Raw genomic sequence first — 144,179 nt, forward strand, 5'->3', positions numbered from 1 at the left:
GGACACTTGGGTCACCTACCAATCAGCTGATTCCTGCAGCCACAATGGGGTCAAAGTAAGAGAATGTGCCATTGACTATCTAGGGGTCAAGTTGAGTTCTTGCAGTCCTTGGCATAAGAATTATTCAAGAGAATGGGTTCTGAATGAGAGACTGCGCCATTGTCTATCTAGTGGTCAAATTGAGTTCCTGCAGTTTTTGGCATGGGAATTAATCAAGAGAATGGATTCTAAATGAGAGAATGTGCCATTGTCTATCTAGTGGTCAAGTTGTGTTACTGCAGCTCAGTTCCCATTCACTTGAATGGGAGCGGAGCTGTAATTACCCGGCCCGACCACTAGACAGAGAATTTGTACAGTTGTTTTTATGGTTCCATTCTCTGAACTGATTTCAGCATCAGGGATCAGCTGATAAGTGGGGATTCCAAGTGTCAAATCCCTACTGATCTGAATCAGGTGGCCTATTGTAGGGATAGATTATAAATATTAAGAACCCCTGTTAAACTGCTTGGTTCAAGTGCAATATTTATAACTAGACTCCTATATTTCCTGTGTGAGCCATCAGTTTATCTGGTGTATTTCTTATTTCAGGGCCATTTTTTTTCCTCCCATAATCTCTATTGTACATTGGAGCCTTAAAGGGGTCTATCAGGAGAACATTATAGAATATCCCCCATACATTCCGGTCCTGAAGTTATCTAGGTCCCCATTGCACTGTATTTCCTGGTTTATCATGAGGTGGTTGGTGATACTCATTAGCCAATCACTGGCTGGGGCAGATTGCTGAACTGTGATTGGCTAAGCAAGTATCTCAGTGCATTTCCTGTATGTAAGGAGATACCAGGAAGTGGAGTTCTGCAAGAATCAAACTAGACTGGAGCAGTTGGGGATCGGAGAGAGGTGATCAATTTTTCGTTTAAGGGGGAACCCCCTTAAGAATCTTCATATTAGCTGTATTAGTCGGGGGGGGGGGGGTCTTGACCCAAGGGTTAGACTTACCGAATGGCCCATTCCTACTTTGCTATGTGTTACCTTTCTCCTTCATAGCCTACACAAATCTTTGGTTAACTCTTTAGCGGTTACATTATACCCTCATTACTTCTCCCATAAAAAACTCAAGTATCTATTTACTGCAAAAACAACAACTCAGAATGTTGAATATTTATAAGGATATCAGGCGGCTGCCGCTACCTTGTCTGCAGAAGATTTATGAGGAGCCTGTGGAGGGGAGCAGAGCCAGTCCTCCGGCTACAGGAGAGGGAGTCCAATACTACAGTAGACTGACTATAGGAGAGGACAGCCAATACATTTATAGGCTGACTTGTAATATCGGATATTGATATCATAAGAGTATTTATAGAAATAAGAATACTGAACATAGGACATAGGACACCAGGTTACTCATGTGTTTTCTATGCTTTTATGTAAGCCTACAGTGATTGACTACAGCATGTGGCTAAAGTTGACCATACACATTAGATTAAAGATGACCTTTCATCAACTCAACTTCAATAGGTGCCAGATAGTGGATTCCGGTGACATTAGAATTTTTCTTACTCAGTAGTGGATTGTAATATGGATGGGTTGGCCACCCAAACCCGCTTGATGGTAGAGATAATAAAGAGAGGGACCTTCAGCCTTCAAATCCTCATACTTCTCTTTTGGCTCTCAACACACATGTATACAAGAGCCCTGACAGGACCTTTGAAGCTCCTCAAACTGCAGAACTGAGAGACAACAGAAGGGACACCTGTCCTTTGTCAGGTTGGTCAATTCTGATATTGTACACTGGAAGTAAATGTCAAACCAAATTGCTAGAACCACAATTCTCATGGCTGTCTTCATCTGCCAGTTCTCTTCTCACTAGACCCCACCGTAGTTAAGGTCAGTATGTTTGGATCTCTACTGTCAGATGAACAAACACATCTCCAGCTCAGAACACACAGTGGATGCTGAAATTAAGCTAATTAGGCTATAAACTCACATAGGCGGTCCTATATAGGTGGTCCTCTGCTAGTGCAGATATCATGGCTGTGGCCATCTGAAAATAGAGGTCCGAAAATATTGACTCCAAAATAGTAGAGCTAGAGAGAAAATTCCATCTGGACCAGGCTCAATGGATCAATCCATAATTTTGTAAAGATTGACTGTATTTACCAAATGGAACTATTAGTTGAGTTTATCTGCCAAATAAAATGACCAAAGCTGAAAAACTAGGAAAATCCCTTCACTACCTTAGTGAAGTCTTGGGTCACACTAATACATAGTGCAGCTCCACTCGCTATATCTCTGTGCACTGCAACAGCTTGGATAAATCCATCGCTGCACAGTTTACCTGCCATTGTCTTTATCCCTGACACACTCCTTTTCCTGCACCCATCCTAATATGACAAGTAATGGTGTAACATCTGTGTCACTATAATGGATTGATTAACTCTGGTGAACCATTGACTCTGGTTCATCGATTGTTAACCTGCTGTTATCGACAAGCTCTGCCTCTACTCACATTATTCCCCTGCTCCTCTGTTTTTTGCGGATCTTAGATTCCGACCCAATCACTGTTTACGTCTAGGGCTCTGATATCGAATCTTTTGACATCTTTTAAAGTTGTTTTCTACAGAGGTATCTCGGGAAGATTCAGGCTTTTAGTGTTGTTCTGATCTCAGTCTCCTGGTATTCTAACTTCTGACTTGTGATTTGACTATTCTCTGCTCTTGTGATTTTGTACTGTGTTTGTCCTCTTGATTCCGATCTGACTCTGCTGACTCCTCTTCTTTGTTTGTATTGTCTTGTCCTGTCTTGTATTTTGCACTTTGGTGCAGGGAGGATACATCTCCTAGTTGTCCCTTACTGCTAGGGTTTGCGAGGCAATAAGGAGGACAGTTGGGAAGTGGGTTTAGTGTTAGGGCTCACTTTCTATATCTATTCTTCTAGTCTGTCCCCTGAGCATGCACTAGAAATGACCTCAAGAGTGACCAACCTCAGTCACTGATTGGCTGAGAGGTCATTTGCAGCCACTTCTTGTCATGCTGAATCGTCCGCATGGAAGTGGAGCTCAGTAAATACCCAGAACAGCGTCAGCAAAAGAATGATTGAGGTGAGTATTAGCTATTTAGACTGTTTTAACTATTTGTATCCCTAACTATTTAAATCACTAGAAAATCCCTTTAAGTTCCTCCTTTCCCCAGATTTATTATACTGTTTATAGTATTGTCTCCATCTAATCAGCCATGCAAGGTTTACACAGTAGTAAGTAACCTGCGGATAATGAAATGTCACTTTCCTTTAGTGTATCTTTTGATTATGGGGATTTTACATCTTTTCCATGATTCATTTTCTTCTCCCTGTGACTTATTTTATAGTTTTATTTTTACTTATTAAAATCCTCGTAACCTTGTATTCCAATTTCCAAGGTAGAATCATTATTTATTGATGGCGTCTCGGCGTGGGAGAGAGCGGTTACTATAAACATAATATAACCTGACATGGAAATTAGAAGCAAACAGGAATTCAACACTTTTTCTCCTCTATCGAGAATTTGTTGATTTGTGAATCGGGTCGTTCGGGGAAGGGGGGGGTGGCGGTGCCCATTCTGATTAGATTGAAGACTTGCGAAACCTTTTATTTATGGAAATGCATTCTCATTTGTTTGCATATAGATTAATAACTCACGATTTCCATCGCCTTCCAGTGGCTTACTTGACTGATGTAGTCTGCCAGACCTCTGCTATATTATTTCACTGATGTTTTCAGTTGTTATTGGACTTTTTCACTTGGTTATAGTCCTACCATGTTTATTTGGAACATTGAATTTATTGCCAGGTACAATGTCGGTTTTGGGTTGCTAGATCATACTTAAGTATGATTCTCCACCATCTAGATTGCTTTGTGTAGTGTTGGTCTTCTGGGGCCCATTATTGAATTAAACCTGGGCCCAAGAACCTTGGAGCTTTTCTGCTCCTGTCGGGCCTTGAGCTGCTGAAAGTTTTGTGGGTGTTTCTGTGTTCGGTACACGAACAGGGTTGTAAAATTCAGGTTTGGCTGAAATTATCCGAACTGGAATTTTTGCATGTCTGCTCATCACTAGTCCTTACCTAATATGATAATACTCTATATAAAGTTTCAATGGGTTGCTTGTGTGGGTTGATATGGGTTGCTTGTTTTGGGTGATATTGAGGGAGCATTTATAGAGCTGGATTTATTAGGGCTTGTATGCATGAAATCTAGTGTAAAAGTACTGAAACGCACAGCTAGGAATTGCACCTTTTTCTCCCCTTAAGCCAATGCCACATCAAGTAGGTTTGGAGGGGCATGAATGGGCACTGTCGGTGGTGGAGTGTGTACCTGTCCTGCTCCTGTGCACACGCTGAAGCCTTTGTCCATTCAGGAGCAATTCCACGCAGACAGGATCTGGCGTGGAACTGCTTCTTCGAAGCCGCGCTGCCGACGCCAGATTCCTTCTGTTGACTCCAACCGGTGCCTTGGGCAGGGAGAACTTCATATGCTGGTGCATAGCGAATTATAATTCTCCCCAATGGTATCATAGTAGACAAGGTTGAATAAAGACGAAGGGCCATAATAATAATAATAATAAAAATAAAAATCTTTATTTATATAGCCCATCAAATTCCACAGCACTTTACAAATCAAGTCCAATCTATAAATCCTATGTTGTTGATCCAGAGAAAGGCACAAAACCCCAAAAGACAGATGCCAATTGGGCTACAGTATGGGACAGAACAACCTTTGTGACCCCTAATATGGTTGTCAGAATAATTCCCTGGATATTATTATTATTATTATTATTATTATTATTATTATTATTATTATTATTATTATAATATTTGTCCCCATTTTGTTATAACAAACAGCTCTAGAGATACAAACAAATGATAAAATACAGAAATACAAATTACAGCACAAACAAACCAAATACTTAAAAACTGCTAGAAAATACAGATATATGCAATGGACCCATATTCTCAGAAAAAAACAATTTTCTATTTCTTCGAATTAACCTTAGCAATTGCCGCTGGTATGATTGTACCTTTCCATATTGTAATTTATTTGTATAACCCTATTACTAAAACTACTCAAATGCTTCAATAAAATGCTTAAAAACAGAATCAGAGTTATATTCAATTTTGGTAAAATGCGATATAACCCTTCTGTTAACCACAGTATCCCAAAAATCCAGACTCCTGACCGATGACTAAACTTGCCCTCTCATCTAGTTTCAATTCTTTGGAAGCCATAATACACATTCCCAACTTTGCTACCGCAATTAAAAGGGCAATCTCAACCCCCAATGCTAAAAATTAGGTAATAATCTCCTCTAAATGTTAAAAGGAGTGCAGAAAAAATATATATAGTGTGTATATATATATATTTATAATGTATAGTCGGTCATATCCTTTCTTAATTTGCTAACATGATGGTGCCAGGTATCTATACCCGGTTACTTCTTCCACATCTATTCCATCAATGGCTACCACTCTTACGTGACCTGTGGAAGTCAATTACAAGTTCTTTAGCTTATGTAACGTTTAATTTTAAAGGAAACCTGTCAGCTATTTCAGACATCACTACCTTTTGGAGCAACTCACAAGGACTCCTTCCCAGCCTTCTTCTTATTGATCCATACATTAATCGTTGCAAAATCACCTTTTCTTTAGAAAACAAATAAGATTTTGCACTCATAGTGAGGATGTTGAGCCAACTGAGACTTCCCTGTTACCTTTCCCAGCTCCTTTCCCCGGCTTATTTCTCAGTGCAAAGAAAAGCATTGCAGTTGTAGTTATTTTGCTGCTGCCTTTGAGAGAAACAGATAAGGCAGCAGCTATACCACATACCTGACCACCTTTTCACTCTTTCCCTGAACAGTTGTAGTTATTTTGCTGCTGCCTGTGAGAGACACAGATAAGGCAGTAGCTCTACCAAGTAGCTGATCACCCTTCCCCCATTTACACTACTATAACCCTTCCACTGCACAGTTGTAGTTATTTTGCTGCTGCCTGTGAGAGACAAAGATAAGGCAGCAGCTCTACCAAGTAGCTGATCACCCTTCCCCCATTTACACTACTATAACCCTTCCACTGCACAGTTGTAGTTATTTTGCTGCTGCCTATGAGAGACACAGATAAGGCAGCAGCTATACCACATACCTGACCACCTTTTCGCTCTTTCCCTGAACAGTTGTAGTTATTTTGCTGCTGCCTGTGAGAGACACAGATAAGGCAGTAGTAGCTCTACCAAGTAGCTGATCACCCTTCCCCCATTTACACTACTATAACCCTTCCACTGCACAGTTGTAGTTATTTTGCTGCTGCCTGTGAGAGACAAAGATAAGGCAGCAGCTCTACCAAGTAGCTGATCACCCTTCCCCCATTTACACTACTATAACCCTTCCACTGCACAGTTGTAGTTATTTTGCTGCTGCCTATGAGAGACACAGATAAGGCAGCAGCTATACCACATACCTGACCACCTTTTCGCTCTTTCCCTGAACAGTTGTAGTTATTTTGCTGCTGCCTGTGAGAGACACAGATAAGGCAGTAGTAGCTCTACCAAGTAGCTGATCACCCTTCCCCCATTTACACTACTATAACCCTTCCACTGCACAGTTGTAGTTATTTTGCTGCTGCCTGTGAGAGACAAAGATAAGGCAGCAGCTCTACCAAGTAGCTGATCACCCTTCCCCCATTTACACTACTATAACCCTTCCACTGCACAGTTGTAGTTATTTTGCTGCTGCCTATGAGAGACACAGATAAGGCAGCAGCTATACCACATACCTGACCACCTTTTCGCTCTTTCCCTGAACAGTTGTAGTTATTTTGCTGCTGCCTGTGAGAGACACAGATAAGGCAGTAGTAGCTCTACCAAGTAGCTGATCACCCTTCCCCCATTTACACTACTATAACCCTTCCACTGCACAGTTGTAGTTATTTTGCTGCTGCCTGTGAGAGACAAAGATAAGGCAGCAGCTATACCACATACCTGACCACCTTTTCGCTCTTTCCCTGAACAGTTGTAGTTATTTTGCTGCTGCCTGTGAGAGACACAGATAAGGCAGCAGCTCTACCAAGTAGCTGATCACCCTTCCCCCATTTACACTACTATAACCCTTCCACTGCACAGTTGTAGTTATTTTGCTGCTGCCTGTGAGAGACACAGATAAGGCAGCAGCTATACCAATTACCTGACCATGACTCCCATTTACACTACTATCTCCCTTCCACTGTACAGTTGTACTTATTTTGCTGCTGCCTGTGAGAGACACAGATAAGGCAGCAGCTGTACCAAGTACCTGACCACCCTTCCCCCGTTTACACTACTATTTCCTTTCCCCTGTACAGAGGCTGCTTCCTGTAATTTTCCCTCAGCACACAGTTGCACTGGCCCATAGCCTCACTGCCGGCAGCTTAATATCTGCTCAGCTTCTTACAGCTCTTCGAGAAATAAGATGACAAAGTTGAGGGGAGAGTCAGCCAGTGATCTTCTGTTCCTCTCAGCACAATGGAGCTGATCATAATATGGGCTGCCAATCAAGGACTAGTAGGTGTGGCTACTAAGGAGACTTATGAATGAGTTGGACTCAGCTTCAGGGAAGACGCTGATCAGACTCGCCTTAGGCAAAACGCTTACAACTTTAGGAATTTACATTCTTGGAGAATGGAAAATGTAGGAATAGGGTGATTGTTTTTCTAATGGCAGTTTACGACAATATATGTAGTTTTTGGGAAGTAAATATGACTGACAGGTTCCCTTTAACCTATTTCCACACACCATTCTGCATATTCCGATACAATTCCTTGATATTCAGAGTCATCATTATTCTGAATGCAATCGACAACAACAATCAATGTCACATTCCAGGAATCTAGTTCTTATGATATGTCATATTTTTGCTTTCAAGAAAGTCATCCCGATCCATCCAAAACTTCTACAAAGTATCAACCATCCTGATCGAGTACCATAGTGTCATTGCTCTTACGGCGAGGAATCCTGTTTACCATCATGGTGAAACCAGAGAAAATGCCCCATTAGTTGAAGAACTAGATGTAAAAATGTTGGTTGTACTCAAGATCTGGTGCCTTAAGGGCAGGGGCGTAACTTGAGGGGGTGCAGAGGTTGTGGTCGCAACCGAGCCCAAGAGGTTTAGGGGGCCCTTATGGTTTTACTTTCACTATTACTATACACCATATATTATAGTTGGGGGCCTGGCAAACACTTTGCATTGGGCCCCATCAGCTTCTAGTTAAGGAGATGGAAATAAAATTTACAAAAGAATCAGACTTTACTTTTATCTTTAGGTGATATTTATCTCACCACCAAGTGATTTTCCATTACATTGGAGTTGGGAGAACATCCATAGACCAACTTGCTTTCTTGTAGGCAAATCCCTCTTAAAGGTGAATGCGGTCTGGATGGCGGATACATTACAGATGGTGGTGTCTTCTTTCCACTCAAACTGTAGAGTATCCTAGAAGATCGGTGGATCTACCATCAATCTACTACTTATGATGTATGTTAATGGGAGACATGAACGGACCCATTGAAGTTTGGTTTCGTTGAGTTCGGCAAAAGCTTGAACAAAAGTTCAATTCAGATACCAGAACATGGACGCGAACATCCACCAGTAACACCTACAGTTAGTTCTGGCATTGATCACGGGTGTTAACCTTTGAAATACCACCAGTATGTACATTTTCCCCAGGATCACTACTCCCTGATGACCTCACAGGGAGTGACAATCCTCTTGGTGTTAAAGGGGTAAGGCCGATGGTCGTTGGCAGCTCTGATTGCAGTTGTTACTGGAGGGGGTGAGCCCAAACGTAAACTTCTGGCTGACGTCTGTTTCGGATCAACTTGACCTTAGTCAGTAGTAGCATAAGAGCCGAGAAAAAGCCCACTATTATGTATCAGAACCTTGGGGCCACCAGAACTTCTTCTGGTATTCTGCTGGGACAGTCCAGCCTTGACGACCAATGCATTTTACAAGAAATTTTAAAGAGTTAAAGCAACCAATAAGACAATAGCATCTCAGGAGTGAAATATTTTCCCTCTATTTTTAGATAACTGGAACAAAACTGTATTTTTGGAGAAAACACAAGGATTGGGTAAATTTCCTGACTCGTCACCTTAGGCTTGGACCGCATTAGTGTTATTTATATACAGCACCCAGAACTGCTGAAGTTTGCATTTTGTTAGCCTGTAGTGCAGCAAATAGATATATATTTTTTTTCTTTTCTAAATTCACAAACTTTGTACAAAACAGCTCAGGGGAATGGTACAAGGTGTCAAAAATCCTCAACATTAATTAATAATTTATGTTTCTCCCATGAGCAGAGAAAGTTCATCATTAAATTAGTTTTTTTTTACCTGATCCTTATGTATGGAGAGGCTACAAATCATAGCACCATATAAGAAATTAGATCATTAAATAGGTATTCTGCTTTAGACAAGCCCCACTCATTAGAACGGGCCCTTAAGGGGATTGTCCAGGATTCATACACACCATGGAGAGATGGCGCTATTTCTAGATGAAAACATTAATGACAACCCCTTTTCATAATAAGGTAGTGGTAATGTACCATCTGCGGAGAAACTACACTTTAAGGGTTTCATTTTCCAACTTCTCCTCCACAGGAGAAATGAAGAATTACACCATGCCCATTCACATTAATGTGTTGTCTGAAAAGGTCCAGGAAGAGGTAGGTTTGATGATGACACCATAATGAGTCAGTGGTGGATGAAGATGGGCCCTGGACGGTATGAGAAATGTGGGTCTAATTGTTTTGGTTTCACATTTACTTCCTACATACAGCACCAGAACCAAACTATTTGGGAAATAAAGCTGGTTCCCTTCTGTTGGCTTTTAGTTCTGCAGTTTGAGAACCTTTGGAGGACTTTCAAAGATCCTGGAAGAGCCAGCACACATGTATGAGGATTTCATGGCTGGAGCAATAGAAAACTTGGTAGGTGGTTTAATGGGCAATGAACCCCCTAGAGGCCTGAGAGGTAAAATGGTCAGGCATAGCTTGTGATGTCATAGTAGGAGGTAGGGTTATCAGGGCATAGCTTGTGATGTCATAGTAGGAGGTAGGGTTATCAGGGCATAGCTTGTGATGTCATAGTAGGAGGTAGGGTTATCAGGGTATAGCTTGTGATGTCATAGTAGGAGGTAGGGTTATCAGGGCATAGCTTGTGATGTCATAGTAGGAGGTAGGGTTATCAGGGCATAGCTTGTGATGTCATAGTAGAAGGTAGGGTTATCAGGGCATAGCTTGTGATGTCATAGTAGGAGGTAGGGTTATCAGGGTATAGCTTGTGATGTCATAGTAGAAGGTAGGGTTATCAGGGCATAGCTTGTGATGTCATAGTAGGAGGTTGAGTTATCAGGGCATAGCTTGTGATGTCATAGTAGGAGGTAGGGTTATCAGCGCATAGCTTGTGATGTCATAGTAGGAGGTAGGGTTATCAGCGCATAGCTTGTGATGTCATAGTAGGAGGTAGGGTTATCAGCGCATAGCTTGTAATGTCATAGTAGGAGGTTGAGTTATCAGGGCATAAGCGTGTGATGTCATAGTAAGAGGTGGGGCTATAAGGGCATAGCTTGTGATGTCATACTAAGAGGTATGGTTATCAGGCAATAGTTTATGATTCCATGGTAAGAGGTTGGGCTTTTAGGCCATTGCTTGTGTTGTCATAATAAGAGGTAGGTTTATCAGGCCATAGCTTGTGATGTCATAGTGGGAGGTGGGGTTTTCTGAGGAAGGATATTGATGTCACTATGTTTCGGTTGGCTTATCTATGGCAGTGATTTTCAACCTGTGTGCCGTGGAACACTAGTGTGCTGCGACACATGGTCGGGTGTGCCGCTGGGAAATTTCCCCAAACTATGGTGCCCCCTGTGTTTTGTTTCCCGGCAAAGCGCAGCGATGCCCAGTCACGGCTTCTTACAATGTAGGAGACGTGTACAATAACACATGTGCAAGCTTTGAACCTCGTGCGACAAAATGACGTCACCGAGGCCGGTGCTTCATCCTGAGAGCGGAGAGACTCTTGCTTTTGCCCACCGCCAAGGTAATGCCCACCAATAATGCTGACTATATTAGCTTTTGCCTGAGTATATGAACTGTTGGCAAAATACTATGAGCTGGTACTTTTAGTACTCCAGCAGTATACTGCATATAACAATGAGAAATACTATAGTCATGAGGCTGGAGTACTACAAGTACCAGCTCATATGCTGAGTATATGAGCTGGCACTTGTACTCTGCCCTCATGACTATAGTACTTCTCATTGTGCCCCTTTATATTGCAGTATATGAGCCACATAATAATCAGCACCATATACTAAAACCAGGGAGAAACTGAGAACTGTTGAGGAAGAGCTTTGTGTGTGTCTTTCCACCATTCCTGCCAGGATATCCCTTTTGTGTTTATCGAAACAGGCCCAGGTTTCACACTGAGTAAAATAAATTTACAATCTATGTTATTAACTATATGTATAATATGACTGTTTTAGTGTCATTTTGTGCTATTTTGGTTGGTGGTGTGCCCCAGGATTTTCTAAGTATAAAAAGTGTGCCGCGGCTCAAAAAGGGTTGAAAATCACTGATCTATGGGGTATAAGTGATGTCACAATTAGGGGTGGATTCCCCTTAACTAAGTTAGTGATGTAATTGTAAGGGAAAGGATTTATCTCCGAAGAACTTGTGTGGCGTAGTCAGAAATATGTTACCATGGGGATGGCTAGTGTTAGTCATGGTGATATGGGGTCATATAATGTAGAATATCTATTTTACTTGAATCCATGGCATAATATATGTCTCATAAATGATGTCACAGTAAAGGGTAAAGTCAAGTTAATGATTTCATAATAAGGGAAATACTTATTTTGGCAAATGTAAGTACCGTATATACTCGAGTATAAGCCGACCTGAGTATAAGCCGAGGCCACTAATTTTACCACAAAATACTGGGAAAATCTATTGACTCGAGTATAAGCCGAGGGTGGGAAATGCATTGGTCACAGCCTCCCCAGTATATAGCCAGCCAGGCTCTGCCCCAATGTATATAGCCAGCCAGCCCCTGCCCCAGTGTATATAGCCTGCCAGACCCTGCCCCAGTGTATATAGCCTGCCAGCCCCTGCCCCAGTGTATATAGCCTGCCAGACCCTGCCCCAGTGTATATAGCCTGCCAGACCCTGCCCCAGTGTATATAGCCTGCCAGACCCTGCCCCAGTGTATATAGCCTGCCAGACCCTGCCCCATTGTATATAGCCTGCCGCCGCTGCCGGACAGATCACACAGAAGATATACAGGGGTCACCGGAAAGGTGAGTTTAGATATATTTATTTTTTTGACTCGAGTATAAGCCGAGTTTGGGTTTTTCAGCACATTTTTTGTGCTGAAAAACTAGGCTTATACTCGAGTATATAAGGTATGTCACTATACAGGGTTAGGGTTATACCAGGACGACTAGTGATGTCAGAAGGGGTGGGGTTATTTCTGGGACCTAAGTGATGTCATAGAAAGGGATGGGGGTTTGTAAGGTCAAAGTAAGGCAAATAGCTAGGCACATCACAATGAGAAAGTAGAGTTATCTAAGGATGATCGATATCATAGTAAAGGTGTGAAAGCTATAGATGAACAAATTATTCAAAATTCAATTTGCTGAAAATTCAACACATTTTTCATAAGATTCGGTCCGGGTCCATATTGAATTGGTCCAAACCGATGTTGCTTTAACATTCCGGAAATTAATATTTAACCCTGTATATTTCTCTTAGACACTTATTTTGTTATAAAAAGTTCCTATAGCGTTCATTTAATACCAACTTTATTCGTAAGGTTTGGGTTAGGGTTAACCTTAATGCTAAGTGTAACCTAACTCTAACCCTATCGTTAACTGTATCCTAACAATAACCCTTATGTTAACTTAATTCTAACCCTAACACTAATTGTAACCTAATTCTATCCCTAATGCTAAGTGTAACCTAACTCTATCCCTATCGCTAACTGTAACCTAACTCAATTCAATTCAAAGAAGCTTTATTGGGAGGATGAAATACAAGTTAGCATTGCCAAAGCATTTACAGAATATGGGATTTTGGTGGACAGGGAAGGGTGTAGAGTGATGCGGCACAGGATAAAGGGGGACATTGGGTGCGGGGATTATAGTAGTCCATGATATCATAAATGTCTCAATCCATGGTATATCACAAGTCTATCTTTAACACTAACTGTAACCTATTTCTAACCTTAACTTTAACCCCAACGCTAACGATAACCTAACTCTATCTCTAACGCTAACTGTAATGTAACGCTACCCCTAATGCTAACACCCTTTAAAGGGGTATTCCCAAAAAGACAAGATTCTTAAATGTATTTAGGGTAACAATATAACACATTCTCTAATTCATTGTTATTAACAAAAATACAGCATTTGACAGATATAATTCCAACCTGTCTGTATTAGTCCTGGGGTTTACAATTATTGTTGTCCCTGGATCGGACCCTGTAGTTTATATTGCATTGCAGGAGAAGGGGGAGAGGAACGAGGCAACACACTACAGACAAAGGCACTTCCTGGTGCGGCCTAGAGAGGACACAGGAGCAGCTGCTTTACAAACAAGATAAGCTCTAGATCCCAGGGGAGGGGTGACATAGCAGTGCTTAATGTGTTCTATTGGTTAGGTGAGGTAGCAGAGTGTGTTTTGTGTCTTATATCCATATCATGACTCTGATCTGTCTCATTTCTCTTTTTCTATGTGTCAGATACTAGTGGACTGCTCAGTAGCTAAATAAAAGTGTAACTAAACCCTGTACCCTGATAATCTAAGCACATTGTCAGCACACAGCATCTCATGGCACAGGGGAATCATGAAGTGTCTGCTCACTGAGTGATAAGAGCTAAAACAACAATAAAACTGAGCAAAAAAGTAAGGGGAATTAAAATTATCTTTATTGTGTAAACATCACTACGAGATTCAAATTTGAGAACTTTCTTCCATGGACAAACCCCTTTAAGAGCAAATTTAAAATTCAACACCAAGCTATAAATCAGAGGAATCCTTCATTAGTGCGGAACAGAAAGACTCCTCATCAAAGGCAGGAAAAAACCTACACATAAATATAGCCAAAAGAAGGAAAAGTCATTCCTCTGAGTTTCAGAGGATAAGCAGTGGCCGGCTGGAGTCATTATAGTTTATCACTGGCCGCGGTGGAGGCAGAGGTGTAATTGGACAGGTAAATGATCAGTGAATTGCGGAAGAGTCTATTGTTCTTTGCTAGATAGATGTAGATTGGATACACGCCGCTCAACATGCTTAGGATTCAGATCCTAGTTTCGGGTTTATGAGACTTATACATCCTAATCACTTTGGTCCAGGGGGAGAATTTGAATATGAGATATTATGTGGGAATGTATTTCCCATATGGTAGTTGTCTGAAACAAGTTTTGAACCACATTATATTACAGATATTACAGTTCTCAATGCAGCAATCAATTTCTGAGAAAATTCTGGTCTTATTTGATACGTTACATGACCACCTTCCCTTGGTTTAATACGGCGGCTTTCAAGATGGCGGCCATGTTCCGGATATAGCCTAAAAGATATCCCCATTACTTTATGGGGTTTCAGATATGTCATTTACCTTTTTGTTTCTGAAATAAAAGGCTTTCCTAAGACTTTTGATTCACCCTGTACATAAAGGTTGTGTATATCTTGAAGGAGGTTTGTTGTAGCAATACCAGTAACAACCTTTGGTCAAGAGTGGTGCTATTTTCGAAAGATAATTTTTGACATCTAAGTCAACCCAAACAGATAGGACATTTATGTATTACATTTTATTTATTTCTCTATTTTTTTGTCCAGAAGAGCGCCACCCTTGCCTATAGGTTGGTTTTGGTATTGCAGCTCAGCCCCATCTTTTTGGGGCTCATTTACTAAGGGTCCGCGGACCGCATTTGTGTCGGGTTTCCCGATGATTTCCGTGTTGCGCCGCATTTAACAGCGGTTTTGGCGCACGCAATCGGATTTTGGCGTACTTGCGCCGACTTTCATGCAACACAAATTGGGGACGTGGCCGTCGGACAACCCAACGGATTTGGACTATGCACGGGATTTAATATTCAAATTGTCTCGCAAAACATGCACTTACATGCACCTAGAAGAAGAAGGTGAACTCCGGCAGACCTGAGCAGGGAAGCGACACATGCAGGAAATTGGGCGCACGCGGTACGTGAATCGCGGCAGATCCGAATCCTCGTTGGACAACGCACCTCGGGGATCGCGACGGGACAGATAAGTAAATGTGCCACTTTGTGTCCAGAAACATCACCCGTATTGACCATGGAAGCTTAGACATTTGAGTGAGATTGACGGCAGTACCAGGTGCAACCTGTGGTCAAGAATGGCGCTGTTTCTTGGAAGAAAAAAATCGGAAGGGAGGTGGAAGCAAACTCCAGTGCCAAATATTGTGCAAACACATCAATACGCCTAATGAGGCACAAAAAACACAACCAAAAAAAAACGGCGACCAACAAAAATAAATATCTCTTAGTGTTTCCTATTATTATAATTCAGTCTGTCGGAATCTTCCGCCTTTCTATGAGATGTATCTCTCAGGCTTCTCTCTACACAAGAAATCGCTGGAAACTCTTTCATGTTCTTACAGATTTCTCTCTCCGCTAACTAGCGATAAGCTGTTTGTGCATCAATTTACTAAAAATAAAGTAACATTTTTTTGACCTAATCTCTTAGGAATACATGATGAAGTCAAAGCCAGAGATTCAAATCATCTCTGCTGCAAACCTGCAAATTAATATTCATTAATAAATCAATGTGAGGCGCTGTCAGATCAAAGGCTGCAATCCCTTTAAGGGGGCGACGTGGAGCGACAAGCGGAGAGGAGGATGACATGGATGGAAAGAGGGGGGAAAGATCAAACATGGCGTTCAGGTATGTCAGTATACCACTAGGAGATGTAGCAGAGCTGAGGATGTCTCATGATTTCCATGGTGTGAACTCATAAAAAAAACATGTCCTCACTCCTGACCTCTACTTATAGCCCCCATTAGACAACACTTCTGCAGCAGCTTTTATTAACACCCCTCTGTTATTCCTCCAGGAAAACTATAAGCTAAATTGACATATGGGTGTTACCTGTTGGGGGTGTGTCTTTATTGTGTCTTTAACTGTCAATCAGTGTTAACACTGCCCTTTATTGAGTTGTCAAATTATTGATACATTTCCAGGAGGAACAACAGAGGAACAACACAATACAGAGATGTAATATATATATATATATATATATATATATATATATATATATATATATATGTACATATTGTCACCTTTACTGATGTGTGTGTTTTAATAATTAATTTTCTAGAATCTTTTTGCACTATTATTATTACTAATAGAATATTATGAATACTTTGGCAACTGGGAGTTACCATTCGGGGGTGTGTTCCTGCTTCAAGGGAACCTATCACCACCTTTTTTTCACAAATTCAGCTAGTGACAGTTAGTTTACTATGAGAACTGTCAATCAGTGGAATAGCCTGTCTCAGGCGCTGGTCACAGCAGGGACAGCAGAGAGCTTCGAGAAGATGCTTTTTTACACCTAAATAACATTGATGGTTATGTTATATAGAATTGTTTCCCCTAAATCCCTTCCTCATCCAATCCCTTCCCTTCCTTGGTTGAACTTGATGGACAAGTGTCTTTTTTCAACCATACAAACTAGAATACTATGACAAGTTCCACTGTCACCCTTCTTGTAGCTAAAAAATGTTTCCCTTACATCCCCATAAAATCAACTTTGTTATCTTACCTGGCATCAGAGGGGGCCTTCTCGGCTATTTCAAAATGAAAGAAAAGAAATAAATAAAATATTTTTTTTAAAATTAAACAAATCCAGGAAACCCCTGTAAGGATTTTTCTTTTAAATAAAATACAAATACAATACAATACAATATTTTGTACAAAAAGTACATTAATTTATTACAAATGGTTAGGAATTATAATTCCCTAGAAAATAATTCTATATTAAATATATAATTCTATAATCTGTTACTTGCTAAAATAAACCTAGTCTGTATGAACTCATCATATGCATGATCCCTTTAATTAAAGCTCTATAAGGGGGGTTTTATTAGCAGTGTTGGAGCGCAAAACTATTCTAGTGAATCAGAGCAATCAGAGCTCAGCTTTCATGTGCTGAACCATTAAGTACAAAAGAAATCTTTAAAGTGATTGATTGCTATGGAAAATGAGGCCTAGTTTCATAACTGAAGCCTAAGTAGCAGTAGTGTTATGGGCACCGAAGCGTTTCAGGAAGAATGGAGTAAATTCATCATGTGCCTGTGAGAAAAAAACATTATTGTTGCTTATAGCAACCAATCAAAGCTCAGCTTTCAATTTTCCACAGCAGTTTATCAAATAAAAGCTGAGTTGTGATTGGTTGCCAAGAGCAACTAGAAGTGTTTTGCTCTCAGACCCTTCTGATAAATCTCGCCCTATATTTCTATATTGTTTTGCCACCAACAGCACCACACGTTTCATAGTGGCTGTGCCTAGTATTGCAGATCAGTCCTATTTACTTGACAATGAGCCGCTTTGACCTGCAAAACCAGACACAGCCACTAGCAGAAATGTGGCACTCTATCTGTAAACACTGCAGGCTGTACCTTTCCTTTAAGACAGTATCCTCATAGTAGGGATCATCTACATGTTACAGTAGACGCAGAACAGACAGTAACATGAAATAATTTACAATCACGGATAATTGTGAGGCTTGTAGATGAAAGAGCGGGAGAGGAGCGTGCGGGGAGCTGCGCCTCATCCGACACCTCAGGAGATTTACATCGCCCTCTCATCCGCGCTGATTCAGCAGGAATCTGCCAGGCAGTGGGGATTATTTTTGCCAACTTCAACAGATGCCAACCGCTGAGACGCAGTCAGGTCTTAAGACGTAATGCTAATTATTCTCTTTTAAGCGCGCAGGACCCCAGCGCCCCGCCGCGCGTTTCATGATACAATCACCATTGCTGATATAGAAAGTCCTGGCAGAGAAATAATTCCAGGGAAAATTAATAAATCACTGATTTCCAGCCACACACAAGACAAAGACTGTCGCTGCCCGGCTACCGGCGTCTGAAGATGGCTATTATATCCTCAGAATCCATTGCTGTATGATTGTATTATCTATCAATAACAAGCAGATGTAGTAGTGCTGAGTTCTTCATCGGCACACCCCTGTACCCTGTATAGCAGAGGCCTAACTGGGAGAAGCAGGGGTCCCTACCAGACTGAATGGTAGTCCCACTTAAAAAATATACTTATTTCAATATTCCCTCTTGCGACTTACAAACACACATTTACAGTATACACTCATGCGCACACATACAGTGCCATATACAAAACATACAACATATATACACACATTCAGTATACGTATATACACATCATACAGCGTATGCACATGACAGATACAACACACATATATACATATATATATATATATATATATATATATATATATATACATATATATATATATATATATATATATACACATATACAGTATACATCACATATATGTTATATACATATTATGCTGTACAATGTGCAGGATAATATGTATATAATGGTGCACATGCTCCACTTTTTAGTGTGTCAGGTCGGATGCCAGGGCCCCTTGACACTGTGGGCCCCAAAGCAGCTGCTGTGGCTGCTACCAGAAATAATTCATCTCTGCTACATCTATAATGATATTTATACTGCAGATTTGATTGCAGATCTTCAGATGTTTCTATATATTAAAAAATATTTTTTAATGCAATCTACATTCAGTTATTTCTTCTGGAAGCTTCCAGAATGATTCGACAGCTGGGAGGAAATTATCACAGTCATAGTTTATACGTTTGAAAAAAGACACATGTCAATCAAGTGCAACCAAGGAAGGCATTGATTAAGGAAGGGATTTAGGGGAAACAATTCCATAAAACATAATTGTAAATGTTCATTAGGTGTAAAAAGGCATCTAGACACTTCTTGAAGCTCTCTGCTGTCCCTGCTGTGACCAGCGGCTGAGCTCAGCTATTCCACAGATAGTTCTTATAGTAAAGAACCCTGTTGCCTCTGGTGATTAAACCTTGTTTTCTCCAGACGGAGACAGTGCCCCCTCATCTTTTGATTTGATTTAATCTGAAACAACTTACCACCATATTTTTTGTATGGACAATTCATATATTTATATAAATTAATCATGTCCCCTCGTAGTCGTCTCTTTTCCAGACTAAATAAATCTAGTTGTTTTAATCTATCCTCATTACTGAGACCCTCCATACCCTTTATTATTTTTGTGGCTCTTCGTTGTCCCCTCTCCAGCTCCAGGGCATCCCTTTAATGGACCTGTGCCCAGAACTAGACGGCATATTCCAGGTGAGGCCGAACCAATGCCTTGTATAGTGAAATGCTTTTTCTAGAGATCCCTGTTTTATGTGAAATCAGTTCACCTAAAAATCCCCCTTAACCCCTTAATGACCGGGCCCTTTTTTTGCATTTCCATTTTTCACTCCCCACCTTCAAAAATCTATAACTTTTTTTTTATTTTTCCATATACAGTTTGACGGCTTGTTTTCTGCGTAACAAATTGCACTTTATAGTGATGGTATTTATTATTCCATGTTGTGTTCTGTGAAGCGGGAAAAAAAATCCAAATGCAGTGAAATTGCTGAAAAAACGCATTTGCACTGTTTTCTTGTGGGCTTGGATTTTACAACATTCAATGACCTGTCTACTTTATTCTTTGGGTCGGTACTATTTTCATACACTTACAAAAATTAAAAACTCCTGCACAAAAACTTTTCATACTTTGGTGTACAGAGCTGTGGGTGGTGTCATTTTTGCAACTTTAGATGACGTTTTCAATGCTTCTATTTTTAGGACTGTACGGCATTTTGATCATTTTTTATTGAATTTTTATATTTTTCAAAATGCCAAAAAAGGGTCATTTACAACTTAAGGCAAATTTTTTGGTTTTTTTAATATATATTATTTAAACTTTTCTTAATTTTTATTTTTACTATTTTTCATACCCTCTTGGGCAGGGGTCAGGAACCTTTTTGGCTGAGAGAGCCATGAACGCCACATATTTTAAAATGTTATTCCGCAAGAGCCGTACAATATGCACATGACCCCCAGTAGATAGGTAGTCGCGGGGTCCCTTGCGATCTACGTCTCCGTGGTGGCGCCCCTTTCCGAGCTCTCCACGTTACTGCTCCCTGCTGTCCAGTGCGCCGCTGATTGGCGCTACCCACTTCCCGGGTTCCTATAGAGACCGGTGGCTCCCAGCATTCCCCGCGGGATATTAGTGCTTCATGCCTATGAGGAAGCTTTGCACAGTGTTTCCTTCCCAAGTGTTGACCTCCCGTTGTGGGCCCGGACCTGTTCCTGATTATGCTCCTTCGATGCCAGCCCTGACCTCTTGTTCCATCCCCATCCTCGCATCATTGCCGCCTGCCTTGACAGTCTACCTGTTCCTGACCACAAGACTGCCTAGTGATCATGTACCTTGACCTTGGCTGCCACTGTGGACAAGTCGCGCCTGTGGAACGACCTGGTGGTACCACGCTACAGCAAGAGTATCCTGCTTTGTGGCGGGCTCTGGTAAAGACCGGGTGCCACTTAGATTGTGGTCCCAGGTGTCTGCTTATATCATTGTCCGCGGTGGTCCAGGGGGTTCACTACTCCAAATCCTGACACCAACCACATGCCTCCCAGTAGATAGCTAGCCCCAGCACATACCCCCAGTAGATAGGTAGCTACAGAACATACTCCCAGTAAATTGGTAGCCACAGCACATGCCCCAAGTAAATAAGTAGCCACAGCATATGCCCCCCAAGTAAATAGGTAGCCACAGCACATGCCCCCCAGTAAATAGGTAATCACAGCACATGCCCCCCAGTATATAGGTAGCCCAAGCACATACCCCCAGTAGAAAGCTAGCCACAGCACATAATCCCAGTGGATAGGTAGCCACAGCACATGCTCCCCAGTAGATAGGTAGCCACGGCACATGCTCCCTAGTAGATAGGTTGCCACAGCACATGCTCCTCAGTAGATATGTAGCCACAGCACATGCTCCCTAGTAGATATGTAGCCACGGCACATGCTCCCTAGTAGATAGGTAGTCACAGCAAAAAAGAATATTCACTTGCCAGCGCTCCCTTCAGCCAGCTTCTCATCGCTCCCACACTCTTCTCTTTGAGGCTTAGATGATGGCGCTGATGGCGCCTGAGTCATACAAAGGACATAGGCAGCGGCAACATCGCTGCCTGTGTCCAGTGATCAGTCTAACAGACACACAGCAGCCATTACTATTTATTAAAGATCCGTCTGAACAGTTTTCTGATGGAAAACTTCATGGTGCAGGAAGGGTTATAGGAGCTACTACTATAGCACGTCACGGGCCGGCCGCGGGTGCATGGAGAGGGCTCACGCGCTGAGCCCTCTCCATAGCCGGTAAGTCTTTGCTGCATATTGCAGCAAAGGCTTACCGGTAACACCCGCGATCGGTGCCAGCACCGATCGCGAGTGTTTTCCCGCTGATCGCCGCCGGCAAAGCTGCCGGCGGCTTCAAAAAGATTGCGGCGCATGGGCGTCACCATCATTTCGAGGATCGCCGCTCCCCGTGACGTCATCGGGGATCGGCGATCCGTCGCCATGGTAAAAAGTTTAAAAAAAAATTTTTTTATAAAAAACCCTAAAAAATCAAATCACCCCCCTTTCCCTAGAACTGATATAAATATAAATAAACAGTAAAAATCATAAACACATTAGGTATCGCCGCGTCCGAAAATGCCCGATCTATCAAAATATGATAACGTTTTTTCACTGCATTTAATCCCGTAACGGAAAATCGCTCCCCAAAGTCAAAAATGGCACTTTTTTTGTCATTTAAAAAAATAAAAAAATTCTATAAAAAGTGATCAGAAGGTCGAACAGTCCTAAAATTGATAACATTGTAAACATCATCAAAATCCGCAAAAAACGACACCACCCACAGCTCTGTAAACCAAAGTATAAAAAAGTTATTAGCGCCAGAAGATGGCAAAATCCCCCCAAAAACTTTTGTACAGGAGGTTTTCATTTTTTTAAATGTATGAAAACATTATAAAACCTATATAAATTTGATATCTCCGTAATCGCACAGACCCAAAGAATAAAGTAGACATGTCATTTGCGGCGCACAGTGAAATCCGTAAGATCCAAGCCCACAAGAAGACGGCACAAATGCGTTTTTTTACCAATTTCACTGCATTTGGAATTTTTTTACCGCTTCCTAGTACACAGCATGGAATATTGAATACCATCACTATGAAGTGCAATTTGTTACGCAGAAAATAAGCCGTCACACAGCTCTGTACATGGAAAAATAAAAAAGTTATGGATTTTTGATCATGGGGAGTAAAAAATGAAAATGAAAAAACAAAAAAGGGCCAGGTCCTGAAAGGGTTAAGCTGTGGATAGGGGATAACAAGATGATTGGTGAGGTCTCCAAAGATCACAAGAACAGGACCCTTCAGAAAGCATGAGAACAGTAGTGAATGCAGCAGCACCATTGAATAGTATGATGGGGTAGGAAATTGATGAGCATAGCGCTTGGGTATCTCTGGCACTGTCAACTTCCAACACACTCTTAACAGATGCGTGTCCTGCCACTTCACAAATTACTGAGAACAGGACCCCCATTCTCGTGGGGGTCCCAGCTGTTGGCCCCTTACTGATGTGCGTTTTCTGCCCTCAATAGAGGATAACTTGGTAAGACCCCTTTAATTCCATATCTCTACAATACGAAACAACTAATTGGATTCTACTGTCCCCAGTTCTGCCGATCATTAAGGGGTCCCTGCAGTTGGACTCCTAGTAATCAGACATTGATCACCTTTACTGTGGATGAGGGCTTAATATAGTGGGGCTCATTTACTTACCCGTCCACGGGTTCACTGAAAGTACATTGTTTGACAATAATGCACTGTGCCGCGATTCACTAAGATCATGCGCCCGATATCCTGCATGTGTTGCTTCCCTGCTCAGGTCCGCCGGAGTTCACCATCTTTTTTGTGGAAATTTGTGAAAATTAAATCCCGCGCTCAGTCCAAATCAGTCGGATCGTCTGACGGCACACCCACCAATTTGCGTCGCATAGAAGCTGCGCAGCTGCACCAAAAAACGATCGCGTGCAACACAATCCCAGCGCAGACACCTGTGAAATACCTGTCCAATCCGTGCAATCCCCGACAACAGCGCACAGTCCGACTAAAGTGCAGCGTGTCTCTTAGTAAATGAGCCCCAGTGTGTCAATTTGGATGCCCCAATCTTCAGTTCTATGGCAGCTAGAAACATGTTTCTGATGTCATATTAAAGATAAGACTCTCATCTTTCTGATACCATCAGGATCAACCAGACCGGAGATACAAGCAGCTAAATACATAGTTGAAAATGTAAGCAGCTGCAGATACAATATCCAATTCCAACCATTTTTTGTAACTGTCTGTTTCTCTGGTTCCGTAGATCAGAGAACCACAATCCTGATTTGATCTAAAAGACAAGATTCTTTCATATAATCTGAGCATGTTTCCAGGTCCTATACAACTGAGGATAGGGACGTTGTAAGTGACTTCCCAGCCGCAGCCTCTTAACTTGACTCATTTCAGGTAAAATATGACTCTTCTCTGCTTATTGACAAACAACTTTGGAGGAGATTTTTTTTTTATAGGTAAACTGGTGAGATTTAAAAAAAAAGAGGAATTTCTAAAAAGACAAGTACGCAACCTGAGGTGGCGGCTGTTTTAATAGGGTAAAATCTGGTGATAGGTTCCCTTTAAAAGTGTTAGACTTGTACTGACCCTATTTGTGACTTCCCCTTTAAGGCATCTGTAATGAAGGTGCCACTAGGCAGACCATAGGGATTTACTCCCAGCTCCGCTGACTGATCATAATCTAAAAATATGCAGTGGAATATCTGAAAGGGATGTAAAATTGAATTTTTTTCCCCTAATAATATAATCAATATAAATCTCCTATAACGGTTCTGCGCGTCTGCGACAAATGAATATATGACATGCCCCCGCCACGGCCGCCACCGCCACTGCGCCTGGTACTGATGGCGTATTGTAAGACCGAACAAAGTGGTCCCTGTTGAGTTATAAAATGAAATCCTCAAAAAGGTAATTGAAGCGCAACCCTCATGTTTTTCTCATCAGGTCGGACGACTTCTCGCCTAAATGAAGAAAAATCCCCCAAGCCGCACATTTTATTGTTACTTGATGAGAATTAAACCAGGAGAACAGTCTGAATTCACTTCGAGGAATTGTAAGGAGATAAGACTAACACCTGCAATGTGTACGCTGCGTATATCATCCTAAAGTGGGACCTCCGGCTACTCATTTTTGGGAAGGGGCCAGCAGTATGAAGGATACTGGGAGTTATCTTATAAGCTCGCTACTGGAACAAATCTTCTGCAGAATACAGCAAATGAAGGTTTCAGTCATATACATATAAATAAGGACAGCGCCCCCTAGTGGCAACAACAGGAAGGCAAGATTTTAAAGGGAACCTGTCAGCAGCCAGCAATCGGAGGGTCCTCACACTGCTGGGCACTGTACTTTCTGCAGACAGTGTTATGTATTGTCCCCAGAGAACTGTGTAATCATACCTTTGTTTATGTTGTTAGTAGCAGCAGGACTGTTAACCCCTTAAGGACGCAGCCATTTTACAGCTTAGGGCTCAGTCCCATTTTTTGGATTCTGACCTGCGTCTCTTTATATGGTTATAACTTTTGAACACTTTTACTTATCAAAGCGATTCTGAGATTGTTTTTTCCCCACATGTTGTACTTCATTTTAGTGGTAAATTTTGGCTGATAAGTTTTGCGTTTATTTACAAAAAAAAAAGAAAAAAATTATGAATTTTTAGAAAAATTTGCCATTTTCGAAATTCAAAATCACCGCGTTTTCAGGCAGATAGATGTACCACCTAAATAACTTGCAGAATAACATTTCCCATTTGTCTACTTTACATTTTCATAATTTTTGAAATGTTTGGATAATTTATTTTGACGTCACGCGGCCTACAAATCGAATAGCGATTTTCCGTATTTTCAGAATTGACTATTTTGGGGATAAATACTGTTTGAAATTAAATTTTACATATTTAGCATCAAAAACCCCCTATATAACCAACCCATTTTCAAATCTGCACCCCTCAAGCTATCAGAAACAGCATTTACAAAGATTGTTAACCCCTTGAGATCTTCATAGTAATTGAATCAAAATGGCGGTGAAATTTAGAATGGTCAAATTTTGTCGGTTATACGTTCATTTAGCCCTAAAATTTACACATTTCCAAAAGATAAAAAGAGAAAACCCACCATAAAATTTGTTCTACAATTTCTACTGAGTGCAGCGACCCCCCACACGTGGCCGTTACTTGTGTTATGGGGGCACAGCGAGGCGCAGAAGGGAAGGAGCACCCTGCAGCTGCCAGGATTTTAGTTTTCTCGTTGCCCCCTTTTGAAGGCTATAAAATTTTCGCTTTTCCGTTATTGGGGCCATGTGATGGCATTTTTTTTGCGGGATGAGATGCTTTTTCCAGTGTTACCATTTTGGGGTTGGTATCACCTATTGTTGAAAATTTAGGAACTTTTTTTGAGGTCATGTGTAGAAAAGCATCAATTCTGTACTGGATTTTTTACTTTTTTTTTTTTTCGTGTTCACCGTATATCCTAATAATCATGTTATCTTTATTCTACGGGTTGATACAATTACGGGGATACCAGACATGAATATTTTTTCTTATGTTTTACTAAATTTGCCAAATAAAACCCGAATGTGGGGAAAAATCTATCATTTTTGCATCGCCGTCTTCCAAGTGGCATAACATTGTTACGTTTTTGGCTACAGAGCTGGTTGATAGCTTGTTTTTTACGGGACATGTTGTTCTTTGCCACAGTATCATTCTGGAGTACATATGTTTTGTTGATCACTTTTTATTGCATTTTTAGTGGGATATAATAGGTAAAAATCATAATTTTTGGCGGGTTTTTAACTTTTTTTTTTACGGCGTTTATTATATGGGTTCAATAGTTATTTAGTTTTATTCTATGGATTGTTACGGACGCGGTGATACTATATATGTGGGGTTTGTGTTATGATTTAGACTTTTTTGAGCGTTATATTTCTCTTTATATGTTTTGGGGCTTATGGGCATTTTTAGTGATTTATAAAGTTATTTTTTATTGAAAAACATTTTTTTTTACATTTTTTACTTGATCCACCATGGGATATGAACAAACAATCATCTGATTGCTTGTTCATGATAATACTCTGCAATACTGATGTATTGCAGGGTATTAGCAGTGCCAGCCTATGCAGATGCATAGGCTGACACTTTGCCTTTAAGATGACGTCACAGATGCCATCTTAAAGGCACTGCCTTCAGGCTTCTCTGGGGTCCCGATCGGACCCCAGAGGTGCCATAGCCGATCGTAGGGTAAAGACCCCCGGAAGGCATGTTAAATGCCGCGGTCGCGTTGACCGCGGCATTTAACGGGTTAAACGCCCGCGATCGGAGCCCACTCCGACCGTGGGTGTTAGCCGGGGATGTCAGTGGTAGATTACCGTTAAAATCCCGCGGCTAACGATGCCGGTTCGGCTGGTATGCAGCGCTGAACCGGCATCGTCTCTGCGCAGTAGCTGTACTGCGCTGAGTGGGAAGCTGCGCAGTACAGCTACGGCGCGGAGCGCTAAGGGGTTAAATATGGATTTATATTACAGGATTGTAGCTTCTCCAAGCGTACAGAGGGTGTGTCCGCACACTGCTGTGTTGTTAGGTGTTGTCCCTGGAGACCTGAGTAATTACATCTTTTTGTTTGTTGTTAGTAGCAGCAGTAATGTGAAATATTGTACCTTCTCTAAGTGTACTAAGGGCACGTCCTCACACTGTTGTGCTCTGTGCTCTTTGAAAAAAGCGTTACTATTGCCCCTGGAGAGCTGCGTGCATTTATGTTAGTAGCAGCAGGACTGTGAAACATGGATTTATATTGCAGGATTGTAGTTTCCTAGGAGTGTGTCCTGACACTTTTGTGCTTTTTACCTCTCTGTATTGAGCTGCTCTAAATCCACTCTTCTCCTTTAGTAAAATTCTGTTCAAATAATGCAAAATTTACTCAGCAGACTGGAGGAGCTGCAGAGCACTTTAGCCCAAAGACCTTCAAAAGCTACAATTTTGGAATATATATCTATATTTGGCAGCCATGCTGCTACTCACAATATACACAACGTTATGATTACACAGCTCTCCAGGGACGATAGTTATCAGTGTCTATAGTTTTGTAATTCCTAAACTTATGACAGAATCTGTTCCTGCCTCTGGAAGCCCCGTAGTTTAAAGCCAACCTGTCACCAGGAAAGTCACCAGGAAAGTTTATCTGGTGACCAGTTCCAATAGCTTATGCTACGCTGAATCTAAAAATTCCTTTGTCAACATTCTGAATCATTTCCGTACTGTATAAAACTTTATTTCACATTACCTCGCTCCCTCCCAGTAGCTTGTAGTGAATCCTGGAGGGAGCACAGTCTGTGTCTCAGTCTCCTGATAGATTATTCGTCTACTCCACACCATTTCTCTCCCTTCTCCCTGCCTGCTCAATGCCCATGACAATAAGTGGGGTAGGGAGCTGGTCGAGTGTGGATAAGATTGAAATACAGGCACACAGGTTTCTGCAGCTGCAATGTAATGTGAAATAAGGTTTTATAAAGTACTGAAATGATCCAGAATGCTGATATATATGCTTTTCTAAAATCAGCATAGCATTGGTTATTGGAACCTGTCACCAGCTAAAATGACAGGTTTGTGTTTGTGAGGTTGTAGGAAAAGTCAATCACAGAAGGAATATGTAGGCAATATCATGATCATCAAGAAATGTAGTTAAGATCATATAAAATAATATAGATAAGATTATCAAGAAAGCTTGTAATCAGATAGAGGAGACCAGCAGACCAGGCCAAAGCTCCAGGAGATATCAAGTCAGACTGATACCTCCTTAAAGGAAACCTACCAGTTCAAATGGTAGGTGTAAGCTGTAAATACCGAGCACCAGCTCAGGGTGAGCCGGTGCCGGTGCTTACTTTCGTTAGTGTTATAAACCGCTGCATCCCGGTTTAAACACTTTTTACTGTGTATAGCTGTAGCTGCTTCGGCGCTTGGTGCGCACAACCGTGCGCGCGCCTACATAGGAAGTTCCGGAGAAGTCACGCGCGGGCAGCACCGAAGCAGCTACAGCTATACACATTAAAAAGTGTTTAAACTGGGATGCAACGGTTTATTACACTAACGAAAGTAAGCACCGGCACCGGCTCACCCTGAGCTGGTGCTCGCTATTTACAGCTTACACCGACCATTTGAACTGGTAGGTTTCCTTTAACATCAGGAGTAACAACAAGAACCTTGTGTGTCAGTCTTCTAAACCACAAGACATCAGATGTTCTCCAGATGGACTCTCAGTAGATGCTTGGCAATGTTGATTTTTTTGGTTTTCAAGGGTATAAAAACTTTGATTTTAATTTTTCTTAAATAGTCATTTTATTACGGTTCCGTGGTCCCTTGTTTCTATTTCTGATGGTCACATGTTTGTAGTCTATTGACTTTAATGGGCCAACCATGAGTCCTCCAACTGAAGACAGCAAGACCAGATAAGAGGAGGACAACGGTTTCCTATCAGAATTGCAGCTTAGTGGGCAAAAGCTCTTTTAAAAACTGCTGTGCAGCATAAAACTTCAGTTCCAGTCGTATTTCTAGGGGTCTGCACCTGGTCTGCAACCAAGGGGTAATATCATAGTCCTTAATATCATTGTCCTGGGAAACCCGTTGAGTTTTATTTATCCTTTTACATCCGTAAAGGAGTTGTCCAGAATCTAATTTCTTTTTACTATTGGGCCCAGATGGAGAAGAAATAATAAAGAACTTATACTTAAGAAGGGTCTAGCGTGGCATCTGCCATCACCACAGTTTTTTGCTGGTCTAGAACGGTCTGGTTGCCTGTTCAAAGTATGGATTTTCTATAGATACTGCATCTCCACAAAAGTTTTGAGAATGACATAAATATTATATTGTCACATGATCTGTTGCCCTCTGGTTTGTCAGATGTTTTTATCACATACAGAAATACAAGTGCAATCATATTATGTGTAACAAAAGCTTTTATTGACAGTTAGATTGAGTTACTGCAGCAAGTCAGTATTTGCAGTGTTGCCCCTTCTTCTTCAGGACTTTGGCAATCCTCCCTGGCAGCTCTCAATCACCTTCTGGACCAAATCCTTTGCTTTATGGCAAGGTGCTCCATAATGCTGGAAATAGCATTGTTGGTCACCAAACTGCTCTTGGACGGTTGGGTGAAGTTGCTCTTGGAGGACATTCTGGTTCCATTCTTTATTCATGGATGTGTTTTTAGGCAAGACTGTGAGAGAGCCGATTCCCTTGGCTGAGAAGCCGCCCCACACATGAATGGTTGCAGGATGCTGTACAGGTGGCATGAGACAAGACTGGTGGTATCGCTCACCTTGTCTTCTCCAAACAAGCTGTTTTCCAGATGTTCCAAACAATTGGAAAGGAGATTCATCAGAGAAAATGACTTTACCCCAGTCCTCAGCAGTCCACTCCCTGTACCTCCTGCAGAATATCAGTCTGTCCCTGATGTTTTATCTGGAGAGAAGTGGCTTCTTTCTGCCCTCCTTGACACCAGGCCTTGCTCCAAGAGTCTCCGCAGTCTCACAGTGCATGCAGATGCCTCACACCTGCCTGCTGCCATTCCTTAGCATCTCTGCACTGCTGGTAGCCCCATCCCCAAGCTGAAACACTTTTAAGAGACGGTCCTGGCGCTTGCTGGTCCTTCTTGGGCACCCTGGAGCCTTTTTGGCAACAATGGAACCTCTCTGCTTGGATTCCTTGATGATGCGATAGATTGGTGACTGAGGTGCAATCTTTTTAGCTGTGATACTCTTCCCTGTTAGGCCAGTTTTGTGCAGTGCAATGATGACTGCACGTGTTTCTTTAGAGATAACCATGGTTAACAGAAGAGAAACAATGCCAAGCACCAGCCTCCTTTTAAAGTGTCCAGTGGTGTGATTCTTACTTAATCCTGACTGGATCCTGGATTCTTACTTAATCCTGGATTGATGTCCAGTCCTGTCCTCATCAACACCCACACCTGTGTTAATGGAGCAATCACTGCAGGCCTGCAATGGAGTTGAAATGTGTTTTGGGGAAAAAGTTCATTTTCTAGGCAAATATTGACTTTGCAATTAATTGCTGTTAAGCTGATCACTCTTTATAACATTCTGGAGTATATGCAAATTGCCATTATAAAACCTGATGCAGTATACTTTGTAAAAAATAACATTTGTATCATTCTCAAAAATTTGGCCATGACTGTAGATTTACTACACTCTTTAGATTAGTTTTAATGTATATTTTTAAGGAAACAATTAGGGAACCTCTTCTACAAAGTTCTCGGTAAGCAGTCAAGATGTAGGAGTCCTCCAGGAGAAGCGTATTCCTAAGCCAGGCCATTCTTCACAGCCCGTTCATGGGGATCAAATGGCAATTAGAATGGAAGCTTAGATTCTGCGTTGCGTTCATACCGCTACATTGAGTCATGATTTCTTGTCAGCTCCAGAAAAATGAGTCTCTCAGGGTGAGCACTAATACAAGGCTCGTTCCCACCGGACAGAAAAACGCATAATGATCTTATGAAAATGTGCCACAGCTTTTACGGCACGTAGGGCAGGAAAAATGGATCCGGAAGCACAGTGGCTGCAGGCTTAAATTGCTGGCCGGCCGATGAATTCAGAAACCTCCACTATGGAGACATTGTACACAGGATGGGAAAGGATTGCGAGTTCCCAAGGACGGCCTCATTATCTGAAGCAAGTCTGACAGGATGCGGGGATTACTATGTAACACTGGATCCAAAGCTATAGTATAGGTTAACCTCTTTGTTGTCTGAGTTGCTTCTCCTCATGGGCCACTTTTTGAAGTTGTATGAGGACCTTAGACTTTAAAGGCCTAAAGCAATTACTAAAATGTGACTTTTTCTCATGTCTAATTTTCAAGGGAAGGTATCAAGTTTAACTTTTATCCATTCGAAGAAGATAAATGTATGATTGCTGGGGTACAACTGTTGCACCTCCCTACTATTTGCGGAACAGAGGAACTAGAGTGCCCCCAGTGATGCTAGAGTGCACCCCATAGCTACTAGAGTCCCCCCCCATACATGGTAGAGTGCGCCCATAGCTGCCAGAGTGCCCCCATAGCTGTCAGAGTGCCCCATAGTAACTAGTGTCCCCATAAAAGACAGACTGCCACCATAGCAGCCAGAGTGCCCCCTAGAACACAGTGCCCCCTATAGCTACCAGAGTGTCTCCATAATAGCTAGAGTGTCCTATGGTAGCCAGAGTGGCCCCCTTAAAAGCCAGAGTGCCCCCTTAGGAGCCAGAGAGCCCCCATAGCAGCCAGAGTGCCCCCCATAGTTGCCAGAGTGCCCCCTTAGTAGCCAAAGTGTCCCTATAGAAGCCACAGTGCCCCCCTAATAGCCATAGTACTCCCCATAGTACCCAGAGTGACCCCTATATAAGCCAGAGTGCCCACATAGTAGCCAGTAAATTTAGGGAGCAGGAAAGGTAAGTATGTGAGTACCCTGCCCCTATGCTGGTCTCCATATTAGCATGAAGAAACAGATGGATGATCTAGCAATTGTGGAATAAAAAAATTGTCCGTTATATCATATGATTAAAATGGAGATTATGGGGCAGATTTACTTACCCAGTCCATTCGCAAACCAGCGGCGCGTTCTCTGCGGAGGATTCGGGTTCTGCCGGGATTCACTAAGGTAGTTCCTCCGACGTCCACCAGGTGTTGACTGAAGTTCACTGTCCTATGCTGGGTGCAGGTAAGCGCGTGTCAAGCGACACATTTTTTAAACAAATGCGGCTGTTTTTCCGAATCCGTCGGGTTTGCATACGGCCACACCCCCGATTTCCGTCGCGTGCATGCCGGCGCCGATGCGCCACAATCCGATCATGTGCACCAAAATCCCACGGCAATTCAGGGAAAATCAGAAATTTTCGGATAACCCGTCGGAAAAAACGCGATTCGGGCCCTTAGTAAATGACTCCCAAAGGATACAAGCTTGTACTATTACGGTGTGGTTGGACCAGGGGTAAGGGGAGGATTCAGGGGTTCAAGGTGGCCGTTTGCTGCATATTATAGCAAACACAGCACAGTATTGCAGTATATAGCGAAAGCGTTCAGACCCTCCAGGGTTCAAATACCCTAGGGAAGCTAAAGAGCTGTAAAAATAAAAAAATAATTAAAAAATAATAATAAAGAAAAAATAAAATACTAAAAACTAAAAGTTCAAATCACCCCCTTCCCCTAGAACTGATAATAAATAAAGAAACCCATAAACATTTTCGGTATCTCTACGTCCCAAAAGTCTCGATCTTTTAAAATACCAAACTGATTATCCCCATGTAATGGAAAATAGCACCCAATGAATTGACACCATATGGCCAAGCGCATCAATTTACGACCGGTTTGTGCGGCCAATACCCAAACCCGAACATTGGGGGTCATTTACTAAGGGCCCGAATCGCGTTTTGCCGACGGGTTATCCGAAAATTTTCGATTTGCGCTGATTTTCTCTGAATTGCCCCGGGATTTTGGCGCACGCAATCGGATTGTGGCGCATCGGCGCCGGTATGCACGCAACAGAAATGGGGGGGGCGTGGCCGTACAAATACCCAACGGACACGCGCTTACCTGCACTCACGATAGGACGGTGAACTCCAGTGCACGCCGATGGACGTAGGAGGAACTACCTTAGTGAATCCCGGCCAGACCCGAATCCTCCGCGCCTCAGAATCGCGAATGGACCGGGTTAAGTAAATCTGCCCCATTGGGTTTGCTCATCTCTAGTCACTACCTCTTCAAGTGGTCTAGTATGGGTGTTAGCTGGATCGGGGCTAGCACAAAGAACCAAAGAACAAGCAAAAGAGTCCAACTGGTGGACTGGTGGAGAACATAAAGAGAAAGTAAACATGCCCTATGCTAGGGTCAATACTGGAGAAGGATGAGTGAAATGAATAAGTAAGAAGAAGAATTTCTTGAATGACCAAAATGAAAAGCGTGGCCAGCCAAAAGCTTGGTGACCAGGAGGCCAAGGTAAGAGACACTATAAGAGGGCAGTGCCAAGTCAGCTGCCATTTTGTAACAAAATGTGATGTCAATGGCCCTATATTTGGTCTCTGGGTTAGCTTTTTGGTTCCCTCAGGCTCCAAGACCCAATTCATAAGAATTCTGAGAAGAAAAGGTATAACTACCATATACATTTTCCAAGATCTTGGACACTTGACTTCTGGAAGTACACCACTTAAAAACCATAGTGTAATAAACCACCATGGAATCTAGATAGAAAATATTTCCAATGGGACCAACTTCAGGACCACAGCAGACGTTGTAAGTCAAGTTTACCTTCTATCATGTTTTTTTGATGTGAGGAACTAAAGCTGAGATTGTAACCTGCCATGGATCAAGAAACCATATCCAATTCTTCATGTGTGGGACCCAGCACTATGGGAGTGACTGATCCCACCATTAGTGGTTTCGAAGGTCCTCCAGATTGCGTAATATGTAGAAGACCGTGGTCATCATGATCTAATTCAACCACCAAATTTAATCCATGACCCCTTCTACATTTCTGAGGCTAAGACTCTGTTGTAAACGAATAGGATCTTTTTGGAAGACTCCTCCACCGAAATGAAAAACATATGCTAGTCACAACCACAAAAGTGTGGATACTGTATATAGAGACATGACAACCTGAACTTCAATCTGAACTCTCACTGCATCATGTTTATGGTTTGACCTTTATGATGACCTTCACATTGCCTTTCATTTACTGATTGAGTTTTTGTCTTATTTTATTTCTCTGTCCTTCAGTTGAATTTTTCTAGGAAAATATGCAAATATGTTTCCAGGATGAAATAAGCAAAATCGAGCCTCTTTTAGCTACTTTGTAAGGCAGTCCCCTTAACATCAAGCATGACTTTCAGGATGCCTAATGACATGATGCAGGATTAAAACCAAATCTAAATATCTATTCCAGATAGATGAGAGGCTTTTGACTAGTGTCGGTAAATAAGAGTTCTACTTATGGAGACTTTGCCAATTAAGGCTGCCGCGTAGGCGTGCGGAGTCTTACAGCCTGTGGAGACTTGTGGCATGTGGAGACTTGAATTTTTTTTTAAGAAATCTTCTCATCACGATGGGAAACCTCAACCTAGCAAAGAGTCTTACAATGTAAAAACTGAATTGTGAAATGTAGTCATGTATCGAGGATGTGATATCACATTGCTTCGAAGGTGGAACATCTTTAAAATGTTGCATCTGATCAGGCATGACATCATTTTGGGTTTATAAGTAGAGATAGGTGGACCTGATGGCCAGGCCGCCCAGTGGCATAACTAAAAGCTGATGGGCCCCAGTGCAGTGCCAGGCCCCCCGAATATAATGTATGGTTTATAGTAATAGTCTTCTAGTATGGGAAAGTGACACCATAAAGGCCCCCTAAACCTCTTGGGCCCGGGTGCGACCGCAACCTCTGCACCCCCTCAAGTTACGCCCCTGAGGCCACATAACCTAGACATATTGCTGGATGAAACCCAACCATTGGGTCTTCTCATTTCCATTTCTAAGGGGAAAAAACATATTGGGGCTCATTTACTAAGGGTCCGCGAACCGCACAAACGTCGGATATTCCAATGATTTGTACCGCATTTTAAAGGGTATTGTGGTGCCAGCTTTCATGTAACACAAATCGGGGAGCGGGCAGTGGGAAAATCCGACAGATTCAGACAAACCTTCGGGATTTAACTTAAAAATTGTGTTGCAAGCCAAGCACTTACATGCACCAGGAGGAAGATGGTGAACTCCGGCGGACCAGATCGGGGAAGCGACACATTCAGCAAGTCAGGTGCACACTGTAAGTGAATCACAGCACAGTGCATTCTCGTCGGACGGTGCACTTTCGGGATCTCCTCCGGACCGGGTAAGTAAATGTGCCCCATTAAGTCCCTCTTTTCAAAAATATTTGCAGTTGAAAGTTCCCTAAACACATTTCCTTGATGCGATCTTGATCTACTGGCCCCCGTATACATAAAAGTTTGATAATGTTTCCAGGACAAGCTCAACATCTGATGTTTACATGTGCCTCCTAGTTTCTCACTCACGTAGAGGTTTGGCACAGCAATAGGTGTTTTCTCTAAGGTTCACAAAAAGTCCATCAAAACCTGTTTGTAGTAGTCACATAATGATCACATTGCATAGGACATCATATATTGAATCTATATAAACGTAAGAATGAAGCCAAATCTACTACTTATCCGAATATACAGAAGACATTTGTACTATTTTTGGGTTAAGTGAAAGCCCATAGGATGATAGAAGTATAAAAACAGAAGGCAGAAGCCTAGATAAGAGTGTTCTGTAGGAGCCAAGAATAATGAGCGGCTCCTCGGTGGTGGCTATCGGTGTTCTGCTGTCCATCACTGGGTTATGTTTTGCGGATAGTATATCCATATGGGAGTCAGGAGGAGATTATTTTATTTTGATTGGATCATAAAGCAGAAAACCAGGAATCATGAAATTATTCACTTATTACCTCAAAGAACAGATGTTTCTGAAGAGAATAGCGAGGCTCTACGACAGATATACAGTGGACTTTATAGAGAGTTGCTACAATATATGGGTAGGGGATGTTCAGGACTGGCTCCAGGTTTAATTTGACCCTTGGGCGACAGAGCCTTAGTGGACCCCTTTTCAGCGAACTCACATACCACCACTAGGTGCATTGATAAAACAGTATTGATGTAGACAGTAATCCCCTCTCACAGGTGCAGACTAGCAAATTTGGTGCCCTCCCACAACAATCTAATATATTTAAATGTCTTAAAGCTTCATGCATAAAAAAGTAGAGTCAACAAAAGTCACAGTGACCCATGGTAGCCAATAGTCACAGTCCCCCCCTCAATAACCAATAGTCACAGTACCCCCACAGCAGCAACTAGTCACCTGGCCCCCAGTAGCTAAGTTACAGTGCCCCCAGAACAGCATAGTCCCAGTCCCCAAAGTTGCCAATGGTAACAGTGCCCCCCATAGTCTATAGCAACAGGTCCCCAGTTTCAATTAGTGTCCCCATAGTCATTAGTCACTGAGACCCCTAGTCTCCAACAGTAACATGGCCCCATAACCTATAGTAAAAGTACCTTCCCATAGTTAACCTCCTCCAGTGCTGGTGTCCTCTATACAGCGAGGAGACACAGGATCCATCTCACAGGGAGCAGGATTCTGCTATCCCCGATACCTGGACTGCAGTGCAGATGCAGGTCCAAACTTTGTACATTTGATCATTTGTACCAGTGTCTTAAAGCAACACTTGATCAGGGGGCAGAATTTTTTTCCAGTGCATGTGTGGGCCCCATAGTACCTTTGGGTCTTACCTGGGTATGTCAGGCGCTGGCGCTGGCCCTGATGAAGTGTGTGGTTTTACACTGGACCAAGTATGTCTGTTGAAGGTGAATGCTGAATGCAAGATAGGCCATGGAAAACCCCCTGGGAGCAGAACTGAAAAAAAGAAAGTTGGGCTCTTGGTTCCAGCATCCTGTTGGCCTCTGTTTCTTTGGCACTGCCCACTGGGCCATCTAAAGCCACCGATCAGCTAAAGACTGAACACTTCTAACCCAGTCAGCAATATCAAGAACCCGAGTCTGCCTCTGGAACCAGGGTTAGTACAATTCTTTTTTGTTGTTTACAAATATATATTCCTGGAAACACCCTTTAAGCAAGACACATCACTTAACAAGGTCTATACATTCTAATTAAGTTAATAGGGTCCTAATGCAAAATCTGTGCCAGATACCCTAAGTATAAGGTATTATTTATGGTACTAGTCAACTCCTAAGGGTAAGAGACATCTCATGGGCCCCCTAAGGGTCATGGGGTGAAGGTTAGTAAAGACAGAAGTACTTTATTATAATAAACAATATTGAGGTGAGGTGAGCCTTTTGCCTCAGGCAGCACCACCGGCAGCAAAATTGCGAGCAGCATTCGAGAAAATTGGGCTAAAAAGATTTAAGTAGTCATTTTAGATTATTAACAACCTAAAGTTTTAAGGGTAGTCATCCTCTTTAAGAATCCATCAGCCATCAACCACAGCCTAGAATGTTATATGAGATCACTAGCATTTGAATCCCCAGAAGAGAAACACCAGCTCTCCATATATCTCCAATAAATGTATGTTCTAATACAAGTCAAAGGGAGAAGAAAACAATTACGTGAAAAATGGGAGAAATAAATTACGGAAAAGTACAAGGAATGCAATAAAATCTTCCACATAGACATTGCACTAAATCAGACAGGACGCGCTATAAAAATATGATGTGACCAGCAAAATTATAGAAAAATACCTGCATTAAAGGCATATCCTAGAGCCGAATGTCATAAATATTGGCGTGTGGTCAGATTATAGTCATGTAGTACAATTGATCTGAAGTGTGTGCAGTGTCTTAAGTGTGACTTACGTTTAAGGGACTTAAGTTTGAGGGGCTTTAGCAGGTAACTGCTGTGTTTTGTGTTACTTTGACTGTAAATTCTTCTTTCTGTGCATAATTCTATTGTAATCCCCATTAGAACAATGGACTCCATAAGTGGCATTGCTACACGGTGTACATCCTGTGCCATGTATGCTTTCCTTGAACAGCCGTTCGAGGGGGAATACTGCTGTGTGGGGTGTGTGAAAATTGCTCACCTGGAAGCCCAGATTCTGGATCTAAATGAGCAAGTTTCAAGGCTGCGGGCAATTGATAATATGGAACGAAGTTTGCTGCTCCTGGAGCACAAACTCTCTGGGGAAGATGGTTGTGGGGAGGGAAGTATGGAGGTGCAGAGTGAAGGGGCAGCTAGTTGGGTAACATGTAGAAGGCGGGGTAGAGGGAAGAGTTGTAGAGAGTCTAGTCCTGATCTGGTGCACCCCAATAAGTTTGCCAGGCTGGCGGATGAGGGGGATATCAGCTCTGGGGTAGCAATGCTGCAGAAAGATGTGGCCACTAGCAACCAGGGGAATGTGTGCTCCAGTAAGAAGGGTAATGGGAGCAGAGGCAAGGTCAGACAGGTGCTGGTAGTGGGAGATTCGATTATTAGGGGAACACACAGGGCAATCTGTCACAAAGACCGTGCATACCGAACAGTGTGTTGTTTGCCGGGTGCTCGGGTTCGGCATGTTGCGGATCGGGTTGATGGATTACTGGGAGGGGCTGGTGAGGAACCAGCGGTCATGGTCCACATTGGCACTAATGACAAAGTAACAGGTAGGTGGAAGGTCCTTAAAAATGATTTCAGAGATTTAGGCCATAAGCTCAGGGCAAGGACCTCAAAGGTAATTTTCTCCGAGATACTGCCTGTACCACGTGCCACACCAGAAAGGCAGCGGGAGATCAAGGAGGTAAATAAGTGGCTCAAAAGTTGGTGTAGGAAGGAGGGGTTTGGGTTCATGGAGAACTGGGCTGACTTTTCTGTGGGCTACAGGCTCTACAGTAGGGATGGGCTGCACCTCAATGGGGAGGGGGCTGCTGTTTTAGGGGAAAAAATGGCTAGAAGGTTGGAGGAGTGTTTAAACTAGAGACCTGGGGGGAGGGCAACTACACTTGTTCAGGGCAAATAGACGGTGTACATAGAGAGCTGGGAAGAGCCATAGTCCATGGGGGAGGAAGGGGGGCTGGAATGAGATTGGGGAATAAGGACAAAAGGAATACGGACAGGGAAAACCATATAAAGTGTATGTACACAAATGCCAGAAGCCTCACAAACAAAATGGAGGAACTGGAACTCTTGATGTTGGAGCGGAAATATGATATAGTGGGTATCAGCGAGACATGGCTGGACAGTAGCTATGACTGGGCTGTTACTATAGATGGTTATAGTCTTTTTAGAAAGGATCGTATAAATAAAAAAGGGGGAGGGGTTTGTTTATATGTGAATTCTTGCCTCAAGCCCGTCCTGCGAGATGACATCAGTAACGCAAATGTGGAGTCCCTATGGGTGGAGATAAGAGGAGGGAAAAAGAATAATAAAATATTACTAGGGGTTTGTTATAAGGCTCCAAATATAATGGAGGCAGCAGAGGAAATGCTGATAAGTGAAATGGATGCGGCTTCAAAGCATGGTGAAGTACTTATCATGGGGGACTTCAATTACCCAGATATTGACTGGGGGGCAGAAACCTGCAGGTCCTTCAAAGGTAGCAGGTTCTTGTCAACAACAAAAGACAATTACCTGTCGCAACTAGTCCTGGAGCCAACAAGAGGGGGGGCACTGCTGGACCTTATCCTTACCAACAGACCTGATAGGGTATCAAAACTACAGGTTGGGGGGAACCTGGGGAATAGTGATCATAATATCATTGATTTTGTATTACGCTTTACTAAGCACGTTAGTGAAGGGGCAACCAACACTCTAAACTTCAGGAGGGCAAATTTTCATCAACTAAGGGAAGACCTTAAAGGCATAGACTGGGATAATGCTCTCAAAGACAAAAGCCCCCCCCCAAAAATGGGACTTTTTCTCATATATTCTGAAAAAGTCCTGTGAGAAACACATACCTTATGGGAAAAAGCATAAAAGGAACAAGAAAAAGCCTATGTGGCTAACTAGTCTTGTAAGGAAAGCAATAAGCGAGAAAGATAAAGCGTTTAAGGTGCTAAAACGTGAAGGTAGCGATGAGGCATTACAGGATTATAGAGAGAAAAATAAATCCTGTAAAAAGCAGATAAAGGCCGCAAAAATAGAGACTGAGAGAAATATTGCCAGGGAGAGCAAAAATAATCCCAAATTATTTTTCAAGTATATAAATGATAAGAAACTAAAAACAGAGAGTGTGGGTCCCCTTAGAAATAACATGGGGGTCATGGTGGAAGGAGATGAGGAAAGGGCCAATCTACTGAATGTCGCCTTCTCAACTGTTTTTACCCAGGAAAATCCCCTGGTGGAAGACACAATGAGGAATAATGTAAATTCTTTTTATAATGTCAACAGTTTAACCCAGGAAGAGGTACGGCGCCGCCTCGCATCCACTAAGATAGATAAATCACCTGGGCCAGATGGCATACACCCCCGGGTTCTGCATGAATTATGTACGGTGATAGACAGACCGTTATTTTTAATATTTGAAGATTCACTGAGGACTGGTTATGTTCCACAGGAATGGCGCATAGCAAATGTGGTACCAATATACAAAAAAGGATCAAATAGCGATCCTGGAAACTACAGACCCGTAAGTCTAACTGCTGTGGTGGGGAAAATATTTGAGGGGTTTATTAGAGATGCTATCCTGGAGTATCTCACTGTGCACAACCTTATAACCCAGCGTCAGCATGGGTTTATGAGAGATCGGTCCTGTCAGACTAATCTGATTGGTTTCTACGAGGAGGTAAGTTCAAGACTGGATCTGGGGGACGCTGTGGATGTTGTATATCTGGACTTTTCAAAGGCATTTGACACCGTGCCACATAAAAGGTTGGTATATAAAATGAGACTGCTGGGAGTAGGAGAAAATCTGTGTATCTGGGTAAGTAATTGGCTTAGTGATAGAAAACAGAGGGTGGTCATTAATGGCACATTCTCAGATTGGGTTGATGTTACCAGTGGAGTGCCACAGGGGTCAGTATTGGGGCCACTTCTTTTTAATATTTTTATTAATGACCTTGTAGTGGGTTTACACAGTCAAGTTTCAATATTTGCAGATGATACTAAGCTGTGTAAAGTAATAAATACTGAGGTCGATAGTTTAGCATTACAGAGGGATTTGTGGAAGCTTGAGGGATGGGCAGAGAAATGGTTGATGAGGTTTAATGTAGATAAATGTAAAGTTATGCACTTGGGCCATGGAAACAAAAAGTATAATTATGTTCTAAACGGTCAATTACTTAGTAAAACTGAAGCTGAAAAGGACTTGGGCGTATTGGTGGATGGTAAACTTAATTTTAGTGACCAGAGCCAGGCGGCTGCTGCTAAAGCAAATAAAATAATGGGATGTATCAAGAGAGGAATAGATTCTCATGATAAAGACATAGTTCTGCCCTTATACAAATCCCTGGTCAGACCACACATGGAATATTGTGTACAGTTTTGGGCACCAGTATATAAAAAGGATATAGTAGAGCTGGAACGGGTGCAGAGGAGAGCAACCAGGATTATTAGGGGAATGGGGGGACTAGAATACAATGACAGATTACAAAATTTGGGATTATTCAGTTTAGAAAAAAGACGACTGAGGGGAGACCTCATTACAATGTACAAATACCTGAACGGACAGTACAAGGATCTCTCCAAAGATCTTTTTATACCTCGGCCTGTGACCAGGACAAGGGGGCATCCTCTGCGCCTAGAGGAGAGGCGATTCTACCATCACCATAGACAAAGGTTCTTTACTGTAAGAGCAGTGAGACTATGGAACTCTCTGCCGCAGGAGGTTGTTATGGCGGACTCTATGTACATGTTCAAGAGAGGCCTGGATGACTTTCTGGAGAGAAAAAATATCACAGGTTATGTGGATAAAACATTTATTTAATTCTTGAAGGTTGGACTTGATGGACTTGCATCTCCTTCCAGCCTTATATACTATGATACTATGATACTATGAATTATAACTAATGGGCAACTGAATATTTATAAGCCACGGGAGGGGGAGAAGCTGAGAAACAGCATGCTGAGCTATAACCGAGGCAAATTTTTTGGTATTATAGAATTTTTGGTGCAGAGGTAGAGAACAGACCCTCAAAGGATGCCCCTGTGTAATGATTGAGGACCCCTAGTCATCATGTTAGAGCCTAGGAGCATGGATACTTTTTGACTGTACTTCTTGGCTATATATCTCCAGATATACGTGTTGTGAAACAAGAAGCTTTTTAAGAATACACGATTTCGCAACAGTGCCACAAAGTGATGACCTCATGTGTGTTCAAAGGTGGCCGCCCGGTGGCTGTTATGTGTACTGTGTCCTTAGAAGGGATTGGCTAAAATGTTGAGAAATGGTTGAGATCAGGGGCGTCACTAGGCCAAAAGATCCTGGGCTCGTGCCCTGGATCTTTTGGCCAGAGCCCCAGATTTCCCCAGGTCAGCAGGACATCTGCCCCGTTGCCCGGGCATCCTCCCCTCTCTCATCACGATCCGTGTCCTCAGGACACAGATCGTGATGAGAACGTGTGCAGTCACTGCTTTCGCCAGTAGGAGCTGCAGCCTCCGGGAGAATAATGCTCCTGGAGGCTGAAGGACCTGTGATGATGTCATTGTCACATGACCTGGCGGGGAAAGCTGTGCACAGAGCACATTACTGTGGGCACATTATTGTGGGCTGTGTGGGGAACATTACTATTGGGGCTATGTAGGGCACATAGCCCTAGGGGGTAAGGCTATATTCACACGAACGTATGGGGGACGTATATACGGCCGATATACGTCCCCCATACACTTCTATGGGTGCACGGCACCCTACGGGAGCGGTACGGTGCCTTACCTAAAAAGGTGGTTTATGAAAATCCAAACATTCCTGCTCTGGCTGTGGTCCAACTGAGGGGGGACTTAAAATATCAAATTTTAATATGAAAAAAATGTTATGTTTGAACTTAAGTATCATTGAAACCATGGACTCAATCCAGGGAAATCATACCAAAAGTAGATTATCAATTCAAATACCTCTCAAAGTCAGGACAACCCATTTAAAGTTATAAGTCATTGAAAACCATGTAATTCAGAGATTAACCCCCAAATTCATGAGAACCAAGGACCTAAGCCATACTAACTATGGAGAGATGCAAGAACCCATTAGGGACCAAGTCAATGCAAACATGCCATGAGGGGTTATATCATCTAAGAGATGAATCAAGACCCTTGGATTAGAAAGCACCTCAGAAAAAAGATCTAACATAATTGAAACCACACACTAAGACAGTGATGGCGAACCTATGGCACGGGTGCCAGAGGTGGCACTCGGAGCCCTCTTTGTAGGCACCCAGGCCATCACCCAACACAGAGTTCACGATTCAGCACTCAAGACCTCGTCCTGCAGTCACAGACTGGCCAGGATGTGCCACGTTCAGCGTTATTTTAAAGTGACTTAAAGTGCAGGAGTAGCCAACTTGGTGGGAAACTACAATAATAATCCGAATTTCTCCTTCTTTCTGCTGGTTTCCACAGGACGGCAATACGTTTGAAACCTGTGAAACTGTGGCACTTTGTGAAAAATATGTGGCTTTTGGTTGTAGTTTCGCCACTCGGTCCCTAAAAGGTTTGCCATCACTGCCCTAAGACATTACATATTCTGAGAACTCAAATGTGAAAAACCATGAACTAAGCCTCAACAACTATTGTTAACAATCAGAAACAATGCAATAAATGATTGGAATTGTGAGACAAGTTATTGGGAGCCAAAAGAGAAGACCATAAAGCACAGAAATCATGGATTGAGTCCTCAAGTAACTGGGGACCTGGAATAAAGATCTCAGACTATTGAAACTTTGGATTACTGAGAACCTGGAGCAAAGGTTGAAAAAACAATGAAACCATGAACTAAGACCTCAAGCATTGGGAACCAGGAACAATGTAAGATATTATTGGAAGACACGGCTTGATCGTTTAATGAGCCACAAAACAAGTCCCTAAAACACAGAAATCATTGACTGAGGTCAAGTCACAGCAAAGCAGAAACCAAAATCCAACAACAATGGAGCTTGGACTTCATCTTCAAACTTTCTAGGAACCACATGGCAGGTGCAGAGTCCCTGAAACCATAGACTCAGACCTTAAATAATTGGGAATCAAGAAATGATTGGAAACCAGACTATAAATTACATGACTGAAGTAGTCATTGATTGAAAGCTATGAATCAAGACCCTAAATTAACAGGATCGTGGACTTGGGCATCAAGTCACTAGGAATCTGGAATCAAGATCTCGAACTACTGAAACTGTAGTTTTCTGAGAACCTAGAACAGTGATGGCTAACCTATGGCACTGGTGCCAGAGGTGGCACTCAGAGCCCTTTCTGTGGGCACTCAGGCCATCACCAGTGATGACTCCAGGTATCTTCCTACAGTCCCAGACAGCCCAGGACTTGCTGTGCACATTGGTATTTTAAAGTGACAGTCCTACCTGGGACTATTTTATGCCTTATTGGTGCCTCAGGTGCTGGTATCAATGAAAGCTGTGACAGAGAAGGGAGTATAAATCACAAATTACATTTCTGTGTTGGCACTTTGCGATAAATAAGGGGGTCTTTGTTGTAGTTTGGGCACTCGGCCTCTAAAAGGTTCACCATCACTGACCTAGAGCAAAGTTTCAAAAATCAATTAAACCATAAACTAAGATCTCAAGCATTGGGAACCAGGAACAATGCAAGAAATCATTGGACGACATGGCTTCACCTGTAAAATGATTGGAAACCACAAAAAAGTCCCTAAAGCACAGAAACCATTGGCTGAGGTCAAAGCCTTGAAGTCACTGGGAACCTTGAATCAAGATCTCAGATCATTAAAATGATGAACTGAGACGTGACTTTTTCAAGGAACCAGGATAAAAGCCTATGGGGGTCATTTACTAAGGGCCCGAATTGCGTTTTTAAGGCGTGTTACCCGAATTTTTCCGTTTTGCAACGATTTTCCCTGAATTTGGCACACGTGATCGGATTGTGGCGCATCGGCGCCGGCATGCATGCGACCGAAATCGGGGGGCGTGGCCGAACGTAAACCCGACGGATTCCGAGAAACCACCGCATTTAAAAAAAAAAAAAGTGTTGCTGGACACGCGCTTACTTGCACCCGGCCCGGCTTGGTGTACTTCAGTGCATTCCGATGAACTTCAGTGCAGCAGCGACACCTGGTAGACGTCGGAGGAACTGCCTTAGTGAATCGCCGGAAGACCCGAATCCTCCGCAGAGATCGCGCCACTGGATCGCGAATTGACCGGGTAAGTAAATCTGCCCCTATATCTTGGAATCCAGAAGACTAAGACCTCAAATAATTGAGAAGTAGGTCCAATGCAAGAAATAATCATAAACTAGGTCTTTTGGTACTTGGTTTCCAGTCACTTACAGTCTCTGGGAACCAGGGACTAAGATCCTGCAAAATTAAGTTATTACCTTTTTTAGGAACCAAGACCAAGAAGCTTCAATCTTTGGAAGGCATTACCTGAGCTACTTGAAGCATTTAAATTTACGATTGAAGATGTTCTTAAAGCTTTGTCTTAAGGGTCTAGTTCTTAAGGTGCCAACATTACAACGTAATTATTCTTCATATAGAACAAGAATAATGGGGGTCATTCACTAAGGACCCGATTCGCGTTTTCCTGACGTGTTACCTGAATATTTCCGATTTGCGCCGATTTTCCCTGTATTGCCCCGGGATTTTGGCGCACGCAATCGGATTGTGGCGCATCGGCGCTGGCATGCAGACGACTGAAATCAGGGGCATGGCCGAACGAAAACCCGTCGGATTCGGAAAAACCGCCGCATTTAAAAAAAAAAAAAGTGTTGCGGAGCTTGCACTTACCTTCACTAGGAATAGGCCGGTGAACTTGAGTGCATTCCGATGCTCTTCAGCACAGCAGCGCCACCTGGTGGACGTCGGAGGAACTACCTTAGTGAATCCCAGCCGGACCCGAATCCACCGCAGAGAACGCGCCGCTGGATCGCGAATGGACCGGGTAAGTAAATCTGCCCCGATGTGTGTTGGAGGAATAATCATCAACTTCAAAACGTCAACTAGCCGCAGAGATCTAACAGAACATTAGATTTGTTATCTAGTCTGGCCTGGAATAACCCGTATGATAATATTTTGAATAATAAAGTTCATTTTTTGCCCCCCCTCCCCTCTCCTCTTTCCGATTCTCCCTCGGGAGTTTTTGGTAATTATACTTTTTGGTGCTAATACATCATATAACTTTCTGGAGGTAATTTTCTGTTTTGGAGATGATTGTCTCTTAATCAGCGGTGGGTCTGAAGGTCAATCAATGGCCGGCAGTATTACTGTAGGATACAATTACTATGCCGTCTCTTTTGTTAGCAGAATTTCTAATGACTTGATAATATGTTTTATTCTTCATGTACAGACCTGGGAATGAGAGCAGGTTTTGTCTCGGTCTCACTAGATATGAAGAGGTGACAATGCTAAGTGGATGTAAATTAGGGAAGTCATATCTATTTGTACTAACGGATGTCATTTTTTACATCCATATTTTTTAACTCACCTTAAAGGGATAGTCTCATCTCTGCAAATGATGGCCTCCCATTACATGTCACGGCATGGGATCAACTTCCAATTTTGGGAGAGTGAAGTTTCTAAGTGCATAATATCCACAGGGACCAAACACATGGGGGCAGATTTACTTACCCGGTCCGTTCGCGATCCAGCGGCGCGTTCTCTGCGTTGGATTCGGGTCCGGCCGGGATTTATAAAGGTAGTTCCTCCACCGTCCACCAGGTGGCGCTCCTGTGCTGAAAAGCATTTGAACGCGCTGGAGTTCACCTGCTCGGGCTGAGTGAAGGTAAGTGCAAGCTCTGCGACATATTATTTTTTTTAAATGGGGCGGTGTTTCCGAATCCGTCGGGTTATCGTTCGGCCAAGCCCCCCCCGATTTCTGTCGCATGCACGCCGGGACCGATGCGCCAAAATCCGATCGCGTGCGCCAAAATCCCGGGGCAACTCAGGGGAAATCGGCGCAAATCGGAAATATTCGGGTAACCCGTCGGGTCAACTGTCTGATATCACATGACAGGGAATATAACGAGCCGTGCACCTGTGTGACATCACATGACCAGGGATATAACGAAACGTACATCTGTGTTACATCACACGACAGGGTCAAAATTATCTCTACTGGAAATAAACAATGAAGTTTCCTTTGGAATGACAGCAAGTAGAGAAAATCATTGAGAATTGATGTAGAAAGTATATTGTAAATATTGTTAAATATTTGTATGTGTTCTGTGGTAAGTGGAGTTAGGGAGTCAGAATTTTAAAATCTTTTTAGGAATTTTAGATATTTTAGTCCCCTTTGGGCTGTGATTGATCAAACAATATACCACAATATTTTTGTCTTGTAATATACAGGTGGTCCCCTACTTAAGAACACCCAACTTACAGAGGACCCCTAGTTACAGACGGACCCCTCTGCCCACTGTGACCTCTGGTGAAGGTCTCTGGATGTTACTATAGTCCCAGGCTGCAATGATCAGATGTAAGGTGTCTGTAATGAAGCTTTATTGATAATTAAAGATGAGCGAGTATACTCGTCCGAGCTTGATGCTCGTTCGAGTATTAAGGTACTCGAAACGGCTCGTTGCTCGGACGAGTATTTCCCCTGCTCGAGATCGAGCATTTAATTAAAAAAACACAGTGAAGAACAATGAAGAATAGAATAAAAACAGTGAACACAGTGAACACAGGATCATTTAAGTGAAAAACACAGTGAAAAACACAGTGAAGAATAGATTACAGATGGTCGGCACATCTGCTTACTTGTCGGAAGATACGCGCGGAACGGTGCGAACAAAATACTATGTGAAGAACAATATATATGTGTGAAGAACACATTGCAGAACACGGTGAGCAGGACAGAGACAACGAGGAGCAGCACAGAGACACCGGGGAGCAGCACAGAGACACCGGGGAGCAGCACGGAGACATGGGGCAGCGGCAGCACGAAGACATGGGGCAGCGGCAGCACGAAGACATGGGGCAGCGCAGCACGGAGACATCAGGCAGCGGCACGGAGCGGCACGGAGACATCGGGGCACGGAGACATCGGGGCACGGAGACAGCGGGGCACGGAGACATCGGGGCACAGAGACAGCGGGGCACGGAGACAGCTGGGCACGGAGACAGCTGGGCACGGAGACATCGGGGCACGGAGAGAGCGGGGCACGGAGACAGCTGGGCACGGAGACAGCTGGGCACGGAGACATCGGGGCACGGAGAGAGCGGGGCACGGAGACAGCGGGGCACGGAGACAGCGGGGCACGGAGACATCGGGGCACGGAGACATCGGGGCACGGAGACAGCGGGGCACGGAGACAGCTGGGCACGGAGACATCGGGGCACGGAGAGAGCGGGGCACGGAGACAGCGGGGCACGGAGACAGCGGGGCACGGAGACAGCGGGGCACGGAGACAGCGGGGCACGGAGACATCGGGGCACGGAGACATCGGGGCACGGAGACAGCGGGGCACGGAGACAGCTGGGCACGGAGACAGCGGGGCACGGAGACAGCGGGGCACGGAGACAGCGGGGCACGGAGACAGCGGGGCACGGAGACAGCGGGGCACGGAGACAGCTGGGCACGGAGACAGCGGGGCACGGAGACAGCTGGGCACGGAGACAGCGGGGCACGGAGACAGCGGGGCACGGAGACAGCGGGGCACGGAGACAGCGGGGCACGGAGACAGCGTATCTCCCGACAAGTAAGCAGGTGTGCCGAACATCTGCAATCTATTCTTCACTGTGTTTTTCACTTAAATGATCCTATTCTTCACTGTTCTTCACATCTGATAACTTGTCGGGAGATAATATACGCGCGGAACAGTGAAGAATAGATTGCAGATGTTTGCATACATCTGCTAACTTATCAGAAGACATTCTTTTTCAATTAATTAACACATTTTATTCCCGAACCATGGTCCCTTTGAAAAATGCTCGAGTCTCCCATTGACTTCAATGGGGCTCGTTATTCGAGACGAGCACTCGAGCATCTGGAAAAGTTCGTCTCGAATAACGAGCACTCGAGCATTTTAGTGCTCACTCATCTCTATTGATAATCCTTGGTCCCATTACAGCAAAAAATATTGAAAATGTTTTGTTTGGATCTACAATGATAAAATATACGGTTTTGACTTACATACAAATTCAACTTAAGAACGAACCTACACAACCTATCTTGTATGTAACCCGGGGACTGCCTGTTTCCTTATTACATTCCTGACTCACTCGCGACTGCCACTGGCAACTAGGCGCCAAACGTCAAATATGGTAGCACCCATGTGTCCTATTAGGTGCCCTTGTTTCATTTGTCTGCAACAGGCTAGAAGAGGGGATCAATTCAAGGGCCAATTATATCTTTTGGTATGGGGGGGGGACCAGAGGCAGATTAAGACTGCCGTGGGCACTGCGCTGTATGGATATTATAGGTCCTACAAGTCTGGAACTCACACCCAGTTTGTAGGATGTGTCCTATGCCAACTTTTAAACTGTGGTTTAAGGACCTTTCGGGGACATTTAAAGGTCCTCAAATGGCTCTTGCGTACATGTGTATTGAGAGCAGGAACACATGTAAAAGGATTTCATGGGTGAAGGCCCTTCTCAGTATAAAATTGATGGGTGACTATGGGGCCCTCTAAAAAGGTTTGGGCCCTGTGCTACCACCCAAAGTGCCTACATTATAATCCACTACACTGTTGTATAGTACAGTGAAGCTCGGCCATGTATGCAGAGGGCTCAGCTTGTAAATCTGGACTATACACCATGTTACGTGTCAATAACTGATTCGGGATCAAAGTGTCTAACGAGGTTTTGCTAATCATTCTATATAAAATCTCCATAAATAGTCATATACAAGACTAGTAAATCCCCCTCACACCCCTCCTCCTCCTCCTCATCACACTCCTTGCATACTAAGCCCTTGATTTGTGAATTCCTCTGGAGTATTTCACCGTTTATAACACAGCGGGTCTCCTCCGGTTGGCAGGTTAGTTAAAGTGATTTTGGAGTTGTCACACAGCAGGGAAAGTTCACGGCTTCATATAAATACAAGACCGGAAAGTCACGTTACGCGGTCTACAAGGAAAACTTCAAGAGGTGTTTGATATGTATCTCTCCGAATTGCAAAGGTGCAAAAGAAGAAAGAAGAGAAAGAAATGTAGAAGACTGGGAATAAGCAACTGAAGGAGAAGTCATAAAGGAGTTTGTACTTCTTAAAGGGGTCTACCAGCTCCCAAACCGACCCACAAGTGAAAGTAGACTTGAGAAGGGCGTCTTATAAGATCTTATAAGATTTCCAGAGTTACCTTTCCAGTTTCCTTGTGATCTGTAATTTTTGAGAAAAATACATTTACATCTTTATGACAATAAGGATCATAGTGCACTGGAGGCGGAGTCAGGTCTATTTGTGCACCTGATTTCTGCACCCTATTTCTAGTGAAGGAGTTGATAATTTTGTATAGGCTGGGTGCTATATTGTGATGGGAGGCATAGAAAGAAGAAAACATGAAAAACAACGTACAAACCTTCTACTATACAACAACACTTCTTAAAGGGGTTGTTCTATAAACAGCAACTATCACTGAGTGTGTGACTACACCCAAAGCAGCCATAGCAGCCGCTACAGGGCCTGCATTGTCAGGCCACCCAACCTAACAAACAAAGGGATAGTAGGTATAGCAGCGGAATGTGAAGTGAGTGGTTTGGGGTGGAGGGGGGGGGCGTGCAAATATAAAGGGACCAAACTCAACAGTGCCAATGTCAAGTCCTAGCCAATCAGTGTTAGGTGAAGGCTTGACAGCTGAAACGTGCGTCGGGGTCAGCGTGGAGTTCAGCTGCACTATGGGTGAGGACAATTTGACTCTTTTAACCTTATAAGAATCCCTCTTTTTATGTGCACTTGCATTGTTTTCTTGAGATATGTCTGATGGGGATTAGTTTCCACAATAGGTACTCGTTGTCCATCTCCCAGGTGTGCTTACACAATATCCCTATGTTGTTCTTACTGCCACTGTGCTAAATATTACACACAATGTTAACCCACGCTGTCTAGTGTCGGGGTATATCTCCCCTGGGCACAGGTTTCTATTTTCTTGTATGTATTTGTTGTCATGGTTTTAAAACTGTTTTGTTTACAATAAAACTATCTATATTTGATTATACTCCCTTTTGTGGAACTCTTTTTTGGTTTAAATAGTATTCACAAGTTCCACTGGTACTACTAATATCAAATTGTGTATATTGCTAGCAAAAATTCTTTTTTTGGCTTGGTTTTACTTCATCACAGATCAAGTGAGATCTGATCTGTGAGAAGATGAGGGAGGACTCTCGGGGAAGCAGTGGTGAGTGGGACTGGCATGGCGAATGGGACTAGTAGTCACTACTACTGTGACTGTGCCAGTCACAGGGGGAGGGGGGGGGGACATGTCTGCAGGGGGACGGGGGGCAGTGTGGCCACTGGAGGGCGGCCCACGAAGGGGCCCACTAAGGCTCTGCCACCCAGGGGCCCACTAAAACCTGGAGCCGGCCCTGGTCAGAATTTTTGGTTGCTGGTAGGGGATCAAATACTTATGTCACGCAATAAAATGCTAATTAATTATTTAAAAATCATATGATTTTTTTTTTTTTAGATTCAGCCTCTCAAAGCTGCAGTCTACCTCTAATAAAAATTACAGACCTCTCCATTTTTTTTTGTGGGGAAACTTGCAAAATCGGCCTGGGATCAAATCCTTATTTCCCCTGCTGTATGTGGGCTCCTCTTCCAAGGACTCTATAGTAGTGATATGGTTTGTCTCAAACCCCAAATAATCGAAAATTTGGGCAAATGATGTTTTGCTTTTCATATCCACCAGATCCCAGTGATGTATTCAGTAATTCTCTTTGATATTTAGTCTTATTTAGTTCTAAATTGAGTCAAGATTAGCAATGGTCTCATTGATTTGGTTGCCGTCCATAGTGCATGAGATGAGTGGCTGGAGAGTCGTGCGCCCACATCCTCCATATCCTCCATGGATCTCATTATCCAAATTGTTGAGCATGCCGCGCTGACGTAAGACTTCTCATCCAGGGAAGACGGCCCCAATTACAGGAATTAGGCCTAATTTTTACATCAGGTATTCTGATCTACGGGCTTACATCCCGCACATGTGTTTTTGTAATTCTGAGTTGAAAAGGACCATTTTTGGATTTTTGTTTGATCTTTAATGTTTTCCTGGAGGAAGTCATTATTTCCAATGTAAGATCTTTTTTTTTATTATGATGATAAGGTCCGGGACCACGCAAAAATGATGGCATAAAAATATTTTTCTAAATTTATCACTAAATAGAAGCGATTCAGCAAAGAGAAGGGACAATGAAGAACATCTAGAACATCTCTGACCAATGTGACATCACTGTGTATATTATCCCTGTACTGTGACATCACTGTGTGTATAGTATCCCTGTACTGTGACATCACTGTGTGTATTATCCCTGTACTGTGACATCACTGTGTATATTATCCCTGTACTGTGACATCACTGTGTGTATAGTATCCCTGTACTGTGACATCACTGTGTGTATTATCCCTGTACTGTGACATCTCTGTGTGTATTATCCCTGTACTGTGACATCACTGTGTGTATTATCCCTGTGCTGTGACATCACTGTGTGTATTATCCCTGTACTGTGACATCACTGTGTGTATTATCCCTGTACTGTGACATCACTGTGTGTATTACCCCTGTACTGTGGCATCACTGTGTGTATTATCCCTGTACTGTGACATCACTGTGTGTATTATCTCTGTACTGTGACATCACTGTGTGCATTATCCCTGTACTGTGACATCACTGTGTGTATTATCCCTGTACTGTGACATCACTGTGTGTATTATCCCTGTACTGTGACATCACTGTGTGTATTATCCCTGTACTGTGACATCACTGTGTGTATTATCCCTGTACTGTGACATCACTGTGTGTATTATCTCTGTACTGTGACATCACTGTGTGTATTATCCCTGTGCTGTGACATCACTGTGTGTATTATCCCTGTACTGTGACATCACTGTGTGTATTATCCCTGTACTGTGACACCACTGTGTGTATTATCTCTGTACTGTGACATCACTGTGTGTATATTATCCCTGTACTGTGACATCACTGTGTGTATTATCCCTGTACTGTGACATCACTGTGTGTATTATCCCTGTACTGTGACATCAATGTGTGTATATTATCCCTGTACTGTGACATCACTGTGTGTATTATCCCTGTACTGTGACATCACTGTGTGTATTATCCCTGTACTGTGACACCACTGTGTGTATTATCTTTGTACTGTGACATCACTGTGTGTATATTATCCCTGTACTGTGACATCACTGTGTGTATTATCCCTGTACTGTGACATCACTGTGTGTATTATCCCTGTACTGTGACACCACTGTGTGTATTATCTCTGTACTGTGACATCACTGTGTGTATTATCCCTGTACTGTGACATCACTGTGTGTATTATCCCTGTACTGTGACACCACTGTGTGTATTATCTCTGTACTGTGACATCACTGTGTGTATATTATCCCTGTACTGTGACATCACTGTGTGTATTATCCCTGTACTGTGACATGACTGTGTGTATATTATCCCTGTACTGTGACATGACTGTGTGTATTATCCTTGTACTGTGACATCACTGTGTGTATTATCCCTGTACTGTGACATCACTGTGTGTATTATCCCTGTACTGTGACATCACTGTGTGTGTATTATCCCTGTACTGTGACATCACCATGTGTATTATCCCTGTACTGTGACATCACTGTATGTATTATCCCTGTACTGTGACATCACTGTGTGTATTATCTCTGTACTATGACATCACTGTGTGTATATTATCCCTGTACTGTGACATCACCGTGTGTATTATCCCTGTACTGTGACATCACTGTATGTATTATCCCTGTACTGTGACATCACTGTGTGTATTATCCCTGTACTGTGACATCACTGTGTGTATATTATCCCTGTACTGTGACATCACCGTGTGTATTATCCCTGTACTGTGACATCACTGTATGTATTATCCCTGTACTGTGACATCACTGTGTGTATTATCCCTGTACTGTGACATCACTGTGTGTATATTATCCCTGTACTGTGACATCACTGTGTGTATTATCCCTGTACTGTGACATCACTGTGTTACGCCTGTAGTACTGTGACATCACTGTGTGAATTATCCCTGTACTGTGACATCACTGTGTGTATTATCCCTGTACTGTGACATCACTGTGTGTATTATCCCTGAACTGTGACATCACTGTGTGAATTATCCCAGTACTGTGACATCACTGTGTGTATTATCCCTGTACTGTGACATCACTGTGTGTATTATCCCTGTACTGTGACATCACTGTGTGTATTATCTCTGTACTGTGACATCACTGTGTATATTATCACTGTACTGTGACATCACTGTGTGTATTATCCCTGTACTATGACATCTCTGTATGTATTATCCCTGTACTGTGACATCACTGTGTGTATTATCTCTGTACTATGACATCACTGTGTGTATTATCCCTGTACTGTGACATCACTGTGTGTATATTATCCCTGTACTGTGACATCACTGTGTGTATTATCCCTGTACTGTGACATCACTGTGTGTATTATCCCTGTGCTGTGACATCACTGTGTGTATTATCCCTGTGCTGTGACATCACTGTGTTACGCCTGTAGTACTGTGACATCACTGTGTGAATTATCCCTGTACTGTGACATCACTGTGTGTATTATCCCTGTACTGTGACATCACTGTGTGTATTATCCCTGTACTGTGACATCACTGTGTGTATTATCCCTGTGCTGTGACATCACTGTGTGTATTATCCCTGTACTGTGACATCACTGTGTTACGCCTGTAGTACTGTGACATCACTGTGTGAATTATCCCTGTACTGTGACATCACTGTGTGTATTATCCCTGTACTGTGACATCACTGTGTGTATTATCTCTGTACTGTGACATCACTGTGTATATTATCCCTGTACTGTGACATCACTGTGTGTATTATCCCTGTACTGTGACATCACTGTGTGTATTATAACTGTACTGTGACATCACTGTGTGTATTTTCCCTGTACTGTGACATCACTGTGTGTATTATCCCTGTACTGTGACATCACTGTGTGTATTATCCCTGTACTGTGATATCACTCTGTGTATTAACCCTGTACTGTGACATCACTGTGTGTATTATCCCTGTACTGTGACATCACTGTGTATATTATCCCTGTACTGTGACATCAGTGTGTGTATTATCTCTGTACTGTGACATCACTGTGTGTATTATCCCTGTACTGTGACATCACTGTGTGTATTATCCCTGTACTGTGACATCACTGTGTGTATTATCCTGTACTGTGACATCACTGTGTGTATTATCCCTGTACTGTGACATCACTGTGTGTATTATCCCTGTACTGTGACATCACTGTGTGTATTATCCCTGTACTGTGACATCACTGTGTGTATTATCCCTGTACTGTGACATCACTCTGTGTATTAACCCTGTACTATGACATCACTGTGTGTATTATCCCTGTACTGTGACATCACTGTGTGTATTATCCCTGTACTGTGACATCACTGTGTGTATTATCTCTGTACTGTGACATCACTGTGTGTGTTATCCCTGTACTGTGACATCACTGTGTATATTATCCCTGTACTGTGACATCACTGTGTATATTATCCCTGTACTGTAACATCACTGTGTATTATCCCTGTACTGTGACATCACTGTGTATATTATCCTGTACTGTGACATCACTGTGTGTATTGTCCCTGTGCTGCGATATCACTGCGTTACTTTTACATTACAATAAAGGCTTTATCTCTAGTTAGGACACAGATGTACATTTTTTTTGCAATCCTCAATATAGTCCAAACTGGGCAGCAAATTTAATAAATGACACTTTATTATAGAATTTTCTACTAATTAACAGTATTTTATGTTCTTCCCATTGAAATGTCCTTTTATTTTAATGCAGATTTCTGACATTTTGTTATATACTGAGGATGAAAATTGACTTTCCATTTTCCATCTTTTTAATTTTTTTTTTTTTGTAACATTTCTACAGCACTTAAGTTAATGACATTTCGGGTGAATGTTCCGCGGTCGGATCGATACTGCATCGTTTTGGAACTGTATGTGCTAAATTTCTGTCATTTAAGCTTAAATATGTGTCACAGGTAAACAAATTCGGAGGATTTTCTGAAAACGGCGCTTAGAAGTAAACGACCTTTAGAATGATAAAATTAAACCATTAATCTCATCTTCGGAAATCTGCTATGGTGTGAAGCGATCAGCAAATTTAGAAAGATAGATCGGCATCACGTGGCCCCATATTCCCACAGTAATCCAATGCATATGGGTAATTTGAAGATCTGCTGGAATATTAATCAATATTGGGGGTGTGGCTTTATATTCTACTATTTTGTAACAATTATCCCTTTAAACGAGTGAAAATTCTGAGTTCTGTACATAGACTTTACCACCACCACCACCACCAAAAATGGCAGCAAAAATAAAGAAGTTACAATCCTGAAATCAATATGTATTTTTTCACAGTCCTGCTGCTACTAACAAGACACACACACACAAATGTATGTTTATACAGATCTACAGGGACAAACTAAAACAGTTTGCATAGAGCACAGAGCACAGCATTATGAGAATAATGATGCACTTGGAGAAGGTGCAATCCTGGATAATAAATACATATTTAACAGTCCTGCTGCTACCAACAATATACACAAGTGTATATTTACACATGTTTCCATGGACGATATCTAACACTAGTTGCAGAAAGCACAGAGCACAGCAATGAGAGGCCACATCTCCAGTGGACTTGGAGAAGCTACAATCCTCTTATATAAATCCATATTTCATAGTCCAGACACCCCTGGAGACATAGGCAAAGGGGGACATGACTTTGGCATGGGGGGACCTAGAACGCTGGAAGTTTTTATGTAGTTGTATTCATTTAATATAGGTGGGTTCTGCTTTGAGAGGGCAGAGTGTAGGGTAGGGTGGTACTATGAGAGGGCATAGTGTAGGGCAGGGTGGCACTGTGAGAGGGCATAGTATGTAGTGTATAGGGTGGTACTATGAGAGGGTGGGACCCAGCAGTAGATATCACTTCCTGTCCTGGGTCTCTCTTCCTCTTTCTCTCACCAGAAGACCATGGAGAAACATGTCCCTCCCACCCGCCCTGTACCATTACTACTCTACAACTGTTTACCTACATTATGTATAATTAAGAAAACTTTATTGTACATTATTTGCTGGATCCTGACATTGTGTATTTTGTACCATGTAATATTGCTTTGTACTACATAATGATGAGATAAAGTTGGTTTTATCCTTCTAAGCCCAGAGGAAGGGCGATCCTTCAGCCATGGGTTCCCTAGAGGTTTCCTCTCCTGAGCGCTGTGTGATGACTCTTTGTGAGTCGGAGGTTAGCCAGATTTTATGGTTGCCTGGACATTAATTCATAATGTATATGTGCATGGCTGTGATTTATAAAAAAAAAAAAAAAAAAAAAGAAACATACGAATAGAAACGTATATTTGATAAATAAATAATATGGGAGTCAATTTTAAGTAATAAAGAACGGCAGGTCTTTCTATCTGTCACAGCTTTGGAGTTGGCGGTGGAGGAGTTGGGTGGAAGTTGCAGGTGGACTTAATTTTAACTCATAGAGGATGTTAAACCTCATGGTGGTGAACAGGCTGAGCTTTGGAAGTGGCCAGCCTGAAGGATGTCTTAATGGTAATGTCATCCAGGGGCGGGCACGGTGGTGAAGCACAGGAGTGAGGATCTTCACAAGGGTCATTGGTGCCCATAAAGTGGACTGGCTCTGCTAGAATGGCAAGCCAGAGCGTGCCGCCCCTTTATTGCTGCCTGGACGGTGGGCTGTACGTCAGGCAGCTGGGGATCTCACAGTATAGGTGAATCCCATTCCTAGCAATTCACCCAACTCCTCCTTTAACTGTTTTAGTCTTGTGATTTAAATAAAGCTGTGGCGTATTTGATACCATACAATGAAGTGTTTTGTGTTTATTTATACCGGACACAGTATTTCCTTTTGAGCTGTTATGACGAGGTGAGGGTCCATCCTATATCCAAAAGTCATGTTGCTACTAACAATACACACAGAGGTAAGGGTACACATCTTTCCAGGGAAAATACTGCAGAGAACACATCTCCAGTGGACTTGGGTCAGTGATATCTACCTAGAGATCATTGAACAGGGAGGGGGATAAGCTGTGACATCATCTATTGTCAGTAGTGATGTAATAATGGGTCAGTGTTGTCTATATAGAGGTCATTGTACAGGGAGGGGGGATAAGCTGTGACATCATCTATTGTCAGTAGTGATGTAATGATGGGTCAGTGTTATCTATATAGAGATCATTGTACAGGGAGGGGGAGGAGATAAGCTGTGACATCATCTATTGTCAGTAGTGATGTAATGATGGGTCAGTGTTATCTATATAGAGGACATTGTACAGGGAGGAGGAGGAGATAAGCTGTGACATCATCTATTGTCATTAGTGATGTAATGATGGGTCAGTGTTATCTATACAGAGGTCATTGTACAGGGAGGGAAGGATATAAGCTGTGACATCATATATTGTCAGTAGTGATGTAATGATGGGTCAGTGTTATGTATATAGAGGTCATTGTACAGGGAGGGGGAGGGGATAAGCTGTGACATCATCTATTGTCAGTAGTGATGTAATGATGGGTCAGTGTTATGTATATAGAGGTCATTGAACAGGGAGGAGGAGGAGATAAGCTGTGACATCATCTATTGTCAGTAGTGATGTAATGATGGGTCAGTGTTATCTATATAGAGGTCATTGTACAGGAAGGGGGGGATAAGCTGTGACATCATCTATTGTCAGTAGTGATGTAATGATGGGTCAGTGTTATCTATATAGAGGTCATTGTACAGGGAGGAGGAGGAGATAAGCTATGATATCATCTATTGTCAGTAGTGATGTAATAATGGGTCAGTGTTATCTATATAGAGGTCATTGTACAGGGAGGAGGAGATAAACTATGACATCATCTATTGTCAGTAGTGATGTAATGATGGGTCAGTGTTATCTATATAGAGGACATTGTACAGCGAGGGGGAGGAGATAAGCTGTGACATCATCTATTGTCAGTAGTGATGCAATTATGGGTCAGTGTTATCTATATAGAGGACATTGTACAAGGAGGGGGAGGAGATAAGCTGTGACATCATCTATTGTCAGTAGTGATGTAATGATGGATCAGTGTTATCTATATAGAGGTCATTGTACAGGGAGGGGGAGGAGATAAGCTGTGACATCTATTGTCAGTAGTGATGTAATGATGGGTCAGTGTTATCTATATAGAGGTCATTGTACAGGGAGGGGGAGGAGATAAGATGTGACATCTATTGTCAGTAGTGATGTAATGATGGGTCAGCATTATCTATATAGAGGTCATTGTACAGGGAGGGGGAGGAGATAAGCTGTGACATCATATATTGGCAGTAGTGATGTAATGATGGGTCAGTGTTATCTAAATAGAGGTCATTGTACAGGGAGGGGGAGGAATTAAGCTGTGACATCATCTATTGTCAGTAGTGATGTAATGGTGGGTCAGTGTTATCTATATGCAACATCCCCCACCGGGGCCTAGCCTTTTCTTGGGGCCTGGAGACAGCTGGGACCCGGAATACCAGACGGCGGTAGCGGCCTAGGCACGCTAGTGTCAAGGTGCTTGGTATGGGGACCGGAGGGCTGTCCTACAGCCTGGCAGGTCTCCAGCAGGGTGGTATTGGCAAGAAATGATGTGGGAGAGGCTGCTAGAGTAGCCTGGAGTATAAGTCCCCGTGTAGTAGATAGGGTGCCCGTGATGGTGACAGCCGTAGAAGCAGGGACCAGACGGAGGCAGACGTTGAACAAAAGTAACTTACAGTTCTTTATTGGAACCGACAGGAAGAGTAGATAACGTGCCTTGACAAATAGTAGAATGCTGGAGATGCAGTTGGAGGGAGCCACAGGATGTAGATCACCAGCCTGGATGCAATGGCAGGCTGGTAGATAGCTGTGTCCTAGTAGGATGCTTCAGCTTGTCCTGGGTTGCTTCAGATATCACCTTTAAAGGTAGGATGATACACCTTTACTCTCACTGACTAACTCCTCAGAGCGGTGTTTTGGGACCTCTGGAGATGAAGACCCACCTCAGGTGCTGTTGCAGATAATGGACATCAGGTGTGTCTGGCCTTGGCCCCTGAACCCTTTGAGGCCAATGTACCCACACCAGCAGTAGGGGTGACCCATGTGATGAATTCTCTCCCCTAGAGGTCCTAGCTGGTGAGGTCGAGGGCCACGAGGAGGTGGCCGACATGCCGGACCTTGACATTTCCTGTGAAAATTTTAGGGCTGCACAGCTACAGGACCCTACCTTATTTAAAGCACGGGAGAATGTTAAGGTGATAAATGGGGTACTCCAAATACCAGGGGCTGACAAAATTTACCCCCGAATGGTGATTATTGGGGAACTGTTGTACAGGGTTGACCAGGTACGGGGTGAGGAGGTTGAGCAACTTGTAGTACCCCAATCTCACCGTAGGCTGGTGCTAGATTTGGCACATAAACATGTGCTGGGAGGGCACTTAGGTGCTGAGAAGACCCGAGAGAGGATCCTACAGAGATTTTTCTGGCCCGGGGTGTGGGAGGAGGTAAACCGGTATTGTAGCTCCTGCCCTGAGTGCCAACTTACTGCCCCAGTGTCCCACTTCAGGAGTCCTCTGGTCCCGTTACCAATCATAGAGGTGCCGTTTGAACGGATTGCAATGGATTTGGTTGGCCCCATAGTCAAGTCCACAAGGGGCACCAGTACATCCTGGTTATCCTGGACTACGCTACGCGATATCCAGAGGCAATCCCGTTAAGGAACACCTCCTCCAAAAACATTGCTAGGGAGCTGTTCCAGGTATTCTCCCGCACAGGCCTTCCCAAGGAAATCTTGACTGACCAGGGAACCCCATTCATGTCTAGAGTAATGAAGGAGATGTGTAAATTGCTCCAGGTTAAACAGCTCCGCACCTCTGTATATCATCCTCAGACAGATGGCCTGGTCGAGAGGTTTAACAAGACCTTGAAGGGGATGCTAAAGAGGGTGGTCAGCAAAGATGGGAAGGACTGGGATTGTTTGTTACCTTATCTGATGTTTGCCATACGTGAAGTCCCCCAGTCCTCCATGGGTTTCTCACCCTTTGAGCTGTTATATGGCCGTTCCCCACGTGGGCTTTTGGATGTAGCTAAGGAGACCTGGGAACAGGAGAGGACCCCCCACCGTAGTGTGATTGAACACGTCTCCCTTATGCAGGACCGCATAGCGGCGGTAATGCCCCTTGTAAAGGAGCACATGACAAGGGCACAAGAGGCCCAGTCTAGGGTCTACAATAGATCAGCCAGACTCAGGACCTTTAACCCAGGCGACAGAGTGCTAGTTCTGGTGCCCACCGTTGAGAGTAAGTTCTTGGCAAAATGGCAAGGTCCATATGAGGTCATGGAGAAAGTGGGGAAGGTAACCTACAAGGTATCTCAGCCGGGGAGGAGGAAACCCGAACAGATATACCACGTGAACCTCCTAAAGCCATGGAGAGTCCCTGATGGCCGTGGGAGTAGATAAAGCGCCTGTCCCCAAGAAGGTGACACCGGAGGTAGGTGTACCCGATGCCAAGGTGCCTGAAGTACGGATCTCGGAGTCCCTCTCCAGGGCCCAGATTCAGGAAGCGAAGGAGTTTGTGCTCCGAAACATTGATGTGTTCTCTAAGTTACCGGGACGTACTTCAGTCATCAAGCATGACATCATAACCGAACTCCACATCCGGGTACACCAAAAACCCTACCGGGTCCCTGAAGCGCGCCGGAAAGCCATATCCGAAGAAGTCAGGCAGATGTTAGACCTGGGGGTTATCGAGGAGTCTAAAAGTGACTGGTCGAGTCCTATTGTGTTGATTCCCAAACCCGATGGTTCCCTACGGTTCTGTAATGACTTTAGAAAGTTGAACGAGGTATCCAAATTTGATTCTTACCCTATGCCCAGAGTTGACGAGTTGATAGAACGACTTGGACAGGCTAGGTTATTCTCCACCCTTGACCTGACGAAAGGGTATTGGCAGGTACCCCTTACTGACAGGGCTAAAGAGAAGACAGCTTTTGTTACTCCTGATGGGCTATTTCAGTATGTGGTACTCCCCTTTGGGCTACATGGGGCTCCCGCCACATTCCAGAGATTAATGGATCTCCTACTAAAACCTCACCGGAGATATGCCTCGGCCTACCTGGATGACATCATAGTCTATAGTAATGATTGGGAGAGTCATCTAGCCAAGGTACAAGCAGTAGTAGAGGGCAGCAGGGTTGACAGTGAACCCCCAAAAATGTGCACTTGGTCTGGAAGAGGCCAGTTACCTGGGGTACCGTATTGGGCGAGGTGTCATCAAACCCCAAGTAAATAAAGTGGAGGCGATACAGCAGTGGGCACGACCTATGGGCAAGAAGCAAGTGAGGGTTTTTCTTAGGCATAGTGGGCTATTATCGCCGATTTATTCCCGATTTTGCGACAATAGCGGCACCCCTGACTGACCTGACCAAGGGTATCAGGTCGGTAATGGTAAAGTGGAGTGAAGAGGCTGAGGGGGCTTTTCAGCGACTTAAGACGGTTTTGTGTGAGGGACCGGTACTGATCACCCCTAACTTCACCAAGACCTTTATTGTGCAGACTGATGCTTCTGACGTGGGCTTAGGGGCTGTCCTGTCCCAAGTAGTGGAGGGTGAGGAACATCCCGTGACATTCCTGAGCCGCAAGCTCACACCTCCTGAAAAGAACTATAGCATAGTTGAGAGGGAGTGCTTGGCCATTAAATGGGCTCTGGAATCCCTGAGATATTATTTGATAGGGCGACAGTTTACACTAGTGACCGATCACTCTCCCCTCACCTGGATGAGTCAGGCCAAAGAGAGGAACGCCAGGGTCACAAGGTGGTTGCTAATGTTGCAGAATTTCAAGTTCACGGTAGAACATCGAGCAGGAAAGCTGCATGGGAATCGTACCCACTGTCTGATGGCCAAAAGTGTTCGCCCCCACAGGGTCAAACAGAGGGGGAGGGTATGTGAGACACTGAAGGGGTTAACTGTGGATAGGCGGTATGTTTCCCCTAGGTTTTCCTATTATGCAAGGCCTTAGTGCTGAGGGTGTGTTGTCCAGCACCTTGGACACAGGTGGTGGGAGCAGCCTAATCAGTCTGCATAAAGTGGCTGAGCAGAGCTGAGAGTGTGGTCTCTCTGACAGGAGGCTGGAGAGCACGCAGCCTTGACCTCTGTGCCTGGAGCAGCAAAGTATTTTGTTAGTGGTGAGTCAGAGTACCATTGTATAGTTAGCACCCTGACGGGTAGGTTATTATTTTGTTTTGTTGCCTGAATGTGAAGGCTCTTTTATTTTTGCTGCAATAAACGCAGGCTAGACCTGTTTTGGACTGTACCTTGGTGTCCCTGTCTTGAACTGCATCACAGCACCCCGCTACCACGGTCTCTACTGGGCCAAATCCTCCACACTATATAGAGGTCATTGTACAGGGAGGAGGAAGAGATAAGCTGTGACATCATCTATTGTCAGTAGTGATGTAATGATGGGTCAGTGTTATCTATATAGAGGTCATTGTACAGGGAGGAGGAGGAGATAAGCTATGATATCATCTATTGTCAGTAGTGATGTAATGATGGGTAAGTGTTATCTATATAGAGGTCATTGTACTGGGAGGGGGAGGTGATAAGGTGTGACATCATCTATTGTCAGTAGTGATGTAATGATGGGTCAGTGTTATCTATATAGAGGACATTGTACAGGGAGGGGCAGGAGATAAGCTGTGACATCATCTATTGTCAGTAGTGATGTAATGATGGGTCAGTGTTATCTATATAGAGGTCATTGTACACGGAGGAGGAGGAGATAAGCTGTGACATCATCTATTGTCAGTAGTGATGTAATGATGGGTCAGTGTTATCTATATAGAGGTCATGGTACAGGGAGGGGAAGGAGATAAGCTGTGACATCATCTATTGTCAGTAGTCATGTAATGATGGGTCAGTGTTATCTATATAGAGGTCATTGTAAAGGGAGGAGGTGGGGATCAGCTGTGACACCATCTATTGTCAGTAGTGATGTAATGATGGGTCAGTGTTATCTATATAGAGGTCATTGTACAGGGAGGAGTAGATAAGCTGTGACATCATCTATTGTCAGTAGTGATGTAATGATGGGCAGTGTTATCTATATAGAGGTCATTGTACAGGGAGGGGGAGGAGATAAGCTGTGCCATCATCTATTGTCAGTAGTGATGTAATGATGGGTCAGTGTTATCTATATAGTGGTAATTGTACAGGGAGGGGGAGGAGATAAGCTGTGACATCATCTATTGTCAGTAGTGATGTAATGATGGGTCAGTGTTATCTATATAGAGGTCATTGTACAGGGAGGAGTAGATAATCTGTGACATCATCTATTGTCAGTAGTGATGTAATGATGGGTAGTGTTATCTATATAGAGGTCATTGTACAGGGAGGGGAGGAGATAAGCTGTGACATCATCTATTGTCAGTAGTGATGTAATGAGGGGTCAGTGTTATCTATATAGAGGTCATTGTACAGGGAGGAGGAGGAGATAAACTGTGACATCATCTATTGTCAGTAGTGATGTAATGATGGGTCAGTGTTATCTATATAGAGGTCATTGTACAGGGAGGGGGAGGAGATAAGCTGTGACATCATCTATTGTCAGTAGTGATGAAATGATGGGTCCGTGTTATCTATATAGAGGTCATTGTACAGGGAGGGGGAGGAGATAAGCTGTGACATCATCTATTGTCAGTAGTGATGTAATGATGGGTCAGTGTTATCTATATAGAGGTCATTGTACAGGTAGGGGGAAGAGATAAGCTGTGACATCATCTATTGTCAGTAGTGATGTAATGATGGGTCAGTGTTATCTATATAGAGGTCATTGTACAGGGAGGGGGAGGAGATAACCTGGGACATCATCTATTGTCAGTAGTGATGTAATGATGGGTCAGTGTTATCTATATAGAGGTCATTGTACAGGTAGGGGGAAGAGATAAGCTGTGACATCATCTATTGTCAGTAGTGATGTAATGATGGGTCAGTGTTATCTATATAGAGGTCATTATACAGGGAGGAGGAGGAGATAAGCTGTGACATCATCTATTGTCAGTAGTGATGTAATGAGGGGGTCAGTGTTATCTATATAGAGGTCATTGTACAGGGAGGGGGAGGAGATGAACTGTGACATCATCTATTGTCAGTAGTGATGTAATGATGGGTCAGTGTTATCTATATAGAGGTCATTGTACAGGGAGGAGGAGATAAGCTGTGACATCATCTATTGTCAGTAGTGATGTAATGATGGGTCAGTGTTATCTATATAGAGGTCATTATACAGGGAGGAGGAGGAAATAAGCTGTGACATCATCTATTGTCAGTAGTGATGTAATGATGGGTCAGTGTGATCTATATAGAGGACATTGTACAGGGAGGGGGAGGAGATAAGCTGTGACATCATCTATTGTCAGTAGTGATGTAATGAGGGGTCAGTGTTATCTATATAGAGGTCATTGTACAGGGAGGAGGAGGAGATAAACTGTGACATCATCTGTTGTCAGTAGTGATGTAATGATGGGTCAGTGTTATCTATATAGAGGTCATTGTACAGGGAGGGGGAGGAGATAAGCTGTGACATCATTTATTGTCAGTAGTGATGTAATGATGGGTCAGTGTTATCTATATAGAGGTCATTGTACAGGGAGGAGGAGGAGATAAACTGTGACATCATCTGTTGTCAGTAGTGATGTAATGATGGGTCAGTGTTATCTATATAGAGGTCATTGTACAGGGAGGCGGAGGAGATAAGCTGTGACATCATCTATTGTCAGTAGTGATGAAATGATGGGTCCGTGTTATCTATATTGAGGTCATTGTAGAGGGAGGGGGAGGAGATAAGCTGTGACATCATCTATTGTCAGTAGTGATGTAATGATGGGTCAGTGTTATCTATATAGAGGTCATTGTACAGGGAGGAGGAGGAGATAAACTGTGACATCATCTGTTGTCAGTAGTGATGTAATGATGGGTCAGTGTTATCTATATAGAGGTCATTGTACAGGGAGGGGGAGGAGATAAGCTGTGACATCATCTATTGTCAGTAGTGATGAAATGATGGGTCCGTGTTATCTATATAGAGGTCATTGTACAGGGAGGAGGAGGAGATAAGCTGTGACATCATCTATTTTCAGTAGTGATGTAATGATGGGTCCGTGTTATCTATATTGAGGTCATTGTAGAGGGAAGGGAGGAGATAAGCTGTGACATCATCTATTGTCAGTAGTGATGAAATGATGGGTCCGTCTTACATTGAAGGGAATAGGAGCCGCTACTGAAACCATGTCCCCCCACCTCATCCCCGAAAAATTAACTGTGTCCATCTCCATTCCCACCATTTATATTACCAATCAATTATTGAAGATATATCATCAATGTTAACTGCATTACAAACCATTTACTGTATTTGTTATCTTTATTTATTATCATAGCAATATTCTGATTATAAAACAATCAGTACATTACAAAAACAAAATGTAATAAATTTATAATAAAAATTATACCTCTAACGTAAGTAATAAAAAAAGATGAACCATTTTCAAAGCTTCTCCAGAAAATATACAAAAATCCATAGAATTGTAGAACTAGAACAAAGCCCCATCAGTTCATTATATTATCATTTTTTTTTCTTCACAAGGAAGCAAACAACTCTACAACTTTACAGTAGAAAATCTGGTCACAGCTTGGAGTCTGCACAGCAATGAAAGTGCTTTTGAATTTCAAGGAAATCCTTCCTGGCACAACGTGCAAAGTCGTAATGTGCAAAAACTGTGCCGACAAACGACTGTAATAAAATATCTTTGTGTTCCGTCATGTTTTACCACGGTGTCGGTGATAGCAATGAATGAACATAAGGACGACATTTGTTTTTACGTTGGAGACGAGATTCTTTAACCCGAACAAACTGGAACTGAACAGAACATGTTGGTGTCTTACTCAAATCTTTTGGCTGGGTAAAACCTGGCAGCGCCGCAGGATAACGGATCTCTGCCAACATTTATTTAACGATAACATCTTCTAAGAAAACATAGTATCAGAAGCTTTCTCAGCAAATACTCGTGTCGAAAATGTCTTGCCAAAAAAATCTAAAAGTTATTTCTTTTATTAATTTCACTTTTTAAAACTTTAAAGAGAACCCGTCACCGGCGATTCCACCTCCTCCACAAATCACACACACTGGGGCACATTTACTAAGGGTCCAAACGCTGCACTTTCGTCAGGTTTCCCAAATATTTCTCTTTTGCCCTGAATTGCCCTGTGTTTTTGGCGCACGCGATCGGATTGTGTCGCATCGGCGCCGACTTTCATGCAACAGAAATTGGGACGCGTGGCCACAGGACAACCCGATGGATTCTGACAAGCCGCGGAATTTAAAAAAGGAAATGTGTCGCAAGATCAAGCACTTACATGCACCGGGAAGAAGGAGGTGAACTCTGGCGGATCTTGGCGCAGAAGCGACACATGCAGGAACTTGGATGCACGATATAAGTGAATCGTGTCGGGCCCGAATCCTCGTTGGACAATGCACAGCGGAATCGCGATTGGACCGGGTAAGTATATCCATGGATTAGAGCCATTAATCTTCTAAAAAAATGACTTTTATTGATGACCTCTGTTCCAGTCAAGAAGGTGGGGAGCTGCAGCATAAGTCAAGCTACCCCACCCTCCTCGCTGACGCTGACACTGCTAATGGCTGAAGAGAATTCCAGTGGGAGGAGTGAGGAGCAAGGCTGATTTATCTTCTCACAGCCAGTGTTATTCTCACCTCCTCCGCATTGTCTCTCTTACTCTTTTAGAGTTCCAGCAAGGCATTGTGCAGCATGTCCTACCTATGATAGCATCTTCTGGGAAGGTAAAAGGAACTATATATGTATGTACAGGCGGTCCCCTACTTAAGAACACCTGACTTACAGACGACCCCTAGTTACCAACGGACCTCTGGATATTGGTAATTTATTGTACTTTAGTCCTAGGCTACAATGATCAGCTGTAACAGGTATCACAGGCGTCTACAATGAGGCTTTATTGTTAATCCTGGTCCTTATGACAATCCAACATTTTTAAAATCCAATTGTCACAGAGACCAAAAAATTTTTGACTGGGGTTACAATAATAAAGTATACATTTCCAACTTACATACAAACTCAACTTAAGAACAAACCTGTAGGTGAATATTAGCAGATGCTCCCTAATTACTAGTTCCATACCGGCAGCATGGTGGTAGCAGTGAGAACTGTCAGTCAGGGCAGCACAGTAAATAATGAATACAGCACAGTACTATTACTCTTATCCTGTATATATGAGTACAGGACATTACAGGCAGTCCCTGGGTTACGTACAAGATAGGGTCCATCGGTTTATTCTTACAGGGAACCAACCACCACGATTCAACCTATAAAGGTAGAAGGGGTGGTAGGTGGATGAATGTGACGTGAGGATAGCCCTTTTTTGGGCTAATCCTCACGTCCTGGCTATCTTTAATAAAACTTTAATCCGCCGATATGTAAAATTTTTTAAGTGGCTACTGGGGCGTGGAGTAGCCGGACATGAGGCTACACGTCGTGGCTACTCCACGCCTCAGTAGCCTCTTTTCTCCTCCTACCATTGCATCTTCGGCGCGCAGCTCCGTCTTTAACTAAGGGTCAGGTGTCCTTAAGTAGGGGACCTGTAAGTAGGGGACCTGTACTACTACTCCTATTCTGCATTTACGTGCACTGCATAATACTGCTACTTCTATAATTAAGCACAATATTAATACTCTAATCCTGTATATATGGGCACTTGAATACACATGAATAAAATACTCTAATGTTATCACAATTCTACGGATTACAGAGAAGTAAATGATGTTCTATGAGCCGCCGTTTGCCAATTTACGCCTCATAATGCTAAATGCTCAGTGAAGCCGAAACTCCACAATCACTTTCACAAACAAACGGTCATTCAGATCTGACAACTTTGATAAATCCTCCTGCCGCAGAGCCGAGAGGAGAACGTGAAGGGTACGGGTGCTGGAAGACACTGCGGAAATTCTGGTGATTCATAGGATGGTCAAAAGGGGATTTTTCTATTTCTGCAATCCAGCTGTTGTGTGTGTTCTGAGCTGTTAGCGGATCTGCCAGAGATGCATCAGAACCAACATCAACAGATGTTTACCAACAGAGAGGATGATAAAAGAGAGAAAGCAAGCGAGGAAACAAATGAATCTACAAAGGAAACGACCAGACAACATCTGGGAGCTGATAATGTTGTCATTAGTTAGATTTTATCTGAGATACTAGAATTCCAGGGGAGGAAACTTCTGATGGGACTTTAGACACCAAAGAAATATAGATGGATGGATAGTCAGACAAATAGATGTTAGGAAGATGGATAGATATTACATGGATAGATGATAGATATCAGATAGATCAACTAGAAAACAAACTTATAATTAGCAGCATGGAGCGCGGAGACAAGATGCACTCTGGGCTGGGTGCCCTTGCCACCTCCCTCTCCCATGCTGGGGTGGTCTTGGATCTAGCCAGGCCTTACTGCTGTAGTCTCTTTAGCTCTTACCAGTGCCATACCTTGTTTAGTGGTTGTGCTTATATACTTTCACATGGCTTCACCATGATGCGGCCACTCAGTGATTCAGCATGACAGGTCATGTCAATTTTTTTTCTCGCTCGTGTCTCCAATTGAAATCTATGATAGGGAAATTTTAGGTCACTAAATCGCCGACATGTTCTTTGTATCCCAAATAATCTTACCCTTCAACTGTGTGTCTGCGTCTGCAAAGTTTATGCTTTCCTGATACTTTTCCAAACTTCAGGGCACAATCGGAACACCAAAAACGAGTCCATGGAGACCTATCAGACTATGGCTTTTTGTAACGACAAAGAGAACATGGATATGTCTATTTGGGACACTTATCCACTAGTCCTCTAGGAGTGTCCCCATAGTAGTCATATGTTCCCATACTGGAAGCCACTCTCAGGTAGGATTTCAAATGTCCTCTCTAGAATTGCCATTTTGATGTGAAATCTTGGCTGCATACCTATAATAAAATCTCCTCCAAAATCATTTGAAAACAAGCAGAGATGAGTCAGGCTCAGAGGCTGGCAGTGGAAGGGGGCATGACTTTAGATGCCTATATCTTGGGCTCCACAGCAGCTAGAACCAGAGGTCCAGCTATCATATTAAAGAAGAAAAATGTCTATTTCAAACCACATCTGGTGTGCACTTCTATGAGTTACACAACCAGAGATATAGGCAGGTAAATTTATAACTAGGAGGGCAAGCTGGAGGTACCCAATTTTACCACAAAAAAACAAGGAAAACTAGTGAACTTGAGTATAAGCCTAGGGTGGAAAATGCAGTAACTACTCTTTAATGAAATATCCAGCAGTAGAGCCCCCCTTAATAATGAAATATCCAGCAACAGAATTCCCTTAAATGTCCAGCAGCAGAGCCCCCCTTAGCCTCCAGCAGCAGAGCCCCACTGATCAGTGGCAAAGTCCCATTTAGCGTCTAGCAGCAAAGCCCCCCTGATCAGTAGCAGAGCCCCCCTTAAAAAAAATGTGGTACTTACCTCCAGTGGCCTCTTCTCCTTGCTAATCGTCTTCTTACGGCAGCGCCGTCTGCCCAGCATTGCGGGCAGAGACACGTCTATGTTCTCTGACTGCACACACTTTATGATGTAATCAGACGCAGACAAATTTCCGTCGGGTTTTCTGACTTTTCAGGGATTGCGCCACCGGGACAGGGATTTAAAAGGGCATTGTGTCGCACGCGATCAGATTTCGGCGCCGGCTTCCGTGAGACACAAATCAGTGGGCGGGCCGTCGGGCGATCCGACTGATTCGGACAAACCGTGGGATTTAACTTTAAATTTGTGTTGCGAGATCGAGGTAGAAGAAGGTTAATCCTGGCGGATCTGATCGGGGAAGCGACACACGCAGGAAATCGGGCGCACGATCTACGTGAATCGCGGCAGAGTTCATTTTCGTCGGACACTCTGGATCGGGGAACGCGCAGGACCAGGTAAGTAAATGTGCCCCAATGCGTCATAGTGTGTGTGCGGACAGAGAGCAGGGAGTGTGCGGAGATACAGGGAAAAGATGAGCCGTTCGGAAAAGAGGATATCGGGAGTGAGCATTGGAGGGTAAGTGTATTATATACTGTATATAGTATAAACCACCTTGGGTTTTTTCAGCACATTTCTTCTAAAATACTCAGCTTATACTCGAGTATATATGGTAAATGTTCCCAAATATTCTTTGACTTTCCCAAGGTAAAAATTCTACATCATTTTATGTAATTTTATTTTTTTTGGGGGGAAGATTTTGTCCGTTTTGTTAGTAATCCTCGGTACATAGCATATCTGATCCATAAACTTAATTTAACTTTGAAAAGTCACACATGATTTCCCATCCATTTTGCTTGTCTGACAGCAGAATTGCTAAGGAGAACACTTTGCATGATAACAACATAACAGAGAGCGTCTGGACTACTGATAGGGAGGACTCAATGTTACATCCAATAACAAGCTGCAACTTGCAGATCTTAGGTTCAAGTATGTGCCATGGGTAGTGTTGAGCGGGCTCGAATCACAAAGTTCGGGTTCGTACCAAACGTTTAAGGTTTGGGTCCCCCAGACTCGACCTTGAACTTCATTGGAAGTTTGGCTCAATCTCACTCGGCATTATCTCTATAAACGTTGCTGGGAAATAGAGCTCGAGCATGCAGGCACTAACACGCTGGTGGTGCAATTTTGGGGATGATTATCGTTACCTGATATCATGATTGGAAGCGACGACCCTCCACACAAGCATACCGCAGTGCCACTGTCCATTGATTAACATTCCATGAGGCCCCATGTGAAAACCTTAACTTGGAGGCCTCATAAAACTTTTTTCATCCCACTAGTGCTTCCCACTAAATCCTATGAATAATAGGCAGCTTAGATACAGCAACTCAGCTCTATGTAAGGTGGATGCATATATAATGGGAGCTTAGATACAGCAGCTTAGCTCTATGTATTGTAGACATCTCTATAATATTGAATACATTTATTCCATTCCAGTTATATCCAATGGCTTCTTCTTTGAATGTGGTGAGAATAGAGTCCAAGGAGAATATTGCAACCCTTGCAGCTGCATATTTCTCTATAGCCGCATTTAATTGTCTTTATTCTGACCTGGTGCTACTTCTGACACTAAAAGATTAATGACCTACTAAGACGTGGGAGGACGCATCTGGCAGCTTGGGTCGGGCTGAAGGATTTATGATGTCAGATTGTTATACAGGCACTTGTTGACCTCCCTGTCTTCTGAGCCAGGTTGTAACTGTGACCACTGCAGCCTTTATAGATATTCCCCTGTTTTAAAGTATACCTTACACTTTTTGTGTTCCTTATGCAAACTATAATCTCAATTTTCCAGAAGCTCTTCTCTCTGCACTGCTGCCCACATTGAACTGCTGTTATTTGCCGCTCACCCCTGTGATACTTTCTTTGGGGTATCTATTCTTGGTCACCTAGTGGTTGTATTGTAACTTGCACCTTATGGAGGAGCAACTAGACATGGCTGAAATTGCCCAGCATGTCCACTTGGTTAATTGCAGCAATCCTTAGTTGTTGGGGGCATAAAGTTGCCTGATTGACTGCTCTACAGCCCATCGAGCAACATATCCGGATTAGGGTACATTCACATGAATGTAATGGGGACCGATATGACGTCTATGCACCCGGTCACTGTATGATGAGCACACGGCGTCTCAACGCACAGTGACGGTGCACGGAAAAAAAATTAAACATGCCCTATATTTCTCTGTGCTATGGCGCCAGCTGCTCGCTTCTCTATGGAGAGGGGAGAAGTGAGGGCTCATCCCTCCTCCTCTCCAGTGCGCGGCTGTATGTTTGCCAGCATCATACATCATGTGAATGTACCATTAGACAAAGCTGGCAATTGGAGGACACCGAACCAAAAGTTTGGGTCCGCTCATCACTACTCACAAGTATTACAGACATTTTGTAGAGTAATTACAGGCAGTCCCCGGGTTACATACAAGATGGGTTCTGTAGGTTTGTTCTTAAGTTGAGTTTGTATGTAAGTCGGAGCCGTATACTTTATTATTGTAACCCCAGTCAAAAAATTTTTGGGTCATTGTGAAAATTGGATTTTAAAAATGTTGGATTGTCATAAGAACCAGGATTAACAATGAATCTTAATTACAGGCACCTGTGATAACTGGTATAGATGATTATTGTAGCCTAGGACTAAAGTACAGTAAATTACCAAAATCCAGAGGTCCGTTTGTAACTAGGGGTTGTATGTAAGTCGGGTGTTCTTAAATAAGGGACCGCCTGTAAAAGTCTACCCAGACATTTTTTTCCCCCAATCTATCCATCTCAAATTATTTTTATCCAAAGGAAGTAATTGATGCACTGGTGCACCCGTTTTACTTTTTTTTCTATGTTACCCAAAACTACACAATGATTGAAACCTAGCAAATGTGAACTAGATGCCTGCACACTGAGGTGGTGCATGGGAACTGAAGTGGTGCATGGGAACTAAAGTGGTGCGTGCGCGTTACACCTACGAAGCCGGCCGGTATCAACCGGGAACACACAGGGCTGGAACTGTGCATGCATAAGGGTCTGCATAGTGGAGCTCCCCCGCCTCCTTGACTTAATCTAAGAAAGAGAAAACATTATTAAAAGTGATATTTGGAGGAATGCAGGAACAATTAGTAGCTAAAAACTGTGATTGGAATCATTTATAGTAGAGAACAAGCTGAGAGGATTTCTTTAGGAAGCACAAGAAGAAATCGATACGGCACTGGGTGATTCACTTTCTTCTTAAAATTTTTTAAAGTTGTTTTCAAATGATTCAGCAGTCCTGCTACTTACTTTAGTGCTGTGTGCAGACTCTTTGTGGATCTTTGTTTGTATGTGTGAGCTCTGCTGAATAAGAGGAGCTGCAGCAGGAGAGATATGACTCATACTGGTCCCCCTCTTTCCCCTGTGTATGTCAGTGAGACGGACTGTGAGAGGAAGAGGCACAGTGGTTAACGCCATTAGGACAGACTAGAGGAGTGAAAAACAGGAGTGAGAAAAGTTTAGTACCTATGCAGAGGGCAGCATGGTGAGAACAGGAAAAGGCTGAAGCTCTCAATGGAGGCAAAGACACAGGTCCATGTAGATACAGGGACATATTAAAAAGTGGCCAACCCCTTTAAGTCTGAGAAGGAATCTAAAGTGTTGTACACAATGCTGATTTTACTTGTGTTTAGGAGCTTGTACAATCCCTTTAAGGACATTTTATGCCTGAGACTAGTTTTTTTTTCAGACTTTATCAGAACTGTCAAGTTGTTGGACACTTTGCAAGACTTGGAGAACTGTAAATATCAGCAATTATCGTACACTACATAAACAGGCCTGAAGTGACAAGTCACGTTGTGGAGCTTTTTTCCTATACTGTAGTAATTTTCTTCCATGTCACAACACATCAAAGTAGTTTTTTTTAAAAACTATTTTAACGCTAACTAATTAATCATTGAAATGAGGATGGAAGACAAGTCGGAAATTAGGAGCATGTGCTGGAAAATTGACTGTGATTAGTGTAATTATCATTTTACATTAAGACACTAAAATGCAGCATTGTGTATGGGACGTGCAGGAGGCCTTGGTGTCCACCTCAATATCCAAATCTGGCGGAAGGTCGCTGATCGAACCGGACATTTCTCAGCTTTAGGAGATTTATTTTGTATTCCTTCATAATTTAATCTACAAACCTCATTATCTAATATGCATATTCACAAAATCAGAAGATGATGTCCTATAGTATTGCTTCGTGTTTAATTCAGTCAGTAACACTAAGGCTACATTCACACGACCGTATGGAGGGCGTTTATAGGACCGCAAGCTTGCGGTTGTATATACCTCCCCTATAGGCCGGCTATGGGCGCACTGAATTTTAACTTATACCTTATACATACAGGGGCACATTTACTTACCCATCCCGTTGCGATCCCTGATAGCCAATCACTGACAGCTGCTGATGTACGCTCCTCCTCCTGCTTTCAGGAGGGTGAAGAACATTACATATTGTGGGTCCCAGCCCTCCATTGTAAGGGTATGTTAAAATCCTTCTATGTCCTTACAATTGGGGGCTACATAGTAATGTGAACATAGCCGAACACTGGCTGCAGTAGTACGTAACCAATTCACTACCTGCACCCTCTGTAACCTGGTGGGTGACACTTTCCCACCCGTCACTTTGCCCTCGAGGTGTCAGTCAGTCCAGATTATATCAGTCCCATCCATTTACACAATTACATCCAAACTCCACAGCCCGATGTGATAAAATCCGCAGAAAAAATCCAGTCGTATCTGCCGGAGTCTCGCTAACGCAACTTTCACTTTTCTGCTTTAGCATAATGATTGCTAACGAGTACATATTTCAGCCTAATGATCCTGCAGCAGAATATCAAGTACCCTGCCAAATACTTCACTCATTCCGCCTGAATGCTATACATTTACATTAAGACAAAGTGGGGAGACTGCCAAGGGCTTTACGACTCGGCACGCGTGTACCGCCATGTAACAAAGGGAGTCCACGCCGCTTACCATAATGACACACAGCGCACCTAATATACTGCCTACACGGATGTCACATTCCGGGAATTGTAGGGTGATATGTCAATCCATCCCAACACTTTCACTATTCCTACGTAAGGGTCTGAAAACGTTTTATAGGGAGCAAAGATTTTCTAATTGTTTTCAAATATCCAAATTTTAACTTATACCTTATACATACAGGGGCACATTTACTTACCTGTCCCGTAGCGATCCCCGAGGTGCGTTGTCCGAAGAGGATTCGGAGCTGCCGCGATTCACTAAGATCGTGCGTCCAGTTTCCTGCATGTGTGGCTTCCCCACTCAGGGAAGCCACACATGCAGGAAATTGGACGCACGATCTCCTTCTTCTTTCCGGTGCATGTAAGTGCTTGGCTTGCGACACAATTTCAATGTTAAATCCCATACTTAGTCCGAATCAGTCGATTGCGCCAAAATCCGATTGCATGCGCCAAATGCGGTTAAATGCGCTGCAACATGGAAAAAGTCGGGAAACTTGACGCAAATGCTGTCCACGGACCCTTATTAAATGTGCCCCACAGTGTGCATGACAATGACACCACCACAATAGGAGCCTAATAGGAATCTCTTATCTCCTCTGAAGGGCGTTATTTTCTACTATTTTTGTGAGGCCTCTCTCACACTTGCGTCTTTCACAAGCGAGTTCTGCGCATGCTTTTTTACCGTTCCGAACTCGCGTTTCACTCTGTCCCATTGTTTTCAATGGGCTTTTTCTTTATTTATCACAAAAAGGCATTACAATTTATAAAATAGACATAAAGAGGCACATTTTCGAAAGGTCCGTCGGACCCATTTCTGTCAGGTTTTCCAAATTTTTCCAATTTGCCCTGGGACGCCCCCGGGCTTTTGTCGCACGCAATCGGATTGTGGTGCATCGGCGCCGGCTTTCATGTGACACAAATCGTGGGGCGTTGCCGTCGGACGACCCGACTGATTTGGACAAACGGCGGAATTTAACTTTCAAAATTGTGTCGCAAGATCAGCACTCACATGCACCAGGAAGAAGAAGGTGAACTCCGGCGGACCTCAGCGGGGAAGCGACACATGCTTACACAATCTTAGTGATTCGCGGCAGCTCCGAATCCTCGTCGGACATTCCAGATTGGTGCCGTCTACGGGTCGGGTAAGACAGAAATCAACCAAAACCTGAAAAATATCAATATCATAACCCCCCTCACCCATCCTGCCGAACCAACTGCGCAGCTGAAGACAAAAAAATCGAAAAAAGAAAAAAAAATAGCTTGTTCTTATTTGCATTTTCACGTTTTACTACTTTTCTCACAATAAAATCCAACATGGGGAAAAATCTATTGTTTTTGTATCACCGTCTTCCAAGTGGCATAACACTTTTATTTCTTTGTCTATGGAGCTGGTTGATGGCTTGTTTTTTTGCGGGACACATAGTACTTTGCACCAGTATCATTCTGGAGTACATATGTTTTTTGATCACTTCTTATTGCATTTTTTGAGGGATGAAATAGGTAAAAATCATAATTTTTTGTGGGTTTTTAACGGTTTTTGAATTTGACCTTTTTCACATTATATGTCATTTTATTTGTTAATGGGGATTTGGGGCATTTTTATTAATTTATTTTTTATTGGACAACATTTTTTAAAACCAAGGACTCTTACTCATAGATCCAGGCACCGTGACTGTGGTAACCTAACTTCTAAAAATTACCCTGAAAGGCAATTGGGGCGGTTCCCAGAGCCCCTTCATGCTGCAGATTCACAGGCTGTTACACTGTGCAGGGGCGCGTCTCCATCAAACTGTGTGCTGAAACTTCCGGTGCTGCAGTGAGATTTCATAGGGCAGTGGGAGGGGGGGTGGCCTCCTTCCTTCTAAAAATAAACTTTTATAATTATGCTAATGAGCCAGAAGAGCTCCGGTGGGCATTACCAAACCACCTCCATGCTGTTGCTTCACAAGCTGTTATACTGTGCAGGAGCACTTCTCTCTGCCACTGTGTAAGATTACATCAGGCAGTTGGAGACTGAGGGATAGACACTGTAACAGCCTTTGAAGTTAGTTATAGAGGGTCTCTGGCCATGGCTAACAAATATAAAAGATTAGCACAGTCAAGGTACCTGGATCTATTAGTCCGTGTCCGTGATTTATAATGGTGGATTTTGACGGTAGTTTTTTAGATCCTTAAAGGGATAATATTTAGATCCTTAAAGGGATATACTAAGCTAGGGTATAAACCATGGATTGATCGATGGTGAAGTTTTGACATTTGTATATGAAGAGAACATTTCATGTATAATTATAGAACATTTTTATGGCTTTTATGCTTTTGAACAGTTGATGTCATACTAAAGACATAAACTTATACTAAAAGAACTTCCAAAAACACAATGGTTTCTGTAATAGGCGGCTTAGATTACTCTGAGCTAAAAACCCAAATCCTATAATAAGAATTTCATGGGAAAGGGAACTTTTTGGAAGGCGACCTCCTGGTGACCGGCACAGCGCTGGTGGTTTCATGTGATATATACACTCGCTGCATCGGGTCTGGGAAATTTTATGTTGAAACAGTTATTAAAGGATAAATATATGTCGGCTTATGGCACAGATCTTATGTTACATATAATATTTTAGGGCAGTCAAGCGTGACTCCATTATGTGGTAACCATGAGGAGGCAAGAAGTGGCTACAATGAAGAACGCTAAACTAAAGTATAGGGAAAAGCCTGTAATCAAATATTAATCTACTTTATGTCAAGACATCATTTATCCTGCAGAGAGGAACAATATTGAAGGAATTCTACAGCAGAATTCACATTACAGATATAGCCATAGGGACTACAGAAGGGAACCTGTCACCAGGTTTTACCCCACTAAAATTCCAGTCTTCTCAGGTAGGGTATGAAATATCCTTTCTAAAATTCCCTCTTTACCTATACATTTTTTTCCCCCCAAATATGACTCATTTCATCCCACTTTCACGTGAGATGAGTCAAGTTTAGTGGTTGCAGTGATGTGAGATTTTATAAATAAAAGAGGTCATTCTAGCAATGATACTTCATATGACACCCAAGGGGAGTAGTAGTTTAGTGGGGTGAAATCTGGTGACAGGTTCTGCCCATGAAAGAAAGTTCTCAAATAAAAATCCCCTAGTGTCAATTTAACCACCTTACTTTACAATTTTACTCAGTTTTATTGCTGTTTTAGCTCCTATCACTCAGTGATGGTAAGTGTAAGATTCCAGAATGTGGGCGGGGACTCTCTAAGCAGGCACTTCATGATTCCTCTGTGCTATGAGATGCTGTGTGCTGATGATGTGCTTAGATTATCAGGGTACAGGGTTTATCTACACTTTTATTTTGCTTCTGAACAATGCACTAGTGTCTAACACATAGAAAAAAAGAGATGAGACAGATGAGAGATGATGAGATCTATGAGATGGATATAACACACAATGACACAATGACACACACAATTGGTTTTGCTCAAAAAACAATTATAAAATTCAGGACCTTGGGAAAGCTGGGTTACATGCTGGGTCTCATTCATAAACACATTACACACAGAGCTTCCAGAACTATCAATACAGGACTAATCAACCTGAGCTGGATGACTTATACACAGCAGCTCAGGGAAGGTATAGCGATTGATTACTTCTGCCTGTCAGGGACAACACAGTGATTACATCATTCTCTGCAGCAATGCATAATTAGGGTAAGAGCAGAAGAGCCAGAACAGTCTCAAGAGTGACAGAGCCTTTATAATTGTTTTCTCACCAAAACCACTCAGCTCAGGGATTAAACAAGATATGTTTCTGCATCAGTGTAGCTACAGCATTCTCAAGGTATGTTTGCTTCATAATGCATCAAATCAAATGGTAGATTTCCTTTAAGTTTTTATTAGAGGAATAATATTATATATTAGATTTCTACACAAATAAATCTAAAACCAATTTAAATAACATAAATTACCATCATCCAGCTGCTTCTCCGGTTTTTAGAACACGGTCGGATCCGGCTTTGTATTTATCGCAGCTTTTTTTTTTAACCTTTAGAGACACAATTTTTTTTAAACATGAAACATAAAAAATTCCATCACACTGGAAAAGCACCTTTCAGAGACGAGACACGAGCAGCAAAGAATGAGACATATTTTTCATATCAGACGCAAATGTGAAAGCGATGAATTATGATGCCAATAATCTGACGAGAACATATTGATTTCGTGTAATACAGCATTATCAGCCTTATTGGGGAGTCACATCACACACTCTGTTCATCGCCTGTGACAATCCCAGGAGGAAGAGAAGAGCATCTAGAGGGGGAGGGGTGACTACTTTTCCCCATAAAATCGCAAAATAGTCATAAAAATCGGAAAGCATCATGTGTCCCCATGTTTTTAGTGAGACTACACTGCCCCTAGAGGCACCACATGGCACTGAGGAGCTATCATGGATCTGTGTGCCCTGCAAGACTCAGTATAGGATGGTAATAGGGGCATAACTATAGGGACCAACTCAGATGTTCCAGGCGCTCTATGTAGACGGGTGCCAACAAGAACACCTAGCTCCAGCTCTGGGAGAGGTTATTCCAAAATGAACTGCTGACCTGATGAAAGGAAACCTCTTGGGGCCGTAGCACGGGAAGATAATTTAAATTAACAATTAAATGAACATTGCTCTGTTTTCCCATTGTTCTTGTCCACCCTCCCCCCCTTCCTTCACACCTATGAACCTGGACAACCCCTTTAAGTGGAGGATTTACCTTTAAATAATTGCCAAATGCTGATTTGACTGTCAGCTTTTTGGCTTGCCTTCCACCATGTACATGCACACGTGGTCCAGTCGAGTTTTTCTGTACCCCCTTGGAAAATAATAATGGCACTTACCTCATTTTTCAGACTATAAGACACAACCCAGATTAAGTCATCCAAAAAAAAAAGAAAGAAAGAACATATTTTACACCAATTAAAAATTCATTGTTGGCAAACACAGCTCTGCTACATCCATACTCTCACACTCAGCACGTCTACATCCATTCGTTCACACACAGTTTTGTTTCATCCAGTTATTCACACACAGCACTGCTACATCCATTCATTCACTCAGGTCTGCTACATACATTTACACACATGAACACACTCATCACTGCTATAGACACACACGTATAAACACTCATCACTTCTATACACACATGCAAACATACACAGCATTGCTATGCACACACATGAACAAACTCACCACTGCTGTACACACACATACAGGAATATACTCATCACTGCTATACACAAACATGAATGCTCTCAGCACTGCTATACACACATGAATACACTCATCACTGCTATACACAAACATGAATGCTCTCAGCACTGCTATACACACAGGAATACACTCAGCACTGCTATACACACATGAATACACTCAGCACTGCTATACACAAACATGAATGCTCTCAGCACTGCTATACACACAGGAATACACTCATCACTGCTATACACAAACATGAATACACTCATCACTGCTATACACAAACATGAATACACTCAGCACTGCTATACACACATGAATACACTCAGCACTGCTATACACAAACATGAATGCGCTCAGCACTGCTACACACACAGGAATACACTTATCCCTGCTATACACACAGGAATTCTCTCAGAACTGCTATATACACAGTAATACACTCATCACTGCTATACACATACAAACATATACATCACTGTTGTACATACACACATGAACACACTCATCACTGCTATATACACACAAAGGAATACACTTGTCACTGCCATGCACACACAGGAATACACTAATCACTGCCATGCACACACAGGAATACTCTGAGCACTGCTATGCACAAACAGGAAAACACTCCGTACAGCTATACACACACAGGAATACTCTCAGCACTGCTATACACAAACAGGAATACACTCAGTACAGCTATACACACACAGGAATACTCTCAGCACTGCTATACACAAACAGGAATACACTCAGTACAGCTATACACACACAGGAATACTCTCAGCACTGCTATACACAAACAGGAATACACTCAGTACAGCTATACACACACAGGAATACACTCAGTACAGCTATACACACACAGGAATACTCTCAGCACTGCTATACACAAACAGGAATACACTCAGTACAGCTATACACACACAGGAATACACTCAGTACAGCTATACACACACAGGAATACACTCAGTACAGCTATACACACAGGAATACACTCAGTACAGCTATACACACACAGGAATACACTCAGTACAGCTATACACACACAGGAATACTCTCAGCACTGCTATACACAAACAGGAATACACTCAGTACAGCTATACACAAACAGGAATACTCCGAGCACTGCTATGCACACACAGGAATACTCTGAGCACTGCTATGCACACAGGAATACACTCATCACTGCTATACACAAACATGAATACACTCATCACTGCTATACACAAACATGAATACACTCAGCACTGCTATACACACATGAATACACTCAGCACTGCTATACACAAACATGAATGCGCTCAGCACTGCTACACACACAGGAATACACTTATCCCTGCTATACACACAGGAATTCTCTCAGAACTGCTATATACACAGTAATACACTCATCACTGCTATACACATACAAACATATACATCACTGTTGTACATACACACATGAAAACACTCATCACTGCTATATAAACACAAAGGAATACACTTGTCACTGCCATGCACACACAGGAATACTCCGAGCACTGCTATGCACACACAGGAATACTCTCAACACTGCCATGCACACACAGGAATACTCCGAGCACTGCTATGCACACACAGGAATACTCCGAGCACTGCTATGCACACACAGGAATACTCTCAACACTGCCATGCACACACAGGAATACTCCGAGCACTGCTATGCACACACAGGAATACTCCGAGCACTGCTATGCACACACAGGAATACTCTCAACACTGCCATGCACACACAGGAATACTCCGAGCACTGCTATACACACACAGGAATACTCCGAGCACTGCTATACACACACAGGCATACTCTCAGCACTGCTATACACAAACAGGAATACTCTCAACACTGCTATACACACACATGAATACACTCAGTACAGCTATACACACAGGAATACACTCAGTACAGCTATACACACAAACACACACACCTTTTCTTTATACCAAGTCCCTTCTGCAACTTCTTCTCTTTCCACATCCCCAGGCAGCATGAGAGGGTTACAAGCCCTTGCAGTAATGCAGAAAGCATGTGATCAGTCAAATGCTTCTGACATCATTCTAGGTCCTGCATTAATACTCATGTTGGGATTACTGGGATGGGAAAGTAGTGCAAAGGCTCTACTCTATTTGAGTTTGAGTAAAATTCTTTGATAACTCGTTCTCTGGAAAAGCTATTTGGAGGGTTTTTAAGTTACCTTGGACTATAAGAAGCCTTATACTAATCCAGTTGTCTAGCTTCACTTGCACTTTTTCCTACAGTGGCCACTACAGGAAGAGTAAGGTATTACACTGGGTCCTCCAGAGTATGAGCTGCTTCCGTGATATTGAAGTTATAATAATACTCAGGAAATAGTGATGTCCTGATGAAAAAAGGAAAAAATTCTAGCCCATTTTATATCCACGTAGCGAGTAATCATGCATCTATTCGGATGAGCCTACAACAAGTCCAACTAATAAAAGCGCCGTCTCTCTTCTGGTTGTTGTGGGTTACGGCACATCTGTGGCATCTCCACCATATTATTACATTAAATAAGCCTGATTATGTCTCCTGCCTTGCCTACGGACATAACCCGGGGATGATTACAGCCTTAACTCCTGCTCAATGGCACATTGATTGCCCTAGTTAGGAGGAAACAAGTCAGGAGTGCTCCACGCCGAGTAACATATTGTGGCTATAACTTCTTTACAGCATCCTCCCTGTGTCGTCCTCGTCAGACCCAACCTTATGATATGTAGTCATTCCATTTGCTAAAATAATACCGAAATCCCGGTAAGAAATAAACACTTACAGTCCGACAATATTTGTGTTTATTGCAGCTCCACATTTCATCCGGAGCGCCACCTACGTGACATTTACAGCATCTGCTAAACCAGCCTTGATAAATCTTAATGTTTTTTAACTCCATAAGGCCATCGATCTTCAATGTCACCGGCGCGGTTCATAGAAAGTTCTTCCCAGTCCAAATATAAAAAAAAAAAGTTGGAAAATAAAAAAGTTTTGCCAAAGTTTCTTCTACGACCGATGGCGCGTTAATTAAGCAATACGGCTGCGGAAACAAATTACCATCCGGGTTTAATTGCAAACGATGTGATTCCTATAATTAATTACCGTAAGCCTGACAGCGTAGCAATGCATTAATTTCACCATGAGCGGTAGGGGAAAAAAAAATATCATAAAAATAGCCGTCACATAACAGAAACAATATAGTATTATCTAGGGAAGCTTTAATTTTCAAGGAAGGGACAATAGTCCAAGGACGACTCCGGGATGTGAGTGATTATAGGAGAGAAGGATGGCATGTGAATTCTTATTGTCTCTGTGCATAAACCGCCCCCGTTCCTGCGGAATATAAAACACCTTCTGCGGTCACCGGGGACTCCCCATATGTTTCTTCTGGCAAAAGGACGGTATAAAGTCATTACATTGTTCACCGAATAAAGCTGGATGTTCGATTGGGGTAATGTGTTCCTTTCAAACAAGTCCCAAAAGAGGAGAATATTTTGGTCTGGTTCTTTTACGATTTCATTAAATATGGAATAAACGTTTTTCACAAACATTGGGTTTTATGAAAGGGAAGGGAAAAAACTAATATTTGTGTTTGAAGCTTCAAAAGATAGACCTGGTTTATTCATGGGGAACATGTATGAAGACCAGTGTTTTCCAGGTCCACCTTGATATCTACGTTCCCTGGCACATTGGGGCTTACTTACTTAGGGTCCCACGGCCGCATTTCCGTCGGGTTTTCCGACTTTTTGGGGATCAGCCGTCAGGACAGGCATTTAAAAGGGGACTGTGTCGCACACGATCGTATTGTGTCGCAAATGAGCTGGCTTTCATGTGACACAAATCGAGCCAGCGGACGATCGATGGATTCGGACAAACCGCGGGATTTAACGTAAAAATTGTGTCACAATCCAAGCACTTACATACACCGGGAGGAAGATGGTGAACTATGGTGGACCTGATTGGGGAAGTGACACATGCAAGAAATCGGGCGCACAATCTTTGTGAATCGAGGCACTTTTGGGACACATTTACTTACCCGGCCACAGGAGTTCATGAGATTGTGGGTGTCCGACGATCATGCACTCCCGCGCGATTCACAAAGATCGTGCGCCCGATTTCCTGCATGTGTCGCTTGCCCGATCAGGTCCACCAGAGTTCACCATCTTCATCCCGGTGCATGTACGTGCTTGAATTGCGACATAATTTTTCAGTTAAATCCCGCAGTTTGAACGAAAACGGCGTATTGTCCGACGGCCACGCCCCCCGATTTGTGTCGCATTAAAGCCGTCACGATTGCAACACAATCCGATCACGTGCGTCACAATCCCCTTTTAAATGCCTTTCCCGGTGGCACGATCCTCGAAAAGTCGGAAAACCTGATGGTAATGCGGTGACGGCACCCATAGTAAATAAGCCCCATTGTGTCCCTTATCCATATCGTCATAAGTTTGGCACATGACCCTCTCAAGGGGACTAAAGTGAATTTTACTGAGCTTTCTCTCCAGTTTTGTAGTGGTGGTCCACCATTTCTCCCGTAAATGGAGATTTTTTGCCACCCTTGTCACTTTCTAACAACTAGCTTAGGTAAGGGTAATGAAAAACCTCCATTTGCCCAAAACTTTTTTGAACATTCCAAAATTCTGTCCGCTTTCTTCTATTCCTGTGCTTTGGTTTCCCCAATCTATTCCTGATCCGTCGATGGACATGGGACCAATGCAGCCTGTGATTGGCTGTCGGATGTGTCAACATGAGAGGGTCAGTAAGCCATGACTAGTTGACCAGGGTAACTTTGCCAAGAGAATAGGTAATAATTATAAACATTGCTGGACATCAATCTTAGGCTGACAATAATTGTATTGATAATAATTTTAGTTCTGTTGGCTGCCAATAAAACCCTGGATGCAAATCCAAAAGGCAGTGGTCATCCGTACATAATCCAAGGAATAGGCTGCACTCTGGGCTCTAGTGAAGAAGCAGGGTGTCTTTATTCCATGATGTGACGTTTCGGTGACAAAGGACCTTTTTCAAGCATAATGTGAACAACCAGCCATCAAACATATAAAGGTCAACCTCACCTCTCGTTGGAGATTGGGATGTGCAATTAAAGAGAATATATAGCGAATTTTATAGTGTGTTACAGCTTTACATGTGATATTCATAGACAAGTGTACAATGTGTACATGCAAATTGCAATAATTATACATATTGTCCAGAATCCATGTATAAAAACATGAGTGCCCTACCTATCGGACTCCGGACCGTCTCCCCCCCCCCCCCACACACACAAATCCCTGCGACTAATTCATAAAAATATTCGATAATTGTACCTTAGTCAGCCACCTACGATCCCACGCCGGGCTTGCATTATAGGGGGGGAAGTGTTTTTGAGCTACACAGTGGACTTCCGCTGTACATGGAGCCATATGGGTGTTTACGCAGCACACTGCCGGCCCGGTTATGCAAGCCTGGCGTGGGATCATAGGTTGCTGTCTTAAAGGACACCTGTCATCAGGTCTCTGTCACTAGTTCTGTCACCACTACCTGTTGGAGCAGCTCACAAGGATCCCATCCCAGCCTTTATCTAGTTATTTCATACATTAATCATTATAAAATCATCTATTCTTTATTATGTAAATGAGGCTGGTCACATGGTCAGAGGCAGTGATGTCACCCCTGTTACTCCTCCCCCTGCTCATGTCTGTGTGTAATGTATAGTAAAGCATTGCTAGTGTCTGTGCTGCATCTGCTGACATGCTGCATCCTCCTAATACAAAGAGACACAGACATCAGCTACACAACTACCTGACATGTTCTTCTATACCATGTGTGAGACACAGACATCAGCTACACAAGTACCTGACATGTTCTGCTATAACATGGCTGCAGCCTGGAGCTGTTGTATCTCTCACAGGTCATTTGCATACAGCTTTAGGACCTCATTGCTTAGGTTTACAGGCATGTAGAGGGACAATGAAGGGATAGAGGCAATGCTCTCTAATGGCAAATCTATTTAGATTAGGGGGTTATTTTGCATGACGGGTACAATAATTGAATATATTTATGAATGAGTCGCTGAGACGGGGGGGGAGAGGCGAGTCCTATAGGTGGGACATGCGATCAGTAAATATCTGCAGAAAGTCGGCAGCAGTATCCAGTATCCAGATCCAATTAAAGGTGAAGTGTATTCAAGTGTGGCTTGAACATGACCGTGGTTAAATTCACTTCACCTTTAATTGGATCTGGAGGTTGGAGTGCTGCTGGCTTTTCTGCAGATATATACTCAAGGCATTTCCACCCAGGTCCGTCACCAGCACTGGGCATAACTGGGCAAGTGCCGGGCTCAAAGCAGGGGCCCACATAAGGCTATAAATAAGGCATCCATGGAGTGAGGGGGGCTTTATATAAAATAATCATGAGGGAGCTGTTTGGGATGATAAACTTTGAAATATTTTAGGGAACAGGAGACTGTTTTAGTTTCTGAATTTTTTATGCCGCCATGAGAGTTCACTGCATAGGGACCCACTGAGGCTCTGTCGCCGAGGGTCCTACTGATACCTGGAGCCAGCCCTGTTTGCACCCCAAAATTCTTGGAAGCTTTTTTATGAAGTGCTAGATGGACTTCCCATCTTCTAGATAGATAGATAGATAGATAGGGGCAGATTTACTTACCCGGTCCATTCGCGATCCAGCGGCGCGTTCCCTGCGCTGGATTCGGGTCCGGCCGGGATTTATTAAGGTAGTTCCTCCGCCGTCCACCAGGTGGCGCTGCTGCGCTGAAAAGCATTGGAACGCACTGGAGTTCACTGAGCCGGGCTGAGTGAAGGTAAGTGCAAGTTTCGCGACAATTTTTTTTTTTTTAATGCGGCGTTTTTTCCAAATCCGTCCGGTTTCCGTTCGGCCACGCCCCCCTATTTCCGTTGCGTGCATGCCAGTGCCGATGCGCCACAATCCGATCTCGTGCGCAAAAATCCCGGGGCAATTCAGGGGAAATCAGCGCAAATCGGAAATATTCGGGTAACACGTCGGGAAAACGCGAATCGGGCCCTTAGTAAATGACCCCCATCGACTATAATGTGCTTTTGTGTAGGTCTGGGCAGTGCTGCTTACGAGATCTGTATCACTATGATTATCACTTTCTATCATTCAGAACTGGTTGACTTGATGAATGTGACAATTCTTGTATCTGCAGCTCGGAGCCTCGGATAACACGGAGCCTTAAGGTTAAATGTCTGCCTCCTGCAGAATGTACGGCACGGTGTGATAGGATCTGCCGCACAGGATATCACACTTCCCCTCCTCAAATCCTTGTCATATTCTCAAATGTTTACCGGCTAAACAAATGAATCCTGTATATTAGGAGCGCCCCGCTATCTGCTGACAAGAAAATTAAACTATTAGTCATTTGGCTTTAGTTGCCTGGCACAGAAAATTTCATATCAATGTAGATTAGTGGTCGGTTCAAGGAATTCTTGTATCTGATACATCTTACACCCGGTGAATATGAAATGCGTCAGCTCTGAATCACGTTAACACTTTCACACCTCTGTCACCAGAGATCCAAACACGCCAGTCTCAATTTGAGTTTATGCTTTCATTAGAAAACCTCAGAATTATTAAATCACAATTTAATAAGTAAATACTCAAGCAAAAAAACAATAATTCTTTATTTATATAGTGCACACAGATTACGCAGCGCTGCACAGAGCTTGTCAAATCAGTCCCTATCCCAAATGGGGCTCACAATCTAATCCACCTACCAGTATGTTTTGGAGTGTGGGAGGAAACTGGAGGACCCAGAGGAAACCCACGTAAACACAGAGATAACATACAAACTCTTTGCAGATGTTGACCTGGATGGGACTAGAACCCAGGATTCCAGCGCTGCAAGGCAGAAGTGCTACTCACTCAGCCACCATGCTGTCCTAAAAACAAATCTATCCTTGTTAGATACAATGTCAATGCAATGTCTGTTCTGTGAATTCACCATTTTTACTGTTATCCATCTTCGTGCGGTCTGTAATTGATATCATGATGTCTCAGTGAAGTATCACATGAGCAGCTAGAAGGACTGCTGCCTGCTGGAAGGACAGTGTGATTATTCTTTGTCTATATCCTCCTAAAGATATAAGATTTCATAAATTTACAGTCTTTTCCTTTATTTTTTATATAGCGCACACATATTCTGCAGCGCTGCACAGAGCTTCCCAATGGGGCTCACAATCTAATCAACCTACCAGTATGTTTTGGAGTGTGGGAGGAAACTGGAGGACCCAGAGGAAACCCATGCAAACATGGAGAGAACATGCAAACTCTTTGCAGCCAGAGACATCATCCTATACACCATATTGACTGATAGTTATATCCATATTTGTGCTCTCTGTTGTTGAACCCAAGATTCTTCAGTAAAGCATCACATGGGCAGCTGAAGATATCAAAGATATCATAAGTATACAATTAAGTAGGCTGCACTATCATCTTATACACCATATTCACTTCTCTGTTGTTCATCCCATGATGCTTCAGTAAAAAATCACATGGGAAGAAATACAATCTCTGTGTGTGCTGGGAAGACTGATTGTACTTCACACTAAATGATAATTACATAGTCAGGGAGGCTGCACTGACTTATCTTATGCATTATAACTGGTTGAGAGGTATCTGTGTAATCATAGGTAGTAATGGCGGTAGGAGTATATACTCTGAGTGGTGCAGTTCTACGCCAGTCCCTGGTACAGAATATAGGTATTGCGCAGGCGTGGAGCAGGAACAACTCACACTGGCCCACTCCATCGCCGGACAAGCCCTCTTTATGCCTCTCCATGTCCACTAGGGGTGGAGGTGGTGTAAGAGGGGAAATAGGAATGGTCCTATTTCAGAGCTTGTACATGAGAAAACTGGTGCACAAGCAATGATAAATCTCCCGCATTGTGATGCTGTGGAATTTCTTTTGTTCTATCTATGTAATGGCAACACTGGACTCAGGTATTCGCCAGTGCACCCTAAAATGCCAGATACCCAATAGCCCTGCCTGTTTGCCTCAGCACATCCCAGGCAATACGGAACAACCACAAAGACGGTCCCTACCTATGCTAAAGATCAGACAGAATACAAGATACATAAACATAATGGGGGAGATTTATCAGAAGTTTCTGGTGTAAAACTGTTCTAGTTGCTCAGAGCTCAGTTTTTGTTTTATAAACTGCTGTGGCAAAATAAAAGCTGAGGTCTGATTGGTTGCCATGAGCAACTAGAACAGTTTTACTTTAGACACTTCTGATAAATCTCCCCCAATAAGTGCTAAACAATCCAGGTCAGAATTGAGAGAGCATATAAGGTGCAGAATCACAAATACAAAAGGATGGTCAAGAGCGAGAGCCAAATATCAAAAGTAAAGCAGAGATAATAAAGCTAGCAAGATAACAAATATAAACAGCAAAGAGGATAGTACACACAAGGTATTTATCAGAGTAGGATGTCTATTCCAGGTGAAATGGGCAGAGCGGGAGGGGTAGATTTAGTCAGCAGCCCAGCCACTAGAGCATTGTTCAGACTGCCAACTGAAGTGAACCAGAAGAATCTTCCTAGCCTGATACAACTATTTATCATATACAAGTGGTCCCCTACATAAGGACACCCGACTTACAGACAACCTCTAGTTAAACCTCTGCACACTGTGACCTCTGGTGAAGCTCTATTATTATCAATAGCTTTATTGATAATCCTTGGGCCAATCACAGCAAAAAATTTTGAAACTCCAATTGTCACTGGGGCTAAATGTTTTTTAGTCTGGATCTACAATTATAAAATATACAGTTCCGACTTACATACAAATTCAACTTAAGAACAAACCTATGGAACCTATCTTGTATGTTACATTAGAGTTTCCTGTATCAGCCCAGGTGCTGTGCTATTGTAATAGACCTGTATATTTTGGCAGTGGATCCTCCGGGTGTTATCTAGACCTTCTGATTGTGGTGGGAGATGAGTTGCGGTAAGCTGATGCGTTTCGCGCTGTGCCTAATGACATGATCTGGGATTGGGACTTGGATAAGCATAAGCCTAAGTAGAAGAATATATTTAAGCAGCACCTATTACCTGTAATTCGGGGCTGGTGTGCGCCGCTCGGAGCTAAGCCTGATAGTAAATGAATCCTGTTCTTTGATAAAGGCTTTTGATAATCTGTAGAGCCGCAAAGCACAACACAAAAAATCCAAATAGTAATATAAATTACTGCTCCACACACAAGGATCTGGTCCGGCATCATTCATAATTATTTCAATACACGATCTGGGTAATACACTCGCGTATAAGCCGAGATTTTCCGCTCAATTTTGTGCTGAAAAAGCCCCACTCAGCTTATACTCGAGTATATTAAAAAAATAAAGTTGTACTCACCCTCCAGTGCTGACCCCCGACATCCTCTTCTCCCACCATTAGGTTCCCAGCCGGCAGATGCACTTCTATGCAATCCACCGGGACAGAAACCACAACACGGTAGTGTCGGAAAGTAAGTACTAAGTTTATTTTTTAATGGGCTCTCTGCTAGACTTTTTATTAATGTGGGTACTCTGCTGGACATTACATTAATGAGGGCACTCTGCTGGACATTATATTAATGGTTGCACTCTGCTGGACATTACATTAATGAGGGCACTCTGCTGGACATTACATTAATGGGGGCACTCTACTGGACATTACGTTAATGGGGGCACTCTGCTGGACATTACATTAATGAGGGCACTCTGCTGGACATTACATTAATGGGGGCACTCTACTGGACATAACATTAATGGGGGCACTCTGCTGGACATTACATTAATGGGGGTACTCTGCTGGACATTATAATAATGGTTGCCCTCTGCTGGACATTACATTAATGGGGGTTCTCTGCTGGACATTATACTAATGGGGGCACTTTGCTGGACATTGCACTAATGGGGGCACTCTGCTGGACATTATACTAATAGGGACACTTTGCTTGACATTACATTAATGGGGGCACTCTGCTGGACATTACAGTAATGGGGCACTCTGCAGGACATTACATTAATGGGGGCTCTCTGCTGGACATTACATTAATGAGGGCTCTGGACTGGAAATTACATTAATGGGGCACTCTGCTGGACATTACATTAATGGGGGCTCTCTGCTGAACATTATACTAATGGGGGCCCTCTGCTGAACATTGCATTAATGGGGGAACTCTGCTGGACATTATATGAATGGTTGCACTCTGCTGGACCATGCATTAATGGGGGCTCTCTGCTGGACATTGCATTAATGGGGGCTCTCTGCTGGACATGATACTAATGGGGGCACTTTGCTTGACATTACATTAATGGGGGCACTTTGCTGGACATTACATTAATGGGGGCTCTGCTTGACATTATAATAATGGTTGCACTCTGCTGGACATTACATTAATGGGGGTTCTCTGCTGGACATTACAGTAATGGGGCACTCTGCAGGACATTACATTAATGGGGGCTCTCTGCTGGACATTACATTAATGAGGGCTCTGGACTGGAAATTACATTAATGGGGCACTCTGCTGGACATTACATTAATGGGGGCTCTCTGCTGAACATTATACTAATGGGGGCCCTCTGCTGAACATTGCATTAATGGGGGAACTCTGCTGGACATTATATGAATGGTTGCACTCTGCTGGACCATGCATTAATGGGGGCTCTCTGCTGGACATTGCATTAATGGGGGCTCTCTGCTGGACATGATACTAATGGGGGCACTTTGCTTGACATTACATTAATGGGGGCACTTTGCTGGACATTACATTAATGGGGGCTCTGCTTGACATTATAATAATGGTTGCACTCTGCTGGACATTACATTAATGGGGGTTCTCTGCTGGACATTATACTAATGGGGGCACTTTGCTGGACATTGCACTATTGGGGGCACTCTGCTGGACATTATACTAATAGAGACACTTTGCTTGACATTACATTAATGGGGGCACTCTGCTGGACATTACAGTAATGGGGCACTCTGCAGGACATTACATTAATGGGGGCTCTCTGCTGGACATTACATTAATGAGGGCTCTGGACTGGAAATTACATTAATGGGGCACTCTGCTGGACATTACATTAATGGGGGCTCTCTGCTGAACATTATACTAATGGGGGCCCTCTGCTGGACCATGCATTAATGGGGGCTCTCTGCTGGACATTGCATTAATGGGGGCTCTCTGCTGGACATGATACTAATGGGGGCACTTTGCTTGACATTACATTAATGGGGGCACTTTGCTGGACATTACATTAATGGGGGCTCTGCTTGACATTATAATAATGGTTGCACTCTGCTGGACATTACATTAATGAGGGCTCTGGACTGGAAATTACATTAATGGGGCACTCTGCTGGACATTACATTAATGGGGGCTCTCTGCTGAACATTATACTAATGGGGGCCCTCTGCTGAACATTGCATTAATGGGGGAACTCTGCTGGACATTATATGAATGGTTGCACTCTGCTGGACCATGCATTAATGGGGGCTCTCTGCTGGACATTGCATTAATGGGGGCTCTCTGCTGGACATGATACTAATGGGGGCACTTTGCTTGACATTACATTAATGGGGGCACTTTGCTGGACATTACATTAATGGGGGCTCTGCTTGACATTATAATAATGGTTGCACTCTGCTGGACATTACATTAATGGGGGTTCTCTGCTGGACATTATACTAATGGGGGCACTTTGCTGGACATTGCACTATTGGGGGCACTCTGCTGGACATTATACTAATAGAGACACTTTGCTTGACATTACATTAATGGGGGCACTCTGCTGGACATTACAGTAATGGGGCACTCTGCAGGACATTACATTAATGGGGGCTCTCTGCTGGACATTACATTAATGAGGGCTCTGGACTGGAAATTACATTAATGGGGCACTCTGCTGGACATTACATTAATGGGGGCTCTCTGCTGAACATTATACTAATGGGGGCCCTCTGCTGGACCATGCATTAATGGGGGCTCTCTGCTGGACATTGCATTAATGGGGGCTCTCTGCTGGACATGATACTAATGGGGGCACTTTGCTTGACATTACATTAATGGGGGCACTTTGCTGGACATTACATTAATGGGGGCTCTGCTTGACATTATAATAATGGTTGCACTCTGCTGGACATTACATTAATGGGGGTTCTCTGCTGGACATTATACTAATGGGGGCACTTTGCTGGACATTGCACTATTGGGGGCACTCTGCTGGACATTATACTAATAGAGACACTTTGCTTGACATTACATTAATGGGGGCACTCTGCTGGACATTACAGTAATGGGGCACTCTGCAGGACATTACATTAATGGGGGCTCTCTGCTGGACATTACATTAATGAGGGCTCTGGACTGGAAATTACATTAATGGGGCACTCTGCTGGACATTACATTAATGGGGGCTCTCTGCTGAACATTATACTAATGGGGGCCCTCTGCTGGACCATGCATTAATGGGGGCTCTCTGCTGGACATTGCATTAATGGGGGCTCTCTGCTGGACATGATACTAATGGGGGCACTTTGCTTGACATTACATTAACGGGGGCACTTTGCTGGACATTACATTAATGGGGGCTCTGCTTGACATTACATTAATGGGGGCACTCTGCTGGACATTACATTAATGGGGGCTCTGCTGGACATTATACTAATGGGGGCACTCTGCTGGACATTACATTAATGGGGGCTCTGCTGGACATTATACTAATGGGGGCACTCTGCTGGATATTATATTGGAGCAGGTACTATGATAAGGGCGCTGTGGCAGATGATATTATGTGGACACAAGGAAGACACAAGGTTTTGAGACAGGCAATGTCATGAGTGAGATGTGTCAACACCACTATTAAGTACTATTGCAGACACTAATCAATGGGAAATGTTCAGATATTATCATGCAGTGGGTGCCGTGGAAGACACTATTGTCAGTGGCAGACTCTGTTATGTGGACCCTGTGGTAGACACTATTATATTGCCACTTGGACAGACATTAATCTGTGGCCACTGGGGTAGGAACTATCATCAGGATACAGTGCCGAACCCTATTATGTGGATATTGTTTCAGACACTTGTACCTGGGAGAGGCACTAAATTATGGTCATTAGAGAAGACACGTGTATTGTACGAGTAGTGGCAGACACTATTATATGGACCCTGTGGCAGACATTAATCTGTGGGCAACGGGCCAGGTAAAAATCTGAAGGTACTGTTGCAGTCACAAATCTGTGGTCATGAGACAGACAAAACCATGAGGTTGTAGTGCCACCGATGCGCCAAAATCCCGGGGGAATTCGGCGCAAAACGGAAATTGTCGGGGAACCCGATGAAAATGTGTCTGACGGACCCTTAGGAAATGAGCCCCTACGAGTTCTGCCATACAGAATATTCTGGATGGCCAGTCAATAATAAAGCCTGCTTCCTACCAGGTGATGACATACTATAAATAACAAACATGCATATAAAAATATGATAATGAACAAACCTTTGACATACATGTAAATACCTTGCATTCGCAACACAGTGTCTAAAATAGACATACTGGGATCTCCTAGGCATACTCACAGGAACCGGATGATGAGGCCTACACCTATAAAACCACAGGAATTATCAAGACAGAACTAAATAGTGACCTCACTCTTGATCACTACATCCTGCATTGATAGAAGAAAGTCGATTACATAATCAAGAGGATTACACAAGTAATTGCAGGACAAGTGTACAGCCCTGTACTGAAAACATGGTTACAAGTAGGGTGCTGTAGTCCCACAGGGTTTGTGTAGTCCCACAGCGTTCGATCTAGGATTCGGGGCAACCACCATACAGTCTGTGCTTCATGGACTGAGAAATTGTAGTCTAAAACAAGTTTAAAATCATGAAAAACGTACATTACGTCCTTTATTTTGTATACTTATGGATTCATTTTAGGTTTTGACCCCACAGAAGAAAAGCCTTAGTACGAAAACTGCAGTTTTTCCGAACCTAAGGCGCTTGTATCATCATGCAAATCCCCCTAACGACCCAATGTCTACGAAAGAAAAGTCACGTTGTTATTGTCGTTTCTGTTGTTTCTGTTCCTTTATCCGAGACTCTTTGCTTTTGTGCCGCCCTGAAAGCTACAATTTTGTAGCTACTGGTTAATGCGCATAAAACGTTTTTAATGAAATGCAGATATCGGGGCAGAACTTACATCACGTTCAGTAGTTATTTACCGGAGGCAGGCATTTATTTTCACATCTCAGGGGCCAGGAGGAAAGAAAAGTTCAATGCGTCCTGCTTCACTGTTGGCTTTCCAAATATGATTGTGGCGATACCTGAGGGTAATGTTCTCCCCACCATTGAACTGCACCTACACAATGAGCAAGGTCAATCAATAGACAAATAAAAGCCTAATTGACCGTGAATTGATTTCTCCTTTCATTGTGTATGGGAATCAGTGCCGGAGAAGAAGTAATTTCCTTGGAGGGGAATCATTATCTGCATACATATTGAGTTTTGTGGGTTTTTTTGTCCAGGTTTACTTATATTTCTTACTTGTTCTTTGCTTTGTATTAGAAACACTTTGGCTACATTCACACACATGTATGGGGGACGTATATATGGCCGATATATGTCCCCCATACACTTCTATGGGCTCACGGCCCTGTACGGGAGCGGTACGGTGCAGCACACGTGTGGCACCGTACCGCTCCGTAGCCCGGGAAAAGATAGGACATGTCCTATATTTTCCCGTGATACGGCGCCGTGCGCTGTATCTTCCTATGGAGAGGAGAGCGCTCATCCCCTGCTCCTCTCTGCAGCGCCGATGTATGCCCGCCGTACTACAGTACAGTAGGCATACATCGTGTGAATGTAGCCTTTGTTTGTGTCTAGTTAGTATATCCTCTTAGAGGGACAGTATCATAAAACAACTAAGATCATAGCACACAACCATAGACATCTGAGCCATAAGGTATCTTCCGATCCCAAAAGGGATTCCATAAGTCCTTTTTTGTACGGCAAGATATTTGGAACCACCCAATAAAAGCTGTAGACTGAATACGGCAATGGCCCCTGGGTGATTAGTCTAACTAGTCTTTAAGGCTACATGAACACAAATGTTTTGTTGGACTGTACCATTCATGGTCCCATGTATTTCTGTACAACGCCAGGCATGAGTAAACTGCACATAGTTTTTAGACCTTACAAACCTGTGACACAAGTCACAAACAGTAGAGCATGGGTCCGCTGTTGTTGCCCGTGAATGGACATGTTCTTGTGCAGGTGTAACATCTATGTCAGCGTCATCCTTGGGCCGTGTTGTGTGACTTAGGAGGCGCTGATTTTAGCTCTGTGCCTCTCTTGTGCTCCTATAGTGTGAACACAGGTTTTACTTGCTGAGCACTGTGATTAGACTGCTGTGGAGCACTGTGATTAGACTGCTGTGGAGCACTGTGATTAGAATGCTGTGGAGCACTGTGACTAGACTACTGTGGAGCACTGTGACTAGACTACTGTGGAGCACTGTGACTAGACTGCTGTGGAGCACTGTGACTAGACTGCTGTGGAGCACTGTGACTAGACTGCTGCTGAGCACTGTTACTAGACTACTGCGGAGCACTGTGACTAGACTACTGCGGAGCACTGTGACTAGACTGCTGTGGAGCACTGTGACTAGACTACTGCGGAGCACTGTGACTAGACTGCTGTGGAGCACTGTGACTAGACTACTGCGGAGCACTGTGACTAGACTACTGCGGAGCACTGTGACTAGACTGCTGTTGAGCACTGTGACTAGACTGCTGTGGAGCACTGTGACTACACTACTGCGGAGCACTGTGACTAGACTGCTGCAGGGCACTGTGACTAGACTACTGCGGAGCACTGTGACTAGACTACTGTGGAGCACTGTGACTAGACTACTGCGGAGCACTGTGACTAGACTGCTGCGGAGCACTGTGACTAGACTACTGCGGAGCACTGTGACTAGACTACTGTGGAGCGCTGTGACTAGACTGCTGTGGAGCACTGTGACTAGACTGCTGCGGAGCACTGTGACTAGACTACTGTGAAGCACTGTGACTAGACTACTGTGGAGCACTGTGACTAGACTGCTGTGGAGCACTGTGACTAGACTGCTGCGGACCACTGTGACTAGACTGCTGTGGAGCACTGTGACTAGACTGCTGCGGAGCACTGTGACTAGACTGCTGTGGAGCACTGTGACTAGACTACTGTAGAGCACTGTGACTAGACTACTGTGAAGCACTGTGACTAGACTACTGTGAAGCACTGTGACTAGACTGCTGCGGAGCACTGTGACTAGACTACTGTGGAGCACTGTGACTAGACTGCTGCGGAGCACTGTGACTAGACTACTATGGAGCACTGTGACTAGACTACTGTGGAGCACTGTGACTAGACTGCTGCGGAGCACTGTGACTAGACTACTGTGGAGCACTGTGACTAGACTACTGTGGAGCACTGTGATTAGACTACTGCGGAGCACTGTGGCTAGACTGCTGTAGAGCACTGTGACTAGACTGCTGCGGAGCACTATGACTAGACTACTGTGGAGCACTGTGACTAGACTACTGCGGCCACTGTGGCTAGACTGCTGTGGAGCACTGTGACTAGACTACTGTGGAGCACTGTGACTAGACTACTGTGGAGCACTGTGACTAGACTACTGTGGAGCACTGTGACAAGACTACTGTGGAGCACTGTGACAAGACTACTGTGGAGCACTGTGACTAGACTACTGTGGAGCACTGTGACTAGACTACTGCGGACCACTGTGGCTAGACTGCTGTGGAGCACTGTGATTAGACTACTGTGGAGCACTGTGACTAAACTACTGTGGAGCACTGTGATTAGACTACTGCAGAGCACTGTGACTAGACTGCTGTGGAGCACTGTGACTAGACTGCTGCGGACCACTGTGACTAGACTGCTGTGGAGCACTGTGACTAGACTGCTGCGGAGCACTGTGACTAGACTGCTGTGGAGCACTGTGACTAGACTACTGTAGAGCACTGTGACTAGACTACTGTGGAGCACTGTGATTAGACTACTGCGGAGCACTGTGGCTAGACTGCTGTAGAGCACTGTGACTAGACTGCTGCGGAGCACTATGACTAGACTACTGTGGAGCACTGTGACTAGACTACTGCGGACCACTGTGGCTAGACTGCTGTGGAGCACTGTGATTAGACTACTGTGGAGCACTGTGACTAAACTACTGTGGAGCACTGTGACTAAACTACTGTGGAGCACTGTGATTAGACTACTGCAGAGCACTGTGGCTAGACTACTGTGGAGCACTGTGACTAGACTGCTGTAGAGCACTGTGACTAGACTGCTGTGGAGCACTGTGACTAGACTGCTGTGGAGCACTGTGACTAGACTGCTGCAGAGCACTGTTACTAGACTACTGCGGAGCACTGTGACTAGACTACTGCGGAGCACTGTGGCTAGACTGCTGTAGAGCACTGTGACTAGACTGCTGCGGAGCACTATGACTAGACTACTGTGGAGCACTGTGACTAGACTACTGCGGACCACTGTGGCTAGACTGCTGTGGAGCACTGTGATTAGACTACTGTGGAGCACTGTGACTAAACTACTGTGGAGCACTGTGATTAGACTACTGCAGAGCACTGTGGCTAGACTACTGTGGAGCACTGTGACTAGACTGCTGTAGAGCACTGTGACTAGACTGCTGTGGAGCACTGTGACTAGACTGCTGTGGAGCACTGTGACTAGACTGCTGCAGAGCACTGTTACTAGACTACTGCGGAGCACTGTGACTAGACTACTGCGGAGCACTGTGACTAGACTACTGCGGAGCACTGTTACTAGACTACTGCGGAGCACTGTGACTAGACTACTGCGGAGCACTGTGACTAGACTGCTGTGGAGCACTGTGACTAGACTACTGCGGAGCACTGTGACTAGACTACTGCGGAGCACTGTGACTAGACTACTGCGGAGCACTGTGACTAGACTGCTGCGGAGCACTGTGACAAGACTACTCTGGAGCACTGTGACTAGACTACTGTGGAGCACTGTGACTAGACTGCTGTGGAGCACTGTGACTAGACTACTGTAGAGCACTGTGACTAGACTACTGTGAAGCACTGTGACTAGACTACTCTGGAGCACTGTGACTAGACTACTGTGGAGCACTGTGACTAGACTGCTGTGGAGCACTGTGACTAGACTACTGTAGAGCACTGTGACTAGACTACTGTGAAGCACTGTGACTAGACTACTGCGGAGCACTGTGACTAGACTACTGTGGAGCACTGTGACTAGACTACTGTGAAGCACTGTGACTAGACTACTGTGAAGCACTGTGACTAGACTGCTGCGGAGCACTGTGACTAGACTACTGTGGAGCACTGTGACTAGACTGCTGCGGAGCACTGTGACTAGACTACTCTGGAGCACTGTGACTAGACTACTGTGGAGCACTGTGACTAGACTGCTGCGTAGCACTGTGACTAGACTACTGCGGAGCACTGTGACTAGACTACTGTGGAGCACTGTGACTAGACTACTGTGGAGCACTGGGAAAAGACTACTGCGGAGCACTGTGACTAGACTACTGTGGAGCACTGTGATTAGACTACTGCGGAGCACTGTGGCTAGACTGCTGTGGAGCACTGTGACTAGACTGCTGCGGAGCACTGTGACTAGACTACTGTGGAGCACTGTGACTAGACTACTGCGGACCACTGTGGCTAGACTGCTGTGGAGCACTGTGATTAGACTACTGTGGAGCACTGTGACTAAACTACTGTGGAGCACTGTGATTAGACTGCTGCAGAGCACTGTGGCTAGACTGCTGTGGATCACTGTGATTAGACCACTGCAGAGCACTGTGGCTAGACTGCTGTGGATCACTGTGACTAGACTACTGCGGAGCACTGTGGCTAGACTGCTGTGGAGCACTGTGACTAGACTGCTGTGGAGCACTGTGACTAGACTGCTGCGGAGCACTGTGACTAGACTACTGTGGAGCACTGTGATTAGACTACTGCGGAGCACTGTGACTAGACTGCTGCGGAGCACTGTGACTAGACTACTGCGGAGCACTGTGACTAGACTACTGTGGAGCACTGTGACTAGACTACTGTGGAGCACTGTGACTAGACTGCTGTGGAGCACTGTGACTAGACTACTGTAGAGCACTGTGACTAGACTGCTGTGGAGCACTGTGACTAGACTACTGCGGAGCACTGTGGCTAGGCTGCTGTGGAGCACTGTGACTAGACTGCTGTGGAGCACTGTGACTAGACTACTGCGGAGCACTGTGACTAGACTGCTGCGGAGCACTGTGACTAGACTACTGCGGAGCACTGTGACTAGACTACTAATTTCCGAACTTCTTGAGTTCCAGCTACATCAACAGCAAGCGGGTAAACGACGGTTGCCCTTGCATGCAGCATCATAAAACCCGTCTGTACACAAGACAAGTACAGCAAAGCTTTTTTTTCAGTCAATTCGGACCTCACAACGACATCACTAGGTGCGAAATAAAAAGCATTGAACTTGTGAAGATCAGTCAGTGATAGAATCTGTGCCGCTAGTAAATTTCTTTCAGGATGTAACAGTGAAATGGTCTTGTAACACTTATCCGGAGTAGTCACTCGCTTGAAGTGAAGCACATTTCCATTGATCGAGGCAAAAAAAAAATGAATGAGAAATTTTCTTTTTCTATTTTGTACCATTTTATATTAACAGTTGACTAGTTCTCGGTGATTTATTGTATTATGCTACAAGCACAGCAGCGACTTTTTACTCTTTGTAGGTTGTGGGTAGGAACTTCAACTCTACATTGAAACTGTATATAGCTGCCAATGGAGGGTCATGATATCCGAGGACACCAAGTGGGCTAACAGGATCCTTCAAGGGACTCTGTTTGCCTAAATGGACCTTCCTGTGCATCCCAGTCACTGTGTAGGTTTTCATGTACTTATTGAAGGTCCTGCATCTTGAGGACAATTGGGACCCATGAAAAGTGCTTACAAAGATGAAATCATGGCCTCAACCTTTCTCTTCGAGGTTTGGTTACATTCACGACAACCAAGCCAGACGTGGTCCTTCATGGTCATGTTTGCTCAACTTTCAATGAAGAGGGAAGGGGTGAAGAGCGCTCACCCCCTCTCCCTTTTCAAACTGGCCCTGTACTTAGGACCAAATCCTGGGTGACTACAAGGCTGGGTAGAAAAGGGAGAGGGGTGAGCGCCCTCTTCATTGAAAGTTGAGTGAACCATGTCTGTTTGAGTGACCACGTCTGGCTTGGTTGTGGTGTGGGGAGACATTGCTTGCTCACCGTACTGTAACTGGGTGCCATAGACCTCAATCGGGGGCAGGATCACAGCTCCCATTATGGTCATGGGAATGTGGCCAAAAAGTAGGCATTCCGGACAATAGGCACCTCTAGAGTTGTTGGGCTCAAACCACCCCGATCATGGCCCACCACTGACCACCATCACAGAAGATGTCAAATTAGGGCTCCTGTTACAGATTGGGATCAAGTAGCCTATAATTACAGTTACCAAAACTGCCTCAATTTTAGATAAGGCCCCAGATACCTAGAGGATGTTAGGAAATGAACAACCAAAATAGCACCCATACAAGTCATTGTGCAAAAATGCTAATGTTTTTTTGATCCAAGAATTTTTTTTCTCACGAATATGTAACATTACCTGCCATGCCATGTTATGGAGGTGCTCTCCTGCTCCTCCAATATGTGAATTATACACTTCCCGTGATGTGACTGCACTTGAATTGTTAAAAGCAGGTTTTGTTTTATTCCTTCTGTCCTATGAGGTCATTATCTGACATGTAATGGGAATATTTTTTCTCATTTTCCTAAAGATTTTGTGGATATCTTGAGGCAGGAGAGGATTGGTAGCTTTTTTTCCCATGGAGAGAGGTCACTTGAGGTCACACGCTATAAGTCTGGACAATTATATATCCTCTTTGGTAGAAATGAATCCTGGATTGTAATTTTACTGCTACTACAGCGGGTACCACCCTTCGTGGTGTCCTACATACAGCTTAGCTATTTAGGATTCCCCATTTAGGAGTTCTCAATTCTCCTCTAGAGAGTTTCCTAAATGTGTTTCTATGGATTCATTTTTTTCAAATTAATGGAAACCTACATCCATAGATCTAACTATTAAGGTACATCCAGTGGCACATTCCTCTTATCTATAGTAGGATTGCCCTTGTTAGGGCTAATCCTTTAGTCCCCCATATCTTTTAGTATTTTTATGGATTCATTTTTTTTTTTAATTAATGGAAACCTACATCCACAGATCTAACTATTAAGGTGGATCCAGTGCCAAGAGTTCCTGTAATCTATAGTAGGGTAGCCCTTGTTAGGGCTAATCCTTTAGTCCCCCATATCTTTTATCATTTTCAATTGCCCTCATTTGCAAATGTACTAAAGAAGCTACTGTGACGTGGAGTAGCCGGTGCTGAGGCTAGTAATCCATCCTCTCCTAATCCATCCAGCTATGAGCTGTGCTGACTTGCCCGTGAAGTCAGGTTCTTGGCCTCAGAGCCAAGACTGCGTAACCGGCCTGCGGTGTGTTCATGCACAGAGCCCGGCTTTGTGGATGAGAGCGTGCAGCTTCTGGTAGCCGCGTGCTTTAGATGCATTGGTAGGTGGAGTAGAGGCTACAGGGGTGTGGAGTAGTCCCGCTGCATAGCCTCAGCACCGGCTACTCCACACCCCAGTAGCCTCTTTAGTAAATTTGCATATTTGGGCAAATTATAAAAGATACCGGGGACTAAAGCATTAGCCCTAACAAGGGCTACCCTACTATAGATTAGATGACCCTGCCATAGGTAGATCCTTGGTGGTAGGTTTCCTTTAAAATCTTTTTCTTTTCTCTTCATAGAGATCAATAGTCAATAGAATTTGGTGAGTGCATAATACACTCTCACTAGACAGGTGGAAGCCATGACAATATATTGGATTTGTCTTGCAACAGATCGAAACCTACTAATAGACTCAACAAGGTCTACAGGTTAAGTTTAGGTTTCTATCCTCCTGAGGATCATAGTATCATGGCAGATAGGGTTGAGAAAAGACGCAGGTCCATCAAGTCCAATCTATATATCATTCAGTATTGATCCAGAGGAAGGGGACAAAAACACAAAAAGCTTGGACTACTTGACCCACGTGAGGAAAAATTCTTTGGGGCAACTACAATAAATCTTTGCCCCATCTCATGAATCTATTTCCTATTACAGGTAATTTTCACTTAATAAAAAAACATCCTGGCCCCTCCTGAACTTGTTCAATGGGGCACATTTACTTACGTGGTCCGTGGAGTTCACCAAATCTCACTAAGATCGTGCGCCGATATATGTGTCGCTTCCCTGCACAAGTCCGACGGAGTTCACCTTCTTCTTCCGATGGAGTTCACCTTCTTGATCTTGCGACACAATTTGAAAGTTAAATCTCGCACTCAGTCAGAATCAGTCAGATCGTCCACGGCACGCCCCTTAATTTGTGTTGCATGGAAGCCGGCGCAGCTGTGCCAAAAAACAAACACATGCGCCAAAATCCCTGGGAAGACCCCTGTTAAATACCTGTTCAAATCGTGCAATCCCCCAAAAAGATGCAAAGTCCGACGAAAGTGAGTACTGCGACCATTATTAAATAGGCCCCTATGTCTTTCTTGTAGCTGTAGAGGATGCCCCTTGTCATGGATACATGACATACAGATCATTTGAAAAATCTCTGTAGTGTCCAAATACAGTGTAAATACACTTCTACAGAAGTGGATTACAGTACAGGCGGTTTGGGCGGTAGCCCGTGGCCCAAGCCTTCTATGGGGCCCATGGCCACCCGAATTTTATACTGAGAAGGACCTTCACCCATGAAATTCTCTAACATCTTTTCCTGTTCGCAATACATATGCATACAAGAGCCATTTCAGGACCCTTGAAGGTCCTCCAAAGGTTCTGAAACACCAGAAGAGACGCATCCTCCATTTCAAAAGAAGCTGATTCTAGTACCATGTGTAGGAAGTGATTCCAGACTTGTAGGGGCCATAACATTCATACAGCCCAAGACCCATGGCAGCCTTAATCCGCCCCTGAAAAACTTCCATATAGACTTGCTACACATGGCAATACATAAATTTCAAACTTTGATCCTAAAAAAAAAATGAAAAATTCCAGTAGCTATTTTTAAGCTCCAGTGTTGGATCTGAGAAGTATTGTGAAGTGATTGACGGGCAGAGATGAGTCAAATGAGGATAATTTTTGGAGAGATTAACTTTAGTGATAAGCGTTGAAGGCTGTCATCTTCATCACATGATGGACGGATCTAAATGCGCTCACAAGTGAAAGCACGTATGTTATTGTGGGATCCGGGGAGAAAAATGTAAAATATGGACAAGTGATAAGAAAGTTCTGCGCTGATGAAGATGACATCACCTAAGAATGTATGATATGGCAGAAGCAGGACATTCAGAGGCAAAACTTTGCCAAAAAATACAATTGTGTTTTTATGTTTCTTCCCTGAAGCAATCCTTCCATACTCTATAACATCTATGGGTCCAATAGAGTTCAAGCATGGAGTTGTGTAGGACGTTTGTCCATATTGGCCAGACAAATGTAATAATGAGGGGAAACTCTCCTATAATACAATATTTTTATCCAAGGAAACCTCTTTAAACATTGGAGAGGTATCACATGCTGTACATATGGCCTCTAAGCAAGTTATAGCTGCTGAAACTGGGAACAAGTCAACTCCTAGTGATGATGCCTAGAAGAGAAGTTCCTAACATGTCGTACGGTCACTGTCACATTTTTGAGCCATAACTTTTTGACAACAGAAGATACATAGGGGCACATTTACTAAGGGTCCATGGAACGCATTTCCGTCGGGTTTCCCGACTATTTCCGATTTGCGCCGCATTTAACAGAGGTTTTTGGCGCACGTGATCGGATTTTGGTGCATTCGTGACAACTTTCATGCGACCCACATCGGGGGAGTGGCCGTCGGACAACCCGACTGATTCGGACTGAGCGCGGGATTTAACTTTCAAATTGTGTTGCAAGACAATGCACTTACATGCACCGGGAAGAAGAAGGTGAACTCCGGCGGACTTCAGCGGGGAAGCGACACATGCAGGATATCGGGCGCACAATCTTAGTGAATCGCACCGGACTTCATCCTCGTCGGATAACGCACCTCAGGGATCGCAACAGGACCGGGTAAGTAAATGTGCCCCATAGTGTTTGCTGTTGACCATGAAGAGCTATTTGATCATTTATGTATTAGTGATCGGTGGACCTATTGAAACTTTGGGTCCAGGTTTAGGTTCCGAACCCAAATCCCAATCAGTAGCTCCGGTGATTTGTGGCACCAATCTCATGCGTTAACTGTTTAAATGCCACTGGCAGAGTCACCATTTAAGCTACTGCTTGCTGCGATTTTGGAGAGGCTCTTGCTCCCGATTACGTCACTGGTGGAGCAAAGGTCCTCCCCAAAATGGCGGTGCCCAGCACCAGCAGGTTAATGCCCGTGTGTGGCTGCAACCATTCAAATTCCTCTTTGTCAGCGGCATTTAAAGAGTTAATGCTCCCGATTCATGCAAGCACTGATCACAGATATTAACTGCAGGCGGTGGAAGTTGAGCAGTACCCGGCCCTGATCCTCAACTTCTAATGCAGTCCAGGGTCAGGTCCAGGGGACCCGAATGAGCAAAGTTTGGTACGAATCCGAACATTGCAGTTCAGGTCCGCTCAATAATAATCTTCATGTAAGCTCGCCCTCACACTGCTGTGCTCTTAGCACTCAGCATTGGGCAGCTCAGAAGTCCCACCTTACTGCTCTGAGTAAAAGCTGTAGTAAGGCTTCTGGTTTGTATATCCATAGTATATGTTTTCATACCCTATTAAAAATTATACGAAATGGGTTTTCAAGCTTCACGATATTGATGACCTAAGCAGTGGCGTAACTAGAAGCTGATGGTAGTGCATAGTCTGTGCCAGGCCCCCGACTATAATGTATGGTATATAGTACTAGTCTTCTTATATGGGAAAAGTAGATCTTATGGGGCCCCTAACACTCTTGGTTCCTGTTGTGATCCCACCACCTGCACCCCCTCAAGTTACGCCCCTGGACCTTGGTCCATGAAGGTTCAACACTCTAATTCTGGCTTCCTTCAGCACTGAATGTAGTAAATCTCAATTCCCTGTGTAGCTCCGGGTACAACTGATCAGTCGGTGTGCCAAGTATTAGACCTGATATGGATTACAAATCCTTTATATAGACCAACAATACCATTGGATAGGGTCATCAATATCAAGAAACTAAAAAAAAATTGTTTTGAAAAATGTCATTGCTTGGACTATGTTAATAATCTACATTTTCTAATTTACATATTTAGTTTTGGCTATTGTGTATATATGTTTTATACATCAGTCCATGGTATTTGCTTTCATAAAAATCCAGAAAAACAGAAAATCTTATCTAAGTAATGAAATAAAAACCGGAATGAAAAAATAATGAATCTGAAAATAAATAGTCAAAGCAAACAGAAGCTTCTCGCAGGTAACATACACAATAAATAACTCTTTCAATTTTTCATATAGTGAAGTAAATTACATCCCTGTACCTTGGGGGTATATTGTCAGTGTAATAACATGATGTAAGATGTAACAGAAGCCTTTGTATTCTATGTAAGGATATGTAGCATTGCTTCATTTTTAGAAATACAATTCACATGTCTATCAGAGAAACGGGTCCTACACCCCCAACCTTGGACATTCCCATGTTCCATATCTTACTTCTCGACTGGATGTGTCCAGATATTTGTACCATGAGACGAGCAGCTTTTCGAAACAACATATTGATCCTACATCTGTTGGCCACTCATTGGTTATGATTAGAGATGAGGGGAAATTTCAGTTCGGGTTCGGCATTCGAGTTCGGGCCACATGGACGTGTTGCTGGGTTGGCTGCCCAAATTGAAAACCCCTGCTACTAGCCATTGCTATGTTTGGCCAGGGGGATGCCCCTTGCTAGTACCCATGGTTATGATTGGTCGGGGGACAGCGTCTGACCATTTTGCAGATTAGGCTGTTCGACGGCCAATCTGGCAATATGCCCTGGTCATACAGGCCGAAACCCAACACCGAACTAAAACTATGGGTCTGCTCATCACTGATCACACCCAATGAGTGGCCAACACATAGACACACCCCCTGGCCAAGATAGACATGGCTAGCAATAGGCTGTTTGGCCACCAATCTGGCAATAATTGGTTGCACTGAAACTACGGGTCCGCTCATCTCTAGTTGTGATAAGCATTACGTCATTGCAAGGGTTTGTACAGGGCTGGCTCCAAGACTAGGTAGGACTTTGCGTGGCAGAAACTTTAAAATACAATGGGGGTCATTTACTTAGGGCCCGATTCGCGCTTTCCTGACGTGTTACCCAAATATTTCCGATTTGCGCCGATTTCCCCTGAATTGCCCCGGGATTTTAGCGCACGCGATCGGATTGTGGCGCATCAGCGCTGGCATGCACGCAACGGAAATCAGGGGCGTGGCCGAACAAAACCCGGCGGATTCGGAAAAACCACCGCATTTTTAAAAAAAAAGTGTCGCGGAACTTGCACTTACCTTCACTAGGAATAGGCAGGTGAACTTGAGTGCATTCGGGGCGGGCCTCGGGGAACTTCAGCGCAGCAGCGCCACCTGATGGAAGTACCTTAGTGAATCCCGTCCTGACCCGAATCCACCGCAGAGAACGCGCCGCTGGATCGCGAATGGACCGGGTAAGTAAATCTGCCCCAATTTGTCTAGTCGATTAAAACTTGATAAGCGCTCCCATGTTAAAACTCATAGGGGCACATTTGCTAAGGGTCCGAACACTGCATTTTCGTCGGGTTTCTTGACTTTTTGCCATTTTGCCCTGAACTGCCCCAGGTTTTTTGCGCACGTGATCGGATTGTGGTGCATTGGCGCCGGCTTGCATGCGACACAAATCAGGGACGTGGACGTCAGACAACTTGACTGATTTGGAAAAACCGTGGAATTTAAAAACCACTCACATACACCGGGAAGAAGATGGTGAACTCCGGCGGACCTCAGCGGAGGAAGCGACACATGCAGGAAATTGGACGCACGATCGAGTGAATTGCGGCAGCTCCGAATCCTCGTCGGACAATGCACATTGGGAATCGCAAAGGGACGGGTAAGTAAATGTGCCCCATAGTGCGTCATTCAAGTTCATGTGGCACCTACCCCAGTATATGATGTCTTCCCCATTCAATTGACCCCCAATTTGTACAGTGGTTCCCCTAATTGATATAAAGCATTAATTACAAAATATAAAGTGACTTACGTCTCTAGGCACTCCTGCTGTAACCAGCAGCTTCCCCCTGCCTTTCCGCCGGTGCCACACATAATGCCATCTGTTATAGAGAGCGGTGCATGCAGAGGATGGCACTCTGAAGTGCCGCTCTCATATCATAATTGTATGTCTGAAATATTACTGAGAACAGCCATTAATTCTCCATACACTGCTAGACAATAGCCATATTCAGAACTAGGATCAAGAGGTTCTATAGGCCGTGAATGGAGGAGCTTGGAGCGTTCTCGACCTGCTACTCCATTTAGGTACAAAGGATCCTCATTTTTGGTAATTATTGTAGCCCTACACTCGTTTTAACCAAACTTTGGCTCAGGCCCAAGGAACATAAAATAACCATCTCCTGATTGCTATCTGAATCGAGGAATGTGATTTGTACCTATAATTCCTTTGTACCACAATGAATACAGAGCAAATGTTAACATGTAAATGCTGCCAAGTGGTTATCCACAGTAATTAATCAGTATTTTTTTAATCAAATATTTATTAAAAGTAAGGCAAATCAGTGAGGCAAGTGCACATTATCAAATGTTACATGTAATCAAATCAATAATATTTGTTTAATGCAGATTTTTTTGGGAATTATAAACATCAGTGTTCAAAATTAATGCTTACGTTTGATTTGGTTATTCTAAAGGAAAATTGATATATTTCACGGGTTGCTCTTACCATCAGTGCAGAATAGGTTGATACTTTCTGATGTTTGCAACTCCCTCGTTGACTTTCCCGTATAGACTGGTTCCAGATATGCAGAGTCATCTCATTGTCAAAGACAATCTCAAAGACATCTCATTGTCAAGGAAACATATACAGTAATACTGTAAAGATTATGGGAAAGATTTACTTACCCGGTCCATTCGCGATCCAGCGGCACGTTCTCTGCGGAGGATTCGGGTTCTACCGGGATTCACAAAGGTAGTTCCTTCGACGTCCACCAGGTGTCGCTGTTGCGCTGAAGTTCCTCAGAATGCACTGAACTTCACCAAGCTGGGCTGAGTGCAGGTAAGCGCGTGTCCAGAGAAACTTTTTATTTTTAAATGCGGCGGTTTTTCCGAATCCGTCGGGTTTTCGTACGTCCAAGCCCTCCGATTTCCGTCGCGTGCATGCAGGCGCCGATGTGCCACAATCCGATCGCGTGCGCCAAAATCCCGGGGCAATACAAGGAAAATCGTTGCAAAACGGAAAAACGTGATTCGGGCCCTTAGTAAATGACCCCCGTTGTCTTCTTAAAGGAAATCTACCACCAGGATAAAGATTTGTAAACCAAGCACACTGACAAATTGCTGAGTGCCCCCTCTGACCGGTTCTACTTTTCTGTTAGCTTCTTAGGACCTTGTTTTTCCAATAAAAATGGTTCACAAATTATGCAAATGAGCCTCAGGGACTCCAGACCCTGTTAATGGAGCTTGGAGCCCCGAAGGCTCATCTGCATACTTTTTAAAACCTCTTTTCCTTAAAAACAAAGGCATACAAAGCTACAAGAAGAGAAGCTTCTGCTAGAGGGGGCACACACCAGTATGTTAGTGTGCTTGGTTTACAATCCTTCATCCTGGTGGTAGATTTCCCATATAGTTTCCCATAAAATTAATACATATTTAAACCTATCGTTGAATATCTGAGGTGATCTTCTAAAGGAAGTTTTTTTAAAGGTTTTTCAATATAGAAAGCTCTTGAGTTAGTTTGTCATGTTAATCCGAAGAAGTCATTACTAAATAATAACCATGGAGCACGAAATGACAATTTTAACAATCAAAACCTCCCCAGTCTACAATGGAAAGTTTCTCATTTTATACCATCCACTTCAAATAATCCTCATTACGTCTTGGCTTATTATTATCACTATTAGAAATTTTCTTAATATTGCATTTTTATGACTTTTTCATTAGAGATGCTACTAGTAATGTGTCTCTAGTCTCCTAGTCTCCTAGTCTCTTGGCTTTCAGCCTACATGACTTTATCTGTCATGCTCAGCTTCCTTCCATTCCTGATAATTACCTATTCCCTTCATTATGTAGGTTTTTTTTAAAAAATGTTCTTAGACTAATTAGATCCGGGCATAAAAATGGCTGATTGGATAATATATTGGTGAAGGGATAGATAAGGGAGCTACATTAAAGAGTTTCATCCTTGGAGAGAGGGAAAACCTGTGGAGAACATGATTCTGTGCCGGGACATTTGTCCTGTAATTACACGACTCGTTCCGATTAAGCTAAAAGAGAAGTTTCACCATTTTACTAATTACATCAATTTGAGCGCTAGGGTTAAAAATCTAAAGAGGATGGAGATAATGGGGCTCATTTACTAAGGGTCCGTCGGACGCATTTTCATCGGGTTTCCCGACGATTTCAGTTTTGAGCCGAATTGCCCCAGGGATTTTGGCACACGCGATAGGATTTTGGCGCATAGCCGCCAGCTTGCACGTGACAGAAATCAGGGGGGAGGGCCGTCGGACAACCCGACGGATTCGGACAACGCGCAGGATTTAAAATTTTGAATTGTGTCGCAAGACACGCACTTACAAGCACCGGGAAGAAGAAGGTGAACTCCGGCGGACCTCAGCGCAGAAGCGACGGATGCAGGAACTCGGGCGCATGATCTTAGTGAATCGTGGAAGACCTGAATCCTCCTCGGACAACGCACTGAGTGATCGCAACAGGACCGGTTAAGTAAATCTGCTCCATTGAGTAATAACTTGGGTATATATCATGAATAATCTGCTTTATGACAGCTAAAATTTATACAAATGTAGAAACCCATGAGTTTCTTGGTTTACGGTCTCGAAGGTGTTGCCTCTTGAAGTCAACCCCAGTTTATATACTTTGTGTCATATCAGGTCTCAAAACAAGAACCAGAAATAGATTTAACTTGAGGGTAACATCTAAGGGTATTTGTAATTTTGCATGGGGGTATGGACTTTGTGAAAGGAACCTTCAGGTTGCATCACAATGGTTTCCAAAAGCCACCTCCGACAGCCTGCAGATGGTATTTTTTAAAAGAAGGTGTCAGAAGCAATAAAGAGTAGTGTCAACATGCAAAGGTCAGGGGAGCAAGGTTTATGCAGAATAATAGGACAGATACAGATCAGGGCAAGCAGGAGTCAGTCTAGGTCGAATTTCAACACCTCCGCTCTGCAGATCTTCAGGAACCAAAGATCCTTGTTATCTAAGTAAGACATGTTAGTGTTGAGCAGGTTTTAGAAAATCAGAGTTGATCAGTCACAAGCTCTGCACTCACCATCTGACAAAGACCATTATTTGAATTTGCAGAAGAACTGATATCAGTCTCACTAGAACACTGGCTCTCAACCTTTCTAATGCTGTGACCCCGCAATACAGTTCCTCAGGTTGCGGTGACCCCAAACCATGCGATTCCCAGTAAAAACACAATAAAATTGCGGCTCCGATTGCTTTAGGCGACCCCCGGTTTTGGTCATTCGACCCCCGCTGCACCAGAAGAAGGTTAATACCTATGGAGGTGAAGGTGACATTGACAAACAAATATTGTACTTGCAATGGCCATAGGGGACATGGGTATCACCATGTAAAACTACAAGTTCCTTCAATAATATCTCATTATTTGGGTTTTTGCAGTTGAATCTCCTTTGGCCATCTAGCTGCTAAGACCTTTTAGGAGCTGGATGTGTAGTAATACGCTGATTTATAAAACTTCAGGAACCATTTCTGAATACACCAATGGGGTGGTGTTGTGTCAATACAGAAGAAAATTAGGTTACTTTCTATGAGCACATCACACTTTCACTTGGAGGTGTGAGATCTACTCTTGATGCTTCTCATTCCTCATTAAACCAAAACATTTTACAAGAAAGAGAAGAATGATCGACTTGACCTTGGTGTGTTATCCAATAAATTGGAGCAGAAGATACAACTTTGTGTTCCTAGCACACTTTTTCAGTAGGAACTCTACATGAATGTCTGAGACATGTGGGACCTAAATGATAACAAAGTCACACATCAAAGTCAAAGGAAATTTAATTTGCAGCTCATCCCACCTAAAATAGTTCTTCTGGTCATATGGCTCCAAAGTCACCTGAACATCTGGTATTCTGCTGGTTTCCTTTGAGGGACTGTGTAATTAGGTGCCAAGTCCTACAGAAGATCCTCTGGCACCATGGTAGGCAACTCCAACCCTGTTTCATCACAATCTTTTATTTTCTCCCCATTTATTACACACCTGGCTACTAAGCAACTTGATGTCAGGAGGAGTATTCCTTCGCTGAGAGACAAGGTTTTCTAATCATCAACGTTTATAGACTAGACACCTCAACTGGTAGCTGAAAATTAATTGGAAATTAACATGAATAATCTTTTAAAGAGAATTCCCGAGGGAAATGAAGGTGAAGAGGTGGCCTTGTGGTTTCTGCAAGATGTCTACCTTGAAGTAATTAAAGGGAACCTGTCAAGAGGTTCATGGAACTATGCTTTGCTTTCAAAAGCAGCTGGAAAGAGAGAAGACAGACATCAAGATGGTTTCTGCTCGCTTCTCCCTCCTGGTTCGCCTACTTCAATGTGCAAACCCTCACGTATGAATAATGAGAAATCTCGTAACAATAGACAGGGTCAAAGCCAAAGAGGAGCTACCCAGATGGCAATCCTCCCTGTTCCTGGCTATATTTAGACTTTTACTCATACGGTGCCTTTCGGGATTTCAATCTGCCCATGGTTTTCCTACCAGGGTCCCATTACGAGTCATAACATTATTCCATAGATCACACACAAAACTTTAATCGTAATGTGCTCACCAAGCTCCATATCATTGACCATATGTTTATATTTTGACCTTTTATACTACCTGCCCTATATACATGATCATTAACATCAATTGAGTACATTGCCTCCCAGGAAAAACTCCAAATTCCCAAATGTTCTGCAAGAACCAAAGGCTCAAGGGGACATGGTGTCCTTATTTCTCAATTGTACAGCAACATCCCCCTGAAGGTTATGATGAACTGTCTGGTTGTATAAAAGGATTAGAAGTGTGTTATTTCGAAATTCCTCTTTCCCTAGCGACGATCCTCTGCCCCGTGGTCACTAATTATATCAGTTATGGTTCCTTACAACTTCTACTGCTGAATGAAATTTTCTGTGTACTCAGGCGCATCTATATCAGGTTAATGATGACATTTCCATTTGAATTCTCTATGCATGTCAATTTTTGTATGCATATTTAAGCCATTGTGTGTGGTAGGTTAATTGGTTTCTGACTAAACTAGGAAATTCGCATGCTCCTTTGTGTGGCGGAGAAATTAGATGGTTGGCATAAGTGGAGACGGGAGTAATAAAAATTCTTAAGGCTCGCTCCATAAATACTACTGCATAATACCTTGTCAATACACCAGATATGGTCTTTTAAGTTCTTCTTATTTCCAAACACCATGGTAGGATGTAGACAGGATTCCCTCCCTCTCGGCCGAGAGATATGTGATCATTAGCATACAGAACCTGCCTTTGAACAGAGTTCAGTGGGTGCAATAGCACCCTTGGGTACTTTTTAATTAGGCTCTTCTTTAAGTTTCACTGTCCCGTGGCAGATCCTCTTAAAGGTCATGCAAGAAAAATTCTGGCAGCCTTCGGGACTGTCTCGAAGCTTCTACTGCTAAATGAAGCCTTCATGATAACATTATAGGCGTGCTCTAAAAAAAAACTGGAGAATGTTAGAGGTAGATGTTTGCTAAGGAAAGGAACATATTTGTAAGACTGAACCATATTTTCTAGATAGTCATCCACTGTAGATGAATGTCAACTGAATCCATCGATCTTTGATGGGACCAGTAAATTGGTGGTGACCCAACTGTTTCTGGGAGAGGATGGTTCAGAGAGAGGACGGTTTCTTTTTCCATAGGTTTTTGGTAGTGACAGTGACATATAGGGACACATATACTTACCCGTCCCATTGACGACGCCGATCTGGACTGCCTGACGAGGATTCAGAGCTACCGCGAAGATGGTGCGTCCAATTTCCTGCATGTGTCACTTCCCCGCTCAGGTCCGCCGGAGTTCATCTTCTTCTTCCTGGTGCATGCAAGTGCTGATCTTGTGACACAATTTTGAAAGTTAAATTCCGCGGTTTGTCCGAATCAGTCGGGTTGTCTGACGGCATTGCCCAGCATTTGTGTCGCATGAAAGCTGGCGCCTATGCACCACAATCCGATCGCGTGCGCCAAAAACCGGGGGAAATTCAGGGCACATCGGAAAAATTTGGGAAACCCGACGGAAATGCATTCGACGGACCCTTAGTAAGTGCATCCTTGTGTTTGGTATGGGTCGAATAGTTGAGAAAGCAGTGGGTTGAACAAGGGCCTTCTCAACTAAATTACCAGCTTTGGAAACTAGATCTTGACTTCAACTTCCTCCAGAAACTGGAAAGTCCATGTACTAGTTTTTCAAACGGTGGTACAATATGTGGACCCAATACATTGCCCTAATGCTGTACTTTTAATTCACACAAAAACATATTTTTGTTGTCCCGGTGGTCCGTGGAGGTGATGCAGCTAGTTCTCAATAAGACACCAGAAAGTTCTATAACATACAGGTCCACACAGGTTCTCTGTGGCAAAAAGTTCTTTACTAGGATAATTTCATGTTATAGCATCCAATAGGGCATTGATAGATAGAAAGATAGATAATAGGGGGATTTACATGTATACACTGGCGCATGGTAAGCCAGTCTATGATCTAAACCTTGCCCCCGGAGGGGGTTGCCCCATCGAGTACCCCCTACACGCCCTTCCATAACCCTTGACATGGAGGGGACCAAAGGGGGAGAACTGGTGCACAAGCCCTGGTACTCCCCCCCCCCAATTATGGATAGACCCGATAGATATTTAGATAGGAGAGCAATTCTACACCATTCTCCTGATAGATCTGGCGAGTGTTGGGGAGCAGGGATTATGGTGCACCATGAGCCATCATATGATAAACCCCCCTATGAATTGCTTTTACTATATGTCATAACTTAGTTGTATTACCAGTCTCTGTGCCATTCCCTCTCTATGACGCCTTGGCGAGGAGGGTGTAATGCCGCACTGTTCCAAATCTGCTCAGCACGTGGCACGTGGCCAGGAGCCTCTTGATATATCTGGTGTCGTCCGAGGGGCAGGGCCAACATTAAGCACTGGGAAAACCACCGCTTGATAAATCTGCCTCAATATTCCCCATATCCTTTTTAATAAACACAGAATTTCAGTTCTCTAAACTAACCCTCGAAAAATTCCTCCCGGCTTCTATCGTATGTCCAATCTATTCCTGAATTCCACATTGTCTTTTATTATTATTCATATCGCTACAGACAATGCTAGCAGAATATCAGCAGAACGTTTCTTTCTCTTATGTTTTCTACTTTTTCAGATCAATAAAATATGAGAAATGACTGGGTGTGATTTGAGTTTGAAATACAATTTCCATTACTGAAGAAAGGAGAAAAAAACAAAAAACAACAAAAAGAAATAAAACGGGCAATTTGCCGCTTCACATTTAAAAATGCATTGTATTTTACTGAATGGGAGGTTCAAAAGATTTTGAAGGCATAGCAATCCACAGTTATTGACCAAAAAAAAAAATTAAGAAATACTAAAAAATTGAAAACAGAAAAAAAACTAACATCAAAAAGTTGAGGCCTGGCCTTGTGAGATCAATACTCCTTTTAAGCCTTGTTTCTGCTCTCGTTACATCTGCATTCTAACTTCCACATGATTTTGGCCTTGTGAAGCCCCGATGAAGCGTACATTGCACTTTGATTTTTTTTTTGTATCTCAGATAGACTTAGAAGTTTTTTGTTTGTGACACGAAACATTAAAACATTATTAGAATGTCACCGAAGTTCAATAACTCAAATGACAACATCCATTATCAAAGACCCCCGCTGCTGCCGATGATATTAAAGGATCACACCGGGGGGTGAGATAGAACTATGTGAATACTCAAACACCAGAGATGGAAAAAAAGAATACACTCCATGAAAATGTGAGAATTTTGGGATGTGTCCAGTTTAATTCTGGTGGTACTTGGTCGTCATCTCCTACCTCCCTACTGCTGCCCTCAACTGCATCACCTTTATGTCTTACAACCTCATCCCTCGCTCAGTCCGAATCGTCCGACAGCACGCCCCCCCCCCCAATGTGTGTCACATGGAAGCCTGCGCACCTGCACCAAAAAACAATGGCTGCGACACAATCCCAGCGCAGACACCTGTTAAATAACTGTGCAAGCCGTGTAATCCCCAAAAAAGGTGCAAAGTCCAATGGCATGGCGCCATAACATGGGGTAACATAGGACATGTCCTATTTTTTTCCCAGTGTATGGAGCGGTACAGTGCGGCATATGTGCTGCACCGTATGGCTCCATGTGTCCATTGCCAACCTATGTAGGACGTATATACATCCCCCAATGGTCGTGCGTATGTAGCTTTACAGCTGAGAATTTAAATGATAGGATATTTGGCAATTTAGCCCATATACGGCAGGTTATTCTTACCTAAATGTAGATAAGCTCTTTTATAATTCTTTAAAAAAAAATGTATATTCTGATTTGGCCACCAGCTAGTACTCCCCTGTATAGCAGATGAGTGGAACAACTGGTGGAAGTGGATCCACTGTGGCAGAGCCGCCACTACAAATTTTGTGGGCCTCCCAGAGAATGATAGTCCGGCCCTGTGTACACAGTGGGGCAGATTTACTTACCCGGTCCATTTGCGATCCAGCAGCGTGTTCTCTGTGCTGGATTCGGGTCCGGCCGGGATTCATTAAGGTAGTTCCTCCGCCGTCCACCAGGTGACGCTGCTGCGCTGAAAAGCATCGGAACACGCTGGAGTTCACCGAGCCGGGCTGAGTGAAGGTAAGTGCAAGCTCCGCGACACTTTTTTTTTTTATGCGGCGGTTTTCCCGAATCCGTAGGGTTTTCGTTCGGCCACGCCCCCCGATTTCCGTCGCGTGCATGCCAGTGCCACAATCCAATCGCGTGCGCCAAAATCCCAGGGCAATTCAGGGGAAATCGGCGCAAATCGGAAATATTCGGGTAACACGTCGGGAAAAAGGGAATCGGGCCCTTAGTAAATGACCCCCAGTGAGTTCCCTGCACCTGAGAAGGAAGGAGGGTTTTCTGTGACTTGGGGCTGCTTCTCCTCCTTGGGGTCCCCTGAACACAGCCACACTAAACATCCCCAGATGGCGGCCCTGCCCTGTGGTATTCAGCTGTATTCACTTTAAATATTACGAAAGTGGAGAACTATAAATAGATGTGTATTGTTAAGTTACTTATTATTCTGCCCCCTAAAGTTAAATACACATCACAAAAAAATATGAGGAAAAGTGTCCGACCCCTTTAAGGACTGAAGTACAGCACCTACAATCATGGAGAGCAGTTTGGTGGGCATGGTGGTAGCACTGATGGCCATAATCAGGCGGCACTACCGCATGCGTGTGTATACTTGTAACGTCATGTCAACTGAAGGCCACTAACAATCACCTCTGGTGTTCGGTTATCTCCACTGAGAACAAAAAGGATTGACTAAGGTGGGGGGGGGGGTGATTTCTTCCAGACATTTGAGACATTTGTGACTGGGGGTAGAGTAGAGTAGGCAGATGGTTGTTGGCCAGTCTCACCATAATCAGCAGGTCCCTACAACATTACACTGGTAATATATATTCCTCAGGTTCATAAATGACCTTCACTGAGTTTTTCACCACATGGAAAAACTTTGTGCTTTTTGCTTTCATGTTCTGTCAAGTAAAAAATGACTTTGGTGGAATGGTTGATTCATAGACTGACAAGGGATAGGCCGTCGAGGTGAGTGACTTTGCCGTGAAGCCTTGATAGAGTTGATCATTTATCTAATTCCTATGTTGCTCGGTATATTAACATTGTTCCATTCCCACATCAACAAGACTATTGTGGACATCATTCTTCCTATCATCGAGGAGGCAATCATTCTTTTTCCTCTGCACATTCAAATCTGAAGATAAAGCGATTTCTTGGGGGGAATGGTTGTAAAACCTTTGATTTACCCCTTCATTAACCTTTTAGAAGTTTAGTGGATTGTTGTTGTACCGACTACAGTATGATACATTATAGATGTTTACATAATGTTAGCCTTCAAGACTCTCCAGGCCGTGTTTCATCAAGATATTCAACACAGTTGTATTGCGATGCGTAGATGGGTAAAACTTTTGAGATAAATCCTATGGATCCGATGAAGACATCTGTATATGTTCTCCATGTTTGGGCAGCCGGAGTCTAGAGGGGATTATCAGGCGTGCGGACAGCCAGAGAGCCATGATTAAGAGCGTGGTTGCTCTTGAAACGCGTAGGTGATATGATGTTACCTGTACTCTGTATCTGTGCTGGATTGTTTTATGGAACAATTGAAATTCTTCAAAAAAGTCTGAAAATAACTGGAGCGTTTTGGTGCTGGATCAATCTGATATCTTGCTGTATCCCCTCTAAGAAAGTTTTGGTAACTTGGATTTACCACTTTCTGCTAAAATCTATATCTATATCTCCTTGTCCATGTTATAACACCTTGTGGATTGTGCAGCCATGGCTGCTCTTCGGAAATTTGAGTCCCTTGACTGGTAAATTTTGTGAGTACCCACAGAATGATAATCCAGCCCTGTGTGCAAACCTGAGAAGGGACAAAGGTTTTCGATGACACGGGGCCCCTTCTCCTCCTCCAATGAGCACAGTCACACTAAACTCCCCCCCCCCCACGTGGTGTCCCTCCAGGCCAGGCCTACTTCATGTGGCTACTACCTGATGATCCTCCCAGTCGTCACACTCTGATCTGGACTTTGCTGTGACAGAAACACAAGACAGTAGTCTTGGTACAGGTCACAGCTGGTCCAGGCTAGTTTGGAAGTGCTGGTACAAGGCAACTGTGGATCAGGTGAAGATGAGTTGTAGCCAGGCCAAGGTTAGGGCAGGAAACGATCAATGGCACAGTCTAAGGTACAAGATGGAGGTCAGGGGAGGGGGGAGTTTTACAGTTTAAAGTCAGGTCAGGCCGGGTCGTTGTACAGCCATACAACAATGCTGAGGTCAGAACGCAGAAGAAACATTTTTGCAGGACACTGGGGACAAGTACCTATAGTATGTAAATGATTGAGCAAGTATTGAAGTATCTAGAAGTGGATGCACTAGCTCTTAGGATACATGGGAGTACAAACATGGCTGGAAAGAATAGCAGAGCGAGGGCAGACACTCATACCTTAATGAAAAGGTAACACACCGGCAGGCATGGACCTGCAACTACCAGTAGAGTCCTTGTACATATGTGAACAGCATAATTTTTCAGCAAGCCAGGAAATACTCTGGAAAACCTAAAAGTGCCCATTTTTAATTGGAACTGAAAGTTGAGCTCATGGTAAGCTCCAAGTTGACTCTTTGTTTTTATGCATTTATTAGTACAGTACTTGAGGAAGCAATGTCTTAAAATATACTAAAGACACTGGACTCTAATCATTAGATGGTCTCCACTTTGACAACCATGCCAAGTTTGTAGGTGGAACGCACACTGTAATCATGTTAAGCTTTCGAGAGGCAAATCATATTATGGGTGGAAAATAATGGTTCAATGATGAGATGGTCAAAGTCTAGGAGACAGACAAACATAGATGCTAAAAAGTCTCCAGGATTGAGTCAACTGAAATGTTAGATGGTCTCACATTTCAAGACTAACCCAAGCTCAAATTTAGGTCAATACTAAGGAATTTAACTGGCAAAAGGAAGAGCTGCCACCTTATGAAGCACTACAAGTACCCAAGAACATTTCTGTAGGACTCTTAAAGACTGGGTGAGGACTTCAAATGATGGCATGATGTAAATTTGGAGATCACAGTAATATTCTACCTAGAGATTGAACACATTGGTCATGTCTTGTGAATTTGTAAACCAAAAACACCCCCACAATACATGAAGCGTCCTTCAACTGAAGGACACATTGTGGTTGTTCTCTACCTTTATGGTTCCCATCGTACAAACCCTCCTGTCAACGTGACTGCTCATTATTTTTCAAAAAAAAATTGAAAAGTATTTCTCCTAGAACTTGAAGGACTCTACAGATTCAAGTGCTTCCTCAATCAAGGATGAGTGCAATCCATTATATGGCACAATGACAAACACACAAGGCCTTCATTGTTTACAAAAAAATTGAGGTTTCTCTAACAATATATAATTAACGGTTTCGCATTCTCCCATAAAGCATTGGTTCTGGAAAGTGGCCGTGAAATGGCATTTCCATCCATGAATGTTTTAGGTAATCATAAGTCCTAAACCAGAACCAGGGGAGCTACTAGGGTGGTAAAAGATGTGAAGCACTGGACCCAATGATGTGCATTGCACTTTCAGTATTGCCCTCTCCCTTACATGAGCCCCTCCCACAGTGGTGTACCTAGGAGGGCCCCATAGCGGATTTCTGCCGCCCCAATAATTTGCCCACATTCCCCATTTACGTCCTCCACTTCATAGTAAATAAAAAAACAAAATACTCACCTTGGTCTACCATGTTGTACACTGCTAGGTGGGGCACAGTGACATCATCACCTTGCGTCTACTGCTCCCGACTCTGTAGTCAGCTGCCTGAAGCAGGAGACGCTCGGTGACAGTGTCATTGTCTTCTGCTCCCTGAGTTCACAGCTCCATCCTCCAATAAAGAACTCATCACTACGTCCTGAGGATGCAGATAGTGATGACAGTGACGGAGGTGCTCGGACAGCGGGACAAGTGTCCTGCTGATCCGGAAGCACAGGCCAGAAGATCTGGGGAACAGGTTCTGGATCTTTAAACCTACCGTTGGCCCTAACCAGAAATGATATTTTAATCCATTCTGAAGAATCTCCAAATACTGAAGACTACCAACTTTTTCAAGGATATTGCATGAAAACTGCATCTCCGATAGATCACTATTAGAGATGAGCGAGCACTAAAATGCTCGGGTGCTCGTTATTCGAGACGAACTTTTCCTGATGCTCGAGTGCTCGTCTCGAATAACGAGCCCCATTGAAGTCAATGGGAGACCCGAGCATTTTTCAAAGGGACCATGGTTCGGGAATAAAATGTGTTAATTAATTGAAAAAGAATGTCTTCTGATAAGTTATCAGATGTATGCAAACATCTGCAATCTATTCTTCACTGTTCCGCGCGTATATTATCTCCCGACAAGTTAGCAGATGTGAAGAACAGTGAAGAATAGAATAAAAACAGTGAACACAAGATCATTTAAGTGAAAAACACAGTGAAGAATAGATTGCAGATGTTCAGCACATCTGCTTACTTGTCGGGAGATACGCTGTCCCGGGATCCGCTGCTCTTCTTCCACTGAAGTCTCCCCGATGTCTCCGTGCCGCTGCCCGATGTCTCCGTGCCGCTGCCCGATGTCTCCGTGCCCCGATGTCACCGTGCCCCGATGTCACCGTGCCCCGATGTCACCGTGCCCATATGTCTCCGTGCCCCGATGTCTCCGTGCCCCGATGTCTCCGTGCCCCGATGTCACCGTGCCCCGATGTCTCCGTGCCCCTATGTCTCCGTGCCCTGATGTCTCCGTGCCCCTATGTCTCCGTGCCCCTATGTCACCGTGCCCCGATGTCTCCGTGCCCCGATGTCTCCGTGCCCCTATGTCTCCGTGCCCCTATGTCTCCGTGCCCCGATGTCTCCGTGCCCCTATGTCTCCGTGCCCCTATGTCTCCGTGCCCCGATGTCTCCGTGCCCCGATGTCTCCGTGCCCCGATGTCTCCGTGCCCCTATGTCTCCGTGCCCCTATGTCTCCGTGCCCCGATGTCTCCGTGCCGCTGCCTGATGTCTCCGTGCCGCTGCCCGATGTCACCGTGCCCCAATGTCTCCGTGCCCCGATGTCTCCGTGCCCCGATGTCTCCGTGCCCCGATGTCTCCGTGCCCCTATGTCTCCGTGCCCCTATGTCTCCGTGCCCCTATGTCTCCGTGCCCCGATGTCTCCGTGCCCCGATGTCTCCATGCCGCTGCCTGATGTCTCCGTGCCGCTGCCCGATGTCACCGTGCCCCAATGTCTCCGTGCCCCTATGTCTCCGTGCCCCTATGTCTCCGTGCCCCGATGTCTCCGTGCCCCTATGTCTCCGTGCCCCTATGTCTCCGTGCCCCTATGTCTCCGTGCCGCTCCGTGTCGCTGCCCGATGTCTCCGTGCCACTGCCCGATGTCTCTGTGCTGCTCCCCGGTGTCTCTGTGCTGCTCCCCGGTGTCTCTGTCCTGCTCACCGTGTTCTGCAATGTGTTCTTCACACATATATATTGTTCTTCACATGCTATTTTGTTCGCACCGTTCCGCGCGTATCTTCCGACAAGTAAGCAGATGTGCCGAACATCTGTAATCTATTCTGCACTGTGTTCTGCACTGTGTTTTTATCTTAAATGATCCTGTGTTCACTGTTTTTATTCTATTCTTCATTGTTCTTCACCGTGTTTTTTTAATTAAATGCTCGATCTCGAGCAGGGGAAATACTCGTCCGAGCAACGAGCCGTTTCGAGTACCTTAATACTCGAACGAGCATCAAGCTCGGACGAGTATACTCGCTCATCTCTAATCACTATTAGGTAAACAAAGAATGGAACAGGAAGAAGATAGTGCCGTCCTCTGTGCAGTGGTCAAACCAGGTCACAGCAAATCAGCCTCCACTCAGTTTGTTCACTATACAAAGAATGGACTTCAAAAATCTACTTCCTGTTGCATACTCTGCAAACAGCTGATCTATAAGGGTGTGGGGTGGTGGATTCCTAACCATCTGATAGTAGGGATGACTTTGGGTCTCTGCGCCAAATGCCCCCTTTCCCATACATTATAATCAAACATATCTATTTAATTGGGGAAGATAATATGTATCAATAATGGACAGGTCATGAATGGGTCATTAATAGGTGATCAGTGGAAGTACAACCTTTGTCGATCTGTTGCTTCAGACCATGAATGGAGCCAGAAGTGGACTTCTTCATTCATCGTGAAGTGGCCTTTCTGCCTCACTGAAGGCGCTTCTCCTGGTGAAGGGAATGTTAGTGGCACCAAGAGTGAGTTGGGATGGCGGGTCTGCCACCCTTAACAATCACCCGTTATGGATACATCATTAATAGTTATAGCCTGGAAACCCCACTTCCTGTTTTGTAGAGATCACTTTTCACCAGCCATCTAATAATCATCACAGGCAGGACTACATATAAATATGGATTACCCTAGATCAACCATTCACAATATAGGTGGTCCCCTACTTAAGAACACCCGACTTATGGACGACCCCCAGTTACAAATGGACCTCTGGCAATTGGTAATTTACTGTACTTTAGTCATGGCTACTTTAAACATCTGTAACAGTTATCACCGGTGTCTGTAATGAAGCTTTATTGTTAATCCTGGTTTTCATGACAACCCAACATTTTTAAAATCCAATTGTCACAGAGACCAAAAAAATTTTCTCTGGGGTTACAGTTATAAAGTATACAGTTCCGACTTACATACAAATTTGACTTAAGAACAAACCTCCAGAACCGATCTTGTACGTAACCCGGGGACTGCCTGTAGTTGAATTCACAGATCCCCCTCCTCCCATTTCCCATGCACAATGATCTCTGACCAGGTCACAGAGCATGCCCACGACACTTCCAGTCCATCAGTTATATCTTATGTCTATGTTTAGATTTATTTCTTCAAAGACTAAATAGCATGTTCTGGAAACTAGATTTTTGGGATGGAATGTTGATCCAGGAATTCTGCCTACCATTTTTTTCCCCCTACTATGGGCCAATCAGCATTAGCCTTATACTTGTACAGATTAAGACTGGCAAGGGCCTGGGGCTGTATGAATTTTATAGCCCCTACAAGTCTGGAAATCACTTCCTGCATCTGGTACTAAAATCAGCTTGGGGAAGGGTGGATGCGTCCCTTCTGCCTGCTATTAATCTGCGTCTTCAGGACCTTTGGTGGACCTTCAAAGGTCCTCAAATGGCTCTTGTGTACATGTGTATTAAGAGTAGGAACAGATGTACAAAGATTTCATAAGTGAAGATCTGGCTCAGTAAAAAATTTGTTGACTGGTTGGGTGTCCATGGGCCCCCTAGAAGGCCTGGGCCCCGGGCTACTGCCCAAACCACCTCTATTGGCCTCATAGGACATTTTAACAACATAAAATTTATAGGTTGGACTATTCAAATATTCAAATATGATACAAAATTGTAAACATTTTGAGGGAGATAAAAAATTCAGGATTTGATTATTAAAAAAAAAAAAGAATTGAATCTCTGTCCGGAATACAGAATCCTCGCTACTTTTTACAAAAAAAAATTTGGTTGCTATGGTTCTGCAGTGGCATCTCATCTCGGAGCTGTGTCAGCGATTTTCCAGTATCAACCTCAGGCAACTAGTGACAGCCTCCGAAAATCCTAAAAAAAAAAACAATTGGAGATTATTGTTGATTTAACCTAAAATTCTTTCCCTCTACAGAAAGAAACCAAAGATAATAAACGCCGCTCGCTACTGTTATTTACACAGGCTAGTAAAAAAAGAATTCTTAATTGTAACAAATGGCGGCGGGTGCGCCAGCTGTGCCCGTTTTTTTTTTTTTCCCTTTTGTTCAGACCTACTCGCGGCCAAATATTTATCTTTTTGGCTTATTAGGATCTAATGTGCCTCCAGTCTCGGATTCACTTGGCTACAATCACAGCCCAAAGATGGAGCTGAAAAAATTACCATTAAAAAAAAACATTATTTTTTTTTAACATAACTGTCAAAAATAGGGCAAAAAACACCCAAAAATATCCCTTTAAATCATACCCCCTCTCCCCCTTGGTAATATTAAGGATGATATAATTAGCACAGAATGCTGGATGTCTCCCTATTAATCCCGTCTGTCTGGGCCGCTAGTTAAATAAACGTGGATTTCTATGTACGGTGCCGCGGTTGGAGTCACAATGGCGCTTTTCAACGCTGGATGTTTTCAGTCAGGGACGTGTCGTGCAGAAAGCAGCGGCCTTTTGATAATAGTCATTCAGCGGGTCACCGAAGGCTTTTCTGTAAAAGGCTTTTGTGTAAGGGAAAAATATTTTCTATGAAACGTTACAAGATTTACAAGCCGGTCTACCGCCAGACAGCGCTACTATAATAATACCGCTATACCACAATGCACTACAATGTTATACTAGCATTGGATTCTACAGCACAATAGAAGGAGACAATGCATGCGTGGTAAAAGAGCTCGACAAACTGGTCTACCGCAAGAGAACACTACTGTAATAATACCGCTATACCGCAATACAGTGTTATACCACCGTCAATACAATAAGACATTATCACAGGATAACACTACTGCTGTATCACATTACACTTGACCTGTGTTAACTTACTAACACAATAGTAAGACTATAATATAACGGAACCACAGAACTATAATAATATAATACCACTATACCACAATACAGTGTTATACCACCGTCAATACAATAAGACAATATCACAGGATAACAGACTGAAGGCATGAACTACCCGTATCTTTAAGTAAACCCATTGGCACCTTAATGCCGAAGTAAACCCCTTACCAAACAAATTATGAATAAACAGATCACAACTCTTGCTGGGTGTAAAAAGGTTGCAGCTTTTTTATCTCCATACAACAAAGCCAAAGGCTTAAGGCACTTGAAGTTGTAATAATTCTCCTCGAGCTCGGCCGCTGTATGCCAGCTGGACTCCTAGCTGGCAAGTCGGCCAGCCGAGCCTTTTCCAACACATTTCTCACTTTCCGCCAGCTGCGACTTAAGATAAACAAGAAAAACATTGTAAATTCACATAAACAACAATAAATATAACACAGGGAGGGAGGGTGGTGACTCTGCCAAGAGGTAGGTGTTATGGAAACAGGGGCTTATAATACCCCACGTAGATAGGCGGGGAAACGTGGTGAGGTAGCAGAGGGGAGGGATGGGACCCCGAAATAAGCCCGCCTCCCCCCACCATTAGCATTAAGGTAAGAACTACCAATAGAACTCTTATTCCCCAAAATAAACCCAGCCTCCAGTCCCAAGGCACCTTCCTTAATTAGTCAGGGGTACCCTCCATTACTGCTGTATCACATTACACTTGGACTATGTTAACATACTAACACAATAATAAGACTACAATATAATGGAACCACAAAACTTTAATAATATAATACCGCAATACCGTGTTATACCGCCGTCAATACAATAAGGCAATATCACAGGATAACACTACTACTGTATCACATTACACTTGGACTATGTTAATATACTAACACAATTATAAGACTACAATATAATGGAACCACAAAACTTTAATAATATAATACCACAATACCGTGTTATGCGGCCGTCAATACAATAAGGCAATATCACAGGATAACACTACTACTGTATCACATTACACTTGGACTATGTTAATATACTAACACAATTATAAGACTACAATATAATGGAACCACAAAACTTTAATAATATAATACCGCAATACCGTGTTATACCGCCGTCAATACAATAAGGCAATATCACAGGATAACACTACTACTGTGTCACATTACACTTGGACTATATTAACATACTAACACAATAGTAAGACTACAATATAATGGAACCACAGGACTATGATAATATAATACCGCTATACCACAATACAGTAAATAGGATTTTACAGGACTATAATAACCATCATACCATACAGTTGTAAGGCACAATACAATGAGACAATACCGCAGGATAACATGACTACTGTATCACATTACAATAGCTTGATGTTAACCAACATAAAACCACACAATATTAAGACTACAATATATTGGAGCCACCGAACTGTAATAAAATAAAAGCGCTATACCACAGCACAGTACAGTGTTATACTACTGTAGGATTCTAAGGGACGATAATAAGACATTGCCACAGGACAATACTACTACTGTATCACATATCCTAAAACCAGATGATAATAAGACTACAATATAATGTAGCCACAGACCTATTACAATATAATACCGCCATACCACAAAGGGGTACAATGTTATACTAGCATAGGGTTCGACAGAAAAAGGCAATGCATGTGTAGTTAGTTTTACAAGCCGGTCTACCGCAAGAGAACTATAATAATGCCGCTATACCACAATACAGTGTTATACTACTATAGATTTTACACTACCACTATAATATGCTACTACGGCAATAAAAAGACATGCGCGCCCATAAATTCAGGGATTTACGACAGTTTTCTTACCTACAAGCCCTCAAATAGTCGCAAGTTCTTGCAAACCACCAGTCATTGGGGCTCATTTATGGGATTTTGGAGCATGCGATCGGATTGTGGCGCATCGGTGCCGGCATGCACGCGACGGAAATCGGGGGGCGTGGCTGAACGAAAACCCGACGGAATCTGAAAAACCGGCGCATTTAAAAAAAAAACAACTTACCTTCACCAGGTAGAGGCCGGTGAATTTCAGGGCATTCCGGCGCGCCTCGGGGAACTTCAGCACAGCAGCGCCACCTGGTGGACCGTGGAGGAACTGCCTTAGTGAATCCCGGCCGGACCCGAATCCACCGCAGAGAACGCGCCGCTGGATCGCAAATGGACAGGGTAAGTAAATCTGCCCCAAAGTGGCACATTTACTAACCCGGCCCCTCGGAGTTCACAGAAAGTGCATTTTCCACCGATCATGCACTGTGCATGTCCAACGAGGATTCAGAGCTGCCGCGATTCACTAAGATCGTGCGAACGATATCCTGCATGTGTCGCTTCCCCGCTCAGGTCCGCCGGAGTTCACCTTCTTCTTCCTGGTGCATGTAAGTGCATTGTCTTGCGACACAATTTGCAAGTTAAATCCCACGCTCATCCGACGGCCGCTCCCTGATTTCTGATGCATGGAAGCCAGCGCAACTGTGCCACAATCCGATCACATGCAACACAATCCCAGCACAGACCCCTGTTAAATACCTGTCTTAGCTGCGCAAATCCCAAAAACCGTGAAAAGTACAGCGAAAGTGCGATCCGCGAGTAAATAAGCCCCATTGTTTATTTTTGAGCAAACACTACAGTCTTAGGAGCAGCACAATGAAAAGAGCTGATCTAGTCCGAAATTGGGTGCAAGCTTCACTATCGAAGAAGCAACACTCCGAAAAATAAGATCCTTACACCCGTGGTGCACGGTAGCAACGTTTCCGCTCCTCTACGGAGCCATTTTCGAAACATATTTTTGGTTCTGTTTAATAATGATTTCGGCAGCTCTCTATATTTATATTCTAATAGATCTGATATTTAGAGAGGTCACATCACTCTTGACCCCTTCATCTCTGATTCGTCTATAATTGAGCAGCAATAGAATTCAATCCTAGATTTGTATCTCCTGACATTCTTGTATGTATTCAGATATTTGCAGGTTCTTCAGGGTCACGATCATTATATTTAGTTAAAAATAGTGGAAATTTAACATGGTGTAGATAGGAATAGTGGGGGCTATAGAAAATTCACTGACAACCCCTGCACCGGTCGTGTACGTCGCAGTGGAATAATACAAGCAGATGTCTGCTATAAATATCCGCCACCACTCGCCGTCCGCACATTAAATATGTGTGAGATTCCAAACTTGTTTACCGCTATTGTGTTGTGCTCATCTACCTACACCTTTCCTACCCATTGGAATTTGTCAACAGATTGTCTGCAATTGTAATTTTTTTTTTATAGCCGGATATATTATATTTGACTTTTAAATGTGAAAAAATTCCAAAAAACTAACACTGAAACTTTTGGTTAATTTTCTCACAGTTATGTTATATATATATATATATAAGATACTTGTTTCAGTTTCAATTGTGTTTTCTAAGCATAATTAATAATAATAAAAGATAATTTATTTATATAGCATGAACAGATTACGCAGCGCTGCACACTGCTTGTCAAATCAGTCAAATTCAGTGTGGGAGGAATCCGGAGGACCCAGAGGAGGTCCATGCAACATAGAATTCATTCATATGAATGAATCAATACAACATACGTACGTTTTAAAATTTCAATGGTGTTATCTGTAAAGAAGTGATTGCACAGGGAGGGGGGAGGAGATAAGCTGTGACATCATCTATTGTCAGTAGTGATGTAATGATGGGTCAGTGTTATCTATATAGAGGTCATTGTACAGGGAGGAGGAGGAGATAAGCTGTGACATCATCTATTGTCAGTAGTGATGTAATGATGGGTCAGTGTTATCTATATAGAGGTCATTGTACAGGGAGGAGGAGGAGATAAGCTGTGACATCATCTATTGTCAGTAGTGATGTAATGATGGGTCAGTGTTATCTATATAGAGGTCATTGTACAGGGAGGGGGAGGAGATAAGCTGTGACATAATCTATTGTCAGTGATGTAATGATGTGTCAGTGTTATCTATATAGAGGACATTGTACAGGGAGGAGGAGGAGATAAGCTGTGACATCATCTATTGTCAGTAGTGATGTAATGATGGGTCAGTGTTATCTATATAGAGGTCATTGTACAGGGAGGGGGAGGAGATAAGCTGTGACATAATCTATTTTCAGTAGTGATGTAATGATGGGTCAGTGTTATCTATATAGAGGTCATTGTACAGGGAGGGGGAGGAGATAAGCTGTGACATCATCTATTTTCAGTAGTGATGTAATGATGGGTCAATGTTATCTATATAGAGGTCATTGTACAGGGAGGGGAGGAGATAAGCTGTGACATCATCTATTGTCAGTAGTGATGTAATGATGGGTCAGTGTTATGTATATAGAGGTCATTGTACAGGGAGGGGGAGGAGATAAGCTGTGACATCATCTATTGTCAGTAGTGATGTAATGATGGGTCAGTGTTATCTATACAGAGGTCATTGTACAGGGAGGGGGAGGAGATAAGCTGTGACATCATCTATTGTCAGTAGTGATGTAATGATGGGTCAGTGTTATCTATATAGAGCTCATTGTACAGGGAGGAGGAGGAGATAAGCTGTGACATCATCTATTGTCAGTAGTGATGTAATGATGGGTCAGTGTTATCTATATAGAGATCATTGTACAGGGAGGGGAGGAGATAAGCTGTGACATCATCCATTGTCAGTAGTGATGTAATGATGGGTCAGTGTTATCTATATAGAGGTCATTGTACAGGGAGGAGGAGATAAGCTGTGACATCATCTTTTGTCAGAAGTGATGTAATGATAGGTCAGTGTTATCTATACAGAGGTCATTGTACAGGGAGGGGGAGGAGATAAGCTGTGACATCATCTATTGTCAGTAGTGATGTAGTGATGGGTCAGTGTTATCTACATAGAGGTCATTGTACAGGGAGGGGAGGAGATAAGCTGTGACATCATCTATTGTCAGTAGTGATGTAATGATGGGTCAGTGTTATCAATATAGAGCTCATTGTACAGGGAGGAGGAGGAGATAAGCTGTGACATCATCTATTGTCAGTAGTGATGTAATGATGGGTCAGTGTTATCTATATAGAGGTCATTGTACAGGGAGGGGGAGGAGATAAGCTGTGACATCATCTATTGTCAGTAGTGATGTAATGATGGGTCAGTGTTATCTATATAGAGATCATTGTACAGGGAGGGGAGGAGATAAGCTGTGACATCATCCATTGTCAGTAGTGATGTAATGATGGGTCAGTGTTATCTATATAGAGATCATTGTATAGGGAGGGGAGGAGATAAGCTGTGACATCATCCATTGTCAGTAGTGATGTAATGATGGGTCAGTGTTATCTATATAGAGGTCATTGTACAGGGAGGAGGAGATAAGCTGTGACATCATCTTTTGTCAGAAGTGATGTAATGATAGGTCAGTGTTATCTATACAGAGGTCATTGTACAGGGAGGGGGAGGAGATAAGCTGTGACATCATCTATTGTCAGTAGTGATCTAGTGATGGGTCAGTGTTATCTATATAAAGGTCATTGTATAGGGAGGAGGAGGGGATAAGCTGTGACATCATCTATTGTCAGTAGTGATGTAATGATGGGTCAGTGTTATCTATATAGAGATCATCGTACAGGAGGGGGGAGGAGATAAGCTGTGACATCATCTATTATCAGTAGTGATGTAATGATTGGTCAGTGTTATCTATATAGAGGTTATTGTACAGGGAGGGGAGGAGATGAACTGTGACATCATCAATTGTCAGTAGTGATGTAGTGATGGGTCAGTGTTATCTATATAGAGGCCATTGTACAGGGAGGGGAGGAGATAAGCTGTGACATCATCTGTTGTCAGTAGTGATGTAATGATGGGTCAGTGTTATCTATATAGAGGTTATTGTACAGGGAGGGGAGGAGATGAACTGTGACATCATCAATTGTCAGTAGTGATGTAGTGATGGGTCAGTGTTATCTATATAGAGGCCATTGTACAGGGAGGGGAGGAGATAAGCTGTGACATCATCTGTTGTCAGTAGTGATGTAATGATGGGTCAGTGTTATCTATATAGAGGTTATTGTACAGGGAGGGGAGGAGATGAACTGTGACATCATCTATTGTCAGTAGTGATGTAATGATGGGTCAGTGTTATCTATATAGAGGCCATTGTACAGGGAGGGGAGGAGATAAGCTGTGACATCATCTATTGTCAGTAGTGATGTAATGATGGGTCAGTGTTATCTGTATAGAGGTCATTGTACAGGGAGGAGGAGATAAGCTGTGACATCATCTATTGTCAGTAGTGATGTAATGATGGGTCAGTGTTATCTATATAGAGGTCATTGTACAGGGAGGATGAGGAGATAAGCTGTGACATCATCTATTGTCAGTAGTGATGTAATGATGGGTCAGTGTTATGTATATAGAGGTCATTGTACAGGGAGGGGGAGGAGATAAGCTGTGACATCATCTATTGTCAGTAGTGATGTAGTGATGGGTCAGTGTTATCTATATAGAGGTCATTGTACAGGGAGGAGGAGATAAGCTGTGACATCATCTATTGTCAGTAGTGATGTAATGATGGGTCAGTGTTATCTATATAAAGGTCATTGTACAGGGAGGGGAAGGAGATAAGCTGTGACATCATCTATTGTCAGTAGTGATGTAATGATGGGTCAGTGTTATCTATATAGAGGTCATTGTACAGGGAGGAGGAGATAAGCTGTGACATCATCTATTGTCAGTAGGGATGTAATGATGGGTCAGTGTTATCTATATAGAGGACATTGTACAGGGAGGGGGAGGAGATAAGCTGTGACATCATCTATTGTCAGTAGTGATGTAATGATGGGTCAGTGTTATCTATATAGAGGTCATTGTACAGGGAGGGGAAGGAGATAAGCTGTGACATCATCTATTGTCAGTAGTGATGTAATGATGGGTCAGTGTTATCTACATAGAGGTCATTGTACAGGGAGGGGGATGAGATAACTTTGTATATTTGCATATAGATCCAATATACCGCCATATAGTTCTGGCCTAGACCCCAGGTCTGTGTTTGCCTCTAGTATCTGCCTATGATTACTGTGGGGCAGAGCTGAACTTTGTAGTTTTGTGGCTTCCAGGCTACCATTGCCTGTGACTGTCCTGCTGCCAGTTGTTCGGATCATTATGGATGCTCCGGGACCCGGATGTCTGTGGTCCTTTCTTGGCAAATCATCACAACCCGAAAAAAAATACACAAGATTATCCCAATATGCTCCTCATTGTAGAGGATTCAGTGTCTGGGCATCAATTACTGGTGGCGATTCTGAAAGATTTTCTGAAGAGGACGACAGAACATGGAAACAATAAAAGAGTAATGATAGGCAAGGGAGCAGGTTCTGAAGAACTATATGGCGGTATTGTTTTTCTACATAAAAATACCGTAGGAGAAGAGCTGGGATTGTCATTTGTCACAATATATTATTGTGACAAATGACAATTATTTTATTATATTGAGATTGTAATGTGTTTTCTGGGGTTTTTACTAAGAATTAACTTGCACTGAAAAATACCGTCTAAATACTGTCTAAATACAGATATACAATGGCTGCTATAAATAAAACTAGCAAACTGTACAATAACGGTTACAATTACAGTAACATGACCATGAACTGACTGAACAAAACCAACATTTTCTGAAGTAGAAATCAGTATTGAGTAAAAAAAAAAAAAATCATCATACAGGAAGTAAATAAAGTGCGAAAATATTACTCAAATTCAGAATCACTCAACTTGTAGTGACTGGATTATACCACCATGTAGTGACTGGATTATACCACCATGTAGTGACTGGATAATACCACCATGTAGTGACTGGATTATACCACCATGTAGTGACTGGATAATACCACCATGTGGTGACTGGATAATACCACCATGTAGTGACTGGATAATACCACCATGTAGTGACTGGATTATACCACCATGTAGTGACTGGATAATACCACCATGTGGTGACTGGATAATACCCCCATGTAGTGACTGGATAATACCTCCATGTGGTGACTGGATAATACCACCATGTAGTGACTGGATAATACCACCATGTAGTGACTGGAGAATACCTCCATGTAGTGACTGGATAATACCTCCATGTGGTGACTGGATAATACCACCATGTAGTGACTGGATAATACCTCCATGTAGTGACTGGATAATAGCACCATGTAGTGACTGGATAATACCACCATGTAGTGACTGGATAATACCACCATGTAGTGACTGGATTATACCACCATGTAGTGACTGGATAATACCACCATGTAGTGACTGGATAATACCACCATGTAGTGACTGGATTATACCACCATGTAGTGACTGGATTATACCACCATGTAGTGACTGGATTATACCACCATGTAGTGACTGGATAATACCACCATGTAGTGACTGGATTATACCACCATGTAGTGACTGGATAATACCACCATGTGGTGACTGGATAATACCACCATGTAGTGACTGGATAATACCACCATGTAGTGACTGGATTATACCACCATGTAGTGACTGGATAATACCACCATGTGGTGACTGGATAATACCCCCATGTAGTGACTGGATAATACCTCCATGTGGTGACTGGATAATACCACCATGTAGTGACTGGATAATACCACCATGTAGTGACTGGAGAATACCTCCATGTAGTGACTGGATAATACCTCCATGTGGTGACTGGATAATACCACCATGTAGTGACTGGATAATACCTCCATGTAGTGACTGGATAATAGCACCATGTAGTGACTGGATAATACCACCATGTGGTGACTGGATAATACCACCATGTAGTGACTGGATAATACCTCCATGTAGTGACTGGATAATAGCACCATGTAGTGACTGGATAATACCACCATGTGGTGACTGGATAATACCTCCATGTAGTGACTGGATAATACCTTTCCTTTCCTTCAGGGTTAATATTATGTAGGGATCTGTTGTATATACATCTGTCATATCTATGTATTTTCTGAATCTCTCTATCCTCTGTCTGTTTATATATCATAGTGATTTCAGACACAGGGAGTGCTACCATGACCGGGCCCATACGTAGATGGGGCCCCCACAGTTGTCATCGTTCCAAATTGCAGAATTGGCCTGTAAGCTGTGCTATGATTCAGAATTACAGTACAGTGGTGTTATCTGGGGGTTATTTGCCTAGTGCAGATTGGCGGGGAGGGGGGCGGGCGGGCAACCAGGCCTGGATGGAAAAGCAGGGCCTGATAAATTTTTGTTTAAATTATTACTATAATTTTCTTATCTTTTCACAGTTTCAGGCGCATCTGCTTTGTACTTCAGGCAGTGGGGGGAAAAGGACACAAAACAGAGACATCTGCTGGTCATATGTATCTCAATGGAAAACTACCATTTGATTTGATGCATTAAGAAGCAAACATACCGTGAGAATGCTGTAGCTACACTGATGCAGGATCATATCTTGGTTATTCCCTGAGCTGAGTGGTTTTGCGGAAAAAACAATTATAACATTCAGGACCTTGGGAAAGCTGGGTCTGCATGGCTGCCTCGATCAACACATTACACAAGGGAGCTTGGAATTACAAATGGAGGTTAGTCAAGCATGACTTATCAACCTGAACTGGATCACTTATACACAGCAGCTGGGGATGGTGCAGCAATTGATCATTCTGTCTGGCAGGGAGAACAGTGATTGCATCATCCTCTCCTGCAGAGAAAAACTCACGTGCTAGGAGAAGGGCAGCAAGCGTTGAAGGAGCCATAGAAGCGACAGAGCTTCATTATCATAATGTTATATCTGTTTTATCAGCAAAACCACTCAGCTCAGGGATCAACCAAGATATGATCCTGCATCAGTGTAGCTACAGCATTCTCAAGGTATGTTTGCTTCACAATGCATCACAGCAAATGGTAGGTTTCCTTTAACTTTTTTTTTTTTATTGATGCATGTGGCATTTGGTCTTTAGTGAAATTGTAACTTTTTAAAACAAAAAAAATTTCAATCTGACTCTAAGATCATTTCGACACCTGGTCAGGGGCAGCCGTAGATTCTATGATCCTGGCAGAACACAACACAGTCAGCTCTGCTACATCTGTTGTCTATTCCCTTCAGTGCCAGTGTCACTGTGCTGCTCCTCCCTGCGGACCCCAATTATAGGCAGCAGCCCGGGGTCTCCTCATATATAATGTACAGGATGAGATGGGAGAGGAGGGTACAAATAACCTGCTATAAATATCCGCACATGTAATGACTAGAAACATCCCACAATCCTCTGGGAGGTTACGGTATTACATAGCGCCATCCGTCATACCACTGAAATACACGGGAGTGGTGAAAGGGTTAAATAAAAATGCAGAAAACTATAACTTAAGACTGCTCCCCAGGTCACGTGACACGTGTTGTATCGGCTACCGAGTAACAAAAGCAGTGCCAATTCTAGGATTTTGGGATCCAGAGTTTCATAATACACACAGTCATGTCACAGTACATGGATAATACACACAGTGATGTCACAGCACATGGATAATACACACAGTGATGTCACAGTACAGGGATAATACACACAGTAATGTCACAGTACAGGGATAATACACACAGTGATGTCACAGTACAGGGATAATACACACAGTGATGTCACAGTACAGGGATAATACACACAGTGATGTCACAGTACAGGGATAATACACACAGTCATGTCACAGTACATGGATAATACACACAGTGATGTCACAGTACAGGGATAATACACACAGTGATGTCACAGTACAGAGATAATACACACAGTGATGTCACAGTACAGGGATAATACACACAGTGATGTCACAGTACAGGGATAATACACACAGTGATGTCACAGTACAGGGATAATACACACAGTCATGTCACAGTACATGGATAATACACACAGTGATGTCACAGTACAGGGATAATACACACAGTGATGTCACAGTACATGGATAATACACACAGTCATGTCACAGTACATGGATAATACACACAGTGATGTCACAGTACAGGGATAATACACACAGTGATGTCACAGTACAGGGATAATACACACAGTGATGTCACAGCACATGGATAATACACACAGTGATGTCACAGTACAGGGATAATACACACAGTCATGTCACAGTACATGGATAATACACACAGTGATGTCACAGCACATGGATAATACACACAGTGATGTCACAGTACAGGGATAATACACACAGTAATGTCACAGTACAGGGATAATACACACAGTGATGTCACAGTACAGGGATAATACACACAGTGATGTCACAGTACAGGGATAATACACACAGTGATGTCACAGTACAGGGATAATACACACAGTCATGTCACAGTACATGGATAATACACACAGTGATGTCACAGTACAGGGATAATACACACAGTGATGTCACAGTACAGGGATAATACACACAGTGATGTCACAGTACAGGGATAATACACACAGTGATGTCACAGTACAGGGATAATACACACAGTAATGTCACAGTACAGAGATAATACACACAGTGATGTCACAGTACAGGGATAATACACACAGTGATGTCACAGTACATGGATAATACACACAGTGATGTCACAGTACAGGGATAATACACACAGTCATGTCACAGTACAGGGATAATACACACAGTGATGTCACAGTACAGGGATAATATACACAGTGATGTCACAGTACAGGGATAATACACACAGTGATGTCACAGTACAGAGATAATACACACAGCGATGTCACAGTACAGAGATAATACACACAGTGATGTCACAGTACAGGGATAATACACACAGTGATGTCACAGTACAGGGATAATATACACAGTGATGTCACAGTACAGGGATAATACACACAGTGATGTCACAGTACAGAGATAATACACACAGTGATGTCACAGTACAGGGATAATACACACAGTCATGTCACAGTACAGGGATAAAACACACAGTGATGTCACAGTACAGGGATAGTACACACAGTGATGTCACAGTACAGGGATAATACACACAGTGATGTCACAGTACAGGGATAAAACACACAGTGATGTCACAGTACAGGGATAGTACACACAGTGATGTCACAGTACAGGGATAATACACACAGTGATGTCACAGTACATGGATAATACACACAGAGATGTCACAGTACAGGGATAATACACACAGTGATGTCACAGCACAGGGATAATACACACAGTGATGTCACAGTACAGGGATAATACACACAGTGATGTCACAGCACAGGGATAATACACACAGTGATGTCACAGTACAGGGATAATACACACAGTCATGTCACAGTACAGGGATAATACACAGTGATGTCACAGTACATGGATAATACACACAGTGATGTCACAGTACAGGGATAATACACACAGAGATGTCACAGTACAGGGATAATACACACAGTGATGTCACAGTACAGGGATAATAAACACAGTTATGTCACAGTACAGGAGGATAATACACACAGTGATGTCACAGTACTGGGATAATACACACAGTGATGTCACAGTACAGGAGGATAATACACACAGTGATGTCACAGTACTGGGATAATACACACAGTGATGTCACAGTACAGGCATAATACACACAGTGATGTCACAGTACAGGAATAATACACACAGTGATGTCACAGTACAGGGATAATACACACAGGGATGTCACAGTACAGAGATAATACACACAGTGATGTCACAGTACAGGGATAATACACACAGTGATGTCACTGTACAGGGATAATACACACAGTGATGTCACTGTACAGGCATAATACACACAGTGATGTCACAGTACAGGCATAATACACACAGTGATGTCACAGTACAGGTATAATACACACAGTGATGTCACAGTACAGGGCTAATACACACAGTCATGTCACAGTACAGGGATAAAACACACAGTGATGTCACAGTACAGGGATAGTACACACAGTGATGTCACAGTACAGGGATAATACACACAGTGATGTCACAGTACAGGTATAATACACACAGTGATGTCACAGTACAGGGATAATACACACAGTGATGTCACAGTACAGGGATAATACACACAGTGATGTCACAGCACAGGGATAATACACACAGTGATGTCACAGTACAGAGATAATACACACAGTGATGTCACAGCACAGGGATAATACACACAGTCATGTCACAGTACAGGGATAATACACACAGTCATGTCACAGTACAGGGATAATACACACAGAGATGTCACAGTACAGGAGGATCATACACACAGTGATGTCACAGTACAGGGATAATACACACTGTTATGTCACAGTACAGGAGGATAATACACACAGTGATGTCACAGTACTGGGATAATACACAGTGATGTCACAGTACAGGGATAATACACACAGTGATGTCACAGTACAGGATAATACACACAGTGATGTCACAGTACAGGGATAATACACACAGTGATGTCACAGTACAGGTATAATACACACAGTGATGTCACAGTACAGAGATAATACACAGTGATGTCACAGTACAGGGATAATACACACAGTGATGTCACAGTACAGGATAATACACACAGTGATGTCACAGTACAGGGATAATACACACAGTGATGTCACAGTACAGGTATAATACACACAGTGATGTCACAGTACAGGGATAATACACATAGTGATGTCACAGTACAGGGATAATACACACAGTGATGTCACAGTACAGGTATAATACACACAGTGATGTCACAGTACAGGGATAATACACATAGTGATGTCACAGTACAGGGATAATACACACAGTGATGTCACAGCACAGGGATACTACACACAGTAATGTCACAGTACAGGGGTAGTACACACAGTGATGTCACAGTACAGGGATAATACACACAGAGATGTCACAGTACAGGGATAGTACACACAGTGATGTCACAGTACAGGGATAATACACACAGATGTCACAGTACAGGAGGATAATACACACAGTGATGTCACAGTACAGGGATAATACACACAGTTATGTCACAGTACAGGAGGATAATACACACAGTGATGTCACAGTACTGAGATAATACACACAGTGATGTCACAGTACAGAGATAATACACACAGTGATGTCACAGTACAGAGATAATACACACAGTGATGTCACAGTACAGGGATAATACACACAGTGATGTCACAGTACAGGGATAATACACACAGTGATGTCACAGTACAGGGATAATACACACAGTGATGTCACTGTACAGGGATAGTACACACAGTGATGTCACAGTACAGGGATAATACACACAGATGTCACAGTACAGGAGTATAATACACACAGTGATGTCACAGTACAGGGATAATACACACAGTTATGTCACAGTACAGGGATAATACACACAGTTATGTCACAGTACAGGAGGATAATACACACAGTGATGTCACAGTACTGGGATAATACACACAGTGATGTCACAGTACAGGTATAATGCACACAGGGATGTCACAGTACAGAGATAATACACACAGTGATGTCACAGTACAGGGATAATACACACAGTGATGTCACTGTACAGGGATAATACACACAGTGATGTCACAGTACAGGGATAATACACACAGTGATGTCACTGTACAGGGGTAGTACACACAGTGATGTTACAGTACAGGGATAATACACACAGAGATGTCACAGTACAGGGATAGTACACACAGTGATGTCACAGTACAGGGATAATACACACAGTGATGTCACAGTACAGGAGGCTAATACACACAGTGATGTCACAGTACAGGGATAATACACACAGTGATGTCACAGCACAGGGATACTACACACAGTGATGTCACGGTACAGGGGTAGTACACACAGTGATGTCACAGTACAGGGATAATACACACAGAGATGTCACAGTACAGGGATAGTACACACAGTGATGTCACAGTACAGGGATAATACACACAGAGATGTCACAGTACAGGAGGATAATACACACAGTGATGTCACAGTACAGGGATAATACACACAGTTATGTCACATTACAGGAGGATAATACACACAGTGATGTCACAGTACTGGGATGATACACACAGTGATGTCACAATACAGGTATATACACACAGTGATGTCACAGTACAGGGATAATACACACAGTGATGTCACAGTACAGGGATAATACACACAGTGATGTCACAGTACAGGATAATACACACAGTGATGTCACAGTACAGGGATAATACACACAGTGATGTCACAGTACTGGGATAATACACACAGTGATGTCACAGTACAGGTATAATACACACAGTGATGTCACAGTACAGGGATAATACACACAGTGATGTCACAGTACAGGGATAATACACACAGTGATGTCACAGTACAGGATAATACACACAGTGATGTCACAGTACAGGAATAATACACACAATGATGTCACAGTACAGGAGGATAATACACACAGGGATGTCACAGTACAGGGATAATACACACAGTGATGTCACAGTACAGGATAATACACACAGTGATGTCACAGTACAGGGATAATACACACAGTGATGTCACAGTACAGGGATCATACACAAAGTGATGTCACAGTATAGAGATAATGCACACAGTGATGTCACAGTACAGGGATAATACACACAGTGATGTCACAGTATAGAGATATACACACAGTGATGTCACAGTACAGGGATAATGCACACAGTGATGTCACAGTATAGAGATATACACACAGTGATGTCACAGTACAGGGATAATACACACAGTGATGTCACAGTACAGGGATAATGCACACAGTGATGTCACAGTACAGGGATAATACACACAGTGATGTCACAGTACAGGGATAATACACACAGTGATGTCACAGTACAGGGATAATACACACAGTGATGTCACTGTACAGGGATAATACACACAGTGATGTCACAGTACAGGGATAATACACACAGTGATGTCACAGTACAGGGATAATACACACAGTGATGTCACAGTACAGGGATAATACACACAGTGATGTCACTGTACAGGGATAATACACACAGTGATGTCACAGTAAAGAGATAACACAGTGACCATGTATCTGTGGCCTCACATAGAAGAATACATTATGAACGTATGATGTATGACAGTGATTTTCAACTCTTTTTGAGCCGCGGCACACTTTTTATACTTAGAAAATCCTGGGGCACACCACCAACCAAAATAGCGCAAAATGACACTAAACAGTCATATTATACATATAGTTAATAATATAGATTCTAAATTTATTTTACTGGAACCTGGGCCTGTTTCGATAAACACAAAAGAAAGACACACACAAAGCTCTTCCTCAACAGTTCTCAGTTTCTCCCTGGTTTTAGTATATGGTGCTGATTATTATGTGGCTCATATACTGCAATATAAAGGGGTACAATGAGAAGTACTATGGCCCTGAGGGCAGAGTACAAGTGCCAGCTCATATACTCAGCATGGGCTGGTACTTGTAGTACTCCAGCCTCATGACTATAGTATTTCTCATTTTACATTTCTCTGGGAAACAAAACACAGGGGGCACCATAGTTTGGGGAACTTTCCCCGCGGCACACCCGACCATGTGTCGCGGCACACTAGTGTGCCACGGCACACAGGTTGAAAATCACTGATGTATGATGTACAAATGATATATACTGTATTTAATATTTAATGCGAAATCCAAATTGCAGAGAACAGGACATGTCGGCCATGGGGCTCCTGGTGGTTGTGGCTCCTCCATGTAATTACACTCATACATTGTAACAAACCCTCTGCACTGCGTCCAGGTGTATCCTCATCAGTGATGTATCTGCGAATAAGAACCACCGGGAATCATCTTAGAGTCGCACAGTCGGCTCTGCTACATCTGTATCTATTATTACTCCTGTAAGTAGATTTAACAAGTACCTTAAACAATCAAAAAATCATTACAACAGGTTAACAATGGCGAATAAACGTATTAACACTCGGAATCGCTTAACAGCGCCATAAACGGGGGAGAAAAAAAAGAGAAAGAACCCCGCTGGGTAATTTCTGTTAAGTGTGAACACGACAACAATAAGCGATGGCTTCTTAGGAGATTGCGTTATAAATAAGTAATGTGTGTGTTATTATAACATAAAACGCTGCGACACAATGCGCCATTCTGTGCCGGATACAAAGGAACGAGCAGAGGTAGCGGGAAGACGCCAGGAGGGGGGCACATGCCGTAACGCACTGGGGAGCAATTGTATGGAAACACGA

This window comes from Engystomops pustulosus, chromosome 2 (genome assembly GCF_040894005.1).
Source record: "Engystomops pustulosus chromosome 2, aEngPut4.maternal, whole genome shotgun sequence".
In the NCBI taxonomy this organism is placed as follows: domain Eukaryota; kingdom Metazoa; phylum Chordata; class Amphibia; order Anura; family Leptodactylidae; genus Engystomops; species Engystomops pustulosus.